The sequence below is a fragment of the Cinclus cinclus genome, chromosome 3, assembly GCF_963662255.1.
Source record: "Cinclus cinclus chromosome 3, bCinCin1.1, whole genome shotgun sequence".
NCBI classification, from domain to species: Eukaryota; Metazoa; Chordata; class Aves; order Passeriformes; family Cinclidae; genus Cinclus; species Cinclus cinclus.
In genome coordinates, this window is record NC_085048.1 from 43,431,639 (window position 1) to 43,575,817 (window position 144,179).

Genomic DNA, 144,179 nt, shown 5'->3' on the forward strand with positions numbered 1-144,179 from the left:
ACACACACACACACATCTTGTCACTCCGACAACAGAAGGACATGCAGTACATGCCCCCCAAGCATTTGTCCCTTCAAAGACATGTGTCTGCTCCAGATTTCCATCCCTTGAAACTCTATATGAGTAGGTAGGTATGTGCAAGAGGTGTCCCAGAGCTGGAGTTGACTCTTCTATGACCAGGAACACAGAAATGGGACTGCTGAGGCAGTGGGAAGAGGCTGTATAAATGCAGTATGTAGCTTGCTGCAGACTGTTCAGGGAGTCCGCATACTGGTTCTGTGGAAAAGATGACAGAAAGAATAACAAGCAGTAGCTTTGTATGGAAAACTTCAGCCCAGAGCAGGTTGTTTGAAATGCTCAAAATATATTAAAGGCTGTAACGACAGCAACTCAAATAATGCACAATTAAAAAACTCTTGTTTAAAACAGTCTACCCTGCTGAAGGATCTGCCCCAAGGAGTGATCCTTACAGATGTATCCACACCTCTTTCACCTCTGGAGTGAGCTGTTTGTGTTTGTGCCACCTAACATTTGACCTGGGTCTGATGCCCCCATGGCTCTAAGATCATAATTATATTTTTGTGGCTTCAGTTCAAAGTGTCTGAAGGTTGCTTTGCTGCCTGCAAGACTGGTGTTTTTATAGCATTATGCCTAAAGTATGCTGCGTGCTGTGGGGTGTGGGACACACAGAGGCTGTCTGAGGACAAGAGGCTGGTTGGGATGACGGAGGCCAGGAGAAGCCACTATTGGTCTAGTCCCATCCTTGTGGTGACATCCTCAGGGCAGTCCATCCACAGAGCTGTGCCTTGGCTTTTTCTGAGAGAGGAGTACTCAGTCTCCTTCAGAAGAGAGTCCAAGCACACGGTGATGCATGTTTAGTATGGATGACAAGGGCACCAGGACCAGGGAGTGAACCTGGGAGGTAAATTATCTGTCAGCATAGGTGCAGCTATCATAGTCACAAGAACTGAGGTGATGGATGAACCAGAGAAACGCCCCTTACTGCTCTTCATATTGTTCTGGTTTTTGCAGTAAATCTTTAGTCAGTCATTTTGCTAATCAAATTCATATTTGCTGCTCCCAGGGAAAAATTCTAGTCTTGATGTGGTGTGGGAGGGGGAAGATTGGGTAGAGGATCTGAGTAAACAAACAAAATATTTTCCCATTGTAATCAAGTTGCTCTTGCTCATGCATGCTCTCTCTTAAAAATGATCTCATACTGTGTTGATTGAAAAGCGGGACTTAGTAGGCAAGAACCATCTATTGGATACAGACTGAAGACTGTTCAGAAAAACAGCAGATGAGAGATGGATCTCAGGGCTGAATATGGTGGATTATGAGGGAAGCCATGTCTGCAAAATTTATAAGGATGCTAGTTTAGTAAGCGCTGTTAGGTTAAAATGAATGGCAACCCATTTTCTTCTTTTTGTTAGTTGTTTACTCTTTGGTCCTGTGTTGTCTTTATATATTTTTGTCTGCAGGCTAGTTCCCTTCAAAATCATTTGTAATTGCCATATTTCAAGTCAATATTTTAAGAAAGTTAATAAGATAACATTGTGTTGCTACTCAGGATTAAGGTAGGTAGGAGTGATGGGGCCAAACTGTGTGGTCTGCAGCATAAAGAGAGCACTGCCAGGTCAGTTCCCATCTGATGGTTTCCTTTTCCAGTCAGTAGTTCTACTGTAAGTCAGGTAAAGAGAAGATGTACGTACCTACAGAACTTCTCCTTCCTCCTTTTCGTGCCTCATGCTGCCTCCAAAAGCTTGATAATTTCCAGGGCCTCCTTCTTGCTCTTCCTTTGCTTCACTGTAAAATTAGTTATTACTGCAACTAATAGCTCTATGAAAATATGTGTGCTGGTTTTGGCTGGCATAGAGTTAATTTTCTACCTGATAACAGGTGTGGGGGTATGGTTTGGATTTGTGCTGGAAACAGAGTAGGTAACACAGGGCTGTTATAGTTACTGCTGAGCAAAATGTCTGGGAGGATTTCATAACACGCTCAGCGTGTTGCAAGCGCCTTCTCCCCCTGGAGCCTCGGGGCTCTGAGCAAGTGGGTATGGTTACACAAACATGCCTGGGTGAGAAAAGCAAGGGTGTGGGTTGACAGTGCCTCAATTTCTGTACAGTGACTGTCCCCCAACCTGCCCTTGCCCCACAGTGAGTTTCTCCGCCACGCATTGGGGTGAGCTGCTCTGCATCTGGGCTGGAAGGAGAGAATTTGGCTGGGCAGTTGGGGCAGAAGAGGTGCAGCCCTGTGCCTTCACACCGTGTCTTGCCCTCAGGAGTTTGTGTGCGTGCCCATGCCTTCAGGCGGGAAGCGTACTGCAGCCTTTCCCTGGAAAAATGCCCGGTGCCATAAAGTAAAACTCGGAGGCTCTGGTGAGCTCAGCTCGTCAGCAGATTGTTGGGAGGATAGACCTCAAACTGTGAGGAAATTCGAAGAGCATCTTTTCTCACCTGTTTGGAAATCTGGAGCTGGCTGTTCTCCAGTGCAACATCTTTGGGTTGAAACCTCCCAGGCTGCTTCTGTCAGCTCCAGTTTTTGGTGTGAAATTGTCTCCTTTAAAAAAAAAGCACCGAAAGAATCAGTGCCGTTTCACTAAATCCTGGAAGCAGCAGCTTTCTGGCTACCACACCTCAGACATGCCAGGGCCCTGAGTCTAATGACCATCAGGAGTGGGCATGTGGGACAAGGTGTGAGGGTGTCCCCAGGGAGGCCCAGCCTTCATTGCTGGAAAAGAGCCAGCAGGTGCCTCCCAGGTGGATGTTGCTGGCTTGTCTGGGGACCAGCACAGCCCCCTTCTGCAGCAGGACAGAGGATACCCTGGTGAAATATCCTGTCTTCCCACCTAGGAAGTGTTTGCTTCCAGAGCTTCCTTTGGCTCCTTTTGGCATTTGGGATTGGTGATGTGTTTTTTTTCTGACACATGTTCACTGTATATCACTTGGGGTGCAGGTGCTTGTCACCAGCCCAGCAGCATCATGGCAAATGGTGACCTCTTGCAAAGTGTCAGTGTCACCTCAACAGTTGACAGCTCTTCCATCCACTTCCCTTGGTGTGCCATTGTTGTCCTCCTTCTTACTCTGACTTCTTATCCAGACTTCAGCCAAACACCTTCCTGGTCTCCTGCCCATATCATGTCACTTGTTCCACTGCTCTGAGTCACAGAGTTGACAGTCCCCAGCCTGCTGTTCCTCCCTTCAGCAGTATTGACCATGGACAGCGTAGGGTGCCACAGGATCTTCCAGAACTACCTGAGCAGCTTTTTAAGGGGACCTTTGAATTCTCTCACATGCAATGTGTGTAGAACCACCCCAAAAGCAAGCTCTATCGGTGGAGGCAGAACATGAAAATCAAGATGGACAGCTCAAAGTCAGCTATGTCCTGGGGAAGGTAACCAACTATTAAGAGTGATGCAGTTTCTTCCTTAGAAATGGGTAAATAAACAAAATAATTGCACATGTTTATTGGGATATGTGTTAAAATGTCAAAACATTTTCACCACAATTATGCAATAAACTGAGCAACTTTATAAATATGCCTGAGGCTTTTCTGCTCACTTACTCACTCTTTGAAAACTGTATATGAAAGTCAGTTATAAAACTGAATTTGCAAATAAAGCTGTACAAACAGAGCTGGACTTGGGACAATATGATGAGTCTGGAAAAGAAGCCTGTGGGAAAAAGGTAGTTTTGTTCCAACCAAAATGGAAAATATGCATATTTTAAGGACAAACCAAAACAAGAACATTTTGAGGCTTTTTTTTTTTTTTTTTGGTAAATGCAAAATATTTGATGAGGGTATTTTTTCTGCCTGGAGATCTCTCAGTGTTTCAAACTGGGGTGAGTTCATTGGACGGCCCCCAGTGTGGTGATTGCCTGTGAGGCTCCACTTGCCCTGTGAAGAGGTGATGGAGAATTGGAGCATGTTCAGCATTGGAGAGGAGGCAGCTTTGGGTGGTGATGGCGACGAATCCAGACTTTTCACAGTGGTGCATGGTGGGAAGACAAGGCAACAGTGAAAAGTTGATAAAGGAGAGATTCAGATTAGATGCAAGTGAAAACATTTTCACTCTTGTCCAGAGAGGTTGTGATGTCTCTGTCCTTTGCATGTTTTCAGTAGTTGGTTGGGTAAAACTGTGAGCAACCTTATGCGTTCCCATAGCTGACCCTGCTTCAGGCAGGACATTGGGCCAGAGACCTCCTGGGATCCTTTCGAACCTGAATTGTCCTATGATCCTATGAAAAATTCAATCCAGTTTTGAAATAAAAATACAAAAATACATACCATTTTTAAAGCTGCATTTTAACCAATTGCTGAATCATCTAAAGGACAAAAATATATAAACTGTTATTTTTATCAACGTTTTAACAAAACTGTATCTTCAGAGAATTCTGGGTTCTTTCTACTTTGATTTTTCAGACAGTGAAATGGAAGAGATTTTATGACTTGGTCAGTATTAACTATTTTGTTTGTCTCTTGAGAGGAGACAAAGCGAACATTTTCACTTTCTTTGGATTCACAATTTGAAATTTGGCACTGTGGAATAAACATAATCAAAATTAGTTTTAGGACTGAGTTGCTTAAAATGAATGTATTGCTTTAAAGATTGTAAACACTTCTATTGTGACAGCCTTTTTCCAATAAGTGGCTTGTTCTGAGAATTCAACTGATTCTTTACTGAGACAGTTTCCAGAAGGAAAGTGAACAGAACTATGTGATGTAATGTGGAGCTGTAAACCCCAAAGGTTGTAATCTGCTGTCTCTGAAGAGGTGGAGTGACAGGAGATAAGACGACTAATTTTTCTGCCTTGTGGCTCTGATGTGGTTATCCTGCTGAGTACTGTATTTGGATTTTGGTTGTTTTATTATCAGGAAAAAGCTGACTGGTTAGTTTCAGAGAGCTAAAGCAGGTAGGATGAATTAATGTCTAAGACGAGGAGCATGTAGTTTAGCTAAAATAAAGCAGTAAACTTTGGAAGTACTAGAGGCCTGGAACCATTGCAACAGGAGAAAACATCTGAGTGTTTTGTCAGAAATACAGCAAATACTGACTCGCACTTTTTTTTAGGATGCCTTAACTGAGCAATGTTTCCTCTCCTTGCAGGTACTATGATGTGTCGGGGAGACGCTACACTGTTCAGGAGAACCAAACACCATCAGTAATCTGCCCCCACTCTTATGCTCTCCCAGCAATATCAATGTCTACTGCCTCATTACCAGCAGCACTTAGAAAGGTAAGACAAAACTAAATATGTGTGTTCATATTATAAAAACGTAAGTATACACAAACACATATATCATGAAGATGTCTATTCTGAAAACAGAATTTAACACAAGGTATAATTGTAATCTTCCTTTAAGAGACCTGAGTTTGAAGCACTGGAAAATTTTCAAGTTAATAATACGTACGGAAATAAGGAAGGTACGTAATGACTATAGCTGGCATGAAGAGACAAAAAAGAAAATGGCTTGAGGAGATCTTCCACATGCTCACACAAACCATATGGCTTTTTCCTTTTGTTCATTAAAAATATGTAAGCCAAAATAATAAAGGAGCACCACCTACATTTCTGCAGTTCCCCACTTAACCCGTACTGTTTTTTTCCATGCGTTTTTTCCCCAGAGAAGGAGGAATGGCTACACGTTTGCTCCTAATACTCATTTACCTCATGTAGTGTTACTCATTTGCTTGGCAGCAGTATTACTGCATGGAAGCAAGCTAGGGAAAATGCTAATTACTTCTGTTCTAATGTGAGAACTTAATTTCAGATTGCAGACTAAGTTGTGCAATTCCATTCTTGTCTTTATTGTAATCTTTCCATGGAGAGAGAAATACTATTTTTCCACATTAACAAAAGTACTCAGCAGGCCAGTAATTGAAAAGGTTGCTTTCTTGGTTGTGGAACTAATATTCATCTGAATATATTTGATGAAGGCTTTATATATTCTGTTTTTAAAACAAACACATTTATTTTTCAGTCTTCTCAAGCCAGCAAATCTCATCTACTAATTTATGCATTTGGAAAAGACTCATTGGTCTGTAGCTCAATACACAAATAACAAAACCCCCAAATATCCCTTTTGAACTCATTCAGGATTTCGGTTCTATTGATACTGTTGAAACATCCTACAGAAAGATCTCAGTTCTGCACAAAACAGCAAAATGGCACATTTACTGTGCTGGGATGACATTCCATTGTAGTGAAGCTAGCTGGGAAATTGGCTCTCGAACAGAAAAAAATGCTGTTCACCCTATTGCTGTCTTGTATATTAGTTTCTTGCAAGGACTTCTAGAAAACCAAGTTTTATATTTTTCAGTGGAAGGAATGGGAAGGTTCAGATATTGTTTAGAAAGTTCTGAGTTGGCATTTAGTTCTTTTGGAATAATTTGTTCATACTTACAGCTAAATTAAAGTGTAGGGATATAATTTCTCTAACCTGGAATCAATCCATTTTTACTAAGAACATTTACAACCTTTTAAATGAAGCTTCTGAAAATGAGTGAGACTTGGCCACATAATTTTATACTTTGATGTTTAACGCAAAAGTCTGATTGTTAGATAAATCATAAAAATCAAGGAAATCGCCTCGGGGGGGTGTGTGTGTGTGTGTGAATTCAGCAGTTTCTTTTGTATTGGGATAATCTCCTAATGTGTGTAATAACACAGTCACCTGCTGATGACGGATGGTTTATGGGGATTGGGATTTAAGGGAGCCTGCCTTCCCTCAGCATTTCTTGTGGGAGAGTGGTAGAAAATAGTGCATTAGAAAACATAAGCTGTTTGCATCAGGCTCCTCTCTGTTGCTGTTCTTTCTATGGAAATCTGTCTGTAAGCCTTTCAAAAGTAAATGTACTGAATAGAGTCTTGCAGAATAATGTGCCCAGACTAATTTGTTTTATCCTCTGTTTTTGCCTAATTCATATTATTCCCTTTACCTTGAGTAATTAAGAACTGACTCCAGGAATGACTAAGACAAGCTCTCCTGCATTCTTTTGTTAATTAAACAGTCTTCCACAAAACCTTGCTTATCAGTCTGTAGACCTCATAAAGTTTTGGTTTTGTTTTCTGGGGGAAAAAAAGTAACTTGATTTTGCTTTTTTCCTTTTTTTTGGTAGTGATTATTAAATGATGGAGTTCACTTTCACCTAGATTGCCTTCCACTCTCAGCCAGTTCATGCCCTACTAGTCAGCAGAAGATCTAAAATGGCCACTCCCTTAATGGTTCTCTTTGCCTACTAAAGAAAAAGCTGTCCCCAGCGTATTCCAAGAACTTGTTGGACTGTCTCCTTCTTTATTTTCCAACAGAAAAAAAAAAATAATTTCAAGAAGTAATTAAAACCATCAAGTTCTGTCCTTTTGGATGCTTCCCTTTTGTGATCAAAAAACACAACTTCTCTCCACCCGAAAAGCTACTCTATAATAAACTTCTATCTTAATATATCCTGGTTTTCCCTTTTCATCTTCTTCCAGGATTGTTCAACAAATCTTCATCTTGCTTCTTCCTGTACTTCACAGCAACTCTTCTTGACGTGCAGTGCAACTTTGTTTCTCTTTCTTTTTGTTTTGATTTCCATAAATAGTGATGGTAAAAGAGCAGGATATTAAGAAGTGTTTAAGATCACTTGCTTGATGGCATTACTCAATGAGTAAATGTGTTGCCCAAATTATAAGGCAAAAATACTTCCTTTCACTACATAATTTTCTTAGGAAAGAAAAGAGGCCTCCTTCTATAACAATATTTCTTTCTCATCAAATACTTCAGATGTTGATTCAGATGTACTTCTGGTTCGGTACAGATTTCCACTTCCTTTTCCTTCGAAAAGCCATCTGGAATCTATAATTTTGTTTATTGTAAGCTTCTGGTTGGAAAAACCAAAAATGTCAATTATATAACAATGGAAGAGAGATTTCAGAGTGTTCTTATCGAAGTACAAATTTCATATGTTTATTAAGTCATGGGAGGTAACTGGTTCTGAGAAATTAAAAATCGTACAAATTTGAGTATGTTTGATTTTTGGGTGTGATCCCCTTACAGGCCATTCACTTAAAAGTTGGACTCAATTATCCTTGTTGCTCCCTTCTAACTCAGAATATTCTGGGATTCTGTGTGATTCTTGACCTTTCTAGTCCTGTGCTATTTGATATGCAAAACATTTGTTTAATGACATTGAAGATTAGCTGTTTCTCTTTTGGTATTTTGGCAAATAGACATTTGACAACACATTATTAAATATTAAAAAGCCCTCAGAAATAATTTCTAGATGTCAGATCCACAAAATACACTATTTCTAGATTCTAAAACTCAGCTTATTCCTTTTCCCAAATAATGCATTACATCTCTGGTCACATTTTCCAGTTTCACTAATTGAAGCTAAATAGGATCATTTGGTATCCTTGAGTTAATTTGCAAGTGAAGGGAAAATAGCTTCCTTAGATTCCTGTTTATGTTTAAAATGTCTGTGTGGATTCACATTGAGGATTGCTTGAGCTGTCATATAGCCTATACTGCATGAAGTAGGTAGCTGTGGCCATGATTTTATTATCTGTTTTTTATGTCTTTTAGACTTATTAATAAAACAATGTGGCCAATGTTCTCACTATGAATGGAGAAACAACTTCCTGAATGTTTGATTAATTTCATTCTCTTTGGATAAATAATAATTCAATTTGAGAACCAAATCACTGATAAAATGTGCATTTTGCAGTTGTGCATCTTCAGCAGTGACAAAACACTGATACCAAAGGTGAAGGAGTCCTACCTGTGGTATGGCAAACTCGAATGACCTTAAATTATGTATTTAAAGACAAACAGGTGTTAAGCTGATAGGTTTCTGTATAGTTAAGCTGAAAGGCATTTATACCCCTAGAGGACAATTTCAAATTTAGATTGGCTTCTGCTGATAGTAAAATGAATAGAAATAGAGTTCTTAATGCTTCATTATTTATATATTTCTTGTGCATTAGGAATAATGATCACAAAAATCTAGACTTTAAAATTCCATGCGAGATAATTAGGTTTTAACATTTTTTTTTATAAGTCACATCTGTGTGCTCTAATGCTCTTTCTGCTCTTATATTCAGGTGTTGATTAGTCATATTTTCAGATTTATAACCAGCTACCTGTCTAAAGGTTTCTCAGGATTCTCCATCTAGATAAGAGTTCTCACACCTACTTGCTACCTGAACACAGCCACTGCCTTTCACACAAAGATTCAGTTCTGTAACATGAATATTCATCGAAGGAAACTGGGTGGAGTACTTCTAACACCCAGGTGTGGCTATGGAAGCCCATTTTGATTCTGTGTCAAATTACTGGATTAAATGAGTTTATTCTATCGCTGCCTTTGCCATATTCCTGAGACAGCAGATATGCAGATCCCTAATTCCTCCTGCTCTTTTAACTCATCTTTCAAGAGGATAGTTCATCAAGGTCTAAGCTATTTCCATGTTTGGATTCCTCATCTGCTTCTTTAATTTCCGTCTGCCTTGCTCAGAGAAATGTTAGCAAGACATTCAGCCTAGCTGGTCATACTGCTTTTTCTTACAGTGGTTTCTTTTCTCAAGAAATAACAAAACCTAAAGTCTGTTTGGGATCCATGGGGTTCCTGAATTACCTCCCAGAGTGATGCTTAAATGGTAGAAACAAAGCATTTTGTACTGTCAGTTGATAAGCTTCCATACCAAGTCAGTGAAAAAGCAGGTGAGTCACTTTACAAAGAGACAGCAAAATGATCAGTTCATGGATAGGTGAGAGGAACCTGTCCAGAGGAGAACAAGTCATTGCCTTAAGGTTCACCCCAATTTTTAATAGATAAGGCCTTTCAGTGGTTAACCAATCTCCTCACAGAATTTGAGACAGAAAGAAGAGAAGGCTTCTGTAGAGGAGATAAATCCTGCAATCAGTTCTGTGACAGGCCCCTGGAACCTCCTTTGAGATAAGAAAAACTACTTGTTTAGAATGACTCATGTTAGAAAAATGCAAGCTCTTCTTCTTATCTTTTTAGAATATTATTGGTTAGGTTTGGTTCTTTATAATTGGTTGTCCAAAACAAAGAAAGATAATGTAGTTGGCCAAAATGTGTTAACCCTGTTTTCCATTGGTTTACTTGTGATCCCCCCAAACCCTATAAACCCTGGAAACTACAGGTTTCTGTGAGAAGCTAAGCGCCTGAAAGGCCAGCGCTCACAAACCTTGTAACTTTCCCCTGCCCGACAACTGGGCAGGGGACACAACAAGAAGTTACAGGCTTCCTTCTCCAGCTTGGAATCAGAAAGCTAAACAAAACCTGGTAGCCAAGGTCCTATGAAATGACTCACGCCGGGGCTGAGAAGTTTTGCTGGTGTTGGTTTTCTCAAAGGAGAAAAAGCCCCCACAATTTCAGGACTACACAAATCTGCCTTGTGCAAAGACTGAAGGGAGAAAAGAAGGGGAAATTATATGACACTGAAGCATCTTTTTCTTTTGAGGTGAAGGGGAGTTATAGGACGGCATGAGGCAGGGGGCTGGGTTTCTCCTTGGTTTTGTTTTGTTTTCTTTTAAAATCTAGATAGGTCCTCCCTCAGCTGTTTGGAACAGGTTATATCTCTCCAGCTAATTAAATGTTGCAACAGGACGAATTTTTATTTTATTGTCTGGGAAAAGACAGGAAAAAAGCCTGCACAGTGCGGTGCTGCATGTCTGGATTCTTGCCAGAGTTTCTATCTGTTTAACTACACTTACCCTCAACTTTATTTTTGCTTTTTTCTCTTCTTTGGTATAACTGTTGTGTTCCTTACCTGGTAAAATTACTGTTATTCCTTCTGTGGTAAATATGGCAAGGGTCACTCAGGGTGGTTGTACACCTCACTTGCAACTGAGACTGCGTGTTCAGGTAATTTGCTACCGAGTGGTGGTTCCAGCCACCATCCTTCTCCAAGTGTAAATTGTTTCCCTGAAATAATGGTCACACTTTCCACCTCCCTCCCAGGCTTAATCAGTTGAATCATCTTCCTTTCCTTTCTTCTTTCTTTTCTTCCTTTTCATTTTTTTTTTCCTGCTAGGATTTCCCCCTTGCTAATAGACACATAGATTCAAAATCCCTCGATAATCCCTACACAAAGCTGGCATTCACTTACTCCCCTTTCAGTTGCTCATGTTTGTGCTCACTCTGTTAGAACTACTTTTTAATCATGTTGTTCCCCTATATCATCCCTGCAGAGGAGAGAGTAGCGTCCCATGTTTTAAATTTGGAGTATAACTTTTAAGTTCTTTATATAGACAGGTCTGCTTGTGAGAATTACCTGCATGTGATGTGCCTCTGGTTCACTAATTTATGGGAGATCTGAATAAATATATTTCTTTCATTTAAATAAATCAAAAATACAGTAATAAATATTTTGTAGGCTAAAATATGTATACTAATTTTACTTACATTTTTATTTATAAACATATACAGATATATATGTATGTATATGTATTTAAATATAGATATGAACAGAAGGATTTTTGGGGGATTTTTTTCATGAGCTGTGGCTTTGGGATTGCTGTCCTGATGTATTTGTATCAGTTGAAGAAAACAGTATATAGAGAGAATGGAAAAAGAACAGATGTGGTGAAGCTTGGATCACATGACAGTTCTTTGACAGCATTCAGAACAGATTCATTGTCTGTGTGGCTTTTAATAGGATGCTGTTGTGCTAACCAGCACAGTAATTCCTTATTATGGTTTAAAATGTATAGGAAAACATGAGAATACCATACTGGCTTATCTAAGTCGGGCTTTTTTCCTTTTACCCTTTCAACACAATTTGTTCCTATTCTTGGGCTGCAACCATGATGTCATTTGGGCAAGAAAGTGATGTTAATAGGAGAAGAACACTGAAGTCTTTACTTTGAAATTCATGGGGGGGAAATAATCAAATTCTCAAACCAAACCAGTTGAATGGGGTGGAGAAATGTGGGAAGGGAAAAAGAATGCTTCATTTTGCTCTGGCCATGCCAGCATTTCTTATGGGGTTGGCAAAGCATTTATACACTTAACAAATATTTAATTTTCTCTGTCCTTTAAACTTTTAGAGTTTTTAAAGATGTTTAGCTCTGAGTCATGCTCTGTTTTGCAATAGTAAGACATAACTAATACAGAAGTATTTTTTCAGATTTATTTAGTTGATAAATATGCAATTCATAATTAAAAACACAAGATCACCATAAACACTAAGAAAAAAGCAGAATTTGGAGAGTACTGAAATCATTATGGAAGCCAGGAAATGCAGAACTGGGACAGAATTTAAATGCTGACAATTTAAGTCCAAGTGATGTTTCCCACAAACATTTGTGTTCCAAGAAGCCACTGTATATTAAATTACTTGTCCACAGTGTTTAGTGAGTAATGTCATAAACCAGTAAACTGAAGTGACATGGCAAATGTTAAAACCCACAAAAGCACAGGGGGAATAATTTGAATATAAAAGTCTATCAAAGCTTTTTCTGCAGAGAGAATATTTAAGCTACAGAGACGTAATGGCAGTGTTGACTATCATAAGTGTATTTAACTGAAAGGTGTACGGAGGATCGTGGAAACAGAGCAAAATTAACCCCAGCATGTCCAGATAGTCTTTGTGCAGTACCACCTGCCAGCAAGAGCCCACATGTAGGCAAGCTCTTCCTAAAGAACAGCATTAAGTAAGAGTGGAAGACTGAACTATGCTTTTGTTAATTCTTTCAGTTTTAATAACATATGTTACTGTCCTTTAACACAGCAGAGCCCTTGTGCAGGCAATTTACTTTTAATAGTGCACGGGTGGTGTTGTACCTGTAGGAATGCTGAACCAGGGCACTTGGGCAGCCAGCTGTAGTTGTAAGTCAGCTTTGGTAAGGCTTATTGTGCTGATAGAACCTAGATACCATGTCTGCTTTTATGGAAGAAAATAAAGAGAAATGTGATATGAATTTGTCTACATCAAGCCCACTTGTTTTTGGGCTGTGATATTTGCACATCCATTGCTTTACCTGTGTCTGTTCTTTGTTAAGGACATGATAGGAAGAGGGAAGAGGGGACAAGAGGAATACCAGAGAGGAGAGATCAAAAAGATGTCACAAAAGCAAGCTAAAACCCCCAAATAAGAGCAATTAATTATTTATAGATTAGATTCACAGCCGATAGGAAATAAAACTAACCCAAAAATTGAAGCAGGAGTGTTCAGAAGACTGAATAAGCAGTTTCTGTCATTTAAAAGGTACAGTTACATGATAAAAGCTTTGTGCTTTTCTAGGATTCTGCTGTAAGTCAGGTTGATTTTATGTCTCTGCTTAAAGAAATACAATTCTGACAATTGCATCCCTGAAAGAGTAAGTGATTCATAGTAGAATTGCCTTTCTAACAGGGTTGACCAGTCTGAGACACACAACAGAATTAAGGATCCCTTAGTTTAGAGTATCCATAATGATACAAACCTTTGGTCAAGCATTATTCTGCTCAGGTTTCCCAGGACACAGCAAGCATTCACATAACACTGCAGCGGAGATGCTCTGGATACAAAGATATGATTATTTAACAGAATATGATGACAGGTGTCTTCAATTCAGCCATATTTGCTAATAGTGAAGACTGAAAAATGAAGTAATTAGTGATACATGCAGTGTCATACTCACTGTGTAGGCAGAGAACTAAAATTCTGGGAAGTCCTGATGTAAAAAGGCTTGGGCATCAGGTCCACTATAAAACTATCTGATTATTGTGATTTGGCTTTGGCTCACAGAAGACATGCTCATCCTTTTGTCTTCCAAAAAGTCTGGAAATCTATGGCTAATTACAGCACAAGAGAGGTTCTCAGCTATCCATGACAAAACCTCTCTGAGTATTGCTCAACAAAATTACTTCCCTGCTTAATAAAATACTGTGCTGCTGACTAGACTGATGGCATCATGGCAATTTCCTTGTTGGTTACCTTTTTTTCCACATTCCCAGCTCATTATTCCGCTTATCCCCATTTGAACCACAAATTCATTTCAGTATTAACTTAAAAAGGTTTTCATTTTGCTGTTTCCAACATGGCTTAGACACCAACTCTCTAATTTCCTGAAAATAACATCTAGGTTAGTTTGTGTCCCATTCTTACGGCTGGTTCAGGGAGACCTTGAAAACACCTTTTCTCTTATATTTCTGCTGCTTTTTGGTGAGATTATAAAGAGAGCATCCAAGCTGTGGTTGACTGTAGGGGTACAGGACCAGTGGAGCTGACAGCAAACATGGGCCTTAGAGAAGGGCAAAACACAGGAGGGAAGATGGCATGGAGTTACGTATCATTTTCATAAAAGGAGCATGTGTCCAGGAGGAATCTCAGTTGTAGTCTGATTCTTTGGTATTCAAGATAGCAGTGGATGTACTGAGTCAAGAAGGCTCCCTTCACCCCTTTAGAATATATTTGAAGGCAGGGATACCAGTAAGTTCTTACTCTGATAGACATCCTTCAAGTACCCACAAAGTTTATTGAAGAGATTGTTGGAGTTTTATATATGCAGTTAAAAACACCCAAACTAACTTGTACTTGTATCAGACAACTTGCATGTATTTGTTCTTGGTGGCAACTTAAGAAAGATGTCACTTGGACATCTCTCCTTCGGAGCAATTCAGTACATTCCCCTTGATGCAGGTGAAGTATAAAAAGGTTATGTTCAACTCTACATTGGATCTGAATCCTGAATAGCATTCAAATTCAGCTGTGTTTGGAATTGAGCTTCATCTGAGTTATTCATGCTCCATGTAACATTGTGTACAAATTCAGTGGAAGTAGTGGATGAACATGTGTTTCTTTTAGAGAGGATTAATGATGGCCTAAAGTCATGTGAGCAGTGGTCCAGGAATGCGACAGTGCTGAGGCCTTCAGGGCTGGGCTGCTGAATAAACTACAGTCTCCCAAGCAGGGACAAAATAAAAGGTCTATCAAACCAGCACACGTCTGCACTTTGCACGAGTGAGATAATGTGGACAGCCACATGCTCAGTGTGGTATTGCCCAGGGAAGGCAATGAACCCTTCCTGCATTGCAAATTATTTAGGAGGTCTGTCATCAATGATCAAGCATTGACAGTACATAATGACTCTGGTAATGGTGACATGGGAGTGTACACCAGGCAGTCTGGTATTATCAGTGACCATCCTTTATCTGCCCCACCTCTGTGTATCATCATGCCAAACACGCAGCTACATAGCATTTCAACATTTCACAGGTGTTACTTATGCTAGCATGTAACTTCCTTAGGATGACACCCGGCACTTTACTGCTTTCTTCCCAAGGGTGTACTCCTCCCTTCTCTTTCCCTTGAAAGTCCTGTGAAGTTGCTCTTTGAATCACCAGGGGTTTGTTTCTGGCCTCCTTGCTGGGCTGCTGTTCAGTGATCTGCAATGTGGAGAGCTGAGGGATTGTTCTGCATCATGCTTTTCTTGTACCATTTCCACACTTGTGCAATGTGTTGGAATGGTTTTCAGGACCTTGGCAGCTGGCTCTGCTCTCTCCTTGGGTGTGGCCTTCTTTCCATTTTGCCATGCTACGTGACCAGGTGGCTCACAGTACAGCTGAGCACCCTCAGATCTGAGGAGGTTGCGACACAAAGCTTTTTCTAATAGTCCATTGCCCCTGACCAGGCTTTTGCCACTTTTTAAGCTATATAGTGCATATGACAATTAGGAATGTGTATATGCATACATATATGTGTTATTTATTGCTCTGTAGTGCCAGCTGCAGTGTAATAATGGGTTTGAAGAGGGTAGTCATGAAAAACTTCATCTTTCTGGTTTTATTGTCTCAAGAGCTGAATTAGAGTGAATAAGCTGGAATGCTTCTTACTTACGTCCTTAAAACAAGCACTCGACCTGCCATGGCTCAAGATCTGCAAAAGCAAGGAATGATCCATGTAAAAAACCAAACTGCCTAAACTACTGTTTGAATAAGATTTAGAGATTGCAAAAGACTACCACTACAAACTAGTATTGTTTATATTATTTTCAAAATCACAGTGGGCAACATTTCACCAGATAAGCCTTCAGTTTGTTGTGGTTACGAATAATATTTAAAGATTTAAAATGAATGTAATGTTTTCTACTACAAACTTTGCTTTTTTATGATGGGACCTTGGCATCATAATTTCCTCTGAATCATATCTTATGACATGCAAATGAAAATATCCTCTCCTAACTTTACAGTTCTTCTCCTTCCCACTTTTTTTTTCTTTTCCTTTCACCAATTTTCTTTCTAGGGTATATTTGCTGGGGAAAAAAAAAAAAAAACTTGTCTCAGAGGAAAATAGGGAAAATAGAGATTTAAAAGTTTAGCTTTTGAAAAGTCTGAGAAATCTGACAAACTACGGCACAAATATTTAGCAACCAGAGTTCAGATTAAAAAAAAAATAAAATCAAGATCTGTTTTCGTTTTTTATGTTTCCTGTGGAGAAGTTTGTGATTTTTAAAGGCTCATCAGAGGTAATTCTGGATATTTCCCCTCCCTCTTCTCTGGGGAATTTTGATGATTTTGCTTCTGGAAACACCAAGGGTATGTTTTTTGTCTGGTGTGTCAGACAGTTTTTATTAGATAAATTTCTGTCTCTTGGACCTGAAAAAAGCTCCCACTTTCCAGACATGGGAGATGTGTAGACAGTTTGTGAGGGTTTTTTTCCAAGTGTCTGCCAAACAAAAGAGAAGCTCCCCCTGCTTGTTGCTGGCTGCTGTTCAGAGCCTTGTGCACAGCTGGGAAACTGAAGAGCTTTGTCAGGTTCACCGTGTGGTGGGCTGGCTGGCAAAGCCTGAGTTGCAGAAGAGAAAAACGATGGAGTCACCTGCAGAGGAAAAGGGTAGGTAGCTAGAGAAAAACCATACAGAGTAGGAGAGATCTGTATTCCCAGCCTTTCCCAACAGGTGCCAAGAAAGCATGGGAGGGAAGTGGTAGGTTAGGAACAGGAGAGAAGGCTCATGCCTGCCTTCTGCATACAGGAAACACTTGTTGTCTACCAGGTTTTAATGGTTGACAACCACCTCCCTCCTGCATTCCAAAGCACCAACAAGTAATGGAGTGAGTTTATGCAAAGGGGACTCCAGGAGTTGCTAATGGAGCGGATTTGCTGTAATTTGTTTCTAAAATAGTTTGAGCCCAACACTAGAACTGTTGTAGCTAAAACTGTGGTTAGTCATGATGATTTTAAGGGTTAGCTTTAAAGGTACTTTTGTCAAATCTGTTGTTCTAAGACACAGGTACCAAAGCCAATTGTAGAGTATGTTGGGGTGGCCTATATGCAAACTAACAACTTGAGAAATTCAAGTGCAGAATGAATAACTCTGTGTATTTCTTGGCATTTCCTGGAAATCTGGGTGTTTCTGAACTGTACAGTTTCATATAATTCCCTCTTGAGTTATTGTTAATCAACAAAATATATTTTTAGAGGTAAGACATGATGTGGGGGTTTTTTAATACCAAGTAGGAATTAGAAATTTCATCCAATTATCCACCAATAATAGTAGTGCAATTTAAATGGTGTTGTAGTTGTATCTCTTCAGTAGCTAACATTTAGCAGTTTGAGTGCACAGTAGCATAATGCAGCATGACTGTAATAATTCACCTGTAATAGCAGGAAAACATGTATCTCCCTTTTTTCTTCAGAAGTAATAAAGTATCTGTTTTCTAGACAGACATATTGCTTATTTTAATGCTTTCTGCATTAGTTAGTTCTGTTTGGAGCCTAAAATAAACACACCTAAGAACAAAAATGCAATTCATGAGAACATTTCCTATTAGAATTTTCTCTTGCTTAATGGACAATATTGCGATATGGAAGTAATTGTGGGATTATAAGCAAAGACTTTGAAGGACTATTCCACTTGATTTACATTTTTGCCCACAACACTGTAGGGAGCCAGTAGGTTTGGAGTCATTCCCATTTTCTTCATACTGGTTTTATAAAATTTATTCTAACCAATATTGAGGCAGTTCTTTGTAATAATTATTGTAAGAAACAATTCTAGTGAATTCTGGAAGCCTTAGGTCAACACTGTTGTTTGGAATAAATGCTAAATTACAGTACTGTAATTCAGATGTAAAATGAGGTATCCAGATTTTTATGAAGTCAGGATAAGGTATTTTAGTAGTAATAGCTCCTTGCACTTAAAACTCTTCATCTGTACATGATGGAAAATCTGTACATCAGAGAAGTTATCAAGGAGTGTAAACACTTTATACATTTCATAAAAGGGCTCTTTGAAGCACACAGCCTATCAAACCCAAATTTTCCAGAACAGCTGCTGTGTTGGGCACCTTGATACTGGGGGGCTGACTTCAGACACATTTCAGTTGAAAGGTACCAAATGATACCCTGGTACAATGTGTAATAGGATTTACAGTGCATGATTTTAATCTATTTAATGAGAGCTTCTGTGGAGAAGAGAGACTACATTAATTTCATATTTAAATACAGTTTGATTAAATACTGTAATTTTTCATCCTGCTAAATGGTTTTCAGAACTATACAGTAATTTTTTTTCTGTCACAGGACCATCACATCAACTTTCCAAAGCCAGCATGTTAAACATGTAGTTCACTTTGTCGTTTATGAAATTTGGCTCTGATCAAATTAGCAGTCCAATTTGCAGTTTGTTTACTGTCTTTATTCTTTCACACCTTAACAGCCTCACCTTAGGAACACAGTGCTCACAAGGATGGCTTTCTGCCTTTTGCCTGTTGACAGCCTATATTGTACTGTGCCTGACCTGGGGAACGTCCCTGTGTTGCTAGAAAAAGGCTTTTAGTTTTCCATTTATAGTTTCAGATGATCTACTCTCCAAGAAAAAGATCTCTGGTTTTATAAATTTCAAATTACATAATGAGTTACTTTTAGGTATCTAGAGCTAGAGCTGCTGAAGGACACTTTGGTGCTTTAGCTAGTTTAAATAACTCCTGGGCATCTGTTCCCTAGACTGAATTAACACTACAGGTGAGACTTAGGTTTCCTAGCTAGTACTGTGAGACAACCTATGACATTCCTTTAGAGCCAGCTAAAAGGAAACACTGGGCACAGGAGCACTGTGAGAAATTCTGCCTTACTCTTGAGCTACATAGAATCAGAATATCCTGGGTTGGAAGGGCAAAGTCCAACTCCTGGCCCTGTACAGGACACCCCAAGAATCACACCATGTGCCTGAGAGCACTGTACAAACAGCTCTTGAGCTGTCAGGCTGGTGCTGTGACCACTTCCCTGGGGAGCTTCTTCCAGTGTCCAGCCACTCTCTGGGTGAAGAGCCTTTCCCTGATATCTGACCTGACACAGCTTCAAGCTAGTCCTTCGGGTCCTGTCACTGGTGACCACAGAGAAGAATTCAGTGTCTGTCCCTCTTCTTCCCCTCAAGAGGAAGTTGCAGACTGCAGTGAGGTCTCCCCTCAATCTCCTCCAGGCTGAACAAGCCAAGTGACCTCAGCCACTCCTCATATGGCTTGTCCTCAAGATCCTTCACCATCTTTGTAACCTTCCTTTGGAAGCTTTCTAACAGCTTAATATCCTTGTTGTGCTGTGGCACCCAAAGGAGATGCCCAGGAAAAGCCAGCTCAGTTAACCAGCACAGAGTAGCCACATCAGTGCCCTGTTTGACAAAGGCTGATAATATAGGTGGCTCCGTAGGATTATTTCCTTTTTTCTTTATAATGATTTAATGTAATGTTGCAAGACTTTTTCAAGTGTTACAGACTTTCCACACTGCTGAGCTCCTACTGATAGCAACAATTTTGTGTGAAAGCATGGGGAAGAGATGAAGATTGATGGTGCTTAGAAAGAGCTGATTTCCAGAGACTGATTGCTCAGTCTGTGTTACAGATACTCTTAGGTTTGCAAAAAAAACCAACTTATTTCTTGTCTCTGGTAACTATATACAAATACTTCATCTAAAAGGAGTAAGTGTTGCAGTAAGCTATAGATCTAAATTAGGCAATTTATGTTAAATCTATGCTAACCAGTACGCACCATTTAGAGTTAGTGACAGGACACTGTACACTCTCACAAAACAGAAGAGAGACCTACAAGTGTAGAAGAAAGAGATCTGCTAAATCAGAACTGCTTACATAATAGATTTTTTATCATTGTGCATTGCCTTCAGAAATGAGAAAAGGAAAGGGATTACATTTGTTAGAAATTGAAGTTGTGGCTTCTGATTAGGGGAGACTTAAAATTAACTCCAAGCCACTCTCTTCCTCTCCAAAATGCTTTTGCCATTTATCCCTTATTGCTTAACAGAAAAAGTACTTTCAAGTGCCTGTCTCTTAGAAGAAAACATACATATGTTTATTTTCCCTCTTTACCTTGAAAAAAGATAGTTTTGATGAAACTTTACACTAAGAAGATTATCTTATGATACAGCTCTGACACAGCAGCAAGATTCAAAATCCTGAGAGCAAAGATGTGAGGCTAACTCATATCAAACTTCCTCACTTTCTCTTGTACTGAAATACAAAGAGTTGCAAGTGCAATAATTTATATTAATACTATTTTTTGCATATAATTTTTTTCTGGATGTCTTTCAGGTTCAGGAGAGTTTAAATATTCTCTCAGTTATTCAATGTTGAATAATCCCTGCTGCTGCTTTTGGTGCTGCAGTTCTCTTCTGCTTTTTCAAGTCTCTTTTTAGTACCATTTTACTCCCAATAGCTCTAAAAAGATTTAATAGAGATTTGATATACCAACCTAGGAAGGTGAAGAGCCAAGGATGCAGATATAAATCAGTCTTTTTCTGCATAAAGGCACAGGTGATTTTTTTTTCTTTAGCCATCCCAAATTTGGATCAGAAAAAGTAACCAGGTCTGTGAGAACCAACGTGTGTGGTATATTTTCTCCTACTGTTGCATATCTATGCTCTGGTATTGCACCTTAATTAATACATGTAAGGCGTTTGCCCAACACTGACTTGGTAGCTCTTTGCAACGTGTTCTCTGCTTCTGTAGAGCTGCTTACTGAAGGACTTGCTGCCACCCTTCTGCAGTTCTTTCTCCTATCCTCTAATTGAGCCCCTTTCATAGTTCTAATTTGTCTGCCAAATGACTTACCAGTTGGAAAGGCTCAAGTCAGATACTACTTCCTTTTTTTTTTTTGCTTGTTTTTACCTGAGTGCTGCCAGAAGGGGTTAAAGCGTGGGAGGATTGCTAAGAAAAAGGGTTTGGTTAGAGACACACAAGACTGCATCTCACACATGATAGTTTGTTTATTCTTCTGTTAACAGCAGAAGGAATTATCATCATCATCATGGTAAGGCAAACAATGCTCTCTTTTATTCCCTTTTTAAACCCCACCAGAAATCTTCATGTTAATACACAGTTTGGTTTTTTTTAACTCATAAAAAGAGCAACTGATCTCCATTAGTTTCATAGAGTGTTTCTTTAAGTGACAGATGCTCCTCCTGACAGAAGGGGAGGGGGGAAAGGTTTTAGTTTATGAAAATAACTAGCTCTGGGGAAGAGGAGATGGGAGCAGACATGTCTTTTCTGACATGCCTGTTCTTATTTATTTCCCTCCTCTCCTAAATACTCATGTAAGGATCTGTTTCATTTTATCAATGCTCCTTTGTCTTCCACAAGCTTTTTTTGAAAGATTTCCATTCATCTGATTTTGCATGATTTGCTCCTTTCAGTTTTGCTGTTCTTTTCTAATACATGCAGTACCTAAATCTCACCTAAGATTTCTTTTTGTCACCTAAGAAATAATATGGGATAAAATAATTTATATTTACATCTATGCTTCTTGAGCTGATTATTTCCTTTCCAAAAAGTCCATTAAACATGCAGGCTCCTTAGTGTCATTAATCTATGTGCTGTTGCAAAATAATAAATTTTCAATGTACATTTCAACTAAAAATTTACTTTTAAGGTGAAAAAATAAATTGGAAGCAGACAGGTCCTGTTCTCTTGAAGATATGAATAGTTTCACTAAAATATCCTGACTTTCTAGAAAATACAGTATGTGTAAAAATATGACTATTAAGAAAACTTATGCTTATTTCACTTCACACTGCTCAAGTAGCACATTTATAGCCCCTTGCTTATTCAGGTAAGTCCCTGAATCTAAATAAATGCATTCCCTGCACAAATTGCTCAGGTAAAGCTGAAATTGTTTAAAATCCAGTTATTGCTGTTTATATCCTCTATCTTCATAGCAGGCAAAGAGCTGGAAAAGGCAGGGAGTGAATTCCATGCTAGAGTGGACTTATTAAATTTAAAGTGTGTTTTTTTCCTCTAACTCTGAAGAGGACACTGTCAACCTGGAACATGGTATACTTAAATGCTAAAAAAAGTTTAAAGAGTGTATGCCAAACACCCCCCTGCCTTTGTGTCTCTGTGAAGGGTCAGCATAAATACTGAACAATGAGAATGGTGAATTTAAGTAATTAAAATCCATTTGATTGACAGCAAGATCAGTTAAACTGGTTAAGTTTAGAAATCATTTAGGTTAACTTAAAAGTAACCACTTTTTTCCCTTCAGTGATTCACAACAAGAATTGACTGAGGTCAAATGTTTTGTTAAGTGTATCTTTCCCCCATGCTTTTAAAAGAAGAACATTAGCACCAAGTCTTTATTTCCATCTGCAACTCACTCCTCTCTCTCTCTGCCATGGCATAGCTATGGCACTCACCTGTAGGAGAGCTGTATGAAAACTTCTCTGTAGTTCTTGAGGAGGACTCGAGTGGGTCTTGTGCTTCTCAGGTTTTTCTCTCTCTCAGCTTTGATTTGTACATCGTTCCTTCCATTTTTTCTACTAATATTTTCACAGCATGATGAGCCAGCAATAGTCCAGAGCAATTTTCAGCCTCACAAAGCCCAGCACTGTTAGTGTGGGATATTTGAGTTTCAGTCTCTGCAGAATGCCAAAGCTTTGAGAGTAATAGTTTATTTATTTAAATGTTTTTGGCTAAAGCACTTTTTAAGATGTCATGTGACTGCTAGAACTTCAAGGCTTTCTGTTTTTCATAGTTGGGTGAATTATGATAGTGTGATTTAAAGATACTTGATGTTACTGGCTTTCCAGCATGAATTCGTAAGGGTCCTACACTATTAGAGTTGCTGAACATAGAAGGGTCTCAGTAGTTTTCATGTTACTTGAAATCCAGTTCTTTATGACCTTCTAATGAATGATAAATCTCAAACTTACTCTTCACTAAATGGTTTGTTGCTTTTTTTCCCCTCTGAAGATGAACATATGATGGAAAATAAATGTTGAAATAAAAGAACTGTCCACACTAGATATTACCATCTATTAGTTACCACAAAGTTGCTAATGACTAGTAAAAATACTGCTTTTTTTCTCTAATGTGTGCTCTAAGAAGTGTTTTCATTTATGTTCAGCTGACTCAGATGAACTCATCTAAGAAAATAACATCCAACTGATCCCTCAAGACACATCCTGAAGTTTTGATTCAACACAACATAGTAGCTTATGGTCTCTTTTCACTGGAGACCAGCAAAGCACATGTTTAAATTGCACTGTTAAATTAGGGGTTTGGCTGTGGCAACTTACATTAGCTAATGAGGAAAAAAACCCCAGCCAAAAAACAGAGGAAATATTTTAATGCTACCACAAACATGTATGAATATAAATACAAACAAGATTTACGTTTCTTGTTTCAGAAAGCAGCAGCATTTTGCTTTCAGATTAGAGCACGGCTTTCAAGGTTCATGCAGAGTGCTTGAAATGGCTTCCTCCACACTGTCCAAGGAATGGACAGGCAGGTTCTCTAGATTTTTCAGTTGCCACTGCTTTTGATCAGGTATTTCTCAAGCAGCTGTTGTGTTAAGAGTAAGCCTGCTTGAACATAAGCACATTGAAGAAGGCTGATGTGCTGAGCGAGGGTACTCCTTGCCTTCTGAAATCGGACATTTCCGTGCAGGGTTCTGGAAGTCAAGCATTCTCGTGCTGTGCCCTGGCAGACCCGGTCCCACTTGGGAGTCCCTTGAGAAGCTTGGTCTCTGTGCCCTCTTGCACTGGCAATACTGGCTCACCTACATTTATCTGACACTTAAAATACAAGCTCTTCAGGGCAAGTACCTGGTCTTTTATGTGTTTTGAAAGAGCTGTATATAATTAAGGTACTTTGTATGAAGAAATTACTTCAAAACAGTTTACACAGGGCAGCTATTTCAAGATCAAGGAAAAATCTTTAGCCTTGTTCCCTGAGGAAACAAGGCTTATGTGACTGGAGTGGCTGGCTGTCCCTCCTCACTTCCATTCAACACCTTTTGAACTTGCTGGTTGTAGTTTAAACTACATTTGAAGGGGGGAGATGTCTCAATGATAATTAAGTTCCCATGGACCTTATGAAAATCAGTGGCTGGGAAGAGAGAAATCCAGATCCCCAGTTCAAATAACTTATTTTTCCAGCTGTAATCTTGCAAACTAAAAACTTGACAGTAAGTGTAATAATGATGGTCAGGTTGATAATGTAGTCCCAACTACTTTAGAGGACTGACAGCTATTTCCATCCAAATATTAATATATAGGTTGACGCCATAATAAAGTTAAATTTCCCCTGTTTTGTTGTTCCAACAGTTTTTAGTCTGAACAAGATAGTCATCCTCCTCACACTTGTAGTTTATAAGTTTTCAGAGAAATCAGTATCATTCCTTATTAGCTTGCAATAAGTGTAAAAATTTTGTAATTTTGCTTATTGTAGCTAGCAATGTTAATTATTGTAATCTTAGGCTTTTCCTGTGATTAGTTAGTACTGGCAATACATATACAGAGTAAGAAATTAGTGATTGGGCTGCATTACTCATGATTCTTGCATCTGATAGGGAAATTTATAGTTGGTTTGGTTTTCACTAAAGCACTTTACCTGTCTGAGCTGTATGAACTTAATACAGCCTTTAATGTTGCTCTTTACTTAATTGATTTGATTCTGTTGCTTGAGAAAGGTCCTCAAAGGGAAAGGAAAACTACAGGCATCAACTTTCTCGTTTATTTCACTGTCTGATAGAACCTAAATCTCAGCAATACAGAAGCTTGAGGTTAAGGTAATGGCCATAGATTTGAAGGCCACTGGTGGAAGGTGACTGTGTGAGGACACAGGTCTTGCTTGGTTGGTGGTACAGCTGCTTGTCAGTTGAATGAGTGACACTGGTTAAGAGAGGTAGGCAAAGACAAGGGTTCTATGGATTTCTGTTAGGTTGCAGTGTAAGTCACCTCTACCTCTTCCCCAGTTTCGGCTCTGTGTTTTTCATGTTTTTTCGGTATTTGCTTGGGCCAGCCTTGCTGCTGCACATTCACTGGCATTAAGTAGGTTCTGTGTGGCTTTCCTGAGCCAAGACCGTGTAGGCTGTTGATTAAGAAAAAATAACTAACTTGACACTTTTCCAGCTGGGGGAGGAAGTGACTCTATTAAAAAAAAAAAAAGAAAAGAAAAAAAAAGCGCCCTTATTTTGTCCAATAGCCAAAGGGGCAGACACACCGCAGGCCGGGCACCGCGGCCAGCTGCAGGCGGGCTGACCTGGTGTCTCCCCCGCCTCCGCGCTGGGTCCTCAGACGCTCCGAAGTAAGACTTGCGTGGTCCTTCCTGCTGAAGCTGTTCCACTTCATGTAAGTCATTAAGCGTTAATTAGAAGAGGACTAGTTGAGCATTCATTAAACATTAAATACTAATTGAGCGCCCGGGGAGAGCGCCGGCACCATTCGGCCGCGGAGTCATTCTCACGCCGGCCCGGCCGGGGGCAGGGGGGAGCCCCGGCCGCCTGCAGCCGTGTCCCCGGCCAGGCAGGACAGGCACAGACGGCAACCAGCCGCGCCCGCCGGGGCGAGGTGGAAGATGCGGGTTCATCTCCCCGCAGGGCTTTGAACCCAGATGTCCCACGGGGGCTCCGGCGGCCGGGCGGTGCCGGCGCCCGCACGCTTCCCGGGGCTGGGGGAATGCCACGCCTGCTCCCGGCACCTCCGAGCGGCCGGCGTCGGGGGTCGGCCGGGTCACGGCCGCTCCGCTGCCCCGCAGCCGTCGTGCCGGGCGGGGACGAGCCGGTGTCCCTGCGCTGCGCCGCCCCCGTCCCAGTCCCCGTCCCGGTTGGGGCGGCGGCTCACGCCGGGCAGCCCGCCCTGCAGCTCGCCGGGGCGGCGGCGGCGCGAACCGCCCGCCTCCAACCCCCGGTGCTTTTCCCTCAACATCAAAGGGCGTCGGTTTTGCCCGGGGCGGCGTTTTGCCCTCAATAACACGGCGGCAGCCGCAGCGCGGGCTGCTGGGGCACGTACGGGGCGCGGCGCCCACTCGCGCCCCGCCGCCCCCTCGACGGCCTCGCCCGTGGCCGGGGGCGTCCGCGCTTCCCGGTGCCCCGCGGCCCTCGCTGGGGGCCGGTCCGGCGCTGCCTCCGCGGCCGGGAGGGGCGGCCCGGCCAGGTAGAGCCGCGGGGAGGCGGCTCGGGGCGGGCTGCGGGGGCGGGCGGAGGCGGAGCTCACAGACGGCCGGAGCCGGGGCACCGCGCGGGTCGCGGCGGGTGCGTGGGGCGGCTTCGCGCAGGGACCGCCGTGCCGAGCCCAGCCGAGCCGGGCGGTGAGTGTCGGGTGCTCGGCGGGGTGGCGAGGCGAGGCGAGGATGCGGCGCGGCCGGCGGCGGGCAAAGCCCGCCACGGCACCTTCCCTCCTGCTTTGTCCCGTTTTGGGACGGGAGGACAGCGGCGGCCTCGGGCGGCTTCACCCTCCTAGTAACGCGCGGGACGGGGGCCGTGACTCCTCCGGTGAGGTTGTGCTGGGCCGGTTCTCCGCAGCCGTCCCTGCGATGAAGGGATCGGGGGGCACGCCGGGCTCTGGCAGGCGAGCTGGGCGTCTGCGACAAGAAACAAGTTGGAAAGTGCCGAAGAAGGGTCCGTGCTGCGGAGGGAACCCGCTCTCCTCCAGAGGTCTGGTCCGCCGGGGTAGAAAATACTCTCGGTGTTTTGAAATAGACTTCTCGAAACAAGTATTCATCGTACCGGCATGTAAAAAGGGCTAATGTATTAAAATGCAAATATGCATGTGTACTCGGCGATGCTGTTGCGTGTTTCCTGTTTACCATGTTAATTAGAAGTTGTAAGGCAGAACTTCACCAAGAGTAATCCAGGGCAGTATTTGACCCAGTAATACTCACTGAGTGATGCAGTGGCTTTTATCGTTCTGGTTTTTTTTAGCCCAAAACACAAATGAGAAATGTATTAATTGTAAGAGATATTACATCTTTGAAACTATTCTCTATCGGCACAAGTGTGGAAACTGACTCAACCACTGTGGAGAAAGTTAAACTCCCTGCTCTCGTTTTTGTAAGGAAAATTTTGACCTTGAAGTTTGACTCTGGTCTTGCAGGCACAGGACACTTTTCTGTAACATTTTGGGTGATGTTAACTAACTGCACAAAAGTTTGAGATTTGGGACGTATAAAGCTGCCATTATAAGGCAAGATGAGCACACTTGTAAACAAATGCATGCAAAAACATACAGAAGCATTGTGGAGTCCTAATTGTTTTTCAGGGGTTTTGTTGTTCATGTTCTTTTTTTTTTTTTTTTTTTTTTTTTGAGAGCTAGTATTGTTCAGTGAACTGTTTTGTTTCTATTCATTCTGTCCTTTTAATTTATAGGTGGTCCTAAAACAAACAGATGTATTATAGAAACAATTTTGACATTAACCAAATGTTTGCTTGTTTGATTTTGTAGTCCACCTCGCACCTTCCAGATTCTTCCAGAGAAGAAAATAAAAAGAAACCCGTTTTGGAAAGACTTGGAAACTTGTTTGGTACAGGGAAGAGGAAAAACGTCAAAAGTTCACTAGAGCACGCTTCACATCATAAGGGTGAGAGGTCAGGTTCTCCTCACAGGGCACAGGCAGTGTACTGTAGGCACTTCAGAGAAGGACACGAAGCTCCTCAAGTACAGAAACAAGTGAGAAACGTAAGTGCCCTTTCTGAGGCACAGGAATATAATTTCAGTGGGGAAGTAAGACCGCTGTATCACGACACGATTTCAGAATGGAGTAGTAGGGGAGTCTCTTCTGACAGTGAGTGGTCAGCAGATTGGAGCGGCAGCAGTGAAACCATTAAAAACTCTTTCTGTGAGAGCAGCCTGAATGTGGAAACTCTGGGGTTGGAGAAAGAATCCGTCACAGATATAAATAATTCCACAACTCCAGATTTCATACAGAGCTTGAGAAATTTGTCTAGTGAAGACTTAGAAAAGAGTATCTTAAGTCACAAACAGCTTGTGAACACGTGGGTGTCTGAGGAGCCTGGGCATGCAAAACCAAAGGATTTGCCATACGAGTTGGAATCTGCAGCGAGTGATCACGCATGTTCTGCTAGAGTATTAACGGTTGATATCTATCTAAGAAAAACAGACGAACTCCTTAATGAACCTGTGAGTCTCATATCAGAAGAAAATTGCAGTGATTTGGACACAATGGATAAAAAATCTGCTAGTAAAAGATCTGGAAAACGGAGAAAGTCTCAGTCATCTAGTGACATTGCAAATGGAGAGAAAAACCAGACTGAGAATACTGCAAGAGAAGAATCTGTTTTTGAGGATGATGCCCATTCTGAGGTGTTTTCAGACAAGATAATAAACCCTGAACGAAAAGTGAGGTCTCTTCAACAGACTCCTGAAAGGAATTCCTCTTCCTCAGGTAATAATCAGGACCTAAAAGTCGGATCTGCTCACAAAGGGGCATCTAAAGCTGAAGCTGACAAGGGCAAGCAGCAGATCTCAAACACAACCTCTGCAAGGAGAAGATCATATAAAAAGAATCAGTCAGATGCTGTACCCATTTCCCCTACTGGTTTGAAGGGTCAGGTGAAAGATTACTCTTCAAAAAGGCAACCTTTAGCATCACCAGACACTAACCCAGTAACAAAAAGAACTTCAGTGGAAAAGGGAGCTATACCTGTGGCTTTTGGGGAAGACGGTTTGGAGTCTCCCAAAACTTCTTTGGCTGCTAAGACAGAAGACAATGCCTTGGTGTTTGCTGAAGGCAGAAATGACACCAAGGCAGCAAAGCATGGTAATGGTCCAGATGGAAGAGCTTTCTTGCATACTGATGGGATTAAAAATGGAGACTTGTGTCTGTCAGCTGAAAGACAGACAAATTCTGATTTAGATACCTTGAAGGTGAAGAGTTTGGATTCTTCCAGAACAGTCACGACAAAGATTAGCCTGTAAGTAACAAAGTAGTTTACCTTGTTCTTGTAGCTGCAGTTTTGCTTGTATCTGTGTTTAGAATTCTATAGAAACACTAGCTGTGTATCATCTATCTAAATTGTTTTCAGTTAAGAAATCCCTTAAAAAAAAGTTACAATAATTAAAGCTACCACTTAACAAGCACTGTAGTCTATATGTATTAGAAAAATTAATTCATTTTTTCACTTTTTAAATGAATAGGGAATGTCTTTGTCAATTCCATTATAGGGAATAATTTAACATATATAAAAACTGCTCAATCATCATCATTGTCGATCAGATTAATTCATCTGGCATTGACCTTAATGTAATTTTTCTCTCTGTTACCAAATCAGAATGTGGTTGAAGATTTTGTATGTGAAAATCTTTGAATAAGAAATGTGTTCAAGTTTTCTATGAAAGAACCTAAGTTTTGCTATTATTTTATGAAGAAATGTAGGACGTGATGTAAAACTTGATTGTTCAAGTGATATGATAGATCACACTCCAGAGATTTGAATACATATAGTTGCTTTCTTAAGTATGTGCAGGATGAATCATTTAAATTTTGATGCATGTGAATAATATCAGGTATTTGCAGGATTATGCATATATTAGTTTTTGGGTTTTGATTTTACACTTGAAGAAACTGTCTCTGTCAAACAGATGATCAGAGGTTTCTATAGGATTATAAAGAAGTGGCTGTATTTATGAAGTTCATTGTTATCACTCGACTGGTGATTGATTACTTGGCTACTATTGCATTCTTATCCACAGGGAATGATTTGTTTGCATTATTAATTTCTGTTGTTTGGCTGTCACGGCTGTGTAGTGTGTGCTATTGCACTCCTCGTTCTGGCATGTTCAGTTATAGGTGTTATATGGGGTGCACTGTAGGCCCACCTGAGGTACACTGAGCATTCATAATTGTGGTGTTGGAGGGATGTGGAGGTTCAAGGTGAGGGTTTCAGAGACACCTCTGTTTCTAGTTAGGCTTCCCACATCTGAGAAGCACACCAGCAATTTCCTTTGCACAATTTGTAATACTCTGTGTCTGAGTTGTTAATTTGTAACTTAAGTTTAAAAAGCTAATACTGAAAGTTAAACTGTGGCATTTTTGTACTTGGTGATGCTTTGCCATCTGGAAGTATAGATGATAAATCTTATACTCTTGAGTTTGTATCTTCACAGCTTCAAAGGAAAGGTAGCTTACATTATTGTTTTTTCTCTGTGTCACTGTCATTAGTGATGATGAAGTTATAAACGCCTGCATAGCTGGATTTCATTTTTTCTGTGTATCTCTAGGGCTTGCTGTACAGTGAATTACCTTTTACTGCTCACATAAAGTAACAGACAATTGTCCTGTCTGAAAGACCGAATTTTAAGGAATAAACAGCCTGTTCTATTTCATCCCGTTCTGTGGGGTGTGTGACGCTGTGTCTTGGCTGATCTGTTGCTCTAGGAACTTTAGACCTGGGTGGGGATTGCCGTGTTGTCTGCAAGGTTGCTGTCATTGCACAGCACCACACCATTTCTTTAGCCAGAGTTACATGCTCAGGAGACCTGGTATAATTTATAGTAATTTGTTAGAACATATGATCTGGAAACCTGGATGTGGATTAAAGTGCTGTAAAATGGGAAGGGAAAAGATGGTGATTACTAGAAGATGGTGTGGTTTTTGTTCTCTAGTTATTGCTTTGAACTGATAATATTTTCATTTTCAAAGGTTAAAAAGTTATTATTAGGTAGTTCACATTAATTCCTTCCTGGTTGCAGAACACCCATTTACTTAGAGATTCCCTGTCCCCTTGTAAGATGGATTTTATATAGTACAAGTAGTTCTCCCTTAAAAATGCATGATGTCTCTTACTAATGGCTTTGTGCCAATTCTGGGAATCAAGTTTCTTTAGAAACAATTTCAAAACAGATCAGTTTCTCCAGTCACCTCCAGAAATGTAGGTTTCCTGTAAATAAATATAGCATTTTCTCTTTTTTCTCTATTTATTTTAGTGTACTAGATAACTTGAAAGTCACAGGACACTTTGCTTCTAGCTTTTGAAAGGGAAATCTATCAGATTTGTGACTAAAATGAGGTTGATGGTAAGTCTTAATTGGCAGATAAAACCTCAGGCAGTGGTTACTTTGATGTGCTTAGTGGAAAACTTGGCTTTAGTTGTCATACTTTATGTTCAGACATGGTTTTGTAGTTGCCTTTATATTTAAGCCTACTTGTTGAATTATTCTTCTCTTTTCACATGCCATTTTTCCTTGCTCACCTCAATCTGATATTTTGGCATCAGTGTGTTTTTGGCACCAGTTGCATGCTTGACGTGTGACTCACCTTCCATTTTTGACTGTTGGGAGAGGTTTAACTGCTTGCTTCCACAGTTTAGCTGCAAGGTGTAGCCAAAGAGAAGGACATCGGTATTTATCTTGTGCCTGCTTGTTCCTGGCATTGCAGATCAGGAATGGGTGGTAAAAATCAGCCATACTGGACTGTTTGTAAGAAAGCATTTGTACTGTTAAGTTTTTTCCCCATAGAAGAGAGAGGCTTAAAGGGTACTCAAGCAATGTCTCCTTTTAAACAGGCTTAGAAACTCAGTTCTTGCAATAAAGTGCATCTTTTGGTTGTATTTGAAATCAGTATTTTGTAGTGTGGAAAAAGGTGTAATGGAAAGATTAGAGGAGGCCAGCTGTAATGAGTGGAGCTGCAGAGCTGAGTTTTCTCATGCTCTTTGACTGCTGCTGCTGTGCAGAAACACTGGGGAATACAAAATACAAAGCGTTGAAGTGGTTGTTTCTGCATAAATTTGCAAAGCTTGAAACTATACCTTTGAGGGGTGAGCTCTTCATTTAAAATAGGTTTTAGGTGTGTCTGATAAGTATCGCTGTTAGCCATTAAACTTGCTTATGTCAGGGCATAGAGAGAGACACAGATTTTATGGGGAAGATAGGTGTTGTTATGTTGAAATAAATGCATGTAGTAGTGTAAGTGACAGGCTGACAAAAGGGTGGTATGGGAATGAATTTAAGATTATTGGGCCATTAGTGTTACCTCTTGAAAATACAGGTAAAAGGAAAGGATAAGGGTTTGCTTTGTTTTGTGATCAGAAAAGGATATAGAAGGTCCTGATGAGCAGGAAATTCAGCACATGTCAGTAGTACATCATTGTACCAGGTGAAGCTAAGCCCGTACTGCGCTCCATAGGCAGGAGCATAGCCAGCAGGTCAAGGACAAGATACTTGGTGCTCATGAGTCTACATCTGGGTCACTCTGTTGAGCTGTAGCCCTTCCTCCCCTTCCAACTCTCTTCTGGTATAAGAGAGATGTTCCCAAATTGGAACGAGTCCAGCAGTGAGCCATTGAAGAAGGTGACAGCTCTGGAGCAAGTCATGTATGAGGAGAAGGTGACAGCTCTGGAGCAAGTCATGTATGAGGAGAAGCTGAAGCAGCTTGGTTTCTTCAGATGAGAGAAAAGAAGGATACAGGTTGACCTCAGTCATCTCTCACTATCTATAGAGGAGGCAGAGCCAGATTTTTCCTTGAGCTGTGGAGTGAAGGGACAACAGCAACAGCTGCAAGTTGTAACAGTGAAGTTTTAATGGGATATAAGGCAAAAATAATTCACAGCAACAGTGGCCACCCCGCTGCAGGGCTTCACTAGGAGGGTTGTGAAATCTTGTCTTGACCCTTGAAGTTATTCAAAACTTGGTCAGGCAAAGCCTTCAGGAACTTCATCTAACTTTGAAGCTGTCCCTGTTTTGAATAAGAAGTTGGGCTAGCTTTAGAGGCTCCTTGCTACTTGTATTCATTTTCCAAAGAGAAAAGTCATAGAACAATTTAACTTTTGAAAGTTTAGGAAAAAACAGTTGTAGTTCTCATGAAAAGTAATGCCTCAATCTATTTCATTTTATGCTGTATGATAGTTCCCTTCATACCTTCTCTCTTTCAGGAGCATTTTCTGTTTTTCCTTACATTTTCCAAGTGTGTTTTATTAGCATTTATCTGAAGTATGGCCAGTGGATTTTAAGTTTGCTGTTTCCTCTCTTATTGATGATGCATTAGAGCATAAGAGCCTTCCAGTTGTGAATAGGCTGGAAGTTACAGGAAGCAGTGTAAGCAGGGAGGTCTCCTCTGAAATGACATGATGATAAAAAGGATGTGGAACTGTTGGAGCAAATCCAGAGGAGGTCACAAAGTTGATAAGAGGCCTGGAGCACCTATGGAGACAGGCTAAGAGAGTCAGGGCTTCTCAGAGAAGAGAAGGTTGCATGTAGACCTCATAAAAACCTTGCAGTGTCTGAACGGGGGATCTACAGGGAAGCTGAAAAGGGCCTCTTTGCCAGGAACTGTAGTGATAGGACAAGGAATACTGGGTACAGACTGAGGGACAGGAAATTTATGTTGGATATTAGGAAGAAACTTTTTACTGTGAGGGTGGTGAGACTACAAAGAGTTGCCTGGGGAGGCTGAGGATGCCCCAACCCTTGGCAGTGTTCAAAGCCAGGCTGGATAAGGCTTTGAGCAACATGATATAGTGGGAGGTGTCCATGCCCATGGCAGGTGAGTTGTGCTAAATGATCTTTCTAAGATCCATTACAGCCTCTTAATAGTCTATGATTTTGTGATTTTTAACAGTTTCTCTCTGTATAGATTTGTAGGTAACCATTTTGAATCCTCCTGTTATTTCAGTTAGTTTGTTCCTCATGGTATTCCCAATAAATAAAGGTTGTACAGTGGAGAGTGTTGCATTAGAAGGGTTTAATTTCTTACTTGGGATGAATCACTTGAGGAAGACGGGAAAGAATCTCACTTTTTGGGTTGTCCCTGTATCTCACACCTCTTTCTTGGGCTAAAGAGCTGCCTGAGAACTTAGTGAACACAGTTTATGTAGGTTAAAAAAAGAAGAAAGCACTTCAATACCAGAATCATCCATTGATTGGTAGAGCATTTGGGGACCCTGAGGATTGCTGCAAGCTATTTTCTTTATATCTCCCACCTTTGTCAGTTTTCATGTAGGGCAGTTTCTACCTGTTCTCCTACTGCTGTGTGTCCCCAGGTTCCTCTTTGGAGAACAGGACTGTGTTTGAGGTGATGGTGGGCTCCTTGACAGTCCTTAGATCTGACTGACACGTTTTGAAGCCATCTGTCTTGCATCTTCACAGCTGTTCATGCTGTACAGTATGCAGTAGCAATTTACACGGACAAATAATTTTTCCTGGTTGTAGCTCCTGAGAAAGGAGCTTGAAACACTCTGCTGTGCATCATCAGCCTTCTGCCATAGCACAGGAGTACCGCGTACATGTACCTGCACATGCTTTTCTCTCCAGTCTGATAGAAAAGTTTTGTGTTTCCAAATTCAGTTCTTGTAAAATTATTAGGCTTAGTTTACACAATTTAAATTGTTAGCTAAGCTTGCCTGAAGGAAGTGGAAGAGTCCTCGCATGTGGTGTTTGCTTAGCTAAGGTGGTGATGCAGTGCTTGATGACAGCTGACATTTTCTGCAAGCACTCATGAGAGTGGAAGAGTTCTTCCACTCAGTTTGAGGTTGCTTCTGCAGTGTAGGTGTAAAGGCTGCAAAGAATCTGGGCAGATGTCTTCAAAACTCATTGGCGAGAATATGCAAATGTTAACCAACTCATTATCACCTTAATGAATTGGGATTTGTTTTCTAAACTCTGTAGGGAACTGCATGTTTATAATTTATTCTGCCTATTCACTACTAAATTTTAATGTCTGTCAGTCATAAGTAGTTGAGTTCTGTGCCTCAGTTGCAGATGCTGTAGGCTCCTGTGTTTGTTTTACTAACCTTAAAGAACTAAGTACATCTTTGAAATACATACTTCTTATTTAGTGTCTAATTTTTTAAATCCATATAGTTACTCCCCTTTTAGTTGTTTTCTTTTGAGATATCAAAATTTAAACTAAATCTGTGGTTTATAATTCTACAGTTTATTGTTTTGAAAATTGTTACAAGCCTGTTCAAGATTAATTAAAGATGTCACTCTGTGTCACTTTGCCTCCTGTAGTCCAGCCAAACCGAAGAACATAGAGCTGAATTTTAAAACACCTATGAACCAAGACAGTTTAGAAAGTGAGCAGGAGACACTTGAAAAACCAGTCAATAAAACTAACAGCAACATAGCCAACAAAATTTCCTTGTTTGAAAACAAGTGTGCTAACCAGAGCCAGAGGCCTACTGACATCCCTGCTTCAAAAAATAGTGCTGTACCAAGCACATTTGTTGGTAGAGCAAAGCTTAAATTTGGAAAACAACCTAAAGAAAATGAGCAGCCTGATAAAACACTAAATAAGCAAAGCAGTCGCCAGAAGCTATTTGAGAATGGCACCCTGGAGAAAGAAAGCACTGCAGAGTTAAAAGGCAAAAATGAAGAAAGCTTTGCATCCTACGAGGATATTGGGAAGACAACAGAACTTAAGGTGAAAGCTGCCATATCCCTTTTTAACCAAAGCAGCAAAAGTGATGTTGGTGGTGTCTCTCTGAAGCAACCAGAACCAGATTTAACCACAGCAAAGAAAGGAAGTTCACCTTTTAAACTGCCTTTGCACTCACCTGTTAAAAGTGAAAATGCTCAAGATCCTTTCTATCAAAGAAATTATATGAGCTCAGAATTCCACAGAAACGAAGAAAAAGTGCTGCCAAACACAGAGATATTATCACCTTGCAGTAATGATAAATATCCTCTACCATCTCATGAGGTTTCCAGATCAGAATTTAAGAATATGGAAAATGGCGATAAAAAGGTGAAGCCAGGAGATTTGGACTTTGCAGCACTGCAGTATGATGACAGCAGTCAAGACAGTATATTGGAATCAGAGCACAACACCAATACACAAAAGAGCCCAGGCAAAACCTGTAATGGATCTACTGAAGATGACAGCATTTTTGATTCCCCATCTGACATGAAGAAGTTTGCTGAAACTATAAAAAACTTAGACAGCTCAGTTTGTTTACCCCAGAAAAAGAAGAGGTCAAAGCTTCCGAAGTCTCCGGCACCCCACTTTGCAATGCCTCCCATTCATGAAGACAACTTAGAAAAAGTATTTGATCCTAGCGTGTTTACTTTTGGTTTAGGACTGAGGAGGGAAAAAACACAGGATCTGTTACCAGCACAACAAATTAAAATGCAAAGCCTGGAAACAATAGCCAGAGTCAGGCCCAAGCGTGCATCAACAGAGCAAAGTATCATATTCAAAGCTCTGCAGTCATGTAGAGAGGAACCTGCTTTTCCTCATGAAATAAATGGGAAAGAGAACATTGATTGTACAGATGGTGAAATTAAGAGATCACGACTTGAAAAAAGCTCTCTCTTCTCAAGCTTGCTGTCTTCTAAAGAAAAGTTTTTTAGCTCTTCTGTCACTTCAGTAAATAACACAACAGCTTTTGCAACTGACTCCTCAGGGATGCCTCCTTTACAACAGGATGTTTCTGGGCCATTCATCATGCCTCAAAAATCTGAGGTAATAAAGATCATTCAGGAAATGAAACAATGTTTGTCTACCTGTTGAATGATGGTTAATTTTGATTTTGGAATTCAGTCTCTTTCAGATATGAAGTTTCCAAGTTTTGTGGAGAAGTACCTGCAAGCAGATAGTGCAAAAAAAGAGCTAAGTTTACAAATGCCCAGCTACGGCAACCCTGAGAAAAGTTTTTCGAGCTGGTTAGGAACAAGCAGATATGAATCAAATGTCCCCCCTGCTTTATTGGATGTGGATGTAAGTATTGTGTTTTTAAAAAGCTACCTGCAAAGTTATCCAGCTTTTATGTTTTTGATAGACAATGGGCATACATTCTTTTATTTCCCCTCTTTGGGATATATATAGATTACAAATACATTGAGGTGAACTTAGGTTTGGTACCAGTTTTATCTGAAAATGAAAATTAAATAACGTCTATCAACTTGATTAAGTGGTCTTTATTTTGAGACTTTTTGCAAATGAATGGAAAGCATTTTTTTAATATGTCTTCATACTTGATTTTGTATTATATTGAAACAAATCTTAAGTTAACTTTAATTTTTTGTTGCAAATTAGTAGAATGCTCTTTGTGAACTTGAGAAAACTTCTGCTGAAGTAGTCTCTCTTCTCTTCCAACAAGACATTCAGCCATTGTACAGTTAAATAAGTAACAGAGTGCATTTTTTATTTTAGCCCTCTGTTGTATTTCTGTGTGTTGGCAGAAAAATATATATTCTTTAAGAGTACTTTAAGAGCTACTACTAATAGTCGTGACTATTGAAAGTGCTGCTCCAGTGGAGGGCTGTCCCTTGGTCTTATTAAAAGCATCTGTTCTTCATGATTGAAGACAGACCTGTGCTTTCCCCTCAAAGCACCTTTAATATGGAATATATTTGCAATTACTGATTTAAAAATTATGAACCAATGTCCTGTAGTATTTGCTATTTCTGTTAATGTAAGATCTTATTGTGACCTGAGAGGAAAACTTTAATCAGAAGCTCTGAGAACCATGGGAAGAAGCATGTTTTCAGAAGTTTAATAGCCACGTGTACATGACCTGAGGAATTGAAGCAGCATGTAAGAAGTTTGAGAAATACTTTCTGAAGCTAATGGGTATCTGATGTAACAGTTCTACTAAAAGGAGTGGGGTAGTAGAATTAGCTCCTTTCTTTGACACCTTGCAGGAGACAACCATCCATGGTACCTTGCAGTTTTGAGAATATAGATCCTTCTCTTATGGGAAGTTTTCTTAATTAAAGTGGAGAGGAAAACTAGGGGGGTTATTTACAGTAGTGTAGATTTGTTACCGGTTAAAGAGGCTTTCTTACTCTGATGGTCCTGCTTGGATTTAAAAACTTGAATTTAAAGCTAAATGTCTAGTACTGTCTTAGTTTATTTTTTGCTACTTAAACTGTTGTTTTTGAGTAGGTTTCAATTTTACAGTAGAGTGTGGGGCCTGATAGAGCAGTGGAGTGTGTACATACCTAGGACTGCACTTGAGAGAATCCCTTTAGGCTTCAAAGGGTTTCTGGATTTCTGTGGCACTGTTGCTGACTGAATTGTTTTTCTCAAGTTAGGAATAAAAAATGTGTACCTGCTGTGCATCTTCCACTGACTAAGAAAATGATGATGCAATGGCTAGTGGGTAATGTGAAGGAAGGAGCAAGGGCAGCCCAAAACAATGACTATGGTATTCCTCAAAACACAGAACAAGTTTCAACTGGAATTGAAGCGCAGGCTAAAAAACCAGTCGTGCTTCAACATGTCTTGATGATGCCTACAAAATAACCTGGTGGTGGTTAAGAGCTGTCTTGCGACCACTGCCTGCTCTGCATGTTGACTACTATGTTCTCTTTAATCCTTTGCACGTGTTGCTGGTTACCTGTTTAGGGCCAGGATCTGGTTTGGTCTTTTTGTTTGTGAATAATTCCTAGAAGACCAGGAACCTGTCCCGGAATGAGTACTCCTGTCCTTGCTTAGAAACCAAACATATAATTTCAATGCTTGCTTCATTTGTTTGAAGATGACACGATGCAACCACAGCTTTCCCATATATTCTATATCAGACAATTTAGTGATGACTTCCACATTGTTTTAGATGTTGTATACCTCAGTGTTTTATTTGTTCTGAATATTTTAAGTTTATCAGTTAGTGCACAGTCTTATGCTCTTTGAGGAAACCTGTTACAAGGTGCTCATCACAAAATTGCTTATGCTAGTTAGCTCATACATGTATGTGCCACCATGTATCCTCAGTATTTTCATATATTCCTTCAAAATACATAATGGCTTGATATTTTTAGACATTTAAACTCATCTTTATAATTGTACAGTATGTACTTAATCAGTGGCAGTTTTTATAGTAGTCTCTTGGTATTGAACTCCTGGAATATATAGGAAGCTGATCAGGATGATATTGAAGCATTTAAAATCTGAGGTTAGTAGACTTCAGTGAGATGATAATTCAGAGTTTTAAAAAAGCATATAAATTTGTACATTTGTGACAAGACGCTGCTCTGCAAGGGGAAGTAGAAATTGAAGGGGTAAGTAGGTATAGTTGTAACGTTATCAGCTTTTACTACTCAGAGTAGTTTTTATTTTGTTCTACTAACCTTTTTTTTTATAGCTGGTATCTTTATTGAAAATGTTTTTGATTTTATGTGGGGTTTTTTGTGATATTTCTCTTCTCACTGTCTATTAGACACTTCCAAGAAGTGGACAAAGTAAAATCAATCCCAGACCTGGCAAGGTAAGATCAATTTTAATAGTTTTACCATTCCTTTCTGTATTTAAAGCTTAGGAAGATGGAACTGTATGTTACTGGTGTGGTTTTTTTGTTTTGTTGTTTTTTTTAACACAGCTGGTGATATACTGTGACTCAGACTGTCAAAAACCTGGCATTGAAGTTTTCCATGATGTTCCAGATTGCAGTTCTTGGGTACTGTCACCAACAATTTTAGTTAAAGTCATCAGAGGATGGTAAGAGATCAGTTTTTACTCTTTATGCAAATATTTTTACTCTATCCAAAAATGTTTTGGAACAGAACTGGCATGTGATTCACTGTAAGTCTGCCTTGTAAAAGGCAATGTGACATGAACAGCTGTGAGCAAGAAATAGGGCATTTACCTCTGCAACAGGAAGTTCTGAGCTGGAAAACCTATTTTGCTGACTAATTGGGTGAGTGTTACCATCTGGCAGGGTGCAAGATTTCACCAGGCATAGGTGTGGGATGAAATGACAGATTCTGTCCACTTATTCTGCCCTTCAAGTCCTCTGGTCATTAGGGATTCTTTCATAGTATTTGGATTGGACTAGAAGGGCTAGCAAATAAGTTTAAGGCCAGGTCCTGTATGATTATTTCATGTCCAAAGGAATAGGATGGTGCTGTTGAGATATTTGTCTGTTTCTCTGGCAAAAGGAGGGATTTTACTCTAAAAGCTGTATTACCCAGGAGTCATTCAAAACAAGTTCATCTCCTACTTTCTTTATAGCATCAACAGAAGGGCCATTAGTAGTGTGGCTAGCACAGCAAGTTATACTGTGGCCAGCCTATAATGCAGTCAAACAGCAGGTTCTCAAAAGTAATTATCTGATAGGAAGGTGCAGACACAAAGGCTAACTGCAGCAGGAGGTACTGGGAAGCAAACTGATTGCTGTTTAGCTTCAGAAAATTGGAACAAAAACCTTTTGATCTCTGTAAACCAGGTTGTCTTTTCCAGCATGGTCTAGAGAAACTGGATTTGGGGTTTTTTCTTCCTTCCACTGAACTGAGTGAAGGGCTTGTATTTGCGGATGGATAAAGTTCTTTCTTAGTTATATATTCAAAACAAGCAACTTGTCTGTTTATACATGATGCAGCAGTCTGCAGTGTCATTGTTTTCTGATGTACAAATTGGTTCTGATTAGTATCTCAGACAAAGTCTGGTATTCAGAGAGTAGTTTTTGCTGCCACAATTTGTCAGTTTAAAAAGGTGGAGGAGAATTCAGCAGCAGACATCTTTGTTTTTATCATTGTTTTTAAAAGTATCACAGAGACTGAAAATGGCTTGCATCAATAAGCAGTGTTGGGTGAATAAGCTGTATTGGGGAAATGGCAAGGATTAGGAAACAGTACTGTGTATGAAAGGTTTTGTTAAGTGGAAACATGTTTTTTGCAAATCACACTTGATAAAGAACCATGAAAAATTAGATTTTTAAAAATTTATTTTAAGCTGGATACTCTATGAGAAACCAAATTTTGAAGGCCCCTCTATTCCATTGGAAGAAGGAGAGTTGGAACTCACAGATATTTGGGGTGCAGGTACTTCTGAAGAGCAAAGTGACTGCAAGTCTCAAAAGCCTGCAGTGATTGGTTCAATCAAACATGTTGTTAAGGCAAGTAATATAAGTAAAAATTTTTATAAATCTTAATGTATAGTGATGTTTTACACTGATACAGAGTGTGATTGGTCTGTTAGGACAAAAGTGTAACATGAGCTACAAGTACATGAAACAATCTTCCATACTGAATTTCATGTTTAATCACAGAATGCATGTGGGGGCTTTGCACAATGGGGGTTGTGGTAACATCAAGAGGAAGGACAGAGTAGGAACAGAACTTGGTGGGCTTTATTAGAATAGCCACCAAAATACTATGTGCAGCATGTGCTTTGTAGTCTGGTCAGTCTCAGGAAAAGAATCCCAGAAAACCATCAATAATTTGGTATTTTCAAAATAAGTTTTTTCCTTTATTTTCCAATACAAAATAAATTTGCACTCAACACAAACATCCATGTCAAATACCTAACTTTGGTTTGCCTGGTATGGACAGACTTACCAGAGAGTTTCACACGTGATGGAACAGTCTTTCTACATGCACTTTTAACCTACCATTAAGTAGTTGCAGGTTGCCAAAACAAGCACAAGCTATAAAGTTATTTGACTAGGAAAGGACAAAGGAGGAATATATATTGCTTGTAACTACAGTTCTTGTTTAAGTTGCAGTTGTCTTCAAGGATGGCTTGTTGGGTGTTATCATAGGATTTAATTTGCTAGAGGAGATGTTAACTGATGAAGGAAGATGCATTTCTGCCTAGATGGCAGAAAGTAAACAATGTAAATACTGATTAGAGATTGACTGACTGTCTTGGTTCAGAGACAGGCAAACTGGCTTAGCTATACTTTTATTATAAGCACCTAATAGCAGTAGTAATTGACGGGGGGGAAACAATTTAAAATAAACAGGTGTTTCAAAACTGATTTAGTTAATGCACAGTAATTATAGAACTCACAGCACAGATCAAGTGATTATGGCAATCTTAATTTTTCAGGATTACAGGGTTTGTCGAATTGATTTGTATACAGAGCCTGAAGGCTTAGGAATCGTGACTTCCTTTTTTGATGACACTGAAGAAACGGGAGTGTTTGGAACCACTCAGAAGACTTGTTCTATTAAAGTACATTGGGGCATGTAAGTATGTAGCTCTGTATGAATGTATAGTGCAATGAAAGGAATTTGGTTTAAACCATTGGTTACACCTGTCAGACTTGTGAACAGGCTGTATTTATTCTAGTCCTATATTTTGGCAGTATTTGTGGACAGAAGTGTTAGTACATCAATGTAATGCTTTACTCCTGGGGAGTCTGACCTAGAATGTTTTGTTAGAGCTAGATTTTCTTCTGCTTGTGTGTAGTAAATACTGAATAACCCTTGCATATTTATAGCCAAGGAATAAGAGTTTGCCTCTCTTGCTTTTTCTCATTCAGGCAAACTTACCATAAGTCAGAGTGGGGAATTATTAACTACTAATAATTAACTATTAATAGTAAGACCACATTTTGCACTTGCTTTCTTCTAAACTTGAAATAATCGTACTGAAAGAAGAAAATTTTGAAGTCCTTCTGTTATAAACAAAGACTTAGTGCTTTAGAGAGTCCATATGTGACATTCTTATATTTCACAGTGCATTTTGATCTGGGCTTTTATGGTGATGTTTAATACAAATATGTTATGTCAATTGAAAATATCTGGTAATATTGTGAACCAAGCAAGCTTTTATGAGAAAGGAGACCTCTAAGGAAGAATCCAGGTAGTGTACCAATATTAGTTTTCATGGCTTAATAAACAAACTTATAAGTTTTTAAAAATATTTTAAATATTAATTAAAATAAATAATTAATAAAATATTAATATTTAATAAAAAATACTTATTTAAAAATTAAAAATGTAAATCGTAATGGAAAACATGCGAAAAGTATGCAGAAAGAGAGGCTTCTTTCAGAAAAAGTGAGACATGGAGCCACTTCCAGTCATCCTGCAGGACTTCTTACAGGGTATATGGGACCTTGGTTGTTAGCTCTTACGTTTGGGCACTGATAGCACTTGACTTGCTGCAAATAGTCTAACTATCATAAACTACCCAGCAGAAGGCAGGTGTTACCTACCACTGCAAAGATGTTTCAAATCTACCACATGATATATGGACATTTTCATTGTTAGGTAAAGGGTATTTTATCTGAGTAAATATTTATACCTTGATTTGTGGGGAAAAAAATGAAGCATTTTGATATATAAGCAAATTTGAAGATGTCAAAGTAGTTGGTTCTCTGACAGGAAATTATTTCTGGTGAACTGCAATCTCAATCCAAATTACATGTCTCACAATAATAATGAAATCAGATATGTTATTTGGAGGTTGATTGTTAATTCACTTCATCTATGTCACCACTTTGTTTCTGTCTTACTTAAAAGCTATCTATGACCAGTAAAATTGCAAACTATTGTTGAAAGGAGGCAGAGCTTGCTCTGAGTTGTCTTTATTTTTCATTAGTGTAACAGCATTGTTCTGCTAAATGCATGTAAACTCTTGGTGTCTTAATATATCTCTCTTGTATTTGTATCCCTGAAGGAAAGCAGACTAATATTTTCACTAGGAAGTGAAATATATTATTTTTCAACTGTCATTCTCAGATATCTGTTTATTAGTCCTGTGTAGAAAGAAGTTGCATCCATGAGAAATTCAGCAAATGGCTGCTGGTCTTTTGCATGTTGCAGGGTTAGGGGTTTTTTGGCCTGTAGTTTACAGCCATGACATAGTTCACTGTATTGGCAAGTGAGGGAGGCTCTGATTCTGAGTCACCTTGTCGTGTGGGTGTGGTTGTATCATCTTAAAGTTTCCCCGGTGTTCATGGTTAATTGCTGTTTGTTAACAGCTGCCAACAGAAATGAGTCAATGCACCTTTATCTTCTGACTGTACTCTCTCCTTGTTCTGCCATGTGTCAATTCTTGCAGTGAAGTTAGTCATAGAATCCTTTAGGTTGGTGAAGGCCTTATAAGACCATCCAGTCCAACCATTAACCCAACACTGCTAAGTCCACCACTAAACCACGTCCCTAAGCACCACTACTGCACATCTTTTAAATGCCTACAGGAATTGTGACTCCACCACTCCCCTGAGCAGCCTGTTCCAGTGATTAACAGCTCTTCAGTGAATTATTTTTTTTCCTAATATCCAGTCTAAACCTCCACAGGTGACTACAACCTCCTTTCAAGGCAGTTGTAAAGAGCAATGAGGTCTCCCCAGAGTCTCATTCTTTCCAGGCTGAAAACCTCCAGCTCCCTCAGGCACTCTTACTAGACTTGTGCTCCAGACCTTTCACCAAGTCCATTGTCCCCTTCTAGACACAATCCAGCCCCTCAATATCATTCATGTAGTGAGGGGCCCAAAACTGATCCTAAAACACAGGATTTGAGGAGTGGCATCAGCAGTGCCAAGTACAGGGGGACAGTCACTGCCCTGGCCCTACTGGCCGCACTGTTGCTGATCCAGGCCAGGATGCCGTTGGCCTTCTTGGCCACCTGGGCACAGCTGGCTTATGAACATAACTGCTGTTGACCAGCACCCCCAGGTCTTTTTCTGCCAAGCAGGTTTTCAGCCACACTTCTCCAGTCCTGAAGCACTGCTTGGGGATGTTGTGACATGGCACTTTCCCATGTTGAACCTCATCCCATTGGCCTCGGCCCATTGAACCAGATCCCTCTGTCAAGCTTTCTTACCCTTCAGCAGACCAACACTCCCACCCAACTTCTTGTCATCTGCCAAACAGCTGAGGGAGCACTCAAATCCCCTCATGCAAATCATTGATATTAATGTCTTAAGCAGAATTTACCCCGGTACCGAGCCCTTGGAAATATCACACTGATCAGCCACAAGCCAAGGGCTTACTGAGTGGTATGAATACAGGGCACACAAACATATCAAACATTCAGCTATAGACAGTAACAAAACTAAATCACCTTGGTTGTTTCTTGGAGCCATGTGTCTGCAGTGAAAGAATACCAATTCATGCCAGTTTATATTTGCTTGGAATCTCCCTTTAATGCATGACAAAGTGATGGATTGTTTTAATCTCTTTGGTATCGCCAGATTTATGCATTATGGTCCTTACACGAATAAAGGGTTGGCTGCAAAAGGTGTTGCTGTGCATGTATTTTATATTGCTTCACGCTGCACTTCTCTGAGGTCAGCATGTTTAACTTGAAGAAATACTCTGACATCCTTATGCAGAGAGTGTGATTCTTTGTTTCCAGCAAGTGATGACTGGCTAAGATTTATTTTCAAAAAAGCTTGGAGAAACTACTTTTTCCTGCCCCTATCAAGAATTCTCAAAGTTGCATCTTTCAAAGTAGATTTATTAGCAGACACAAACTGTGAAGAAGTAGATTTCTAAGGAGTTGTCAGCTTTTTCTAAATATTAGTAAACAACATAAGGTTAGAACTTTTTTATTGAGCAGATTTTGCATCAAATACAAGTAAGATTTAGTAGAGTTTTTAAAAATTCTTGTTAAATAGGTTCTGCAATTTAAAACTATTCTAAAAAATAATAGAATAACCTTAAATCTTGATATTTCAGTCTAAATATTGTTGCCTTCAGATAAGACAGAGTCAAGTTCTTACTGTTCACTGTTCTGGTTTGGGTTTTTTGGGATGGTGAAATAAAACACATGTATTATTAGTGGTTCCTTTGGAGCACAGAAGTTTGTCAGTATGCAAGCTTGTAGCTGGAAGCTTTGGTAGTAAAGAAACAAAGTTTTGTTAAGAATACAATGATCTTGTTGCTAAAGTAAGCAGAATGTCTTGTTCTTTACTGTTCAGAAATGTTGTGGGGTTTTTATGTCTTGCTTTTGTCCCTCCACCTCCTCTACTTTTAGATGGCTTCTTTATGAAGAGCCTGGTTTCCAGGGAGTCCCTTTAATGTTGGAGCCTGGTGAATATCCTAATTTATTATTCTGGGAGAAGAAGGAAGCCTACATTAGGTCCATGAGACCCTTGAAAATGGTAAACTACTGTTATTACTAAATGTTAAAGTTAAATGACCTATGTTTATGTGTTACAAATAATGTATGAAGGTGGCTAGATTTTCAAGACTTACAAAAATCCAACTCTTTTTAAAAACACAAAATTTTTAGTCTATAAAATTCTTGAGCTTACAATATTTAATTGCATCCATCTCTGCCATTAATCTGCCTTTTATTTTCACTTGTGCTCTTTAAGGAATATTTTACTGTAATCCTGCCTTTTTTTAAGAATTGATGACTCTTAGAGACATTTATAAGTTGTCTAAATCATGAACAGCTTAATTTTTTTCTTTTTTTTTCTTTTAACAGGGTGGTCGCAAAGTTGAATTCAGTGGGGAGCCAAAGGTAAAAGTCAGTATGTATTGATTATCCAAAGCTATTTTACAGCATATGAACTACACATGGGTAGATAAGTATGCTTTGATCAGATACCAACTACTGATGGTTTACTAGGTAGTCCTTTTGTATGTGACCACACTATGAAAATGCAACTTTGGTTACATTTCTGCATCCATCACATGCTTATGTGACAGTATGAACAGCAGTCCAGATAATGCAGATGGGTAATGAATACTCAAGCCCTTATGTTGCATCTCTAGTGGAAAGGACTCTTGTAGAGGAGGGAGAGATCCCTCTAGTTGGTTTCATCATTATGCATTCTGCCTCTATGTGCCAATGCAAGTAAACTGTCTATTCAGAATTCATCATCCTCCCTGCAATTTCTCTTTTACTTCATTTCCAATCCAGGTAATTGTTTATGAGAAGCCTTTCTTTGAAGGAAGAGAGGTGGAAATAGAATCAGAGATCTTCATGCTTGATGACAAGGAATCAGAAGATAAGACAAGACTTCCACTTACATCAGTGGGATCCATGAAAGTGCTGGGAGGAGTGTAAGTGTGGAAACTTCAGCTGAAGTAGTAACTCCATAGGCTGGAAGTTGCAGTGGACAAGTCCAGTCCTTGTTTATTTTGTTTTTGTAGGTTTTGGGTTGAGGTATATACCAGAGTTAAATTTGAAAACATTCACAGGAAAAGAATAAATATCACATATCTGTATCTGCTTCATGAAAACATGGAGTGGCCCTTATCCATTTTCACATGCAGATTCTGTTGTTGTTGTTGTTCAGTTGGGTTGCTTACGAGAAGCCTGGGTTTGAAGGCCATCAGTACTTGCTGGAAGAAGGAGCATATCGGGATTGGACAGACTGGGGTGGCTACGATGAGGAGGTGCAGTCCCTGCGACCAGTTGTCGGTGTAAGTTCCAAGAACACATAGCAGGCATCTCCTGAATGCTCTGAGATGTCATGTGGCACTTTCCTTATGGTTTTTCTCTTTGTTTTAACAGGACTTCACAAGCTCCCATATGATTATGTACAGTGAAAAAGACTTTGGATCAAAGGGTTCCAATATCAATGTGTTAGGTATCATTTCCAATTTGAAAGACACTGGATATGGACTGAGGACACAGTCTATAAATGTGCTAAGTGGCGTGTAAGTGATATTTTTATTCATTCTTTCATTTTAGATATGCTAGTCTTTATAGAAATTGTGTTTGTACATGTTTTTCAGGACTCTGATTTCTGTGTGGGGTCTTCAGATAAAATTTTCTGCCCTTGACCACAGAATGTGAAAAGTAAAGTTTTGGTGAATATGTACAGTGAATTGGCTTTCTTCTCAAGATGGTCCCAGGAACCATTTCCATTACACAAAGTGTGGAAGCATAAGATGAGATTTCATCAAGAGAGGAAGAAATAGCTTGTTCTTGTGACTGCATTTTTTTGAAGCATTTCAACAGCAAAATTGTTGTGGAAATAATTTCCAGTTTTTAAATATTTGTTATGGAAATAATTTCCAGGTTTCTTGGTTTTGATCAGAGGTAGATTCCTTGCTCTTTCTCTCACTTGTGTTTTAAATAGAGATAACTTTTACTATGCTCACCAATACCTTCTGATACTAGGGAGAGTAACTGTTCTGAAAATTAACATTACTTTTGCAGTGAGTCCTGTAGGTTAATAGTGGTTTAGTGCTGTGCTATTGGTTTTTGTTGTTTGGGTTTTTTTTAACATATGATTCCCAAAAGTCTGTATTAGCCATGGCCATTAACAAACCAACTCTTAGTGACATGAGTGCTGTCACATGCAGTTGATCAGCTTAAATATTTTGCTGTTTGATTAGTCAAGTCCATCAAGTGCAGAATGAGTTTCACAGCCTTGCAGACTCTATCAAAGTATTTTGGAAATGCAGACAAGTATTAGCAACCATGGCTGCAAACACACAAAATAAACTAAAGTAGCAGAAGCAAAAAAGCGTGACATGTGCAATCTGTCTCCCTGCCTGGTATGCATGCAGGTGACTTGCTGGAAGCTCTGCCTTACCCAGCCACACCCTAAATCTTTCCTGTGTGTTATCTGTGCTATATCTCTGCAAGTTTTGTCTGGATAAAGGTTGCAGAATCAAGCTCAGTGCATTCCAGAGGAATGCATTTAATTTGTATATGAATATGGTGTGACAGCAGGTTTTTTTCTGCCTGGTGACCTTTGAAGCTGGTATTCTATTTTGTCTTCTGTAATATGCAAGAGAAATTCATGGGAAAGAGTCGCCTCTGAAGGTTGGGAAACAAATTGTGGGTTACCTATCATGCCCTTGATGTAGTTGTTCTAGTAAATGTGTCTGTTGCATCTCAGATGGAATCATACATGAGTTTGAGTGTTCTGGTAATTAAGAGTGACTTATATACTCTGATGGCAAAGGTGGCTAGAAGTCTTTATGAGCAAAACTTGTCTCAGACTCTGCGCTACCACTCCTGGAATCTCACTTTGTAGACTCCAAAAGATGTCATTTGTAGCAATCAGCTTTTAAAAAATTCAGATGCATTGTGCATAACAGGTGGTGAGCACTCAACTCTTAAGAGACTTCTACAGCCCCTCTGTTTCCAGAGAGGTTGTGAGTGTTTGAGGGTTTTGTGTTGATCTCACTAAATGTTAATATGTGAGAAAGCTTGAATGATCTCTTGTGAAGTCATGTTTGGCAATACAGTGCTTTATTTCAAGTAGTAACTGTCTGTTCAGGTAGAAGGTTTTTTTCATATCTTTCCTTCTAAGAAATCTATCATAGAGCAATGAATAATCCATTGAGTAATTTCCTGAGCTGTTTAGACTGTAATGCAGATGATGACATAGTGAACTGTGACAGATTCAATAAAAGCTTGTCATAATATTTTGAAGTAACCTTTCTGGTATCATATTGAAAACACTTTATTAAAATAAGTCAAAAATGTAAGAAGCCCTCAGCCCTTCATTGCAATTTTTTAACTGAGGTATCTGGGGTAAGCAGTTAGAGCAGTAAGATAACAGATGATCTGTATTTCCCACACAATTAATTTGATTGCTCTGTAGTTTAAAGGGTATATCAAAGAAAAGAAAGCCTAACACTGCAGTGCACAGATACTACTGAACAAGTTCTGAGCTCAACTGCAGCTTTCAACTGTATTGCTGGAGACAGCCCAGCTCTGCATTTGGGGAGTGACTATTTCATTTTGGGGTAATTCAGCACTTGCTACATTAAGATTTCTAAATTTCTAAATGCTTCTAAAAAGCGATATTTTCATGTCTTTGCTAAATCCATTGTAAAGACATCCTGAAAAATACATCCTAAGGAAATGAGGATTGACTTATTGAAAAATGAAAATGTTTTGCTCTTGAGCATTTTTTTGGTCAGACAAAAAATTCAAAAATTATTTTTCTGCTATTAGAGAAAGCAATCCAGGCTTCCTGAAAATAGGAGGGACCTTTCTTCTTTTAAATAGGGTTTGATGTTTACTTCCAAACTGGCAGAATTTGAAGTGGCAGAAAATGGAACTATTTACTAGCAACAGGTAACACCCTTTACAAGTTCAAGCAAGTACTAAAATCAAGTGTTGTGCTATTTTGATTTCCCCTCTGCTTAAAAACTTCTTCAAAGTTTTATTTAATAATGATCAAAATCACAGGAACTGCATGTTTGAAATGTGTCTTTTCTTTATCCATAAACACACCAAGCTCCTGAAGAAGCTCTTGTCATAAAGTTGATTCCTTTTGAACTTGCTGGAAGAATTTTCCCAGATTTGTTTATTTTATGTTGTCATCTGTTTGTGGTCGTGTTATCAGCCTGGTTTTCCCCTAGTTTTCATGTAACTAATCCTCAATTTAGATTGGGTTGTTCCTAGAGTATGTATGGATAGTGAGGATATTAAGGAAATAATTGGGTAATGAGTGGTTCATATACAGAAACCAGAAGGTAGTAAATTTAACCTAGATGCACTCAGGAAGGTAACATGAGTGAAACTAGAGACACAAGGTACATGAACAAAGCTCCACTGGGAGCTGAAAAGGGTAAGTACCCCTGGTTACTCCACTGGAGAATGCTTCAAACAAAGCTTTAACTTCTCTGTATATTTGAACTGATGTTCAGAAAAAATCTTTTCAAAGAGTCACAAAACTAGAGCTCGCAGATGCCTGGGATACTAAGAATCACAGTCACAAAGGAGCATGCCGTTTTCTCTCTTTCCTGTAAATAGAATTTTATTACCTTATTCTATCTGTTAATTATACTACAAATCTGCAAGTGCTAGTTAACTTTCTGACCTCCCTCCTAAAATAAGACAAGGATCTGGGCTAACTGAGGGCAAATCTGATTTTTTTGTGAGTTACCCATTTCTGGATTATTTTCTTGGCTGTACTTCCAGACCCAATTTGGAGCTGCACTTCCTAGATGCTGTACATAGAGGTTTTTGGAGAAAGATTCTCTGTATGCAATAGTACTAACAATACATAATCAAATCTTTATACTACTTCTGATTTCAGGGGCATGGATGGTGCCCAGGAGTAAAGGTCTCCAGCACCCTGGGATGGAGTTGTTGCTCAGCCTCACTAAGGCAGTTTGTACGTCTGGGGGTTACAAAATCTGTTGTGTTAGGAGAGCTCACTGCCTGTGGGGCAGGATGGTTGCTGCCATGCTGCAAAGCAGTACTTCAGTTCTTCTTGTGCCTGGCAGCTGGAATGTGGCTCTCTTGCTCAGCTGTGGAGGCAATGTCTTGCTCTCCAGGCCTTTCTGTTAAGTTAGAAGTTGCATTAAGGCAGTGCTGCTTCCTAGGGATAATCTTGAGGTTGGACAGGTTTAGCTGGTACTGAATTCAGCTGCCTGTCCTTGATGATGTTATTACTACTTTCAGCAGCTTATAAGGGCTTCTGAATGAAGTGGAGAAGCACAAGTATTTCACCATTAAGTCCTGGCTCTAGGAACTCTCTAAGTTCATGGGCTGACTTGCATAGAAGAGTGGCACTTAATGATTTAAATCCAATTTATTTAAATGTAAACATGTGCGAGTGAGGTTCCTTGATTACTTGTCCATTCATGTTTATTTTTAGATGGGGGAAACAAAATAACTGCTATCAGGGGATTCTTAGGAGGCTGCTGACATGTCTTACAGTTCACTTTTTATTGGAAACGCTTGTTTGCATAGATCTTAATCAAGTAAAACTACCATGCACCATAGCAGTACCCTGGCACTGAAAAATCTAATGAATGCCTGCTGGAGAAATTGTCTGAGGAAACCTCATTTTCACTGCTTTTGGTATATATGGTATACAGGTATAGACACACCTGAGACATTTGAACTCTCTGCTCAATTTATTGTACATACCAGTGTCTCTTTGATGAATTACTGAGGTGATTTTGAAATGGGCCTTGAAATATGCCGTAAGTAATTAGTGTGTAACAAGTTGGAATAATTGATTATATCTGAGGCAAACCAAGAGATGTGAATAATGATATGTGAATCACTGTTTGAGTGTATGCCATGGACAAGTAAAACAAAGTTCATACTCTTGGCACATATGTGTTGGTACACCTTTATTTCAGTTTGAGGTTATCCCACTTCTTGTATATGCCGAGACTCTGATGTTTGTACTTGGAATAAAACTGCAGCTTAGTAGAATCCAACTGATTGACACACATAAAAAAGCAGTGGGGAATTTTGATGTTGAGAGTTATCTTCCCTTGCAGATTTTAAGATCTGTATCATTTTACTGCTTTATGATATGAAATTTTTGTTAGTGTAAAAACTCAGTAAGCTTCTGAGCTCACTGAAAGTGGATTTTGGCATAACCTAGCATATACTCATTGCACACTACAGAGCTAAAATTAAAAGCAGATTGACTCTGAGTAAGAGTTTTTCTTGTAGAATAAAGAACCAGCAAGATGTCCTGAATCCTGTATAAATATAATGAATGAAACACAGCTGCTACTGTGGTCTCTTATGGGCACTCAAAAAACAAACTGGAAAAAAAAGTCAGACTGTAAGTATGGAAAGGTTTGGGAAGTATAGCAGTGAAAAGCAAGACAAGTTCTGCAGGCTATCACAAAATCAAAGGGTATAGATGCAGGAAGTTTTACAGATGCAGGGCTTTCAGTATGGAACCAGGGTTAGAAGAACACTGTAATAGAAGATTTATTGAATTTAGGAGATTACACTTAGAAAGACTAACTGTGATAGTAGGTATTCAAGATTGGATCTAAAGCACTGAAGGAGTAATTGGACATCAGAGATATATACGTAGTGATTTGGTTGCTTTTCTATTACTTCAAGTGTGTTTCATCTCAAAAGTTGAAAGTCTTTCAAAACAGCATATTCTGACTGAGACAGAAGACTTGATGCAAATCTCTGAGTTTCTGGTCTATGTCAAGCATGAGATCCAACAGAATAGTTACAGTAACAGCTTTGCATTTAAAGACATCCATCTGATCAAATTTGTGGTGGTTTTAATGCTTCACTTTCAAGGATATTCTTCTTATTCTCTCTGATTCCTAGCAAGGAACAGTCTCCTCTGCTTGGCATATACACACCTGTTACTGCAGCTCAGCATCCTGTTGGGCGTGTATATTTGCTTAAACACAACTGAGCCGTAGCTACAGGCAACATTAAAAGTCAGTATTGCTACATTTACAGCCCAGATTACTCTGAAAATTAGTTTTATTGAAAAAGCTGTATTCTGATATCTGTCTGATGGGGTTTTTTTTTGTTTGTTTGTTTGTTTTGTTTTAGAGAAGTACTTGACCTTGGTAAAATAATAGAATTGTAAAACATCTTGAAATATTCTTATTGGAAATAACTTTAAGGATATGTGGCAGATGATGTGTCTGAACTTGTGTTTTGCTTTAGCTAATTCACTATGATTTTTATCAACAGTGCAAGAAGGGAGTAAAATTTGCATGAGGTTTGCACTGTCAGACGCACTGGTTTGTTTAGGGTTTTAACACAATTTGGCACTTCAGAAACTTTTTATTTGTTTTTACATTAAGACAGTAATGAATATATACATCTGTATTTTGGAAAAGCAATGGGACTCCTACCAACCACCATCTCCTGCTTTCTCTTTTAGATGGGTGGCTTATGAGAATCCTGAGTTTACAGGGGAGCAGTATATATTGGCTAAAGGGCTGTATCCCAGCATTGAGGCATGGGGGGGAAAAAACTGCAAAATATCTTCAGTTCAACCCATTGTTATGGTAAGGAGCTAATTTTATACTTGTTTTGCAAGTTTCTCTGAAGTATTTGGAACTCTACTTTTTCTGTCAAATTCAGTATATTTACATTATTTAAGTTATAGTTAGTAGTAAAGTTTGTATGTTGTTTTATCACTGTTTAAAATCTTTTTTTCTTTTTTTTCCCCTCAAAACTTTTGCAGGATATTGTTGGAAGTGAAAGGGGTAAAGTCAAGGTAAGATACTTCTCCAAGCACATGAAGCATACTGTGTAGTGTCTGTAACATGTAAATAAAGAAGTGGCTGTTTGTCCAGTGGAACACTCAGATATTTGCATAGATGGCTGACAAGTCAGACAAAGTGAAAACTGCAGGTGGAGGAAGGCTACTTTCTAAACCTCTTGAGTAAGGCACATTAAGACCCAAGGAAGGTGGATTTAATAATGCACAATTGCCATCAGAACTTTCTTAGGGTGCTGGCAATGTCTTGGTTCAGCAAGTGAGGTGTTTTGGGATATCAGTAATTGTTCTTGGGGGCTGGAGCCTGAAGCTCTCTATGCAGAGGTGCAGGACCTGGATTCTGTTCCTGAGGTGAGGGCTCTACAACAAAGATGTTGTTCTTGGTGAGGGCACTTCAGGATAGATGATGTTGTTCTTGGTACAGCTGACTTAATTCCTTTTGAACCCATTTCTTTGGTTAAGAGTTTTGCACTTGAAGGGAGTTGTTCACTCACAAGCACTGCTGAGTTGTGCTTAAAAGTTAATGCCATCTTTGTCAATAACATAAGGGAAGGAAATGGCAGGGAGAACTTGTCTGTTCAGTGAGTTAATACATTTCTACATTGGATTGTCTCCTTTGTGCAAGTATACTAATACGTAGTTTTGACAGTGAGGCTAATGGGCAGCTTTTCCATCCTTCTTAATTGTGATCTAAAAAGGTTCAGAAATCGTTCAGGTCCCTGTACAAAGTTATTTTTATTTTCATTTCAGCCAAAGTGGTGAGTATATCATGGCCCTAAAAACTAAGGAGACAGTTCTTAGCTGTCCTGGTTTGTTACTCCTGATTAGTAGCATGCTTCACTGGAATCTCCTGCATAGGGATTATGCATAAACTATGGGGAATAAAAATCTGAAGGCTGCTTATTTTCAGCCGTGTGCATGAAAAATTATTTGCATCTTTACATTACGTGCCTATTAAGACCCTATCCTAAGGAAGACCTTATCCTAAGTAAACAAAGAAGTAGTGGCTTGCAGCCAACAGACTGCATCCATCGTCAGCGTGTTCCTCTTTGGAGAATGCTGTACCTGCCCACACACCTATCTCTATAAAGAGTGAATAAAGCTGGTAGGCATGTTGTAATGTGAATGACTTCTGTGTGATCACGGTTAATTATCCTCTAGCCAAATTAGCCAGTTTGCTGCTTGGCATTATCTTTTGTTCTTAATAAAGACCAAAGACTCTGGGGGTTGTATCCTCTCTTATCCTTGGAGCAGAGAAAGAACAAACATGAGACTGTGTCCATAGCTGTAACAGGCTCATAAAGCCCATGTACCCTGGGAATATATACCATGCCTCTTGGCATGCTGTCTGAGTCCTTTGCCAGGACTATGTACTATTAGTGTTCTGAGAGGCAGAGAATTTTCATTTACTAGGAAGTGTATGCATTTTGGAAATTAAGCAGATTGATAATATAAAAAAAAACTTTTTATGGCCCTTTAATAAATATGTGCCTATTCTGGCCAGTATGTGGGAATTTAAACATCTTACTAGGCAGACAGACCAAGGAGTTATACTTGTTAGTGTTGTTTTATTTTTTTTTGTATGTCACTAAGTGATTTACAGCCAGAAGTAATTTTTGGGATTGTTACCTTGCTCTCTTGAGCAAGGATTGTAATACTGAAAAGCTGACAAACATTGGTGACCAAGAAAGTCTGGGTGTTTTAAGTATGTTTCTATCTAATTATAAAATTAGTGGTGGAGATGTAACTGAGGGTAGAAGAATGAATTTCCTTAAATATGTTTATAACTTTTTAAAGGTCCAGTTATTTTCAGAGCCTGAATTCAAGGGTAACTGCCAAATATTTGAAAAAACCACAAGATGTATTGATTCATTTGCTGTGAAGTCTTCAAAAATTTTAGATGGCAGGTAAGTTATATTGAATGAATACTGCGAAATCACTAAAATGGTAGAAGTTCTAGAAAAGCAACCAACTTTCTAACACGAGGTGGTTCCATATATGGGGACTTACAGAGAACAGTGCTTTGCAGTTTGCACATCAATCTTTCAGGACAAAACATTGTAAATAATGCATTTTACTGGCACAGATTTCTTAAGAGGAAACTTCTTATCCTTCTTTCTGCAGCTGCATTGTGTATGACCAGGAGGAATTTGCTGGTAACCAGTATGTGTTGGAAGAAGGGATCTATCCTGATTTGACAGCAATGGGTTGTTCACCCCAAACAGTTCTAAAATCTTTACGGATCATAAATATTGTAAGTAAAACCTGTTTGAAATATTGTGAAGATAAGGATAGTGATGATTCCCCGTTTTTTGCAACAGTAAAAATTCTAGGGCACACATACAAGAGAGGAGGGTTTGGGTTGGGGGTGGGGTGTTTGTTTATTTGGGTTGTTTTTTTTTTTTTTTTTTTTCTGTGCAGTAGCAGTTAAATGTCCTAGCTGCAGTTTTTTAGGTTTCCTTGACCTCTGTGCCATTTTTGTAAAGGAGAAGACATTACAGAAGCAACTGCCTGGGATGCCTGTTCTTAATAACAGCTTATAAGAGGACTTCTGTAAAGAGTCTAGTCTACTTCCTGGTGGAGAGACCACTTAGAATGGGTTGAAAAAGTGGTAGAACAGTGTGAAGAAATATCTGTACCATGTTTTTTATGCATATTTAAAAAGTATGGTTAATTAAGCAACTTTGCATGAAATGCATGTAATTATAAGACACTGTTGTTATCATCAGGGCAATGGAATTTGAGTTAATCACATAATAATGAACCCTTCTAGATAAGGTAAAGCAACACCCAATACTACTTGGCAAAATCAGGCGTTGTTATGTGTGGTGGATACAAACTAAACTACATTTACATATTTTGTAACTCATCAGTGGCCAGGAATGAGTTTGCTCAAGCCTATAACCAGTTATTATGATGGATCACTTACCGAATCTATGCAACTATCTTTTAAGATCAAAGTAATTACTAGCAAAATGTGGTCAAGATTCCAGGAACTTAGGGCAACATGAGGAGATGGTATTCATTTAAAAAAAGGAGAAATTCATTATTGAATCTCTTCTTTAAATTTGTCAATTTTATTGCACTCCACTGTAATTCTGGTAACCCTTCAGTGGTTTAGCAGTGGAGATCTAAAATGTCATCTGCTTTTATGGCTCTGGAGAATTTTGATGTATTCTGTAAACAACTGCAGCAAGTACATCTGCCTTCTGAACTCTTTGGCTGTCTAGTAGACGGATCGTATTAAAAACAAAAGAATTGTTTCTAGCCAAGCTTGGTTGTTGATCTCCATGAATTAAAATAACCTTTTCTGCACATGTTGCTGGGTTTTAAATGCTTGTTTCAAGCTGGAAGGATCAGCTTACTGTTAAGATTTACTATTTGTGACAGAGACCTTTGTGTTAAAACAGAAATGCCAGTTCCGTGCTTCTTTAAGTTCTTTACACTTGTGAAACTTGTTCTAGCCTTACATTTTATCACATTTCAGACAGTAGCAGAGAGCTGGATCTGTCTGCAAATGATGTGCTGCTGCTTCCTTCTTCAGAGGCTCCCTAGCTGTGGAGGAGAATGGGTTCCTTTGCTCATTGGTTTATTAGCAAACCAGAATAGAAAGAGTGATCATTTCTAACTACTTATATTGATTGTTTCACATGATTTTCCAAAACCTTGAACCTTACTGTTTTACCTCCTGGTTTCACCTATCAGACTTGTTTTGGGACGGTATTTTGGCAGCACCAATCTTAATTCCTCCCCACCATCTGCCATTTCTATAACAGTCCTCAGGATTTCTCATAACATTTCTATACAGGAAGCACTTTTGCTATTTAATGTCATGTTACTGTATTTATCTACATATCTGTATTTACCTTTGCAGGGGTCATTTTGTAAAAAGGGAAATAAGAAGGGAAATTCAAGGGATATTTGATACACTTGTAAGTGAAAGCTAAACGGGCTTTTTTTTAAATAAGGAACCTTACAAAACTATATTAAGGACTGTTTATAAGCTCAAGGGTTTTGGGGGTTAGATTCCACTGTCTTGGTTGTGCTTGCTTTGCATGCTCCACAATGTTTGTGCTGCAGATAGAAAATAGCATTTTTCCTTCTTGAATTTGACACATGTTCTTCTTCCTGAGCATACTATAAAAAACAGCTGTGGATGTGGTTTATACTTGAACAGTCATCTGAAATTACTTTTAATGAGAAACTCTGTGGAATAACTAAATGTAGATATGCAGGAGGACCAGCTTGGTACAGTGCAGTACATGGGAAGCAATGACAGTAAATCCACAAGCTGACCTTGCACTTCTCACTGTTTTATATGACAGTGTTGCTGCTGAATCAAAAAAATGCCCAGTGTAAGTAAGGTGTGGCAGAAAACTGGAGGATTTCCCTGTTTCTATTTTCTTTGCAAGAAGATTATTTATAAAGCATTGCATGAGGTTGAAAGGCTGTTGCCTGAGAATTTGCATGTCTCAGAGGGCAGTTGCCAGTCTATAAAAGGGCTTAGTGTTCAGAGGCACTGGAACATCATCACAGTATGACTGGTCCTGTTGGGCTCTTTACCCTTGGTGATGCATGACAATTGAACTGGTGTTGCCTTTCATGGTGGGGCTGAGCATGCTCTGATTTTGGAGTAGAGTGAAAAGGCCTCTCCTGGCATTTTCCACAGCCTAGCAGCATGTGTGCCATCAGGAAGATAGCTCAGCTGCTGTGTGATAAGCTGGACTGCTGCACAGGTAATGGTGACGCTCACACAACGCTGTCATCTGAGCCCTTAAACATCTAAAGGAAGATTAAAGAAGAATTTAAGCACTGTCTAGAAGTTGGTAGATGGGAGGTCTTGCTTAATAACTTCACATGGAAGCATGCATATATGAGCTGCCACTCATGCATGGAGCCAGCTCTGCCTTGGAGGGCCTGTTTCCATGCCTGAGGCGGGATGGGAGTCTGTCGGGACTTGGTGTCGTGTCAGGCGTTCCCGATCCAGTTGATGTGTGAGCGCGCTGAACGCATGCCAGAAGGAAGGAGCGCTTCTGGCTGTGCCATTGGTTTTATGCAGTTCTTGCCTGGAAGATTTGTGAGAAAGGGAGTGGCAGTGTCATTTCTGTCTATGAGTGTACACTGTAACACCAGGACACTCAGGCTTAATTGACTTTACCCTGGGGAATTTCAAACCCTAACTCCCAGCTTCCACAGGAAGACCTTCATTATGACAGGTTATTTTCAGTCCACTACAGATACTTTGCCCCACAGAAAAGAATCCAAGGTTCCTTTTCCAGAAGACATTCAAATTAGATTCAGAGTTGCAGAGAGCTTCATGTGGTCCAAATCCCTCTGACACCAGAAGCCTTTTGACAGAAGAGAAGAATCATCTCCCCACAGCAATTTGGAGGATTTTGATGTTACAGTTTTCACTTGTTGTGAGTTTTACCTCAGTAGTACGAATCTTGAATCTTTTGTCTAGTCAGAGATTGAAGGTGCTGTAACCTACTGTAAAAGCTAAAAATTAATGCAATAAATTATAGGCAGTGCTGACAAGGCTGTACTCATTTGAAGCTGTAGAAATCAATATTATCTTACTGTCTGTTCTGCTCTTTGTATGAAAATTCCCACGAGTGGGGGTTAGTGCAATGGAAGAGAGATACGGCATTGATTAAAAATGTATTTTAAACATGCTTAAGGTATTGTGCAAGAATCAGCCACAGCAGTCTTTTGTGCCTGAAGATAAGGAAGTTTTATATTCTGTGCAAGAAGATCCCTGGTGTATTCTGTATAAGGGTTTTTTATGACTTTTCAAGTTTAAGAAGAGAGTTGAAGAGGAGAAACATTCAGGGCTTTTTGATCTTAAACAATCAAGAAGAAACCTCTGAAATAAAAGATGTATGTGGAGTACTGATCTCCACAGCCACCATTGGGAGTTCCAACATCCTGTAAAAGCACTTATCTTCCTTTTGCAGGAACTCTCTGAGCCCTGCATAGCTCTTTTTGAAAAGATGGGCTTCCAAGGAAAGAAAATTGAATGCAGTACAGAAATCTTAAATCTTCAGTTCCTGGGATACAATCCTCGAATAGCTTCAGTTCAAGTCCTTGGCGGCATGTAAGTTTAAAATCATCTTTTGATTCTTTAGAATTAAGTACTTACTCGACTTTACAGGTGTAATGGAACCACAGAAAGTAAAATTAGAATATCATAGTGTGTATAGTGCATTAATGCCATTTTGTCTCTCAGAGCATTTTCATATCCTGTCTCAATAATATGTTATCACTGGCTCATGTCCTGTGCTAGGAGTTGAAATGAATTTGAATAAAGCTATCAAGGAAATTCATGTCTTCTCTCATGTCATGTTACAAAAATCAGCTTGGATATCTTCCTTAAAACCAACCTTTGTGCTCTTGGTTTAGGACACAGTCGTAAAAAAATAATTTGGTTTGTGATCTGTGTCACAAGTTCAAAATGCTTTTCAGTAAGTCTTCATGGTCATCCTTTAATCTCTGCTATGGACACAGAGGTACAATCAGACTATGGTCTCACCTCTTTCAGTATGAGTAGTAGTAGTTCCTTTTACTTCAAGACTTGGATGAGAATCTAGCAGTTAAGATTTGGTAGGTGGTTTTAATCAGTTGTGTTCTCTAAATTTATCCTTTAAGATCTTGTAACAAATAGTCTGGGATGAAGTTTAAAAGCTGTTTGGAAGCATTTTTAAAACTATATTAAATCCTATATTCTAGGATTCCACCACATCTGTTAAATTCTCTTTTTGGCTTTTCCCCCGTTGTTAACCTCTACCTCTGAGATACTTGCCCCCAGTTTTGGGGGTTTTTGTAGTTCAGAGGTTTTTTTGTTTTTCATTATAGATCCACGTTACTGTTGCTTTGCATTTAAATGTGTTCTTTTGAAGAGGTATATTTCAAAGGTGTGTGCTGGAGAGATGTTGTTGGGTAGCTTAAGACTGCCCTCAAGTGGATAGCTAAAAGCAAATCTGTCGAGCAAACGTTTTCCCCAACTGGATGATGGCCAAAGCTGGTCAAAAGCTTACCTTACCACACTGAAATGAACTTTGAAACAAAGGTTATAAGAAAAAGTACATGTTTGACCATAACCATAATAAAGTTGATTCTCACTTTCCATAGCAGGAAGTCAAATATCAAGTTACTTCTTTGCCAATATCATGATTCCAGGTAATGGAATTAAGAATTGTGTGTTTCCTGTCCAATGAATATATATGGGGTGTTTTTTTTGGTGGGTCACTGGAAACATAGAACATAATATGAAAATCCTAATTTCATTATAGCAATGCCAAATTGCTGAAATGTGTCACAATACAGGATTTACAGTTTCCTTGCCCTTCCTGCCTCCCTTACTGAAGAGGGTTTCATCTTCTCTTCCTTTGCTAAGAGGCCTCCATTTATAATTCTCTTAATTTCATACCTAGGAATAGATGTATATTAGGCAGTGAAAAAGCACCAAAGTTGAAGTGAGTGTGCTTCTGGATGGAAAAGTCTGGTGACAGATGAGTCAGAGGAAAGGGGTAACCTGAAAATTAGCATATTGAGTGTTTATGTACACAAACCCCCATGGCTATTGGACAGTTTCAGCACACCACTGTGAGAAAACTCCAGAAATTTCACTGTATGGTAGCCTGTTTTGAAGCTCAGACATAATTCACTGTATGTACCTATAATGGAGAATCAGAAGCTGGGTTCTGACAGATTACACTCAATGTGTGATTTTAAGTGTAGTTGGATGCATGTTAGGGAATGCTAAACACATTTTTTGTATGTACACTCTTGCTCTGTCTCTCCCCACCCCCCATGCAGGTATTTGGAAAGAAGAGAGATGTTATGAAATAAAAGCTCTATCAAAATACCCAAGAGAACTTCACCTTGTTGCAGTTTCCAGTATTTGTTTGTTCCAATCTGCATCCATAGTAGTTCTTTCTCAGGCCTGTCCAAATTCAGATACACAAACCAACTGGTTCTCTACCTGCAGCAATGTGGCATTTACAGCACATAGATCTGTGCTCCTTGAGGAGTCACAGTGCCTCCTGAAAACAAATGGTGTTTCAAAGTTAGGGTCTCCCAAGAAAATGCTTTGCTTCATTCATCTTGTAAGTTTTAAATAACAGAACTTTAAAATTCAAACTCCTGTATGCCGATGTGGTTGATCTAAATCAGGATGTTATTTTTAAGACCTGTTACAAAGAACATCATTGGCTTTCCAAAGCTAAGCACTACTACACCGTGGGACAGATTACTGTTAAACTCATTTATTGATTCCAAAGCAGAATTTGGCAGTTAAAACATTGTCTTATTTTTTTTCTCCTCATAGATGGATAATTTATGAACACAGTAATTACAGGGGACGTCAGATGTTGTTAACACCAAATGAAATTCCAGACTGGTATAAAGCCAGTGGCTTTTGTCAGATAGGTTCTCTGAGACCTTTACTGCAGGTGAGTGGGCTTTGACATGAGCTCATCAAGCACTAATTTATATCTTGTCATGGGGTTAGGGAGATATTATGCAGTTAAAAGCAGCATTACAGCTTTGTCACAGGCATGTGACAAACTTCAGCATTGGCAATTGGGTAAAGAAATTACTCCAGAGTTTTGTGTGTAATAAAAGCTGTTTAAATATGCTACATGGCTTTGCAGTTATGCTGCTTAAACTGTTCATTAAGCATCCTTTAAACCAAAGTACAGAAGACAGCATATAAAGATTAATTAAGGATTAATAAATAATGGCAATAACTGCTATATATAAATAATTTTAAGTCATTTCATAACTTGCAGTTAGACTGGTTGCTGGCGTACTGTCTGTACTATATGCATTATTTATGGAACAACAAGAAAATTGCTTTAAAAAAAGATACTACAGTTAATAGTGATTTTGTGTTGATCTAAGAGGGAAAGTCCCTCCCTGCTTATTACTTTGCAGAATAATTTGCAAATCTAATACAAGATTTTTTCTTGTCATGCCCTCTTTATTTTGTTCTCTAAATAAAGACCATATGATCTTGTCCAATGGTGCAGCAGTCCTGGGAGCTTTAACATCTGAGGTTCTTGCTGAGCCAAGAGAAACAGCTTTTTCTAATTCATAGGTTACTTGTACCTGCAACCATCTGTATTTGCTTGTTGTCATAGCTTTGTCTTTGTATAGCCTTAAGCAGAACTAGGAATAATGCATTTTGACTGCCCTGCTGAGAGCTTGTCTGAACAGAAGTGTTCATGTATAATAGGCCACACAAGTGCACCCTTAATGAAAGCTAAGAGCATCCACAGAAGGAATTAGCAGAGAGAAGTTAGTTCTGCTCTGAATTAAAAGATTTTAGCTCTTCACTGCGTGCCAGTTTCAGTGCATAGGAAAGCCTATGCAGAGTGGCAAGTTCTCACAGCTTGTCTCATCCAGATGTTTATGGGCTTCTGAATTAAATTCTCAAAGAAAAAAGTTAAGCTTTCAGAAAGAAAGAGGGAAGTTTTGGGTTAAGCACTAACAGTAACTGGTCTGAAATTAACTCAGAGCAGGATGTGTTCTCTGCTGAGACTGTGGTTAAAGAGTTCTTTTGTTTTGTGCAGAAACGTGTGTACTTCAGGCTTCGAAACAAAGAAACAGGAAAATTCATGTCAGCTGATGGAAACCTAGATAATCTGAATCTTCTCAGAATACAGGTTGCAGAAGATACAGACTCAGATGATCAAATCTGGGTTTATCAGGATGGATTCATAAAGTGTCGGGTAAGGTTTGAGTTCAGTGTGCGTTTTCTTTTCCTCTCCAGTAGTAGGGCTTTATGAATTTAATTCCTACTGCAGCATCTTCATTTATTCTATAGGTTTACTCTTTTTCGACTATAATGTAATCTTTCTGTAGGGAGTTGATTTTTGTGAGTTTTGTTTTGTTTTAATCAACTCTGGCTTTTTCAGGTGATACAAACCAGTTGTATGATACTTTTTTGATATAATGGGAATTTTGAGAGAAAGTATTGCAAAAAGCAGGGGAGACATTTTTAAAGTACCCTTCCTGGTAATATTTTGAACTATGCATACCTTGCAGTAGGACAGTTAGTGTAATGTAGGTTGGTATTTGTACTGGTTTAGGGCAAATTTGGGAGGAAACAGACAATTAAAAATACAAATATCATAAACTCGCCCTAGGACAATATCCTTTTCTGCATTTAGGCAAGCTTAAAGATAAAATCCCACTCTGTTGAGCCATTTAGGGGTGGGGGTTTTTTGGTTTGGTTGTGTTTTGGGTTTTTTTTGTTTGTTGTCTGGTTATCCCTGTATTTGTCAAATCCATTATTTTTCCTTTCCTCTGTACAAGTTTCCAAATGAAGCCCTGCTTTTCTCACAGTCCATAAAACTAATCGTGCAAATTGTCATTGAGGTGAGCAGAGGTATGCACTGTTCATATAATGTTTAAGCATGAACAGTCTAAGGTAGGGATGCCAGCCAAAAGAAAATTAAGTTACTTTAATACTGTTAAACAGCTTGACTGCAAAGAATCATGTGAACTTTTTCTATAGGATTGTATAACTTCAAAGGAGCCATTTATAACTATGTCATCAATGCTGGAGGGAAGAATCTTACTGTTAATAAGCTAAGGCATTGTTTGGACATGTTTACAGGACACATGCAGTTTTAAAAGGGATTTATGCAGACAGCAAAATGGTGCAAAGTAAGCTAAAAGCTTTAATATGACATACAAAAGACTTCTCTTTTGATGGTGTTTCTCAAACATGTCACTGAAAGTTTTCATATTGAGATGGTGTGGTATTATATGGCTTTGGATAAATGCTTGGATAGAGGAAGATTGCAAGGAAGAGACAAAATAGAGAGGACATTTTAGCCTATAAAGGATACACTTTGAGGGATGATGTGCTTGAAGTCTCTGCAAACACAGCATGGACAACACATCCCTTTGAAATAATCAAGGGATGAGGAGAGCATCAAATAAAACCAGTTACACATAAAATTGTTTTTCATTTATATTTTTTTAAATAGTGGTAGTTATGATTTGGAACTGCTTGCCCCACAGTATGGAAGGGTTACAATACTCAAGGGTGTTCACATTAAAAGGTTACACTGATCTTGGTGGGTAGTGACTAATAAATTCACACATGGGACAGAAAATGAGCATTAAAGATACTGGGATGCATGGTAAAGTCCCTGGGCTGGCAGTTGCTGTACCCTGGAAGAGATAACTGGAACATACTGCATACAAGAGTACAGTCAATGTAATCTTCCATGGTATCAGTGTAATCTAAAGTTATTGGCCACTGCTAGAGACAGGTGCTAATTGTTCTTTTTGATCTGATACAGCATAGCTGTTCTAGTGTTCCTTTGTAGTGAGGAGTGTCAGGAGGAATAGGAACAAAAGAAAGATGAGTCTTGAGTTTGGGGCAAAAATAGATTCCTTGAGGGAAGGTCATTCCTAAACTCTGTTCTCACCTGATATCTCTCCTAATCTATTAAAAAAAAAAAAAAAAAAAAAAAACAAAACTAGAGGACAGTAGAAGTAAGGCCATTTTGAATAATCACTGTTGCCTTTCTCATGACACAGATGGCAGAGGATTGCTGCTTGACAATTGTTGGAAATCTTATAACTCCTGGCTCTAAACTTGGTCTGTCATTTGAGCGGAATGAAGACAAGCAATATTGGCATATTAGTCCTGATGGCAGAATTTATAGCAAGATGAAACCCAACCTGGTTTTAGATATCAAAGGTAAGCAAATGTTATCTCATTACATTGGGTCTTAATTACATGGTATTTGCAGTGGGATACACACTAAATGTGCCTGTAAATTAAGGATGGTGCTTTAGTTGCTTTAATCTAGAAGCAAAAAAGACCCGATCAGCTAGTTTGACCTCCTGAATTATACAGGCCCTAAGACTTCATTTCATTTCTCCTACATACAATTTAGTAACTTGCAGCACTTGCATATCTTGTATTCTTAGTGTCCACTCCATGTAGATAGTCTCAGTTAATTTTTGAGCAGTGTGAGCATGACTATTTAAAATGGTGAAGCAAGAACAACCTATCTTCTCATTAACTTTAATTTCTGTAAGTGCAAATTTTCTTACACAGTACTTGTAGATGCAATAGCCAAAGGATATTAGGAAATCAAAAGCAGACTTGTATACTGATGTGATTAAATGCAAAAAAGTGGAGTTCTTTTGTTTATTAATGGCTGTGCCTATATGGCAAGCATGAGATTCTGCCATAGTAGCTTGGTGTCTGTGAGTGCTTGATGTGTATTTTGGAGTCACTTTTGTCATAGTAATTTGATTTGTGTAGATACTGTTTCTGAACTTTGTTTTCAGAGCTTCACAGAAGGTCTAAAAATGTAGAAAATTGAATGATTAGCAGAATTAGCATAATCAGATGTTATTACATAATTGCTTTCTTTCATGAAGGGAGAAAACATTTTCTTTATCTGTTCTATTAATTGTTCTAGCTGTTTTAAAATTGATTTTTAATTGATGCTGTAACATTAATTACATCAATTGTAACCACCACTACCCCCCAAAAAAAACCAAACAAACCAGAAAAACAAACAGCATAGTCAACAGTCAGCATTTTAGAACCAAACAGGACTGAATGCCTAGAATCATAGGATGTCCTGAGCTGGAAGGGACCTAAAAAGATAATCAAAGCCAAACTCCAGGCCCTGCACAGGACACCCCAACAGTCACACCATGTGCCCAGGAGCATTGTCCAAAAGCCTTTTGAACTCTGTCACGCTTGGTGCTGTGACCACTTCCCTGGGGAGCCTGTGCCAGTGTTCAAACACCCTCTGTGGGAAGAACCTTTTCCTAATATTCAACCTAAAAATCCCTGCTTTGTACCATGCCCTCAGGTTCTGTCGTTGGTCACCAGGGAAGAGATCAGTGTCTGCCCCTCTTCCCCTCGCCAGGAAGTTGTAGACTGTAGTGAAGTCTCCCCTCAGTCTCCTTCAGGCTCAACAGTCCAAGTGACCTCAGCCACTCCTCATACAGCTTCCCTTTAAGTCCCTTCACCATCTCTGTTGCCCTCCTTTGGATGCTCCCTAATAGCTTTATATCTTATATTGTGGTGCCCAAAAATGCACACAAAACTCGAGGTGAGGCTGCTCATTCAAGGGGAGCACAGAGCAGACTGGGACTATCACCCACCTGCACCAGGCAAGACTACCAGCACTGTGCAATCAGGGTCAGCTGATGTCTAACCATAATACAACAGTGGCACAAATAGTCACAAATCCTCTTTACTGCCATAAAAACCTAGTGAAGATTAATTACAAACTTAGCAAAAACACTGCAGTTCAAGAAGAATCTTTAGTCACAATGACTGCATACCTTTTTCTAAAGTCCATTCCAAGTTTTACCGAACAAGCAGAAATACTACTGCATTGCCTTTTCTTCAGTTAATCGTGTTAAAAGCAATTGTGTGTTCTGCATTTATAACTGAAGAACTTTACAATGGATAGGTCTGGTGGTGGAAATACAGATGCACTCTTAGCCTTAAAACAAAGTAAACCTGTACAGTAAATACTAAACAGTAGATACATTTAGCTTTTATTCAAGACTGCCTAATAGGAACATTGCCTGTTTCTGCTAACTCTGCTGATCCATTCTGGACTACAAATTGTGCATTTAAGAATTCCTCAGCAAATGAATCCAGTTGTGTAACCGTGCAGTTGCCAATGCCACCTTGTGGATAAACTGGCATAGCACAAAGCCTTGTCTAAGCACCATGCTATCAAAGTAAATAGTCTCTAACCACTGAAAAAAAGTCCCATCTTTTCCTATTTTAACATGTTTACATTCTATCAGACACCACTTAAAAAGAATTTTTGCATTCACAGTGATAACTGAGCTACAAAAAAATAACATTAGCTATACAGTTCAGTATGTTACACTCATCATAAGCTTTCACCTGCCAGGCTTGTCTTTTCCTCAGTCAGGGAGGGTGAGGAATTGGGGTGCAGAACAAAAAAGGCAGTGTCCATGGGAGTGTCCTGGTGCTTTCTATAAATGGTTGACACAGATGACTGCTTCCAGTGGGAGTAACACCTGCTTTGCAGGTGTGTTGTACTACAGGAAATGCACATGTCCTGCATTTCTGCAGCACATACTAGATCTGAGGGGAAAAAAAAAAATCTGACTTTCAGCTCCAGTCAAACATGTCTTTGCTTCCCAGTTTCCTAAGTCAGAATATTAATGATGCTCTTCCATGAGAATGTGTTTGGCATTGCATCACATAAGTAGATTAAGCTCTGCTAAGCAATGTTTCTGTTTTGCATTCAGATATGTTCAGCTGCCAGTGAAAACAGCTGAACATCGGGTGATACCTTGTACATGATGACTTGTGATTCAGCTGGTCAAAATAAAGGATTATAATGGCAAGGAATAAAGAGTGCCAGACCTTGTCCCTGACATGGTCACTGACATGGTGTGTACTGTCTGTTAGCAGCAGGACTTACTTCATAATCTAAACATCTTCACTCCATTTTTAGAGCCAAGTGACAATTGACAACTGTTGCAGGAAAACTGAATAGTCAAGTGTGACTTTTGGGTGACAGTCTTCAAGGAGCTGCACCTGACTGTACTGCTGTGTTTCTTTCCTTTTCCACCCAGGCTGAAAAAGCTGAGAAACTGAATTGCTAAAGGGGTGGAGAAAATAAGGCAGACTGATCCCAGTTAATTCAAAAACCGTTTCAAAAATAAATTCCAAAAGCAGGCAGTGATGAAAATACATTTGTCTTCTCGGAGCCATAGGTCAAAGAGAAACTGTCTACAACAGCTCTTACTAGAGCTTTTCTTAAACCTGGAGAATTTGTCTCTTGTTTCAAAGATAACCTCCCCTCTTTGACATTTCTCTCTACAGGAGGCACACAGTATGATTGTGACCATGTTGTTGTCAACACAGTCAATGAAGAAAAGTTAACGCAGTGTTGGGAGCCACTGGTTGTATAAACCCAATGAAGCAAAGATGATGTTTGAATTGGCCACTGTTCTGGACACTGAAATTGGCACTGCTATCTCTGAAGGATTCAGGATCAACAATGAGAGTTTTTTCTTTTCTTCACAATTTTAGAAAGAATAAGCAACAGAATTATTTCACCTCCCTATTCAAGATTATTTTCCCTATAAAAGCTTGAGTATCTCAAAACCTTCTTTTTTTTTGTTTTGTTTTTTTGTTTTGTTTTTTGTTTTTAAATCCTTACAATTAATTGTTGGATAGAGAGTGGCAGTGTGCCTCAGGCTAGAAGGGAACAACTGAACGTGGGAGACACCCCATGGAGTTACATCAGTGAGAGTTAACCCAGAATAGTCAGTGTAACTTACTTTATAAAGGACAGGAGTGCAGTGTGTATGTGGGTATAGCAACTTGGACCTATGGGCTGTAGTATAGAACAATATTCACTATGGGAAATTAATATATTCGGTTCACTAGAACAAACTTATGTTTACTGAAAATTTGAAGACTGCTAGTACAGCACATCCAAAGACCTTTTTTAACATGTGGTTTCAAGTATAGTTAGTATGCTAATATAGTAAGTCCTAATTTAAGAAAAAATATCTAGATTTCCTCATGTATAGAGGATGTAAAGTAGCAGATATTTTGTTAGAAAGAGGGCTGGCAAAAGGATGCATTGGAATGTGAAGAATTTGCCCATTTTCTAGTTTGCCTAACTTCTTGAGTTATGGGTATTTTTCTTCTTTGCCAAGACACATTTGTACCTTTTAAATCCGTTTCAGTAAGTAGAGTCTTCCTGAACTCCAAAATTGTATAGGATGCAAGAATTCTTAGAGAAAGTATTACTAAAGGCGACTGCAACAGCCTGTAAGTGCTGTGATTACTGAGTTTTCCAGCCACTGCCTGCTGGGCTTACCATGGAGAATGCCCACCTCTCCAGTATTTCTGGAGATGTTGGAGAGCAATGTTTGTGGTGGGCTCCTGGCTCCCAGTCCAGACTCCTCTAGGAAGGGGCACAGCCAAAGCTGGATACATGCCCAGCCACGAGGGCTGTGCCCATTCCAAGTAAGTGTTACTGGTTCGGTGAGGAGCTTGTTGATAAGTAGGGTGTTCTGATGACTGCAGGACATCCTTCTGTTGCCCTGCTTTGAACCTTAGTTTTCCTTAATAAGGTTGGCAAAAAGGTAAAATACAAACTCTGGTACTGTGCTGCTGTGTTTTGTTCTGGCTTAGACCAGTGTTATTATAAGCTGCTCCAAGGAGCATCCAGGCCTTTGTCTTGCATAGTAAGTCTGTTTAAAATTAACTTTTTCATTACTATTGTATTGCCTCAAAGGATACTGGTACTTTTACTATTAACACCCTAGAGGAAGTGCCTTACTAATTTTCTTCTTTTTGTAAAGATGCACTGAAGTTTTGTTGCTCTGAAATGTGCTGCTTTTAGTCCTTAATAGAAAATATGTTGTTACTGGTTCCAAACAGTGGTACTTTGTCATATTGATGTGCTCTTGCTATATCTAATATAGCACTTTACAAATAAATTTAAGTTAGGTAACTTTTTATTGGAATTATTTTTAAAGGTAGACAGGTGATATTTTGTGGTTAGTTTTGCTTTCATCTTGTGCCCATCTCTGTCCATAATTCTCTGCAACAGCCAGCCCCTGAGGAGTGAATACATGGTGTAGAATAGCTGCAGGCTCTGATGAATGGGTCATTCTTCCATACAAGTACATGTTCAGTGCATTTGTGCACGGAGCCACCATTCAGACAGCTGCCACTTCTGTCCCCTGGTGGAAGCATTGCATGACATGGTTTGTGCACCACCACAGCTGCACTGAAGTAAATGTACAGCTCTCATTTAAGAGACTGCCAGTTTCTTCAATCCACCTGCACCATTGCAGGGAAAGTTACTCCATAGTCCATCCCTGGCAAAATGGCAAGTTGAAAAACAGCCTGCCAGACACAAATACCCCCTCCAGCCCTTCACCAGCACTGATGAGACACAGCAGGAACAGGGACACAAAACTGGGTCTACCCTACCTGCATAAACACTGCAGCTGAATCTGGGCCAGGAGTTGGGCAATTAGAATAATTATCAGTTACAGATTGATTCTGTTCCATGCTTCTGTTTAGATTAGTCGTGTCATGAGAGAGTTGCTGTAACAAGATCAAAGTATCAGTCTTGAGACAGTGATGTGACTATTTAGTTCTGAGAATGAATAGCTTGGGTAATAATCTACATTAGTGAAAATGAGTAGAACTAGGAAAGGCAAGGAAAAACAGCACAGGTTGCATATAGATAAGTAGGTAAGAGTATGCCTCACCATTTCAGGACTTAGATCTGAAAAACAAAAGCACCAAGATACACAAAAGGAAAATGCTGTAGGCTGTTCCTCTTATCCTAAGAGTGAGGGGTGTTCTGCAAAAGTCACAACTAAATTTTTAACGTGGTTCTCAGCTAGAAATGCCTCAGGGACATTAGTATGTCAAGTCTGTTTATTAAGAAGCAGTGTATGAAGGAATCAGGCTTTTCTGAAAAAAGTTTGTAAGTTATGCATCCTGTATGAGCCTTTAAAAAAGAAACACTACATACCAATTCATGTTCAAGGACTGACTGCAGGCACAATAATGATTAGAGATACTTTATTGTCTACTAATTACATTGATTACTGTTTTTCCACGTGCATGTCCTCCTTCCAATTTCAGAAAGGCCTTTGGAACTTCAGAAAATGAGAAGACTTCATCAATAACTGGTTGAATCTACGGAATTTAAAAAAAAAGTCACTATATTAGTAATAAAGTCAAGTATCACTCTCACACTTCAAAACTGAAGTAAGGGGGTAGGTTTCTTGAAGGTATTTAGGGCAGAACTTGCCATGGAGTCACTAGCTTTTTAAGATTTTTCAGGGATACCTCTGCTTCCAGAAGAAGACTTCCTGCTCCTCTTAGCCCAAGTTTTGAAACACCTCTACTAGCACAGTTTAGAGCCCTTAACTTGGGCCTCTACCACTAACATCACCATGTAAGGCTCTAACTTCTACATCCTTTCAAAAACTGACACTGTGGTTTAGCTTTTTGTTGTCTCCACAATGATATACTAACAGAACCTTTTTTTTCCCCCCTCATATTTCTCAACTGATTTTCTTGAAAAATTCTCACAATGTCAGATATTCTAAAGCTATCTATAAATCTCATGCCTGTCTGTATCAGTACATGGCTCAGTACCCTTAAAAGACCACAAATGAAGTACAATAAAAAAGTCCTCCACTGTTTGTTGCTGAATCATTTAACTACACTTGAAAACTCAGTCACTGTGTATTCCAGGAGGCATAAATCATTATTAAGCCCAGCTTGCATCTAATTTTGTAGAGTGGCCTCCTGGATTGTTTTAGACTCATTTCTAACAACAATGAAACTACTTATTCACTCCCCCCTTTATTAACTAAGGAGCCTGAAAACCCCCAAAAGCATTTTCTTTAGATGTCAGAGTACCAGCAGAAGCAATTTCAGCTCTTCTGAAAAATATTTGTCACTGCTGGTCCAAGGGAAGATGTTGCTTTCTACTGTCAAATTCTGAGTCAGCATTTCAAATGCCAAAATAAGATTTATCTACAGAAGTACCTCCCACACCTCCTACCAAAAATCGGCCTATCCTTTACCCTGGAGCCCATAACACCAGCCCAGTGTATGTCCTTGCACTGATGCACTGACCTAATCACCTTATCCGAGGAAAACATGACCAGTAGGCGAGTCTGCAGCTAGCACTTGCAGTGATGAAGATTTGAAGTACCAAAGATCCAAATACACTATTTACAGTGCTAGAAGAAGATTCTTTTCACTTGTGTCAGGGAAAAAATATCTTCTGCATTTTCCTTACAGCTGTGAGCATGCACTCTCTCTTGTTGAATAAGGCAGAACTGGTAATTTCTCTGTGCTGGCAGGACATGCATTGTACTAGACAGAAAAGGAATACAGCAGCAATAAGGACACAAACAATGTGCCAGCTTTGGAATGGTGCCGTCTTTCAAAAAGCTCCTTTGCTTTTACCATGAGACAAAGGGTTTTGCTTTCAGACATGCTGCTTAGAAGGTGAGTGTGTAGCACTACTAAGAAAAGGTTTTCTCACACACACACCTTCCTGGCAGCAGTGCTGACCACCCAGCACCCTCCCCAACAATGTAACAAATACTCTCTGATAGTTGTCCGTGCTCAGGGAGGTCCTTTTCTTAGATCTCCTGATTTCCTCTTCATTTATACACTGTGCCTTACCATAATGTCCACTGGCTTTGCTTGTATGATAACAGTAATCCAAGACATCAGTACTCCAACTTGCACCACAGTATCACCTAGTATCACTAGACTCTCCTTTTTATTTTGTCAAGGCAATCTTAGCCATAGTGTAAAACTTTACCTGGCAGAAAATCAGGAATGAATGAACCTCCTCCAAAGAGTGCATCAGAATTTGCAGACAAATCACTTTGAGAGCAACTGTGCAAATAAATATAGTCACCACCTGCCTCAAAGTTGCCATGCAGCAAGGTACAAGGCTTAGTAATTTACGTCCCTTGTTCTGCCTGGAAAATGTCTGTAAACCAACCCCCTAGCAAAGTGAGTAGCAACACACAGCAGAGGAGCCACAAAAATACCCCAACTGTGGAAGAAATGGTGGGTATAAAAGATCATGTTCAAGAAAAAGTCATGTGTGGTTAGCATTCAGCACAGAATTGAAATGTTGTCTCAGACATCAGCAAAGTCAGGGATGTGGACTCAAGGCAGCAAAAACACTGAATTAGACAATGGTTGGGGGTAAACTCAGCATCTGAGTGCAGCTGCAGCTGCTGTGACCATCAGCAGGTGGAACGTGCTGCTGATCAGTACTGACTGTTTTGAGGAGGACCAACCCTTGCTTTCATAGCAGATGCTTGGGAAAACACAGTTCAGGAACCTTGTTGAACCAAGCCCTTGTACAGTACTTATTGTTAGTGGCAGTTGTGTACAAAGCTGTGCTTCAATTAAGAGGGAAAAAAAGAGATCTAGAATCCCGGCCTGCTGGTGCCTGGACACAGATGACCCTGACAAGGCAACAGGCCCGGAGGAGAGGAAAAATATTCAGGGAAGAAAGCAGAGCAGCAGCACATGGGAGGTGAAGTGCAAGGGATTCTGGGGAAAGGCAGAAGTTAATTTCAGACACATGCAGCAACTGAGAAAATATTAACAAGACAGTTAACTGTTCTGCTAACCTGCAGTCCTGTACTGTAGGTTGCAGCTTATAACCCTGACAGAGTGAGCCTGCTAGGTAGAGTTCAAAGCATTGCATTTGAAAAGTGGTGATACAGTGATTCAGAGGAGCCCTGAATTCAGCCTCACAGTTCAAAACACCATGTGTATTGCAGCCACCACATGCTCAAAGCCCATCTGCTACATTGATGTAACCTCTAGCTTCATTTAAATGCTGGCTTTAGGCAGTGCTATAGAGAGACATGAATACCAAATTGATGATCCTGGCAATCTAGAGCATTAAACATTTTGTCTGGCTGGCTGGACAGTCCCATTGTTTGAATAACCCTGAAAGGGCTGACCGTGTTGCAGCACAGTGATTCACTCAGCCTTTACCATAATCCACTGACTAAGATAAAATTTCTTCCTGTGAACAGACAAACAAGTAGGGGAGCGTCTGCTGTTTGTTCAATGTGTGATAATAAATGGAGATTAACCGGATAATAAAAACACTGCCTATCTACAGCCACGCATCAATTCCTTGCCAGAGGACACCTATTTATTCAGGGAAAAGGGATTAAACTAAAGTCTGGGAGAGAAAGGATTACACATACCCACATTGAAATGTTTATCTGAAAACAGATTGGGCCTGAAAGGTATTTTCGTCCTCTTCATTCTTTCCCATGCAGGACATACTATAGAAATGAATCTCAGGTCTCTTGAAATGAACTCATGTGTTTGGAAAAAATAAGAAAAGTAGTTGCTGATGCTGATTACGGCTATCCTATACACAGCACAGAGGTGGTGTCCCAGGCACTCCAGCTCTGAATGCCGTAGGCAGAGAACAGCAGTGGCAGGAGTTGACTGTCAGCAGGAACACACTCTTGCTCATGGCAAATTCAGGCCCACTTGGAGGTCCCACTTTCTGCAGTAGCAAAGACACGGTTCTAGTTTATCAGCAGGGGACAAGTGAGAAAACATGGAAGGAATGGAGACGGCTTTGACCCTCTTGGTAGCAAGAAGTCGCTCCAATAAATGTGCAGCTTTTTCCTGCCACTGGAGGGAGAGCGAGAGCCTTGAAATTCTCAGGAGAGCGGCGAACTGAGCGCAAGCCTAGCTCAGAACACAGGAGGACAAAAGTGCCCTCACTCAAAGGACAGTGACAGTGCACTGGCTCTTTTCCAGGATGCAAAGGATGGCCGTGTCAGAGCTGCCGGGCAACATTGCTTGGGAAGAGTGCTTCCCTGGGAGAGTGCTTCCCTCCCAGCTGCTGCTCCCACAGCACATCCTCTTCCTATACCATGGTGAGGCTGCTCAGGCTCCCATACACCACTCTCCAGGAAAGAAACTTGCACGTGCACAGAACAAAAGCTGGGATGTGCTCCACCAGATATCAGAAACCTCCTGAGGGCTTGCTGTAATGGAAAAGACCTGCCTGCTGTTTTGACTAGTTGAATTAAGAGATAAAGGCTGTCTTCCTCCACAAATTACCACTGGACCTAAATGCGGTCTGGGAGCAGAAATGCTGAGCTTGAGAGTCTCCTTGGGCCTTTAGAGAGTCTCTCATCGATGTCAACAAGAATCCTGAAGAGAAATCATTAAAAAAGAACAGTCCTTGTCCTGGAACTAAACTACTGCTAATCCATCTGTTACTTTATTGTCGTCCCACGGGGAAAAAAGAGGCTGTTTTGGGACACTCTTACTTTAGCTAAGCATCTTCTCTGCTGTGCTCATGTTCCATTCTCCTTGGATCTTAATCTCACTCCTTTCTTCATTGTTTCTTCCCCTTAAAATGGCATGCAACAATGTATGCTGAGCCTCATGTTGCTTGCCAACAGCAAGTTCTAGGGTCACCTCTGACAGGAAACAAAGACTGAAGGTCTTACCTTCTGCAACAGCTGGCTCTGGTCACATCTTGCACAGATAGCTTTGAGACTGCACAGTATCAGCATAGAATCACAGGATGGTTTGGGTTGGAAAGGACCTTTAAAGGCCATTCAGCCCAATAATTCCCCTGCCATTGGCAGGGACACCTTCTACTAGACCAGATTGCTCAGAGCCCCATCTTTGAATGTTTTGTAAAAAACTCTCATCCATGTGTTTTTTATTAACTTCTATTTCAGACAATGTGCACTTTCATCTATGAGCACATTAAAGGACATCAGGTACATGATATTTCTGTCCCAAATACCTAACAGAAGTAAAACTGACCCAACAATACAACCATAACAAAAATGGTGCTGCAGAGGTTAAGACATGGGAGTGGAAGGCAAGTGTCCCAGGGTCTAATCCCACAGCCATTTTACCAACAACTGTATTATCAGGTCTTATTTGTTTGGTTATTAAGCCAAAGTACATTCTTTCATATCAAATCTCTAGCAGCAACCCACAGGAACTCATGAATATCAATTACAATTATTAAAAATGCTAGCAGACAAATTCCAGTTAAGCAGGCTATCAGGGTGCAGTTCAGAGTGTAGAAAAGGCTACAAAATCTCTTGTTTGTTAATTAGCATTGGCAGAACAGCTTCTACAGAACACAATGAAGAGCAGTAAGAAACTGGGACAAGCCCAGAACTGCAATATGTGCCAGCCTAGTCCAAGCTTAAATCAATAGAAATAAGGAAGATCCTGGGTTTAGTTACGTACTGGACCATGCTGAAAAAGTGTTAACTAAAGGAAAGCACAATTAATCTCCTCTGGAGTCCCTGGTAAGGCACATTCTTGGTAGTTGCCTTGATATTTATGCTGGTAATTACCACAATCTCAGTCAATGTCACCATATACTTAAGACAGAAACAACTTTGGTACAGTAAAATATAATTTCATATTTACATATGATAGCACATCATATGTAGCGATTAGAAAATTAGTCCTGCATAATCCACATCTTCCCAGTCTCAGCAAACTAAACTCACAGCAGACAAGGGCTGCCTTGTCTGCTACTTTACCCCTGCACTAGGCACAATTCCCTCTTACACCAGGAGGCTAGGCTGAGAACACCAGGACTGACTTTCCACACAATTTACTATTACATCAGGTTAAGGGAACACATCTGATTAAATGACTGGTAGATGATGATAAATATTTTTTCCAGACCTCATTGTGGTGTAAGAAAATTTATATATTGAAACCCTATTTCCCCACAGTATGCAAAATTTCCATTAGTGTCCTTTCACAGACACTTAGCACTTTCATAAAGAGCATAAGCAAACTACCATGTCCTGGAGACACAGCAGCAGGTATGTTTTAATAAAAATCACAGTGGCTTTTTTTTTTTTGTGACCATGACAAAATGCAGGTAGAGGTTCTTTTTGGAAGAAAAAGGGTATAACAGAGCTTTTTGTAACCCCTCCTTGGTCAGCATCTCTGTGCTCCAGCCAATCAATCTGGCAAGCAAATGCACTGCAACACGAAGCAAAATTAAAAGATGGTCATCAGAACAAGTGTGAGTGATGGAAGAGAGTGGGAAGAAGGACTGATTTCTAGTTAATTGAGACATTTAACTGTAGAAACCCCTATACTTAGGCGCCCTAGCGCCTTTTTAAGAGACACTAAAACAGGCACCACACAAAGGCGAGTTCTCAGGTGTCTTAGGATACCTTATCACATTCATAAAGTCTGGAATTACTGTAGAGAAGGCCACATCCATAGATGCCATGTTTGGAAAACATTCAAGGACACAGTTGTATTCAGTGTTTGAGATTCATACAGCTGAGAGAAATGCAACAGTAGTGCAATAAGGGCCAGGGAAAAAGTGTCTGCAGAACTGTAACAAGATGAATTGGAAGCAAATCAATAGACGTGGGTTAGGGTACAGGGTATATCAAGAAGCCTTGATGGTCTACATTAGCAGTAGGTGCAAGCCATCTTAAATCATGTCCATCCAAACAACTCTCAGAACCCATGGCATGCCAAAGTAGATGACCATATCCATTTGTGTTATTTACTTCTGGAATAGGAAAGACCAGGAACAGAAAGCAATTCAATTCCTCATTTTAACAAGGTATCTCAGAGCAAAGGGTGAATAAAGGGCATTAGCCTTCACTAGTAGATCAAGAAATTAAGGTAGCAAAAGGTTATGTGATTTGTTCAGCATTGCAAAAGACAGCAGCAGGGCCAAAGAACAACCAGCATCCTGCTCTCCAAACCCTAACAGCAGGTGCTAAGTCCAAAGCATCTAGTGCCTTCAGCAAAATCAACATTACTCACAAATTACATTAATATAGGCATGAAGTGTTCTTCCTATGGGTGCCTGTGCTGGAACATCTATCTAAAAAGCAAGTATTAAAGAGAATGATCCATTCATTTTTTGACTGGAGACTCTATTTGCCCTTTAGCCTTCCTTCTGCTAAAACAACTTTCACCCATCAGCTCATTTGATGCAACAATGCCCTGAAGGAAAGAGTATTAAGTCACCAGAAAGACTGCATGCACACTTGTACTGCATTTAAATAGCACTGAATTAAAATGAAAATGTCACATTTCTGTTGGGCTACATGTTAACCCACACCCTATTACGGTCCTGCAGGAACACACAACACAGTGCTCCTGCTTATGACACTGAGGAGTCTTCTGAGCCTGCTTTCCTCCACCAGGCTTAAAAAAAGGCAAAGTAACTGCTCAGTTATGAGTTAGAAGCTTCTACCAACTTAAGTACTTATATGCACTTGGCCTATTTTCAGCAAGGACATGTCATATGACATGTCATTAGGAGAAAATTGCTGGGCAAGCATCAAAAACCAAAATTGTCAATGTTAAATAAATCCACAACACCAACCACAAACACACCGATTTAATTCCTAACGAGCCTTTCAGTGATGATGCTTCACCAAACAGTATGCCAGCAAAACTATGTCCTGGATCAAAAGCTCTGTTGATTTCAGTTGTCTTTAGATAAGAATTGTAATTCACCAGGAACATTCTACCATGGGAAGAGATACAGCACCTTCTGACATGGGCTTCATCAACTCATTTGGTGGAGCCCACTTTAAGCCAGTCCATACTGGGTCATAATTAACTGCTGAAATTCAAATCACAATAGGGATTCTCCAGCATTTTAGAAAATAGCCAGTCTTTCTAAAATTTGTCAAGGAAATACTGGGTTTTCTCCATGTCCACAGCTGTTGCAGCAGCTTCCCACCCCCTCAGTCTTACAATAGTCTCTGCAAGATGTCCAACTGCAAGGCAAAGAAAACAGCTTGTAAACTGAAAATGTTTTTTTTTTTTTTTCCCCCAGGTAAATTATACAAGGAAAATTATTCTCTTTCCTTGTATTACTAACTCATCAAATCCTCTCCTTCACTTTCCCATTTAAAAAAGGCTGTTAAAAGAACTCCTCCTCAGAGCTGATATTTTACAAATCTCTATTCCTTGCTGCAAATATCATCCAGGTGAAAACCAAGTAATTTTAAACAAAATTGCTCATACTTCATCCACTGAAAGATGGAGAATCCTTTTCCTTTCACAAAGGAAGATGATGAACTCATCAGAACTAAAAATCTCTGGTTTTGCAGTAAGGAGAAATACTGTCAAATCAAAATTATCTGTAAATGTTTCAGAGGTGTGCTCTTCAATGCTTCACTTACTGTAGCATCTCTTTAAAACATCATCTCTCTTTAATTTCCTACATTTAATCCCCCCATATAATTTATTCCTGAAAAAGCCTCTCATTTTCAGAAGCTTTCTAATTGCTCTCTTACTCACTTCATACAATCTCAAAATTAACATGTCTAACAGAAAAGACTAAAATTAAAAAAAAAAAAACCAAACCAAACCTGCATTTCTCAAAAGTATTCACTCAAAGGTAACAAGTTCAACTACAGGAGACAAATTTGCTGGCTTCCCCAAGCTTCTAGATACACTTCATTGCTTTGTACTTTTTTTTATTTCTTCTTTATTCTTTCCTATCCAAACATAAACATTTCTTTTCACTTACTTATAGGAAATCGTGGTACAATTCCTCCAGTGATTCTCTTCTGCCTTTTTTCCCAGAAACCTACTCTTCTGAATGGATGGCCTGTCCTTTTAAGAGAACTCTTGCGTTCAAGAAGGAACACAAGAAAGGTCATAGTCTTATTAATATCTGTCTAAATGGAACACAACTGGATCTTATAAAATCCTGATGACAGCTCAATGTTTACAGCATTGCACAAAACAGAGTAAAATGCTGCTAGAATAATGACTCTGCGGACAAACAGTCTGACGTTAGGACCTGGTTTTGCACCTATTTGTCCTCATGATCATCTTACAACCAGAAGTACATCAGGACACTCATGTACGTATGACGTACATTTTAAGTGGCATTGCAATTCACCTGTCCAGGTTATTAAGCAAAGAACACTGATTAAGCCCTATCTCTATTGCATAAACAGCTGTTTCCCAAGAGGCTTTCACGGGTATATTCTGCATTTGTTTTGCATACAAGATAGGAGCAGAACACAAAACAAATTGCAACTGGCTGAGAACAGGACAAATGGTAAGAACAAAGACAAGGGCATTTCTTTTTCTTAGACACTTACAATTTAGCAGTGTGACCTAATGAAATCACAGGAGGAGGACCTTCTACATCTTTTCTGACCACAGGATTACGCCTACAGCACTGGACATAATGCAACGCAGAGAACTTTTTATTTTTATCAGCAGCACTAACATGACAAAAAAGAAGCAATCAGGTCTTCAGTACAACAGCAATTTATTCATTCTTTTCCAAACTCTGGAACATACTGCATACCAAAAAAGGGGGATCAACACTCAGACTTTGAGCTCTAAATTTTACTAATATGAACAAATTTATTAATTACCAGCAGTACTGACAGAGTCTGCTTACTTTTCTGCTTATCGACCACAGAGAAAGATTAACAGCAGTTGTCCATATTCTCTATTCTTGGATAACTTCATGTTGCCAAAAATCCCAAAGAGGACACTGCTGGGACCTACATCACCACACAATCCAAAACAGGAAATCAACTGTTCACTCCCACAATATATTTTGTACCAAGCTCATAAACCTGAAGAGATCACAAAAGCAGACTGTAATCTATCTTGGCCTTTCTCCCCAAGTCCACGAAGATTCCCTAGACGCTTATAAATGCTCACAACATTCCAAGTCCCTGTGCTGAATTAGCATAAACCTCATACTCTGCAGCACTGAAATAATGAAATACAGGATTCTTGTCACCACTCTGCCAATGGACATGATTTATTACATGCAATAACCAGAATATTCTAGTTCTGCACACACTATGGGCAGGATACCCAACCATCCAGGTCAAGCAATTCTGCATATGCAGACACACAGCCATGTTTATTCTGCCCAAATGAACCAAGTGAGACCTCTTAACAAATAATTTTAATACAGAGTTCACAATAAATGATTCCCACTGGCAAAAATAATCAATCACTGGACATTACTCCTTGTAACTTTGTAATATTTGGGTTTTGAAAAACATATTACTCCTTGTAACTTCGTAAGATTTGGGTTTTTAAAAACATACACTCAGGAGGAAGAAGAAAGAACAATCTAAAGCATTATGAACTCTTAAATTCCTGCAGTGGCAGAAACTGGAACAAGTTGATTTTAACTAGTTTTCCTTACCATGACTCTCATAACATTTTATTTCCCAATACTAAACTACACAATTTTTGAGTCCAAGCAGCATCTCTTTCAGCACAAATACCCAAGTAACCATTACTGACATACCTTTCCAGAATCAACCAGTTCTGCTATTTCATCCAAACTTGGGCCACTTGGCATGAAAAATGCCCACCGATAATGGACTCCTTTAAGGAGATGCTGCAAGAAAGATCACAAATCTATTAAAATATCATGAGAGCAAACTGAAATGGGAACAAAAATTAATGACAGAATCTCTGAAGAAGTAACTTAAAGAAACTATACGGAAATTACTTGCTAGTATCTGAAAAAATTTGCACCTAAGCATGTGGATTAAATGTACAGACCAGGATGTTGTGTTACAACAATAGGATCAGGGTGAATTTTGTGTCCAAATGCACAAGTCAGCTAGTAGAGAAAAACAATTACCTTGTCTCTGCAGCTAGAAACAGCATTATTTTTTACCTAAGGGAGAAACGGTGTTATGTGTTCATGTACACTCACAAAAGGGATGAAATAAACCCAGCAATGCGACATTTAGAACCTTCCACTTCAGCACCAGTGACTTCATTTTTCACCATAATATCTGCCAAAGTCATCACTGTCCAAAGACAGATGGCAGCTCACATTTTGGGAAGATCTCACACACACAAGTCAAGAGCATCTCCACCGACTAAGTCATTACAGGAATAAAAGCCATCATCTGCCAAAGAGAGATTTTTATATATGGCATAGAATCCTCTTCATCATGGAAACATGCACACTGAGAAATAATATTACATTATTTCTTCCCCATCTTTTAATTTTGTCTTTGGGTTTTCTTGCAAAAGTACTGCTGCAGGACTTAAAATCCCATTCAGTCAAGCCTTCACAGGAAAACTATAGCAACTGCTTGAAAAGCATTCATTTGGAGAGCAAATATACAAACATAGGGAAGAAAGAGAAAAGTTCTAAAAAGCCCTACTGGCCATTGGCAGAATGTTTTAAGATCCACTTATGAAAACTAGAAAAATCAGTATCACCATCCAGACACAGGAACATGAAAGAGATGAAAGCCACCCTTGACCATGCTTATTACTCTCTGGTGTTGGAACAGGATAAAGAGAATCAGTCATGGAACAATGTTTTTGAGAGAAAGCCTGACCAGCCCTAAAGCAAGTAACAAAACTGCCCTCACTTCAGTGAGGCAGGGATTTGCTGTGTTTACTATGAAACCCTGGCTGTCAGCAGAACTCACCAGGGAGGCCATATGAAAAAGGCCACAATGGAAAGCACAATAAGAAATCAAACTTCAAAGCTCCCCAAACTACTACATACACCCAGCAGCACCAACCCAACACATTTCTTTTCAGAGAAAGAAAGAAAGAGAAAGAAAGAAAGAAAGAAAGAAAGAAAGAAAGAAAGAAAGAAAGGAAAGAAAGGAAAGAAAGGAAAGAAAGAAAGAAAGAAAGAAAGAAAGAAAGAAAGAAAGAAAGAAAGAAAGAAGGAAAGAAAGGAAAGAAAGGAAAGAAAGGAAAGAAAGGAAAGAAAGGAAAGAAAGGAAAGAAAGGAAAGAAAGGAAAGAAAGGAAAGAAAGGAAAGAAAGGAAAGAAAGGAAAGAAAGGAAAGGAAAGAAAGGAAAGAAAGGAAAGAAAGGAAAGAAAGGAAAGAAAGGAAAGAAAGGAAAGAAAGGAAAGAAAGGAAAGAAAGGAAAGAAAGGAAAGAAAGGAAAGAAAGGAAAGAAAGGAAAGAAAGGAAAGAAAGGAAAGAAAGGAAAGAAAGGAAAGAAAGGAAAGAAAGGAAAGAAAGGAAAGAAAGGAAAGAAAGGAAAGAAAGGAAAGAAAGGAAAGAAAGGAAAGAAAGGAAAGAAAGGAAAGAAAGGAAAGAAAGGAAAGAAAGGAAAGAAAGGAAAGAAAGGAAAGAAAGGAAAGAAAGGAAAGAAAGGAAAGAAAGGAAAGAAAGGAAAGAAAGGAAAGAAAGGAAAGAAAGGAAAGAAAGGAAAGAAAGGAAAGAAAGAAAGAATAGTATACTTAATGACATATGAGGACAATGAAACAGCTGTCTCTCCATGAGCTCTGTGACTGACATCCAAGCCACAGAAGTAGTCACTAAAGCACTACAGAATATGAAAGTGCATAGGATTTTGTCAAATACCTTTAGAGTTTTGGAACCAACAGTGACTCCTGTTTGAAGCATTCCATCAGCCACTCCAAGTTTGTCCATATTGATTAGGAAAGGTGTCACTAAGGTAACATATGTTGCTCCTGACCACTTCTTCAAGAGATCTAGCGCCCATTTCTCAGTGGATCCACCAACATTATCTAGGATAAAATCAAACCTGCAGACATATAAAGAAGAGGTTCAAAATCTCGATATGGGAAAAATAACTTCACTGTAATTAAGCTAATGAATAGCAGAAATCGGCTGTACTTCACTTCTTTTCATGTCACTGCTATGCAATAAAATAATCAGCCTGCAAGACAGCAGCAAGAAAGTCTCAAGACTTCAACAAAGTCCCATCTTAATGTACAATGGGATTTAAATTTACAGGTTATTGCCCATTCACTGTGCAGCAGACACAGGCTGTTTTAAAAGTACACTTAAACTCTGAGAAACAAGCTTAGGTGCACAACTACATTCTGTACTTGCTTAAAGCCTTCTAGAGCTCTATCTCTTCAGCGCTCCCACAAAGACTACTAGAACAGTCTTGAGGTCTAGCACTGAACAATATGGTATGTACATGTAAAAGCTAGTCTGGACTCATGTCCTCAACTAGGAACAGCTCTTGTACGTGCTGTGCTCACATGAAAGTCAGTTCCAGTGGCTAAAATGACATAAATTATTATAATAACACTTATTTCCTCACATCCTTCTGTGACCCAATTCTCAGCTTCACTTCTCCAGGTTTTTGTGTATTTCTTTTTTAACCTTCTTATTTATTTAGGGGCCATTTTACCTCTCCTGACAGCTCTTTTCTTCACATCTACCTATTTAACATTGAACCTAACAATGCAAAGGATCTAAAACCTTCCCCCCATGGAATGGGTATATGCAGCCTCTGGCAAAAAAACACAGTTTCAGTATTCCTTCTCATTATCACAGCACAAGAGCCTGTAAAGGCTGAACAGGGCAACAGGGAGCTATGCACCTGTTCTGTTAAACTCATTCTTGTTTTCATCTGTAAATTTCCAGCAATCTCCAGATTGTAATAGATACGTATATACATGTCTCTAATCTAAATAACCTACAAATAGGAGGGCAAATACTTCATGCAAATTAAATAGAAAAGTCCTTATCTCTCTGGAATGACAGTTTTCCTCCCTGTCTTCCAAGGGTGTGATTTCATCTTTAAAGTTCAGTTAATGTAACAGTTAGCTGCCAGCAAGAGAAGATCATGAAAACTAATGCTCCTGCAAAAAGTAGCTGACTATGGGTTCTGAAGAGTCAGTACAGCTGACTGATCAGCCTAGTTGCATCATTAAACTGCACCTCAGGACTCTGTTGTTGGTATCTCTTAGAAAGGGTTACTTGCTAGAATGGTTGTTTAGCATTTAAAGTGTTGAACTGCACAAAGGCAAATTTAGCACTGACTGCAAAGTCTGTCCTGCCATACAGACAGTGTCACTGCCCTCAGAACTGCCCTCAGGCCTGCTGACAATCACACTACAGTTAAAGGGCACACGGCTTCTTAGCACAGTTGCCAGTAAGATTCTCCCACAGATCCAGCAGCTTCTATTTCCTCTACCAGAAAGTTAGCTCAATCCAGCTAAGAACAGTGTAAGTACCGTATTCAAATACAAGTCACAGTAGACTACGTTTAAATAGATGGAAAAATTACAAAAGCAAAAAATACTTCTGTTCTGGAGAAAAATCCCAGGCTAGTTTAAACATAGCTGCTGTGACAAGATAAATGTGCTTGGTTTTCAGAGGCAGCTGTATCCAATGTAACAGAAAAGAAATTTACTCCCAGTTGAGTTGCACAGTGCAAGTCACTGCTTCTTCATGATATAGTTCTTTCCTCTACAAGATCAATTTTATATTTGCCAGCTTTGCTCAGGATTTCAGAGACCTACTTCAATTTATTCAAACATTGTATATTCTCCAAGATACTTGTATGGAAGCTACAAAACTGCTCATATCACAGTCATTGAAGAGAAGCACATGGAAGTGAGCTTGTTTCCCAATTACCTGGTTTAGTCTTAGAATGAAATCTGTGCTGGACATACTTGCAAACTGCATTCAAAACGGTGAATCTGCTTTGCAAAATAATGCTTTAGAAACGAGGTGGAGGGGGGAAAATTTAGAGAGTTCTGATAGAGTCAAGCAATCAAAAGGCAGAAGGTCTGACCACCAACTCCTTAATCTCAGTATTAAGCAACACAAACACTCACAAGGGTAATGTTTTAAGATTCTCTTCCAGATTTCCAGATTTATAATCAACCACATCATCTGCTCCGAGCTTTTTCACCAGTGTGCTGGCATCATGAGAGCAAACTGCTGTCACGTGAGCATCCCAGGCCTTCATTAGCTAAAAACAAGTATAAAAAAAAAAGAAGTCCAAAGATTAAAATTTAGCAAAATATTAAGAACAACTTAAAAGGCAGTCTTACTATATTTATATAACAAATGAGCAGCTTTGATAGGGAGTGGGAAGACTGTTCCAATACAAGATTTGTTACAAACCCCATAGACAAAATAAAGGCTAGAATTTATCAATACTTAGCGTGGTTGTGGGGAAGGAGGAGTTAGTGTGAAGGAAGGAGTTTGGGGGTTTTTTTAATGCCACTGAAAGATACCAGGTCTTATGACAAATAAGGCTCTCAGTTTGCCATCTGAATCTGCCAGCTAAACATACACCAAGAAGTACTGTCCAAGTTGCCAATCTACCAAACTGTCACCAGACGTATCATTAAATATTATTAAATATGCCCTTAAGTATTCATGTTCCTGCAAATAGGTTAAGTACCAGTAACAAGAAAAAGGAGGAAGTAATTTCTGATTTACCACAGAGACAGTAGCAAAGTAAATTATTTTTGCTAGTTATTTATCTCTTTTTGTATCTAATTTTTCATTCACAGTAATGCTTTTTACCTTTATTCCAGATTAATTAATGTAGTTTATCCAGGACTGATCAGTTACAAATTGTAACTAGTCAGTGGATGGTCAGCCTTTCATATTGAAAGTCACCTGCTTTATCATGGATCAGGCAAATAGTGTACCATGAAAAATTCTGCTGTAAACCTCTTTAAAACCATTGTGCTTATGGCCTATTAACATGGAAAGCAGTGATGCAATCACCCAACTTCTGTAAGTTTTTATAATCTTGAGAGAAAGATCTTTCAGCATGAGATGACAGTAATTAGAATCAAAACTCCCAAATTAACTGAGAACATGGAAGATGTTCTACAACTATTGAAGCAACAAAAGAGCATGTTGATTTTCCAAAGTTTAAAGCTACTGGAACAGACAGGCAAAAGGGCAGCAGGGAAAAGACGGTGAGGAAAAGTAAATCCAAGCCTCTGTACTTTACAGCCACTGGGCACAAGAGCCCGATGGCCTCTCACATCATTTGACCAACCACAGCAGTTGTGATTCGCCATCAGTTTTCCTACTCATACACCAAGTTCTGTTCACATTTAGAATGCAGAGCTGTATGAAAGATCATGAGAACAGGCTACATATTTCAAGTTACCAATCAGAGACTTCCTGCACCCAAATTGTGAAATGTGATTTTACACACAACTCCCTTCTTTGAAAGGGGTTCTTCTTCTCCCTGTTTCCTACTTGAAAATAATAAAGTATAATAAACAGAAAGTAATAAATCTGAAAATACTTTACTTTTGGAAATATCAATCATCTCAATCAGGCAGACTGACCAGTAGCTTGCTATTTCTCTATTCCTTCTCTCAATTCCCTTCTGTTACTCCTTTTTCATACTGAAACACTTAAAGATTCATCCTGGGCATGCTGGATAATATTACCTGTACAGCAAATGTACCAACTCCTCCTGAAGCTCCTAATATTAATATTCTGTAAGAAAAAATTAAAATATATTTAATAGTTCTTCAAATACACTCTGGAGTAACTATGTATTCTAATGTTTCTTATACATCTCTGATGCTTAATTATTTTTACCAAAAGACTGGTTCTGTCATTCAATGTTATTCAAGAGTGCTTAACTGTTCACATAGCCAAAAATGTGACTTAATGTTGCTGATCATGTGTCCTGTACCAAAAGCATTATCTCAGCACAGCCAAAGAGACTTCTTCATATGTGCTTTCCACTAAATGCCGGCAATGGAGCTGTCAGGTAGTAGCATTTATATCACTCAAAAACCCTGTACCTGTCCTCACTTTCCCAAACATAATTGTTTAGTTTGGGAAAAAATCAGTTAAGAGTCTTTTCTGTCTCCCAGATTTCACTGTCATATCTCCTAAAAAAACAACAAAAAAAATCACCAACATTTTACACAAATCGGTCTTATCCAAGAGAAAAAGCAGTATCACATTATTTAAGGACACTGAACTGCAGAACATATGCAACATAATTTACCCATGTTGCATAATGTTTATCTAAAAGAGAAAAATACAGTGAAGTACCCTCACCATTAACAAGTTTAATTTCTATTAAAGTGTCTTTTTCTTCAGAAAAAAAGCAGTACAATTTTTTCTAGTTCCTTCCAGTATATCTCAACAAGACCCTGTAAGTGCCAGCTTGTGGAAACTGGCACACAAGCAAGAAAATGAAAGAGTATATAGCCAAATTATTAGTAATTGAGAGTTCATTTTAACCGATAACCCTAGATTTCAAAAAAATTCATACAAGTTTACTTGTGTGATGACCTTACTACTACTTAATCACTGTTCAAAAATGTCATCCAAATATTTCATTTAATAACTAAATATCAGAAAGTGAATTAGTAAAAAAACATTGCAGCTCACGTTGCAAACAGTGCTTTGACTTTGGATCCATTTGCTAATTCTAGGACAAAAAGAAGATCCAAGATGAAGCCCTGGCATACGATTAGGGAACATCATGTTTCTCAGAGCTTCTGTGTGCCAGGAAAATCTCAGAATCTTCAGAAGCTGGTGAAATTCCTGTTTTAAATCTCACAGTAAAAGATGTTGAAGAAAATTGCTTTTTACAATACAAAACTGTACTATACAATCTGGAGTCTCAGTTTACAGAAGTTCTTTGAAGCAGCTTAAGAGACTTGGCTTTGGTCACACTATCCATTTTAAAATGCTCCTTTTGTAAGTGATCGGTTACTGTTCCCTCCCGTTTCACTGATCCAAGCTGCAAAATTCAGATTAAAAATATGAAACCACAATACCACAAAGCCTGCAGCTTTTAAATCTGCCAAAATGTACTTATCCTCAGAACCAGGCTTCTAATGACAGATGCCTGGAGCAACATTCATATTTCAACTTTAGTAGACTTGAAAAGGCTCTGGGATACTACACTCAAGATACTGGGTTAAACCCATCTTTATCCTTAAAAAGGACTGTCGAAATGAGATCCTTTCAAAAAACCTTTTCAAACCACCTTAACGGTTTCACTCCTTAGTTAAAGGACACCTCTACTATATAACTGGGGGAAAGCTGTTACTTTAAAATGTACAATTTCCTCAAAGGATTTAGGTAACATTTTCAGTTTGGGAAGAAGCTTGGCTAGGACTTTTTTTTAATTTCCCCCTTCAATAAAAGCTCTCAGGATTCCTTCAGGTAGAAATACTTTCCAGATTTGGTTTGTTCCTATGTTACATGGGCTATTTTCTACCACAGCTTCCAATTACTAAAACTCTCTCCATGCACTGTAACTTCAAGAAAGCTCTTCATTTCTGAAATAAACGACATCTGCACAGGAGATCTATGTGCAGCAGCTCAACTGATCAGCATTTTAACAACACTGACAACAGCAAGACACACAAGTAAGAGGGGGAGTATTTGAAGGCACAGGACCTGTTAGGACAGTACTGAATAACAGAAGGTGGCAAGTGCCAAAGCAGGAACAGTTTTGTTTGCACTGCCTCAGGAAAACATAGCCAGGAGAAAACACATCATAGAAACTACCTGTTTTCACTGCAAGGGTGAGCTCAGGAGTAAACTAATATCCAAGTATGTGCACTACACAACAAACTAATGAATCCTCTGACCTGGACAGAGATCCAAGAGAACCAATTCTTTCAAAAGAATGTAAAGAACATTTGTACCCCAAGCTTTCCTCCCTTCTGACAGAGGCACAACATTCACCAAGCTCCCCACAGGGCTCCAGCAGTTCAAACGATCACAGGGAGCAGATCTCTCCAGATAAGAACACCAATGAGATCTGAAAGTTAAGCCCATCTCCTTGAGCCATGCTTGGAACTATGGTGTAGTCAGAAACAAGCATCAGAGAGGCAGGACCTGTTTCAGCTGTTTGTGCCCCCCATCAGAACACGCAGAGGGTGGGGACTGGGGGTACAGATCAAGGACTAGAATTTTCTCCACCTTATGAACAATAAAAAATTTTCAGTGACTGAGTTACATGCAAGATAAAAATTTAATAAATGCATCAATTTTATATGGTTATAAAATTAATGCTTTTATTGACTAAATAAATCAACTTTATTTAGACATAAAATTATATTTCATTTGATTATGCCAACAAAACGTCCCCAAGAAATTTATTCCTGGATCAAGCAGTGTTTACACTATCAAGAAGTTTTACAACCTACACTCAATTTGTACTTCTCAAAAGATAAAACAATGAAATAACACACAGACATTGAAAAAAAAATTTCTTGGGGTATTATAACATTCCAATTTTCACTGTAACCATATAAAACCAGGAGTGTACGTTTGGTAAGTTACATTAACAGAATCCAGCATCTCTGCCCAGCATACATGACAGTCTAAGATATTGCCCCTGTATTTACATAAAAACTTTTACTTGATAGCAATGCAGCACTTTGAATAATTTCTCAAACTGTCAGGTTTGTTTTTGTCATGCATTCTGTGAATACAGAAAGCAAGATATTTAACAGCTAGTGTTGAACAAGCACATGCCCCTTCTACTGAAACAAGTCAGTGGCACATATGAGAGGCTCCAGGTATCCACAGAGACCTCCAACACAACAGAGTAATTTTGAACATTTAGGATAGCAAGAACATTTAAGCTTCGACAAGAATACTGACATTAATTAGAGTGGTATAGAATAAAAACTATGGAAAAACGACTGGAATTGCAGGAGGGTTCAAGCAATAAGAGCACACCTCAGACAACTTGTAAAATCATAACCTGTGAAAGTATGTGCAGATGGCGCAAATAATCTGTCAGATCAATGTACAGCCAGACACTGGACTAAGAGCAAGTAATTCAGCTTAGCCCACCCTAACACCTTAAAAGAGGCAAAGAGAATAAAACCCACCAATAGAAAAATCTCGCTGCTTTTAAGATGTCTTAACATTGCCCTAAAGCACCAGTGAAAAAGCTTTCATCAAAGAATACACCTGCTCTGCCAAAATAAGATATTTTTGTGTGCACATACACCCTTCTACATAGCTGTTTACATACAAGTACAGGAGACAAAAAGACTGACATAAAATCACATATGTAGGTAACTTCTTACCAAATATACGATCTAAAGAAAATAGGAAATGGTATATAAATTCTTGCACTTTGAAATTACTGCCCTAAGAGTTCATGGAATATAATTTTGCACAGCTCCTTCAATGCATTTGAAGCACTTTCCTACAAGTAATATTTCAAGGGAAAAAAAGGTACCATCACACAAGTCATTCACTGCTGGATTTACAGTTAAAATTTATAGAGGGGAAATACGATGTTTTTAAAGTATGTTAAAATTAGTTTTTTGCTGACAGAGTAATTAAAAATTATTTGGAACATGAAAGTAAATATTAAATGTAAAGACACATTACAAATGCAGTTTGAATTTTACTGTTAACAATCTAAACACTCACCTGAAGATTGGAAAGACAATTTAAATAAGGCTAGCCGATCAGTGTATCTTTAGGTTAATTATACTTACATGTGAAAGTTAAGATAATAAATAAGTCTAAATACTGAAAAATAAAAAGGTGATCTTATCTGGAATTTTATTTCTAGTTGGATGTTAATTTAAATTATGTCTCTTTGAAACTCCTTTAAATTTTGCAATTTTGTTTTCTCAAAACACTGTTTATCTTTAGAAAAAACAGTTACTCGGTATTTCCATGATGAAGTTCACTGTGACATGTGAATGACCACTCACTCAATTGCCTTCTAGGGATGTGGGTGAAGAATTTCAATAGATCTAGTGTCCTCTGCAATGTGTTGCATTACAAAGTATCAGTCAAGATAAGAAGAGGTCAGGCATGCAGACTCCTGCTGCCCAATAATTACATTATGAGCTAAACCTGTGATGCAACACAGTAATTTTAACTACTATTTTTTCAACTCCCATAGTTTTACTTTTGCCCTTATTTCCATTCTGAAGATCTTGCTATCTCTTTATTCAAACATCCAAAGGTCAAAATAACTGAAAATTTCAATTATCATGAGAAAAATGGTATTTGCTCCAATCTTTCACTGCATTTTTCCTCATCTGCCATTGTCAGATTAACAGACTGATAAACACAATTGATTTTTCTATTTCATTGGCTGCTTGTCTTGCACATTCTCCTTTTCTTGTCTGCATTCCTGACCTCATCAAAGTTCTGGCCTGCAGGTCAAATCAGAGTCAGTCACCTGCTCATTTTTCTCTAAAAAGCTGGAAAACCAGTCTGTTCCAAATGGTCCATGCATGCAGGAAGTGAGTGAACCACTCCTCTGTCCTTGAGAGGGCTTCTTGTGAGTTGCCAGTATAACTGAGAGGATATTACATTTGGCTAGCTGTCTTAACAGGCAGAAAGGCAAACTCCCTATAAATTCCTGAAGATAACATCTTCAAATTCTCTATATTACATTAGTAATACAGTCCACACATTAGATAATACACTGGATTATGACAGAACCATAGAACGGACTGGGCTGGATGGGGCCTCAAAGTTCATCTAATTCTAAGCAGTTCCATCTCCTGAGGACAGGGACACCCCTCACTGGAGCAGGTTGCCCAAAGCTTCACCCAACCTGTCCTTAAATATTTCCATTTATGGATGTGTGGGCATCCACAACTTCTCTGGGCATTTCTTACCTCTATATAGGACATCATCTGAGCCTTCCTCTAAAGAAGCCTCTCTCAGTAGCTGCGTAGACAGAATCCATCATCCTCAGACAGCTGATCTTTAGGAATATCATGGTATAATAGTCTTTATCACTGCTCAATGTGTCTTAAAAGCAGCTCATCAATATAAAAAATTAAGAACTTTAGTTTTAGTACCAGAACTCTTTACTTACCTTTTCCCACTACAATTACTTTGGTTCAGTCCTCCCACTTGGTTAAGAGCAGACCACGCAGTGAGACCAACATATGGTAAAGCAGCAGCTTCTGTGTGACTGAGACACTTTGGCTTAAAAGATACCTGAAATAAAATCATATCTAAGTCACACAGCAGCTCCTATGTGACACAGATACATTTTAAAAAGCTTTACTGAATTAATTGCAGAACGAATGTTGCACATTTTCAACCATCTTCAAAACTAGCTGGAGTACAAATCAACCCAAGCACTAAGAAATAAAGTTACTTCAGTACTGAAGAAGACAAATGCCAGTCTTTACAACTTTGAGGTTTTGTTAGCCACAGTTTTGAAAGTTTACCTCGTTTCCACTAGCTACCACGAACTCTGACAGAGTGCCTTGTTTCCACGGGGGAATGGCTGCCCATACCTAAAACCAAACAGAAAAAAACTATCAATTTTTGTAGCTTTTCACACATTTGTATGCACACAGAAGTTTCCTTAGTTAAAGAAATCTTTTTCCTAATTCACAGAATTCACTGTTTATCAGAAACCAGTTTATTTTATCTTATTTAATTTATTTATTTATTATAAGCTTATTTTACACTAAACAAAAAAAAAGTCACAGAACTGACTAAATGGAGGACTGCATGGCAATGTAAATAAATTGTACCATTGCTTTGTGTATAAAATATAATTTTTCAACCCCTCCCCAGACTACTCCCACACCAGGAAAGCCCAGATTAGAGGGGTGAGGATGGTGCAGAATCAGAATTTGCTATGCTAAAACTGGTGAAATGTGAAAACACCTGGTGAAGATGAAAGCAAACAGTGTCATATTTGTGTGGGCACCCCAGAAATGCTTCTTGGGTTAAGCCAAAGTTCCTACTCCAAGTAACTCAGGACAAATAAAAACAAATCCATTCTTGTTAGAATTTTACCTTCATTTAAAAACAAAGGGGCACTTTGAGTGCACACTTACAAGCAAACAAATTGCTACTGCTGAAATGGACCAAAAACTAAAATACAGAAGGGAAATTAACTTGCAGAAGCAAGTCTCTGAAAGACCATGTTTTTCAGAGAAAAAATGAAGGGAAAAAAGTATTCTAGGAATTCACTTCCAGATGGGCCTTCTTAAAAGTGCAATTAAAAAAATAATTAAGCATTAAAAAAATAATAAGAGGAGAAAGAATGCGGAACATCTCATAGTATATTTTAACTACACATTTTGGGGGGGGGGGGAAAGTAAAATAAGAGATAGGTGGTATCACCTCATCTCCAGGTTTGAAATAAGACACACCCAGTCCGCATTCCATAACAACACCAGAGACATCTCGACCAAGGGTTATAGGAAATTCAGTCTCGTCGGTTTTCAGTTTCAGAGGATCCCGCTTCATATTTAACGCAGTTGCACCATAACCACCTGCAAAACATGGAATCAGCCACAACGTACCACAATGAGTGCTCATTTGTTAATTGTGCAATTCCAGTTAGAAAGCATTATCTATATATAACGTGCCTCATTTCTGTTATAACCGAAGCATGCAATAAAGCTGCAAAATTTCATACTTTTTCCATACTTTTTCATACTTTTACAGATTTTAGAAATAAAGAGCAAGTGTAAAAAATAATAAGGCGCATCTCCTAAGATGAGTAACCTGGACTTGTATTCAGTAAGCAACGAAAAAATGCTGTGAAGTCTCAGAATTACCCATCTAATAACAGTGCTCACCCTAAAAATAGCCTGCATTTGGGCATGTATGCCCATTCAAGTGTTTGGACAAGTCTGCCTAGGGGTCCTGTTATGCTAGAAACTGCCTTAACAGGAATCTTCAGACAGGAAATGTCCCATCACCAAACCCCGAACTATATTCAAAGATTTTTTTTAAATTCATTTATTAGAGACTCAATACACAGATTATCTGCTTGTTCTACTGAATCTGATTTGATACATAAGCATTTCTACACAGGAAATACAAGGTATTCTACTACCAAAACTTGTCTTTCAAACCCAGAAACTGGGGAAGAAAATCTGATTTAATGTGTCAAATACAAAGAGCCGGGCAGTGAAAGAGACAGATTTCCTGAGCGGGATGACAGCACGTTCCCAGATGCCAATTCAGGATGGGCATGGCAATGAGCAACACGGTTTGCCTTAGGTCGCACATGCCGACTTGGCAGCACCTTGGACCTCTAGTTCCATTCACCTCAAGGAGATGAGGGAATACAGCTCCTTGGCCGGGCGTTTCTTGGTCAAGAGAGTAGCACCACAATCCCGCAATTGACAACTCACCCTCGCAACACGCACGCATACTCTTGCCAGTGGCTTTTTGTATCGTTCTCCCCTAAGAACTTCAGAAAAACCTTTTTGTATGGCTCTTCTCTGAGAACCTGAAAAAAGTTACGTTTCCAAGAGGCGGCGGCTTTCCACAGAGCTCTGGGAAACGCGTGTGTTGAGGCAGCCCTGGCCAGTGCCGAGACCGGTGTCTGCGGGCAGGACGGTGCCCTGACACACTCGGGCCGCCGGGGCCGCATCCCCGGCACAGCCCCTGCAGTCCTGGCAGCCCGGCCGCGGCTGCTCGGGCTCGGCACTTACTTCTCATGCTGAGGTCGATGGGGTTCAGGCTCGCAGCGTGAACCTTAATGATGACCTCGTTCGGGAAGTGTATGATGGGGAACATCATGTCCCTGGTGAAGCGCAGCACCTCGTTGCTGCCGTACCGGTCTATGACCCAGCTGGGCATGGCGGTCCGCGCCCGCGGAGAGGCGCGCAGCCCGCGGGACGGTGCCCGCCCGCTCGCCCAGCGCAGCGCCCGCCCGCCCGCCGCTCCCCACGACAGCATGGCCGGGGAAGCCGGGCCGGGCCGGGCCGCGGGATCCCGATCGGGATAAGGATCCTAATCGGGAAAAGGATCAGGATTGGAATCGGGCCCGGTCGCTCCCGCACGCCTCAGCGCTCAGCCCCGGGGCCCCCGCAGCCAATGGGCGGCCGCCTTCTTGGCCGCCCTGCCAATGGTGCCGCGCGATGTTGCGGCAAGATGGCGGCTTGCACCCGCCACGCGGGGGGAAGGGTCGGGGTCGCTCGGCGGGCGTGAGGAAGCGGTGACGGGCAGGGAGAGCCATGCTGCGCGCCTCTCTCCGACAGGTGAGTGGGGTCTGTCCGCCTGCCGGGCATGCCGAGGAGCGGGGTGGGGGTTCCGAGGAGTGGGGCGGGCTCGCAAGGTGACCGGGATCACCTCGCGTCCCCCCTCCCCGGGGCGGCCCCGGAGAGCGCTTCCCGTGGGCTTCTTCCCTCACCGGGGATGGCGCTTTCTTCCCGGATCGCCCTGGGGAGACCTCTGTCACCCGGCTGCCCTGAAAGACTGGCTTCGCTCTCAGGTGTCGGCGGCGTTGAAGGAAGGACGAGTCACTCCTACGGAGCTCTGCCAGCGATGCCTGGCCCTCATCAAAAGCACCAAATTTCTGAATGCATACATTACCGTAACGGAAGAGACCGCTTTGAAGCAGGCTGAAGAATCAGAGGAAAGATATAAAAGAGGTATGTTGGTTTGTAAGTAATGTCAGTCCTTAAAAAGCTGCTGTGGAGGAGCTGTCTGTGTTAGACGAAGCACCTTTGCTTTTTAAAATAGGCGTCTTGTTTTGTTTGATTGTTGGGGGATGAGGCTCATGCTTGAGGTTTCCGTGGGTGCTCGTGGATGTACACTTGGTACTCGGGAGAGTATTTAGTCCAAAAATCAGAGGGAAAACCTGGACCAAACAAGGCACTGCAGGTTAAATAGGCTCTGCCTCTTGGATAGCACTGCTACTTGGTGTCTGCTGCTTCTTTCCCTCAGCATTCATTTGGAATGTGTAGGCAACAGGTACCATGAATAGGCAAATGCAGTGGTCATTCACAGGCCTCCAGACTGGGGTAGGCAAACAGCTGGCACAACCTGTCGAGTTTTTAATTAAGAAAGCAAATTAAAATAAAGCAGCTTACGGCTTTCAGTCCTGTTATCTGCAGCACTTGAAGATGGTCATTCTCATTTTCCTTTATGTTTCAAGAAAGGTAGGAAGTGCAAATTTTCACCTAATAGAGTACATGTTTTCTTTCCTTCCAAGAGGTGACATTTGCTGTCCTCTGGCAGCATAATAAAATTGTCAGACAGGTTGTATTGCTTCCTGATGTAGGCCTTTCAGTTTTCAGGCTGGCATTTTTTTGTGGTGTTGTTTGTTGGTTCAGGGTGTTTTTTTTTGATGGTGGATAATCAATTGCTTGTGAAAGATTTTATCTGCTTCAGTAATTTTTCATATCTACTGTGTATGTCGAGTAGGCAGTGTTTATTGCTTCCAGCCTAGTGATGGAGTGGATTTAGCAGCACCTATGGCTGAAATAAGCATTGTGTGGTCACATTGGAAGAGGTGTGCACTCCTTTGGGATGGCCTGGATGAAAGCAGCTGCCTGTCTGGAGAGCTTAGACACATTCAGAGTGCTCTGCTCTGTGAGGCCAGGTCTAGTTTGGGCAGAGTGCTCAACACTTGAGTTGGAATGGAAGATGGTTCTTGAAAATGGAGCAGACAACCATCAAATACCAAGTGGAAAGCAATCTGGCTTTCAAAAACCACCCAAAGGGACACGTAAAAAAACCAGTAATTGATGAGAACATTATATAAATCTCTGTTGTTTTACAATCACTCTTAATGCAGGTCAGCCACTGGGCATTCTAGATGGAATTCCTATTGCTGTAAAAGACAACTTTAGTACAGCTGGCGTTGAGACAACATGTGCATCAAATATGCTAAAAGGTACAGTAAAACTTTTAAAGTAAAAGCAGATCTTCTGTTCTTTAGAGGGTTTATGGACTCCAGTCTTCCAGAAACCCAAGTATTTTCAAAAAATGAGCTGGCATCATTTGAGGAAATACATTTATCCAGTTTCACTAGCCAAGTGCGTCTGGTATTATGGATGGATCCTTTTCTTCTTCTGAGCTCATTATCTCTTTATTTATATTTGTATGCATTTAACAGCAGTTATAATAAAATGGTTCCAAAATTCGCATTTTCCTTCACACTGCTTTTAGGTCTAGAGGAGAGCAGTCAGTACTGTTCTTCCTAGTGAAATCCAAAGGCAGTCCTATTTTGTTGTTGTTGTTCTGTTTATAATTGTTGACTTAAATAGTTTTTTCATGTGGCTGTAGGAAAAGTAGATGTGAACAATTCCAACATAAAATCATGTTCTATAATGCTTTTAAAGCATTTTTTAAAATTTCCTAAACTCATTGTTTATATTAACAAGTCATGAACGTTTTCAAGGCATTACAATGTTTTTATAGTAAAAGTGAAAGTAGGATGTATTTCTTATATCTGTTTTATTCTGCACAAAGTAAAACTTTATATTAATCCTTGTGGAAGACAGCAGAAGTAAACTACCAGACCTCTAATTTGATTGTGGTTTTTTTTAATAGCAGTAGAAACAAAATACGACTTCACTGTTGTAAAAATTGTTATATTACCTGAGATGCTTTTCCTTAAAGCATGTTCTCAGACCTGTTGTGATTGATTGCAATGAGTATTAGGAGCGATGTCCTTGTTCCAGATGAAGGTGGGAGTGGAGAAGCCCCTGTCATCATTCACAGAGTGAATTGGTTACTACTTGAGGTCTCATGTCACTGTCATTGTTCTCATCCTAGGTTATGTAAGGTGTGAGTGGTAATGACAACTTCAAAATGTTCAGAGTAGCTACTTGTAAAAATAATTTTTAACTTACCAGTTGCTCTTAATTCTTCTGTTTGTTTTCAGGTTATATTTCTCCTTACAATGCTACAGTAGTTCAGAAACTACTGGATCAGGGAGCTGTGCTTTTAGGTAAAACAAACCTAGATGAATTTGCAATGGGGTGAGTGATATTTGTTATTTTTAATGTGTTGATTTTACGTAAAATAGCATACATACCATCTGTTCCAATCTACCTGTAATCCTGAACTCCTTCTTCTGTGAGGTGACACAACAATGAATACTTACTGGAAGGGTACACAGAGCTGCATGAACTTCTCCCTGAGCATTTATAGTGTTGTGTAAATGATATAGACACTGAGTTTTTTGAACATAGTGTTCAAATGTAGCTGTGCTTGAGAGGCAGGAAGCAGTTCAGCTTTTGCAGAAGGCCAACGACAAGTGGCCTTCTCGTAGATTCAGTAGTGTGTTAATAGAATTGGTTACAACACAGTTAATTGGTGCCTTTTCCTCTCTCCTTACTGGCAGCATTTTTGCCTTTAGGTTATCATGTAATTGTTATCATGCCCCCAGTTGCAGTCACTACCTCTGCCAGACAGCCGCTGGGGTAATTTATATGGGTACTCCCTGACTTGCTGCACACAGGCTAATTGAGAGCAAGGCTTTTAAGTTGCCTAAGCTAACGTTGGTGACTTTTTGTCAGGAGTACATTGAAAAATGCTCCTACAAATTGATTCTTCCACAAATCAGTGAAGGCAGCCAGACTGTAGCAGAGAACAGCATCGGGCTGTTAGGGATGGAAATTAAACTGCTAAATCAAACTGCTAGGTTTGGAAGGGAATCTCTGGGACTTTAGTTACCTGTGAAAAACAGTAAATGCTGTATTTTGGTTTTATTATACCTAAAGTCCAAGGTTTGATTGGAAATTCACATGAATGGGGTGGAAATACTTAGACAATACTGTTTAGAATGAAGTAATTTTTGTGTAAAAAAGCTGTTCCTCAGAGGAAGAGCAGGCAGACATCTTGGGAAAAAAAACTGATAATGCAGTATTACAACTGGTCTAAGTTCATTAAAGCACAGGATTCTCCTAAAAAGCTTATCGCAATGCTGGCTTCTCGTTCTGGTCTATGTGTTTGCATGATCTCTTGACTGGGGAGCAGATCAAGCTCCAAAGTAATGATGTCTCAATAAGGTTGTTTTCAGCTGCTGTCAGCTGCCTGTTCGTTCTGATGATTTAGCTGGTAACACTGGCACCTTGCAGTCAGGGGGAGTGTGGGGGGGTAGAGGGCCTGAGGAAGGTGGAAAGTACGCCCTGCCTCTGCTTCTGGTGGCAGCTCATACTTGGGTGACACAAGCTGACTGAAAAGAATTTGTGAGAAGCCAGTCTGGCATTCTGTACCAGTGAACTGTGGCCTCTGCAGAGGGCTGGAGGATGAATAATACTGTGGCATTTCAGAGAAATGCAGGTTCCTGGTATTGTGGAGCTTTTTCTCCACCTCTTGCAGCATGTTTTTCCTCTCAACTGTGATCTTGCATCAAATGCAGGGCTGGAAAAGCAGAATACCTTGGTTTTGAAAGAGATGCGCTCCTGTACTTTTACATAGCTTAAATCAGTTTTTGTCTTTGTGAGTCTGTTTATTTCAGTGGCATTAGCAGAAGTTAGAAAGAGGTACCAATTCAGGTTGTGTCAGAAACTGATGAACAGCTATAAATTTTACAGTTCTATGTAACATTGTAGAAGTTGACTGCATAAGGATTTACATACACCAGTCTTCTTGCATTGAAAGTGAATTTGCAAGGATGATGAGGAATTTGATTAAAATAATTAAATTGGTGAGTACAGTGTGTCATTTGTCACTTCTGTCTGTATTTGTCCTGTCTGACTGTTTTAGATCTGGGAGTACAGATGGAGTATTTGGACCAGTCAGAAATCCCTGGAGTTACTCAAAACAGTATAAGGAAAAGTCTGTCCCAAAATCCCATTCTGAAGACAAAGAGTCTAACTGGGTAATAACAGGAGGGAGCTCAGGAGGCAGTGCAGCTGCTGTGTCGTCTTTCACATGTTTTGCGTAAGAGACTTTTAAAATTGTCGTGTCCTAAATGTCTCAAAATATGTTGGAATGTTTTAATTTTAAAATATTCTCGTAAGGTAGTGTGAAATAAGAGGGTTATTGGCACTGGCATGCAAAAATTTATTTCAGCATCCCTAAGTTATTTGTGGCATATCATGAAGCCATAAATTAATCCATGCATGCAAATTCAGATTTACTCATTTCAGGCATTATTCAGTGGTATGACCACTTTGCACTGCCTGAAATAAAATTATGATGGTAGTAAAGGAGTGACAATTTTATTCTTATTCCCACATAATCCCTTTAAAAAGCCTTACAGGGTTTGTGACACATCCTCTTCCTCACTAATTGCATTACACAAATACACACTGAAAATGTAATTCAGCAAATTAAGAGATCCCATAGTTTGTGACAGTACAATAATCTTTCCTCCACTCCTTTGTTTTTATAGCATAGTTATGTAATAGTACATGAGATTTGGGACCTAAAAGCTTTCAAATCCCATACTCATAACAAAAAAGTGCAGAGTACTTACTACGTAGTTACTTACATACTTACTGAAAAACTTCCCTGTTTTTAAGTTAGAAGACAGTTTTATTGTTTGGGATTTTTTTTTTTTTTTATTTTAGACAAGTGTGTGTTTATGGTTGGGGTTTTTTTTCCTAAAGGAACTTAAGCAAGCTGGATTTTTTTTTAATTAGTAATAATTAATAATTACTAACTAGTAAATAATTACTTTTAATTAGTAATTATTAACTGTATGGAATAGCAACACACTGTTAAGCAAATCAGTTGTCTATACTATCTTCCTCATCTGACTGTGAAAACTGAGCACAAACCTTTACACCTTGCATTTTATGCAATTTTTAGAGCTACATGTTGGAGCATGTTTGATGGAAGATTATTTCAATTGTGCTCTTAACTGGAAAGTGTTTAAAAATGCTCTTTAATTACTTTATCCTCGTTTACCCATAGACTACATTACAAGCATCTATTTTGTTGTTAAAATATTCTTGCTGATGCTGATTACAACTTTTTAAATTACTTCTTAATATTATGTATCTATTCATCTCCTTACCCTTTACTGGGATGTAACCTACTGAACATTTTAATATTGTTGAAATTGAACTCTATGCAGCTATTCCCAAGGACTGCCTGTCCTCATCCTGAGCCAGAATGGGCTGATCCTGAGAGGGTCTGGCACCTTTTCCTCAGTTGCTGGGCTCTCATTTTGCACTGCTCAGCACACTGTCAGATCAGGGAGAATTTTGTCCTGCTATTTTATTGCATATAACATATTGTATATCCATCCTATTAGTGTCTTTCAAGCACCAGGAATGCTGCCAGTCTTTACATTTTCAATTTGAGATTTGGGTCTCCAGAAATGCTGTAAAACTGAGGATGTTTTACATCAACACAGAGGCTTTGAAAAAAATTCCACTTCAGGAAAGCCAGTTGAATTGGTCCAGCCATCTCAGAAACAAATGGCTATGGGAAGTCATATAGTCACTTCAATAAAAACTATACCTGCTCGTGAATTTTAAATTTGCTTTGGCAAAGGTTTGAATGAAAACCGCTTTTTCTTTTTAATGCTGTTTGAGTTAAATTTATTAAAATCAAGAGAACAACATGTTTCATTTCAATACAGTTTTTCTAAATTGAAATTTTTATTTCAAAGAACAAGGTTTCACCTGTGAATTAAAAAAAAAAAAAGGAATTCAGTATAATAATAATATTAATAATGTACTGTGTTTTAATTGTACCTAAGCTACTGTAAACTGGGAGTTCTGATAAATCTTTGTGGAACTGGAAACAGGGAATATCTTTCCAAAGTATGCCCGCTTACTGGGGGCAAGAAGTGTTGCTCTTCATTTTGATCCTGGAAAATGCTGATTTATGGTGCACTGGCTGCACAGTAAATAAGATGTCAGTGTTGAAAATTGTTCCCCAAATCACATGAGATATATCAGTTGGAATCCAGAGTACTGGAACAGAGAAGGCAGAAGAAGGTATTTGGGGCCATTTTCAGATAGTCTGAATTCTGCCTATCTGCCTCTGCTTTGTGAAGGGAACTGGACTCTCCTAATGCCAGATTCAGAGACCCTAATAAAAATCAGAGAACAAATGAAAAATAGACATAGAGAACGGACTGGAATTTAGGCTATGTGATTACAGCTTCTGGTCTGGAAGAATTCAGTTTTAAATCCGTGCATCTTAAGGCCACACGTTCTTATGATTTGGAAATGTTCTGAATTATCTTACTAATGATGATCCTTTTGAAACCATAGAGCCTTAGGGTCAGACACAGGAGGATCTACCCGAAACCCTGCTGCTCACTGTGGTGTTGTAGGTTTAAAGCCAACATATGGACTGATCTCTCGCCATGGTCTCATTCCTCTAGTGAACTCCATGGATGTGCCAGGAATCCTTACCAGATGTGTGGATGACGCAGCAGTTTTGTTAGGTATTACTATGTCATGCATCTTTGTTTACAACCAACAAAACTGAATTCTGAATTAAATCGTAACTAATGTATGTTTTCCTGGTCTTCACATGTTGTGTCATATTTCAGGTTCACTTGCTGGACATGATCCTAAGGACTCTACCACAATTCAGGATGACTTTAAGCCATTTGAACTACCTAATTTGACTGATATCAGCAAGCTTTCAGTAGGAATTCCAAAGGTAATGTTTAAATCCTGTTAACAGTTATGGACAGGAGGAACAAATAAAAAACACGTAACAAAAAAATATTTGTGTCTTGCCCACCACCTCCCAGTCTCCCCTGGGAGAAGCACTGTCAGGAACTTTAGGGGAAATGGAGAACATCAGTTCTTGGTTCTCTCTGTTGCTCTGTCATTAGTCCACTCTGTAACCTCAAACAGGTTGCTCTTGATGCCTTCCCAACAAGTGAGCTTAGTACTGGTTTGTGCAGAGCTTTGAGATATTTGCCTAAATGGCACTGTGTTAATATAGAGCAGAATTTTAAAGGCAATTGAATGGCACAAGACATTTGTAATTTGGCATCTGATGTATGCAATTCAATCATGTTTGTAACTATAAGAGTACTTGAAATTTAGAACAAAATTTGGGACTTCAGCCTATTTTTAATTTAATAAAGGCTCTGCCTTCAAAGAGACAATATGAATAACATTTATTCATTGGATTCTCAGTATTGGAACTTAAGCTAGAACAAGCATACCAAAAGTTTTAATTTGGTAAGCAGAGATGTTTACTGACCAATTATTCACCATCTCTGAAATGAAAAAATTACTAGCCTAGAAAATTGATCAGCTGCTTACTGTTTAAATCTTGATAAATCTAAAATTGTGATATTGGTTAATTTTTCCTAACCTTTTGACAGTTTTTTCTACTGCTACAGGTTATTCTAAACAGATACATAGATACATTAAACATGGGTCATAGCTACTCAGAAATCAGACAATATTACAACCCTGATATTATGGTTTAGAACTAAAGCAAGTATCTTCAAAAATAAGGAATTTTAATAGAATGTCTATAATTTGGCTGTGAAATAGGAATGTAGCTAATCTAAGTCTTCTCCCAACTCCTTGATTGTAGCTATTCTTTGGTGGGTGATTTTATTTGTTTCACCAGGGTGTGCCAGTTGCCTCTGATAATGCTATGGCCATTTTTTTTATTTTTCCTGCTCACAGCAGCCCTAGTTTTAGGATTTAGGCCAGAAGAATTTCTACCCATGACTGCAGAGCCGTGCAGTACAGTCTTGATAGATATATACAGGGATAACTGGGCAATTACTCCTTCAAAAGAAGCTGCTGAAATTCCATGATCTGTGATACATACGTTGATCCTACTGAGATGAATGTAATAGTCTTAAGACTGAATCCTGTTAATCTAATACTTCTTGGTTGTATAGGATTTAGTAGATGCAAAAAGCTTTAATAAGTACTTTAAATCATGTAGTGGTGACATAATGGTTTCAGTGTATTTTTAGCAAGGAGTATTTGTGTCTTGGTTGCTATTAGAAGTAAATCAGCATGTAAAATAACTCCTCTTCTTGTTTTTCCTCTAAGGAATATCATGCTCCAGGGCTGTCTAGTGAAATTCTGGCTCTATGGTCAAAGGCTGCTGACCTGTTTAAGAATGCTGGGGCTAAAGTGGTTGAAGTGAGCCTACCACACACTCGTTACTCCATTGTCTGCTATCACGTGCTGTGCACAGCAGAAGTGGCTTCAAATATGGCCAGGTTTGATGGACTGGAATATGGTAAGGGCTCTGAAAAAGCTTTTTTCTCAGACAGAAGAAACATTGCTGGATGCCACGTAAAAGTGTTAGTTTTCATAGGTTTTTGTTTCATGGTTGGATGCTTGATGTTATTTCTCCAAGGTGGAATACAGTAAAAAACCTTGTGCAGACAAAAATGTGTAAATAAATACATAATATATTTCACTACTAGGCATATCAATGTCTGGGCTCAAAATCTACTTTAGTATTTCCATAATGAAACAGGAATATGTTTTGTTGTTTTTTCCAGAACAGTAGCATGTCAGACTGCAGCAAACAGTGACCTATTGTACTATTATGACATTACTAAATCTTAAGGATTACAAGAGGCATTGATACCCAAAATGCCTTTTCTTTTCAGGACATCGTTCTGACGTGAAGGATTCCACTGAAAGCATGTATGCTGCAACACGGCGAGAAGGCTTCAATGATGTTGTAAGAGGAAGGATTCTATCAGGAAACTACTTCTTGTTGAAAGAGTAAGCAGAACATCTTGAAATTCAGCTTTTCCACGTTAATGAATTCTTGAGCAAATGGTGATTAATTGTTCATCATGACATGAAAAAGAAATTGCCCTTAGACTAGTAGCTGTATTTTTATTATTGCTTTAGGTCTGTAATACCTAGTGAACTGTTAATAATGAATGAAAATGTTTTCCCTGAGTCTTACCAGTGAGCCTCCTAAATTAAATAAGTAAAACAACTTAGTGATATTTTTTCCCTTACCAGAGCATTATTGGCATCCATTAGTTAAATTAGGCAGAAATCTTCCCTATGGTATGACATTGAAATCATACCGAAGTCATTACTGTTCTAGTGTTAGAAGTTCTGTAGTTGTTAATCTCATTAAAACTACATAGAAAACTGCTGGTACATTGTAGTGAAGTATTCTAGAGAAAGTCAGAGACATAGCAATTAAATTAACTGCAGCTCTCTGCCTTGATGTACAGGGAAAGGGCTTGGCATTGGCAAAAGTACTGAACTGAAGTCCTTACAGAAGTCAGGGTTTTATCCAGGTCACGTAGAGAAGCTGGTGCATGGATCAATTTTCCGTTTTTAGTTTTCAGTCCTTACCAGCAGTCCTAATTTATGTTAGTAAAGGTGCTGTTTTTCTCTGTCTGAATTTGTTCAGATACTAACAAAAATATTAGGCATGTAATCATTCTCTGTGGTGCACTTGCTTTGAAAGAGCTCTGTCAGCAAGAGTATTCATCAGATGTGACTTCTAATTGCTGTCAGAGACAGGAATGTTGTCAGTCAGTCTGTAACAACCAGCTTTTATGGAATGCCGAAATTCCTGCCAAGTGTGCTCCCTCTGCTTACAACTGTCCAGATCAGCTTTCCTAACGCTGCTTTAAAATTCACATAGTTAACTCTTCTGTGAAGGAGTACACAATTAGCTTCCACTGAGATGGAACATGAAGAGTTGTGTTCCTGTTCCATAGTAAATTACTCTTGAAGAACAGAGTGCAGGGTTCAGAAAACATTCTTAGAGTAAGTAGTAGAGAAAACCTAACTGTGTCTCCTGCAAATGTTGCCTTTTACAGCTGATTTTTATCTTGCTTTTCAGAGTTCTAAAATGACTACATGATTGCTCAGGAAGTTCTGTTTAACATCTTTAGAGATGACATGGACAAGGGGATAGAGTCTTCCCTCAGCAAAATTGCAGACAACTCCAATTTGAGTGTTGATCTGCAGGAGGGCAGGAAGGCTCTGTGGAAGGATCTGGACAGGCAGGGCTGAGGCAAATTGTATGAGGTTCTACAGGGCCAGGTCCTGCCCTTGGGTCACAGCAACTCTAGGCAGCACCACAGGTTGGGGCAGAGTGGCTGGAAAGCTGCCAGGGGAAAAGGATCTGGGGATGCTGGTCAGCAGCGGCTGAACATGAGCCTGCTGTGCCCAGGTGGCCAAGAAGGCCAGTGGCATCCTGGCCTGCATCAGCAACAGTGTGGCCAGCAGCACCAGGGCAGGAATTGTCTCCCAGTATTCAGCATTGGTGAGGCCTCATCTTGAATCCTGTGTTCAGTTTTGGAGCCCTCACAACAAGAAGGACATTGAGGTGCCAGAGTGTGTCCAGAGAAAGGCAACAGAGCTGGTGAAGGGTCTGGAGCACAAGTCTGATGAGGAGTGGCTGAGAGAGATGGGAATGTTTAGCCTGAAGAAGAGGGGAGACCTTAACACTCTCACTACAACTACCTGAAAAGAGGTTGTGGTGAGGTGGGAGTCCATGTCTTCTCCCAGGCAACAAGTGATAGGAAAAGAGGAAACAGCATTATGTTGCACCCTGTGAGGTTTCAATTGGATATTAGGAAAAATGTCTTCACTGTAAGGGTTGTCAAGTGTTGGAGCAGGCTGTCAAGGGAAGTGGTGAGCTCCCCATCCCTGGAGATATTTAAAAGACATGAAGATGTGACACTTAGGGACTTTCTAAAGTTAACAACTCGATTGATTTCTGAAGTGATCGTAGGAAAATGTCTAATTCCCATTATATAACTTACTAACTTGAATCTGCTGTTTATTGATTATAGCCATTTTCATTGCTGTTTTTCGGAATCTTAAATCTTTAGATTACTCTAACAAAGTGGGTTTAGGCAGTTGCAGTTGTTTTATCTGTAAACACCCTGCCATGTAGTAGTCGGTAATACACCCCTCCATTTTTCTTTCACTTTGCTTTTTTTTTTTCTTTCCCAGATAGCTGAGGGTTTAGATGACAGTTACTTTTGAAACTGAATTTCTCTGAATTTAAGATCCCATCTTTATCACTTCTGCATATGAATAGACATAAAGTTGACTAATGTGTTTCTGCTTTAGAGTTGTGTAAAGACTGAAATCCATAGATCACATGTTTACATGAGGAGAAAAGCAAGGGGAAAATAAGGTCTTTATAGTATTCTACAGAGCAGTATAAAACCACATACATAGTTTTAAATCCATTTGGAGTTCTGCACACATGATGGGGCTTTTTCCTATGCTTCAAGTATCTTGCTGGATTGAATCATAAATGGTTAATTCCTGTTTTTCAGATCTGTGTAGTTCTGTATTTTCTAGATTTTGCTGTGCTGCCCTACAGTGAAATTAGGTTAGATACCAGCTTTTCACCCAGAGGGTGGTTGAGCAATGGAACAGATTCCCCAGGGAAGTGGTCACAGCACCAAGCCAGTCTGAGCTGTGCTCTCAGGCACGTTGTGTGGTTCTTGGGGTGTCCTGCACAGGGCCAGGAGTTGGACTCCATTATCTTCATGGGTCCCTTCCAACTCAGCATTTTCCATGGTTCTGTGAAATCCAATACTCAGTACATTTCCAAATGGTCATAAATGTGTCATTTTGATTTTTAGTTAATTATTATAATGTAGGGTTTTGTTTTCCCTTCACCTTTCTTCAGCTGTATCCCCTCATTTCTTCCTTCTCTGACAGCTCCTCTGCTATGAGAGCATAAACACATGTGTGGTAACTAAGTTTCCAGTGCGAACACAAATTTTATTCAAAAAGATTACTGGGCTTGTCTTTTCCACAGTAACTAAGAAATAAAGTTCTGTATTTTGGGAATTAAACTGTCAGGCCTCTGTGTTCCTATTGCCTTCTAGGAACTATGAGAAATACTTTGTCAAGGCACAGAAAGTGAGACGTCTCATTGCCAATGACTTTGTGAAGGTTTTCAGGAGCGGTGTTGATATTTTACTCACTCCCACCACTCTGAGTGATGCAGCACCATACACGGAATTCATCCAAGAAGACAACAGGACCCGCAGTGCTCAAGATGACATCCTGACACAGGCTGCAAACATGGCTGGTGAGCAGGGACCTGAACTCAACTTGTTTTCCTGTGCCTAGTCATTTTAAAGGTCCTGTCCCTTTAGGTATTTAACCTTCTCTTTAGAATCAAAATATTTCACCCTTGTGTAAGTCTTACAGTGGTAACTGGGTCTAAGGACAGTTTATTAAATGCTTGATAATGTAAGACTAGATTTTAAAGCAGGGAGCCTTGGAGCTGAGTGTGGGCTGCAGGTAAGATGTTCTAGAGACAGAAATCTCTTCCTAAGGAGAGCTGACTGTCTTTTGCAGAGGATGCTGACCTCTTAAATCTCTCTAATTAATTTCTTGCGATCATCTAGCATTCGGTTCATTGGATCAAATTATTTTAGCTAGTTTTTTCTCTACATGATTTTTTTTTGCTCGTTCTCTTAAAATTGATATCAAAATTCCTCCAGGGTTTAATAGTAAGTCTTTGCATGTGTATTTTTTTTTATTTCAGGACTGCCAGCCATAAATGTTCCTACAGCCCTTTCAGAGAGAGGCTTGCCAGTTGGGCTTCAGTTCATTGGACGTTCATTCCAGGAGAAGCAGCTTCTCACTGTAGCCAAATGGTTTGAAAAACAAGTACAATTCCCTGTGATTCAGCTAGAAGAAGTAAAGAGGCATGACAATGATGTCTTTCAGCATCACAAGTCTGCTTCCTTTTCATAGCCTGGGACTGCTAGTCAGCTGGAGCAAGAAAGCTGTGGGGATGGTTAAGAAATGAATTTCTGCAGTTGTCTTTTGCAGAAGTAATAATCTTTTTTAAGAAGGCATTATGCAGTAATGCACGATGGAATCACAACAGCCTGTTACGGTGTAATTAAGGCAAAGTGAATCATTAAGTAAACAATACCGTATTAAGAGCCCTTTCTTATTGATATTAAAAACATCAAGTTGAAATTGTGTATGTTATGCCTGTGAAGTTGATTTTTTAATCTCCAGAGGGTGTGTAAAGTATCTGACCAATTAAAGAACTAACCTGAACTTTTGTGTGAAAAACGTCATGATTGCCACAGGGCTTGGTTTCCTTCTGGAGTGTAGACTTTTGTAATGACAATAACCAGACAAGCTCTGTTGGAACAAAGGTATTAAGGATCTGTTCACCAAGAGTAAAATACAAAAGGAAATAAGGGATAACATAGAACTATAGAATCCTTTAGATAAGAAAAGACTTTTAAGATCATCAAGTCCAACCCACCACCACAAAGTTCACCACTCAGTCCTATCCCTAATGCCACATCTACACATCTGTTATGTGATGCTTATTAAAGTAATTATGAGAAAGCTAAATCACACCTGCATTTTGATCTCTGTTTTATCAAAATTCATGATGTGTGACTGTTGATTCATTTTAAAAACCAAAAATATTCCCTATTTCTAGCTAACTAGAAAATAACATTTGAATTTACAAAACATGCAGATTGTTCTGGTCCTATCGGTGTAAGAATGATGAATTCCAAATATCTTCTAGGTAAAGGTGTAGTAGTAGTACCTGAGTAGTTATTTTCTTCTTCCTTTGTCACTGTTCTTGATAATCATATACTCACTCAGAAAGAGACCTTAGTATGACTTCTTGTAGGAATAATGCTATCTATTCCTTCATGGACAGTCATTCAACACAGTAATTTGAACTGAATTTTCAAACCATCATCTTGTAGACTGGAAGACTTACTAAACAACTATTGACTGGTTTCATATGTTGCAGTTTCCATTTCTTGATAGTTAAAAACATGAAGGATGAAGTTTGTAGATGTTTGGCATCAGATTCACTTTCAATCAGTCTACAGCATGCAGAGATGTAAGAGATGTACAGAGATATAAAAGGTATAGAGGGAGGAAAATGACTGAGGTGGAATCTCCAATGGAAACAAAGAATCTTCCTGAATTACATTTTGTCGTATACCGTAGTCACCCATATAGAAAAGAAAAACCTTATTTCTAAAAATTGCAGATGAATTGGTGAATTTTCCATAGGCCAAAATGAGCTTTTTCAATACCTTTCCCGCACAATTAAAATGTTATGCAACTAAACCCCCCACATTTAAAAAGATAAATAATATTTTTAAATACTAAAAATCAAGGTACAGCCTATTTGCAGCCTCACTCTATCTTTTTCCATAGAACAGTCTTCAGGGAACTTGCTTTTTTCTATTAGTGGGTGATGATGAATTGAGAGTCCTAATAAAATACTTACACTAATGTGAATTACTTGTTCAGTAATTCAGGTGTGCTGTAATCATGCAGGTGTGTCTTACAGCAGCCTGCTAACCAGAGCTCTCGGTGAGGTTATCCAAGTTGCTGTACCTGGATATATACTTAAAATAGGTGCTCTTTGAGGTGCACATCCCAAACCCAGACCTACCACTTGCTGTTTCTGAAAGTAAAGATCAGTGTCTGGCCCAGAGTATAACACACAAGATAAAATCCTGGCTGTGGAGAGCATTCCTGGAGAAACATGAAGCACCTTAAGAGTGTTGCAGAAGAGAACAAGCTGAGGACTGTGCCTTCCCTTGGAAATTTAAGTCTGGACTGACTTCTGACTTACCGGAGGATCACTGCTTATGCTTTGCAATCTTTCTCTTAAAACTTTCTCTGATGTAAAGAGATACCTGGTGGGAAAACTGGATCAAGTTATAGATCCCTACAGCAGTTAGAGGAGGGGTTGGTGGAGGGGCCCTGTATCTGCGCTACTTTTTTTTGTAGTAAGGCTCCAATTCCAGTCTGCAGAACCCTCTAAAGGAGCATTCAGAAGATCACAGTGATGACCTGTTCTGACACAGGTCCTTCAGAGTTTCTGCTGCCGGCAGATTTCTGAGCATAGAACGACTGTATTGGGAAATACACAGAGGGGAAGGTACCAACCAACCAACCAAGACACCCACTCTGCCTGGCATTTATAACTGTGTGTTAGCAGTTGAATTAACAATTGTAGGGACTTAAACTCCTGGACAGATACCTAAACTTCTGGCCTAACAGATTCACAGCAGCACCAACAAGGTTTCTGTCCTCCTCCCATTAGCTGGTTTGCATTCTTGGGGACCATGTGCCTATATGCTCTTCCTGCCCTCCCCTTTCTAAAGCTGGAATTCCATCAAACCAGAGGTAAGAACCCAGGATCCAGTTTGGTCAAGCTGCTGGAGGATGTAAGCAAGAGTTCCTTATACTGCAGGAGAATAGTTAAGAGATTTCTGCTGTCTTCATATTAGAAAAACTGGTAGTTGACTCTGGAGCCTCCAGCAGTTCCCAAAGGAGCTTAACACCCCCACCTACCTATAGGTATTGTGGTTGTGAACAGAGCTTTGTGCAGGTGCTCCCAGTGCCAAGTAACGGCTGCAGAGTTAAGAACAGAAAAATTGCTATGCCAGGTAATTAGACTCTCAAAATCCCTTGTTACAGAAGCACAGGAATTCCAAGGAGCAGGAAGGTCTGGAGGTAAAAAAAAAAATAAAGGAAAAAAAAAAGGGAAAAGCCCAAAACCCTGCCTATGCAAACATTTTGTACAGCTATCTTGAAAAACAATTCACTGAAATAATAGAGTTGGAAGTTTCATGGCATTGCAGCACGGTCACAGTGGGAGGTAGGTGTAACTTTAGCACACATTGAGCCCAGATAATTCCAGTGGTTTCCTGAAAGAAACAAAAGCTAGAGCTTTAGCAAACAAGCAATCTGGGTTTTGGTGCAAATTGTTTTTTCTACAGGTAATGAGAACCTGTAAGGACATTGTATAGTGGAAAAGCTTTTTTTGAGATTAAAATCATTAAGAGCTTTTGCTTAAGATGTTTTTAAATACAATTGCCATCTGATATTGCACTTAATACAGTTTCCACATACAAGTTTTTGCCTCACCTTCTTTAAGAGCACTCATAAAAAGAAGAAAGCCAAAGCAAAATTTAACCTGAGTGCTGCTCCTTCTCTGTTCCTGCATTTCTAGTTTTCAGGTATCATGCACTTAATAGTAGCTACAAATTCATTATAACTTCCCAAGTGTTAGTCATTTCTCCATGAATTTTATGATTCACCCAGGAACTAATCTGTGGAAAGATGCAATAGGGAATGGGCTTTGTACCCTACCTGGGGAATCCCACAGGCCTTCCCCTCAGCTCTGCCCCCCCAGAATACTGAGAGCAGTACCTACCACTGGACTCACACACAGATGGGCAGCTGAAAAAGGAGAAAGAGGTGTGCACAGCATGCCTAAAACTCTCAGCTGGAGTTTCATGGTAGTCATGCTTCATGTTAAATTGATGCCCACGATGCCACCAGGGCACAGAAATAAGCAAAAAAGCCAGATGAGCAAGAAAGGTATATCTAAGTGTTATTTTTCCATCTGTCTCTCAAATTAAAAAGAAGGTATCCAGTTACAGGAATGTTAGAGAGAGGCAACAAATGAAAAACACAATCTTCTTAATTAGCTCACCACACCTTCGATTGACTAATGTCCAGATGAAATTAAGTGATTCCAAGCTAACCTTTCTTTGTAAGCAGAAGGAAGGTGTTTTTCCCACCCAGCACAGGCATGTTCATGTACCTGCTGTTGAACAGCAGTAAAAGGTGTCTTTAGCTCAGGGGTGCAGGGCACTCAGGGAAAGCAGCAGGAACACAGCCAGGGCACTTTGCCATGTCCTGTGCCATTTCACAGCCCGGGCTACGGTCCGATACCCACACTGTAAGGGTGAAAGTGCTGTAGAGAGTCACAAGCCAAGTCTGCAGCACAATATGTGATGAAATGGACTTCAAAGAGCTGGAAATGTAATCTTTTTCAGCTGAAGAGACTGTTCTTGTATGTCACTGTGTGTGACAGCCAGTGGTGAAAGGATTTGTGTGTCCTGACTTGCTGCACTGATAGTGACACATGGCTAGCACCATTCCTAAATGAATTATCCTGCACTGCAGCGTATGGAGGAAAAGCAGTAGACACTTCGTTGTGCCACCCAGGAGGGGACATTTCAGATTGGGAAGTGACGCTGAGAAACAAAGAAACGACCAGGCAAGCTGAGAAACATCAGCAGGTACAAAGCCCATAAAAGAGGGAAAGGATTGTCATAAAAGCTGATAACTCATTCAAGTAGCCAGACTTGGGAGAGGAAGATGGAAGAGATAAAGGACAAGGGGATGAGGAAGCACACATAATCTCAGAAGATTTTGAGTTGGAAAGGACCCACAAAGCTCGTCAGAAGTATTCTGGTGATGGAGGGGCTCTGACCTCACGTTCCTAAGTTGAAATCTTCGAAGGTGGATACCTTTTATAAATTGTATACCACTCTGAAAAGAGAGGAAGCTTGATTTAATCCAAAACCAGAATGTTTTAAGACTTGCACTCACCAGCTTTCAGTGCCAAGGTAAGTGCTACTCAGGCACATAGAATGCCTGACACAGACACACAAAATACAAAGATCAAAATATGTTAATAACATATAAATATACATATATATGTATATACATATACAAATATAAATATACTTCAGGAAGCCTAGGAACACACTGAAAAAGGGATCACATAGGCTTGATTTCTCTACACAGATAACAGTTTCATACAGTCATCTCTATTATTAAAATCTAACATGTATTTTTGGTTTCTTTCTCCTATTAATATTCAAGAACCTTTTGTTTAGAAACTTAAATCACAGCCAAGCCACACACAACTCTTTACTCAAGGCAATATTGGTTGTTTTTGTTTAAATATGCCTTCTCACTTGATGTGTTTAATTCATTCTTGTATTTATAGAGAACAGTTACATTCTTCCTTAGCCTTTATTCTGCTAGAACAGTTTACTCCTGCATATTAGAGTGCCCTGTGCTAATCCCTGTAGCCATTCACTGCACCTGCTCCAGCTGAATCCGTGTCTTCCAACATAGGTGACAAGTATTCTAAGGGCAATTCCAGGTGCAGGTTTATGAGCACAACAACATTAATATTTCCCTGCTACTCCTTGAAACATTCTTCTCCAGAACACTCTGGAATCACACTTGTCCTTTACTCAGTCACATTACACCATACCGTAGCTCAGAGCCAATTTATGATCAACCAATGCACTCAGGGCTTGCTTTGCCTCTGTTGCTTTCAGTGGATAAGCATTTCCCGTATGAGCTGGGAGCTCATTATTAAGCCTCTAGGTTCATGACCTTGCACTTTTTCTCATCACTGCTATTCTGATTATCGCAGTTTTCCAGTTTTTCCTGTAAGAGTCCGAACTCTCCACAGTTTTGACAGTAATTCCCAGCTTCAAGTCATCAGAAACAAAGAATCTGTCCTTCAAATAACTTTCCTTATCACCATAACTTCATCCTCATTGCAATAATTTTCCAAGCCACTGCTGCCAATGGACTTAGAGGACAATAAAATCCAGCTTCTCCTGTGTGGCCTCTGTGAGTCTCACCTGTGCCCTGATTAATCATGTAGATGCAATCACCTATTGACAAAGCTACGTACAGGCTGAGGAGCTGCAGCCTTTCTTAACAAAAACCTGGGGTTACGGCCCTCACTCTATTCCATGACTGGCTTGCTTTGAAGGCTAAAATCACATAGAGTCCCATTGCAATAAACACTGTGCATGGGTATCAAGAAAAGAACTTGCCCCTGAAAAGAGCTTGCATCTATTATGCATCTATCCAAAACCCTCATAAAACCCCCAACAAAAAAGCCTCCCCAGGATAATGAGCTATTGTATCCACGGCACTGGAAACATAAGAGCCTGAATGATCTACTCTCAATTGTGGACAATGGAGACACACTGAATCACTAAAACCGGACCTGCAATAGGCAAAATGCAGCCTTGTCACTAAGACAAACTGCTAACAGCAACAATAAGGCTTGGAACAGCTTGTATGGAACCAAAGTGGCTCTTATACTTCAGCTGAAGTTCATCCAAAGTTGAATGGGAGGTCTCCAGATGGTCACTGCAACTGGGTTTGGAAGGAGGAAAAGTGTAGAATTTTGTTTAGTGGTGAAAATTAATACTTACTCCCAGAAGAGTGGACAGATTAAGCCACAAAGGAAAATAGCATCACTTACACAGGGAAGATGATACTACTTTAAAAGAATATTGTAGTCATATAACTTTGGCAGAAAAGCCAGGGGGAAAGCACAGTTGTGTCACAAAGTTTGTGCTGTGCTTTTTTCACACAGCATGTAAAACTATTTAATTTCTTTTATAGAAGTAAGCATCTAACTTCACAGTATTTAAGCAGACAAGCTACAAAATCCTCAATTGCAGCCCCAGTCAGAAATGTCACAGACAGAGGGATGTCCATATTGTTGAACTGAGCTGTAAGCTACACTTCATCCCAGACATTTAGGGTTGTATTTATGTCTGTCCCCTGTGCTTCACAACCATGCTGATGATGTGGACTTTGCCAACACAGCCTGGATCAGAGAGAGCACAAAAGTACCTCAAAAAAGGTCCTTCAGAAAGAAGAATCACCTCTGAGCCAACCTGCCAGCTTGCCTGCTTGTGGACAAGTGGAGGTGGGAAGGTGCTGGACTCTACCTGCTTGGCCACACAAGTCAAAGAACATATTTAGGAGGAAAAGCTGTCTCTGAGAGGACTGCCCAGTACACCAGGGCAAAGGCTATCTTGGGGGCAGACCTGATGCATGTCCAGAAATGTTGGCTTCCAAGGGCTCAGGGAGAAATCTGTGTTTCTTCATTTCCCATCCCACTCTTGAATCTTAAATCAATGACAAGGTTCTCAGAGCACCATAGCAGCACACACATGGAGAGTGTGAGGAACTAATAAAAGTCCCAAGGGCTGTGTGAAACACTGCAATCAGAGAGATAACATATCCCAAGGCCTGCCATGGAGAATATGCCTAAACATTATCAGGGTGGAACAAAACCCAGCTCTGTTCATGCCTCTTTGATTTGGGATTTAAAGCATCCATCTGACAGAATCACTTACAATGCCAAAAAAACCCATTCATTCTGTGCTGTAGCCAACAGTGCTGCACATCTTTGCCACAAAACCATCTCACCTGAGGGCAGCCCAGCAGGACCACAGCACATCCTGGCAAGAGAGACTCCCTCACAGAACAAGCAAAGAGTCTGTCCTGATCTCCAGCCAAAGGGAGAGGAGATTACACCTCCTAGTATCTCTCCTGGGGGAGGAACTTGGTGAAACACACTACTCTTAAATGAAAGTACTCTTTGTTTTGTCCCCAGAATACATATTGAGATACTGCAGGTGCCAAGTGTATTTCTCCCACACAGCATGTTTTTCTCTAAAATCAAATTCGCCTTTTCAAGTGCATGCCATGGGATGGTGAGAAATTTGTAGCATGCTTTAAAAGATGAGGGGAGACAAACGGAATACCAAAGTAGGAAATAGTTTTTGCAAGTAAGTCAGCAAAATATTCTAATGCATTGCTCTTCAAGCGCAGTTACATTTACATAAACAGCCTGATGTAGGGGAGGTGTGCTGCTCCAGTTCCATTGCCTCAGCAAGAACAAATTGGAGCACTGAAGGATTAGGACTAGATCTAACATACTTTGAACCTGGTGAAAAACAGACTTCAGAAGATCCTACACTGAACTAGCAACATAACTGAAAATAAAGAAGATAATTATTTCCCTCTCTTCTTTAAAAGTGAGACTCTAAAACAATCTATGGCATAGAGGAACTATAGGTTACTATTGTTTTTCTCTGTGCAACCTTAGCACTTTACATGTAGAGCATTTCTGACTCCTGCTTTTCATTGCTACTTCATTTGTTCCATTCAAACCCCAGATTTCCCAATTAATTTGGCCAAATAATGTGGGATTCATTGATAAGCCTGAGATGGTGGAGAAAACCTTTCAGAACTCATTCTGCTTGGTGTAAATGGATCATGCTGCTATCGAGAAGAGACATCACTGAATGTAGTAATGGGTACCCTTCCGTATAGACTTGTCCTAAATTTCTTTCTCCTGATATTCTTTACTCTGAAACCACTGGCTCCCATGAGCAAACTCACTAAATAAAGATCACATTTCCATACAGTCTAGTATAACCAGAGTGAGTGTGCTATTGAATTAACACCTTAAAGCCATTTTAGAGCATTCTTCAATCTTATTAAATACATGAAAATTTAGCTCATCTCAACCTCCAGTTCTTACAGCCAGAAATTGTTGTCATTGCCTTAAGTATCAGCACAATGTATGGGTGGGGGACAAGATGACTAAATACCATTTAATTATTCTATTTTTCTATTCCATTATTAAGTATTTTTTTCTAGGACCTGCTGTAAGCACCAACTTTTTTTTCTATAATTAACAACTAAAGAACATTGGCAAGAAACAGTTCTGAAAAATTATGAACTCTCCAAAGATAAAACTTGAAAATGAGTTTCACTATTCGTGAATAGCCCTTGAAGATATCTAACTGTTTCTATAAGGCTAACATTATTAAGTCCCTACCCATATGCCATTTTTAAAACATCTGATGTATTTTTCTATTTTTGATATATTAGTCTTTACTGATAGCTGGAAAGGTCTGTTTTTCTCTGCTAGACTGAGGAAGACCAGCTGCACAGGGACACTGAAGACATAATTTTCAAACTGATCCTTTTCAGAAGTGACTTAGTCCTCTACTCATGTCACTACTTCAGGCCTCAGAGTGGAGGGTGCCTTTCAGGAGTCTGATGAAACCTTACAAGGAAAAGGCCAGTACTCAGAGACTGCACTTGAAGTAAATAATTTGTATTACTATCCTGTTTTACTTATGTTAGTTTGCTATACTGATTTTGTATTACTCCCAATTTCTACACAAGTATCAAATACCATCCAAGAAAAAAAAAATCACTTTACAGCTCTTAATATACAGTGGCAACATTATAATATATATCAGCCAACTCTTATAACAACATCACAAACCTCTCAAGTCTGATAGGAAAACGCTTTCCCTTAATCTGTTCACAGCCATTATATTGGTTTCAAATTGTTATCAGTTCAGTCCCCCCATCGTGGTTTCTGCTATTTTTCCTGTGACTAAGATCCAACAGACTTATGGTTGGGAGTGCCCACTGAAATCCTAAGGGCTCTGAGCTGTAGCTTCCTCCCCTCCTTCCTCAGGGCTTTCCTGGTGGCCACAACAACACTCTCCCCAACAGCCCCTCAGCTCGCTACAGCTCCTGGAGGGAAGTTATGCATTTCCAAATGTTTAGCTGCAGTTTTTTTATTGCCAGAGGAGAAGATATACAGTCATATGAAATAGTTATGAAGTCTCTGTTTTGTATCTATAAATATCTCTGAGTCCTTTCTCTGCTGTTAGTGACAAAGATTTAGTTTTGCCAACAGCACCAGTAGTTGACCAGGAGCACAGCTGGGCTGGGAGGGAAAAGTGGATTTTTATTCCTAGGAAAGCCTAGGGCTGAAGTGTTTAATATCTTACCTTATTCCACATAATTAATATCTTATCCTATGGAAAGAGGTGTATCAGCTTTTCCAGCCAGAAATTTATGTCCTGTATTTGTTACTCTCAATTTTCCTATTCTTGTTTTATATTCACAGGGGAGAGGAGGATTATTGTTTTAGCAGTTCCCTTTCAGCCAGAATGTTGTTATTTTCTTGAAATGAATGTACATTTATTTTTTCCCAGTTATGGCTTATTAGGCAGCCTGGAAAATATTCTTAGGTATTTTACAGTTACAATTTACATTTTTTCCTCCAAATGACTTAGTTCAGAATTGTTTTCCATTTTGTGAAATTTTATCAGCTAAAACTACTAATTTACTTTTTTTTTTCCTTGAAAAAACATAATTGAGTTATGAACATTTTAGTTTATTGTACCACTAATTTTTACTACTGTGCTTCCCCTCCTCTTCTGAGGCAAAATCTGGAGTTTTCTTGATATCTGGAGCAATTTTTTTTAAAAAACAAAATTAAGAATGTTATTTAGTGATTCTGAAGATGTTACAGTGCTGGCAGCATGAGACTGCCAGCATATGGCATTTGGATTAATGTCTCCCACAAAACCCACAATTTTCCTTTTCCTCCTATAAATTATAGATAGTAACTGAAAGAGCCAGTCACCTATTCCTCATAAAAAGTAGAGGCTTTTTCTCTCACAGAGAGAAATTCCTACTCCCTTCTGCACTTTTCACAATGGGAAATCAGTCCATGAGATAATTTCTTTGTTGTCTCTAGTAAAATATTCATGTCCTTTTGTTATTTTTGGTCATAGTGTGCCATTTCTTTTCCTCTTCTGTCCACTAAACCTTTCTTAAGAGATTTTTGCCTGTGATTTAAAGATTTCAATCACCAGAAAATTCCCATCAAGTTCCAGCAATGCCATCTCTATTGAATTTACTTTCATAAATGAGCAATTCCAGTTTCTCTGTTTATTATCTAGGACCCTCACATTGGCTCAAGCAGCTAAATTATTTCCCCTCTTGTCCTTGTAAGTTGGTTTTATTCACTATGGTATGGCTTGGAGTTAAATGGGTGCTCATTTGCTTCCGGGCAGTCCCTTTCTCACCGAGGTAGAAGCTGCAGAGTTTTCCCAGCCCGCTCAGAGGCTGCTTGCTCACCAGAAACCCTCACCAGAAACCCTCCCTTCTGCCCTGCAGCCAAAGGCAGGAGACATTAAACAAATTTATGCCTGCCACCTTTCTTCAGCGTGGGTAAGTGGTTTCTGACATTACTCTGGTTAATACTTGACCATGTGCTGCTTTGCCTACCTCCTCTGCCTTTAAAAAAAACCCAAAACCTTGCTCCATGAGTAGTTTTTGCACTTGAGAGGAAGGTAGAAAGAAGTTAACCTTTAAAGCAAAAACAATTTTTTGTGTGCATCCATATCCTTACTTTCTTTTATAGGAAATGTTACATTAAAATATTAAAGGGCAGTTAGAGGTTGAAGTTGTTTTATTCCACATAAACTCAGGCATTAATAATGCAGTCATGTCTTTGATTTCTAGTATGATCCCAAATTTCAGGAGGATGTTATTCTGCATAAATAATCAAAACCACAGAAGCTCATTCCTGAAATTGGTACTGTGTCATACCAGAGATGTATTGCGCACCAAGCAAGAATGGATTTAGCACTCTCCTGTCATTGCCTTGTAACATGGTCCTTTTATATTTAAAACAGGACCAATTATTCTTACAGATTGCAATACAAATTGCAGTGTAATTAGTCCTTAACAGCAATAATGGAATAAAGTGAGAAAAATAGTGAAATAAAAAGAGACAAAACCCAATTTATCTTAAGTAATTGCATTTCCACCTATTTATTTAAAAACTGCTACTTTCAAATCTTGTCATCTTGCCAATGCAGTAGCACAATGTTCTGCTGCTAGCTCTTTATGTATCTTTGTAGAATAAAAATCTCAGCTTCAGTATTCCCTTACTCTCAGAACAGAAATGATTCCTTCCTAATCCAAATCTCTTAATGGTTCAGCATTTTGTACTGAGAGATCTTCCATGTTCTTGAAAGATAAAATAGGGAACTTTTCAGTTGAGTGTCCTAAAATAACTATTGTCTGTACAGCCACTTTAAAAGCCAAGACGTTTTTCCTCACACATCTGAAGCATTCTCTTGCTTAGGAGATGTTTTTTGCGTTCTATGTAACCACTTCTTATTCAGTTTGCTTAGCCCAATACAAACCCTGCAGTTAATGACCCCCTTGTTATTTCAAGTGCATAGAGAAACTAGATTCAATTCAAAGTCAATACCACTGCAAGGCTATTGAAGTTCTGAAATATTTCCTTGCCAGTCTTTCAGAATAAAGTAAAAGAAATAAATTTTTTAAAAGTCTAGAAAATAGCCTCTGAGAACAAAGGTACAGTGTGCCCTAACAAGCATGGCTGAATGGCATCCAGCATGTCAGTCTTTCATCATTGCTCTGTGGAGTTCAGTCTTCCCCCAGTCCTCCCAAATACAAGGGCTTGTTTTGGATTTTGGATCTACGTCTCCAGATTGACAGCTATGAAAACATGAAACAAGCACAAATCACTACATCATTAATTCCCAAATTTGGCAGGCAGACCAACTCAATGGTGTTTGCAAAGCACAAACCACCTCGTGCAATTCAATGGGCTCCTTGATCAACACGATATGGACAATCAGTTGGATAATCAGGGTTTTTAGCTGTTTCACAAATAATTGTGTTACTTAAACATACTCCTCTCTGAATGCTAGTAACATTCTAGCCAGTGGCCAAGACCTTCCAGGTTCATCCTTTTTAATTCCTATGGCATATTGATGAACTGGCAATATGGACATTCTAGGTAGCATGAAATCCAGGCACTGCACAAAACACTGAATATACAAGAAGCATCAGAAGAACAAATGTATGAACATATTAGTCACAATTGTATGAAACTCATCAATTTTCAGAGTGACTGCTTGGACTTTCCAGCCTGCCCTGACCTCATGTCATTGCAGCCAGGAGCATTGATGGAACCTTTAGATCCCAGTTATCACCAAGCTTCCAAGTGTACATGCCTTGTATAACTTGATTGGTAAGCAGAAGGAATTAGCTTTACAGTGCAATGGCAAAGCTTATGCTTTTTTCTGCTCTGCAGAATTGGATGTGGGAAACTTGGACTTACTTGCAAAGTTGTGTTTTGGTAATATATGGCAAGATAAACTTTGCTCTAAATCCTGGTTTAAAGCCAAACTGAGCTGGGAAGAGTTCAGTTGGTTTAGTTAAAGTGGTTTCCTTTGGGTTTTTTGCTTGCGGGATTTTTTTTCTGTTTTTTTTTTTTTTGTTGTTGTTGTTGTTGGTTTTTTTTGTTTGGTTTGGTTTTTTGTTTGTTTGGGTTTTTTTGTTTGTTTTTTTTTTGTTTTTTTTTTTTTTTTAAAGACAACCACCTGCTGCAGGGCTTGTTACCTGTGTATTTCCTTTTCCACCCAGGAACAGCTGTATTACTACAGCATGTCTACAGTGTTGTAGTGATCATTTTGTACCTGTGGTTGTGTAAGGAGCATACAATCTGGGAAAAGGCCCAAGTACCTGAAATCTCTATTTATTTTCCAGAACACTGGTTGCTGTAACAAGGGCTACTAGTTTCCTTTACAAACCTTGCTTTCTTTATACTGTACCCACTTTAATGTGCTTGTACCACTTCATCTGCCTGACAGGTCATAGCAGAAAAAGCTGTGCTCTGTAGGCACGTCCTAAGGAGCATGAAAGGTGAACTAGAACGGGTTCCTGCATTTTGGAGCTGCATTTTAAGCAACAGTTACTTCCTGCCTCTTTCACAACCAGCTCAAAGACAGGACAGTTTCTTTCCTGAAACTTTCAATGATTCCCAAAGAGCTGCTCTGACCAGCCTGCTTGGCCACATCCTTTACCACATTTACCATGAACTGGTCATGTGAGGAAACCTGCTGGCACAAGCAATCAGTTCCCAGCAGCCTCCCTGGATGCTGTTCCTGAACTGCAATCACCGTTACTGGGAATTAATTAAAGAGATCATGACTTAGCAAGCACCATGCACACTGTAAGGAAGTATTTTCTCTGAATCTGAGCCTGAATCCCCTGGGCCCACTCTGCTCCAAGTCCAAAGATCAGACCTGCCTGACAGCTGTAGCCCTGCACTCTTCTTCCAGCACCACTGGTAGCCCAGGAGCAGCACTGTGCCACAGCTTCTCTCTGCAGCATCACTGAGCCCCATGTCCTTTACCAGGGGAGCAGACACACCAGCCTGGACTTCCTCATCTCACCCTCCCACATGTGACCAGTTGTGCAAGCATTTTGCCCTTCCAGATCAAATAACCTGACCCAAGGTGTCTCACATGATGGGAAAATGAGAAGTCTGAATTGCTGTGGTTTCACCTTTCTGAAGTGAAGCATCTGAACCAACAACATTTTTATGTTTTTGGAGCCTGGGGACTGCATTTCTTAATCACCCCTCTGTAAAAAAACACAGTAGAACACCTCTCAGAAACAAATGGACAACCAAAGAGACTGATATTAAACCTGAAATACTAGTATTGACAGTATACATGTATGTTTTGGCTGAAGGAGCAGAAGGAGAAGGTGTAACAGAAAATACCATGCAGATACCTCCTCTTATTAGCTCCAGACTACAGTACCAAAGCCACACTGATGTGCAAAAGATTCCATCTCACCAGCAAATGAAAAAGCATCCCTAAACGCCCATGGCATGCTGCAAGCTAAGCAAAACTGAGCTGCTGACTTTGTGAACGTGTGCTCAACGTGATGCAATTATCATATCATTTTGCAGTGCGCCATCAAGAATTTGAGCAGGAAGAGCTTTGTTTTCTCTTCTGTGTGACTTAAAAGCCAGCAAAGTACATTGTTCACCTTCTCCAAGCAGCACTGCCACTGTGAGTGTTAAAGTGACAGTGACCAAAGGAATCAATGCTTATTTATTTTTAAATCAATGCTTCACATTTACTTGGATTCATGGAAGAAATAAAAACTGTAATTTTCCAGAAATTCACCCAACTGGAAAATATAAATATACTTGAAACATTTTTGAGAATATAAAACTGAAATATGCTTCCTTGCCTCTTCTGATTCTTTTCTCTGCTATAAACAAGAGAATCAGAATATCATTAGTGTGATCATGGCTCTTCTATCCAGGGTGGGAGATAAAGTCCCTTACTTTCATCGACCTGCTGTACTGCTGACATTCTTGATACCTGAGCAGTTGTGATGAGGTGACAATTCTAGAACAGTAGCTGGCTGTTTAGATCTCTCGAACATACAATTTCTGAGAGAAAATTACGTCTCTTCTGAAAGTCTAGAAGGGTAAATTAAGTCAAGCCTTGTTCTGAATGAATTTCGAAGAAGATATTCTGCAGTTCCCAGTATTGCCTTGCCATCTCAGTCTCAAGGATAAAAGATGTAATGAGAAGTGGCTGCTATTTGGGAGTGCCAGCAGCTACTTTACTTATCGGCCTCCAACAGCCAGAGCAGGCACAAGCTCCTGCAGAGAGGCCATCTCCCCCAGGAGCTGCAGCGCTGCCAATGTCACCTTACCCCTTGTTTTTTTTTTTTCCAGATCATTAACTGTTAAACAGGGAGAGAAAGCAGAAGTGAGTCCTGCCGCCCTGAGAACATCACAACGTCAGAAGGGAAGGCTACATTTCATCAATCCTCTGCTAAAGCAAGTGCAGCAAGAAGAAGGGTGGAAGTGAAAATAAACATCCCTAAAGCTCTTTGACTTTCTTCTGGCAGAATGTGCCTGTGTACAACAGGCTTTGGCAGCAAGTCCCCAGTGCCTGACTGGGCCCTGCTGTGCCCAGCTGCTGTGTGCCCAGCAGGGCAGCAGGCACAGGCACTGGGACTGGGGTGATGGACGGGATAGGGCTGCTGCCAGAGAAAGCCTGGAGGCAGATGTGGGAGCACTGTGTGGGTGGCTTGGTCAATGGCTGGCTCCAGCTCCAGATCTCTGATGGACTGCACCAAAGCCTCCAGGTACCTTTGCCATTTCACCTTCACCACAGAATCTGATTTTCCACCTTCCTGACACCCTCTCAGGAACATGGGGGTTTCCCTGCTGTAGTGGATGGCTGTCTCTCTCCACACCTCCACTATTTTCGGTGCAAAACAGTTTCTAATTTTATGTCCTGAGTGGGAATTTCCAGCTGCTCTAACCTGGCTGCACTCTTAGTGCAGCAAGCAAACAGGCTGACTCGCAGCCACATGATTTGCTCTTGACATTGAACTGTTTGTTCTTTTCACACCCTGGCCACTTCTGCTGTTCCTAAGCATCAGCCATAAAACGTAAGAGCTAGAAAATGTTACCTACAAAAAGCTGCAGAGCTGCTTGGCTAGGACTCCTCAACAACAAGAGCCTTTTCCACACTGCTTGTCTTTGTTTCTGGGGATCTGTGTATCCCAAACACACGGTGCTGTTGTATTCTGGTCACACAGCTCACTGAGATGTGTAAGCTGCACTGTACCGCACCCACTTCCCTTCCTTCAGGTACCAGCAGCCTCTGATGCAGTGGTATTGAATCAAAAAAAGATTAAACTGGGGACATTCCCAGCTATATGACCTGAAAGAAGTCTGATTAGGATTTTAGGAAGTTCTAGGCAGACTTTTCATCAGTTCCCTTTGATTTTAAGAATATCAAAAGGTTCAGGAAGAGGTGCAGAGGAGCAGAGCAGAGCAGGAGAAGCTGGACTTCACCATCTGCTTTAGCCAAGCCTTATTCCCTCCCTTGAAGACCAGCCACACCTGGGTTAATGCTGAGGGTGACAGGGCCACCTCAGCATTAACCCTTTCCCTGAACCACCAGGGCGTTGTGCCCTCCTGGAGGCACCAGGAGCAAGCAGCTTCTGCACTCTCCTTGGCAAACACTGCAATCACGAGGAGCTTTCTGGACACGGCAAATAAATTTTTGGGAAGTTTTATTTCCTTTTGACAGGGCAAGTGTCAGAAATTGCTTCCTGAAATGACTGAGATACGACTCTTCTGGCACTATTCCAGGCTTAAATAAAGATGAGTTATAACACCAAGCTTTGCAAAAAGCATCCAGAAAAATGCTGATCAGGAAGTTTTGTGTAACTTCTTGGCAGAACTTGAGAAGGGAAGGATACTTTAATCTTCATGGATTTATGATTTCCTATAAGAATGGGAAAGGCTTGATGTGGCTGTGGTTCAAATAACTAATTTTTAGTGAATTCTTTCTGCAACCTGTATTTTATCTGATTGATCCCTATATGTCCATCTTCAGTCCTTCAGACAGTTTGTCCTCTCAGACAGTTCCAGGTTCCAGTATGCATGTCCAGAAGGGAAAGAAAATACAATATAAATCCAAATTGAATTGAATTCCTGCTTCCTTGTAGCTTCCCATTAAGACTATACCAGTAGCATTTGTGGAAGTCCTCGAGTTATCTGCTCTAGAGCCTGCTGCCAGTCAGAAGGCAAGAACAACCTCTTCCTTCTCCTCTTTAAGCACTCCCCAGCCAGCATTAAAAGTCCTACACATGTAATGTTGTGCAACACGCTTATGTTGTTATTACTTTTGAGTCACTGGTTAAAAGAACCAGACTGGTTGATCAACAAATTCCTAAACATCTATAATATATTTTTTAACTTTTCTATTAACATGCATATATTCTCATTAGCAAATTAGTACCTACATTCAATTAGAGACTAAATAAGTAATTATACATCAAATTTTATTTCTCCATTTGTAAATCAAGGAGTGAACTTCTTTTCGTTCTCACCCTGATTTTTTTCAAAGAGATTGTTCTTTTTCTGACTTTGTAAGCTAGCTATTATTTTAAGTAGTGTTACTGAGAATTAACTTGCATTGTAAAGGAACAAAGACGATCTCGCAGGCACCACTGATTAAATGCAACATAAATTGCATCAAGCACTGAAACAAAGTCTAAGCAATATTAAGATACCATTGTTTAAAATAGTACAAAGCAATCTCAAGACCTTTAGCAAACACACACAGAGCAGGTGTGTTACCTGACTGCCAAAGAAGGCTACCAGATATGATATGAGAGGATTATAGGCCACCCTGCCTCATTTCAAGATCTGAAGGGCCCAGCAAATGACAATGTAACTATAATCTGACAGAACACTCTCAGTAAAGCCAGATACCACCTGGTGAAATGTGGGTGAAGCAGCTCGTACTAATGAATAACATACAAATGCTTTGGAATGTATTTTAAAATGTTTACGCTTGCCCTGGTACCCCCTCTTTTTGCCATGCTCTTTTCCAAGAGAGAAACAAATGGATCAAAACCTCACCCCAAGGCAGAAAGCCACGACTTTAAGAATGACATCTTTCCAAAGACAAGATTACGTCTGTCAGCCATGAGCACTTCTCTCTTTGAAATGAAAACCACATGAGGACAAGTTCCTTTCAGAAGGGTATGCCACACCCCAGGTAACTCAGCAGCACACACATTTCTGGGAGTAATTAAGTACCAGCTGAATTCATGTTCAGCTGGTTAGTGCATCCCATCTCAAATCCAGATGGCCTTTAAAGGTTGGTTTCTGAATCATTCCCTGGGAATAAGCCAGTAGTTACTGCCTGGTTTGACTCAAGGGATTTGCTCTTGAATGGCTTTGACTCCACAAATGGGCTGGGGAGGAAAGCCCACATATTGGGGCAGGAAAGTCCCCATTTGGGGGTTTCCATTCTCAGTCTGACAGTGAGAGGAAAGCATATCCACTAACAAAGCCCCAGACAAGAACCAACTCCATGAGTTGCTTTAGCACCTGCTCTAATAGTTGACTCATTGCTTGTGACACAAAAACCTCAGGGCTATAACCAATGTGGCACAGATTTTCCAGGGATGTCTAGAAAAGCTCACTCTTTTTTTGAAAAGGACTAATGACCAGTTCCATGGTGGGGGATAAGGGGGGCAGAGTGGGTGGTGAGGTGATGGGAAAGAATGAAAAACAGAGAGCAAATCTAATGGGATCCCAGGAAATAATTTATGAGCTCTCTTCCAGAGTTCAACTCAGTACATGTATTTAATTATTGATACTTGTTGAATCTGCTGGAAGTCTAGAAACTTTGATGGAAAGCTTTTGTTGTTGCCTAAAGTTACTCTGAGGTGAGATGTCCTTTTTGACATATCCACCCCAGACACAGTAAACTATTCATTCCCCTACAAAAATCTATTTCACTGACAAAGTTTAATTTAAGAGAGTATTTAGGAAAATGTTTCTCAACAGGTCAGGTACTTTTCTGGGAAATGCAAGTTTTGTACAGTCAAATACAATTATCTATTACTTGAAGTAACATTTACCCATTTTAGATTTTTTAAAAATCCATTTCTTAGATATGAAGTATAAATTATTTTAAAGTTAGTTATTGTACTGATTCTAAGTTTTCCACAAATTGTCCGAGTCAGTTTACTCAAGGGGAGTAGTCTTTCAGCTATTATAGCAGCAGATACGAATGTAGTACTTGTAGACTTTGAACAATCAAGAAAACGAGGTTTTACATGTCAGAAAAATATATCATTTCTGAAACCAGCATGTAAACATATTCTCCTTGGTCTCTCAGTACCAAGCACTGCTCAGACAAACACAGTGTCCAACCTCCATCAGGTCTGTAAGCTCTAGAAAACAGTAGAATTTCCTGAAGTCTGCACCCTCTTCTCAGGGAAAGTGGTTAAATTAACCTAACCTGTTTCTTTTCTGAAATCAGAAGGAAGTCAGGTATTCCAGAGGTAGTACAGACATGGGCAATAATGTGTTTGTGCATAGGTAGATTTACAACCAAAATATTAATCATCAGATTTTTTATGGTCTAACATATTTATAGAAGTTCTCCCAATGTATCACAGTCAGGATTTGACTATTTTAAGACTATCAGAACACATACTATATGTTGTTGAAGAGAAGCATTATGCAATCACTGAAAGAATCTCTTCTTCACCCTTTAACAAACAAAGTTTGTTTAATTACTGAACCCTTAACTAATGGACAGAAATAACTTACAGGAGCTGTAAAATACTTCCTGACCCTCCTCACTCTAAGCTATACATCTTTCTTACTATAGTGTACCCAAAAATTTCCATGTTGTTTTTTTTTGTTTGTTTGTTTATTTGGGTTTTTTTGGGTGGATTTTTTTGTTTGTTTGTTTTTTGGTGGTTTTTTGTGGTTTTTTTGTCTTTTTTTTTTTTGCTAAATCGACTTTAGTCATATGTTTATCCCCCGATTTAAAATACTTGTGATCTAGAAGTGCAGCTAAAAACAAGTCTTGCTTCTCATTGTCTACAAATTCACAGGAAAATGGTGTTTTCTAAACACTAGCATTAGCTGTAGCAACTGCAAGGAGAAGTAGGTCAGGTTAAGCCCCAGTCACCTGTTTGTAGTGCATTTGTTACCTTTTTGTATATTTATAATACTGTTTAAATGAGGTCTTCAAAATATTCTTGTAGAGAATATATTACTCTTTCTACTTACCCAACAATAAATGTTGGAAATATTCAGTTATTTCCAAGGCTTTGAGCCCTCAGTACCCACTATCTTTAAATGTGTTCTAAATTGAAATAGGATCATGTTATTCACAGAAAATAGTGCTCAATCTAAAATCTTAAGGTGCATCAGAAATGAGTAGAAAATTACACCTGAATTTGCCATCATAGTAAAGAGATTTATGTGAATTGCTGCAGAGAGTATGATTCTTGTCTGCCACTTTTACAACATTAATTTTCATTGTTCTCTGCAAAAACCTGTTGAGTTTTTATTGTACAAGTTATATTGCAATTATTTTTTCTTATCTATTCTGCTTTGCCTGCTCTTTTACATCTGACATTACCCCATCAGTCAAAGAAATATTTTCTGCATGTGCTGATAAGCCTTATGTCCACGCACCTAAACTGATCTGTGCAAAGTCATTCCTCCTCTCAGGAAGGTGAGAAAGAGCATTTCTTCCAAAACAGGCAAGAGCAAATATATACTGGGGGAAATGCTACCTTTGTACTCATGGTCCTGATCCATGGACACCAGTCAAACCTATAACACATTGCTAGTATTTCAAACTGGTCACGGATGTTCCCTATTTAGTTAATATTTAAGTGACAAAAAATATAATTAAAGTCATTCCCTAATCCCAGACACTGGAGCAGTTAAGCACAATCACAGGTTCTAGTGTTTTATACAGGCTACAGGTATTTTAGAAATGAAAGTGAATGTGAAGTGTATTTCAATGTGGAACTAATGTCATTGAGATCCTTTCCAATGTAAACTGTTGCTTGATCAAATTCAAAACCCGGTGTCTCAACAAGTAGTGGGCACCCAACCTTCTGGCACCATCTGTGACAGGAACTCAGAGGACCTTTCTGGAGGAGTAAAATCCTTCTCTGTTGTCTGCCTTCAAGTAAAAGCCTTCAGATGACACCCATGGAGCCTCCACTCCTGCTCTTCTGAAGGCATTCTGTTCCTCATGTCTTCTGAGTTCTCACTCAGTTCTCCTCAGTTCTGAAAGCTATGTTTTTCTCCTTCCAGTTCCACAACCAAGTAATGAAATCCTCATTTTATGACTTCCCTGCCTGCCCAGAAAGTGCCAGCAACCTAGTAACCCTTTACAGGGCTGGTGGTCTCACCTATTTATAGGCTGCGAAATGAACATTTCCAGAGGGCCTTGTTACGACTGCTGCACAGAAATTTCCATGCCATGCCCGAGTGAAATGGCATTCCATCACTCACAATCACAACACACTTTGTCAGATTCTGAACTGACTTTCCCAATAAAGCGTATTATATTTACATAGTCACTAAGTTTTCAGAAGTTCCTCACGGAAGATTTCTTTACCTGCGGTAGAGGTACAGCACTTAGTGCAATACAGTGATTTCACGGGTAGCCTGTCATCCTTAGCTGTGGCTTAACTAGGAGACAGATTTTCTTTATCCAAAATCTGGGACTCCTTACACTAAAGACAAGTGCCTACGGGAAAAGAGATCCTACTGAACCCAGATCCTTAAACCGTAGCTGTGACGCACACCCCACAACGCAAGTGGAGCAAGGGATGCTCCTGAAAATAAGCAGCAGCTGACCACACCCCCTCAGCACACAGAAGTAGAGACCCCAGCCCTTCCAGCCACGTTCTCCTGATCTGCTCTGTGCACCCACAACAGCAACTGCTGTCCACATCCTGAGCTGGAGACACACAAGTAGCACTGCACCCATCTTTGGCCAGCAGCGCTGTTTCTGTGAGCAAAGAAGAGATGGTGACACACGACGAAAGAAAAAGACAGAGCAAGAGAAAGTAGTTTGTTTTTCAGAAGTCATGAGTGAGACTCCAGATTTTCAAAATTTTTACATTTTTAATTATTTCTGAAAAACACAGCTGAGCTCTTGTAAAAGAGCCATGCAGATTCTAAAGAACGTATTTGATTACCTTAATTCAATGAAGTGTTAATCTAAGAGTTAATTTATCAGGGTATTAGGGACACTTGAAAGTAGAAAAATCTGGATTTTAAGACCTGTTATTTGGAACATTAAACCAATGTACATCAGACCTTATGAGTCAATGTCAGTAACATTTACCACAAGTAATTATTCACAATATTTTTTAATAGATTTTAAGTCCCAGAGAAACCTTTATATGAATTCCAGCCTTTTCTAAACAGCAGAAATTTTACTAATTTAAAGACTTTTTATAACTGAAAAACCACACACGCTTGTGTAAGCATTTCTAATGACCTTATGCATTTTATTTCTGGTATAATTCTTCTAGTTTCAGTACTAATTTTTCTTATGACCACCTTCTAAGATGGAGAACTGTAATGTAACAACTCATGTCTAAACAAGGTAATGGAAGTTTCTGGACAGCACACTTGTTTAAACCAGCATGCCAGGTGCAATGCCACCAATAGTGTAGCCAGTAATAATGAATTACTGGGCTTTGACCAACTTTAAGAACATTATATTCTAGTTTCATTCCATTTTTTTTTCACTGCCCCCATTCTCCAAGAATGGTGGTTCTCTTGTTGCACTGTGGAATCTGTGACTATTCCTGTCTTTTGAGAAAGAAAGTACTGAATATATGTATATATATATAGAGAGAGAGCTCCACAGGTGAGAAGAATGGTCTAATAATTGCAGAGCAATTTTGTGCATAAGGCAAATAACTGGGTTAAAAGTATCACACCAATGTATCCTGCAGGCGTGAAAAGATCCAGCTTTGTAAGAAAGCCTTCAGTAACTGAGGATATATATATATATATATATATATATATATATATATATATAAAGTTAATACAGGTTTGGTATTACCTAGTCATTTCCTTTTCTAGCTTAAAATAACGTTCATAACACTGAACAAACATTTTCCTGACATCTTGGAACATAAGACAAACTATTCTAAGAGAAAAAATACATTATGAACAAAGTGAAAAAACACAGATATAATCAATCACACTCAGTTATAATTTAATTCTCTAGCACTCAGTCTTCTTTCCTTCTCCCCCAATGCTGGGATGATTATAAAACATCTCCAGCACATTTCAAATCAACAGGAGATATTTTGGATTGTATCTGACAAATTTGGGGTCAGGGAACAAACCCTATGCACAGAATATTGTTGCTGAAATTCTGACTATAAATTCTAACTACCCCTGCTTTCTCAGGCAATGTTGGATCTTTAATAGAAAATCCAGCAGATGGATTTCTTGCCCATCAAAATCCCCTGACTTTTCCTGTGATTCCTTACTCTCTCCTTGCCAACTAATTTGAAATCAACAAATGTTGTTTCAGAGAGTATACAAACCTCTAATTAATAGGGAACATGAATCAAGAATTTGGAAAAGGAATTAACAAAAGCAAAAATTTAAGTAACACCACATTTTACTCAAAACATACAATTATGAGACCAATGAATTTTCTTTCTCCATCGTTTAATTGTTTTAAACTCAGATTGAAAAGCACAGTTCTTTCTGCAATTCTTTGCAAGATTCCAGTAACTTTACCCCAAAACTCATAAGCTTTCCAGATTTTGAAATCTGAATATCTAATACTTTTAATTACTGGCATCAATGAGAGACTTGAGGATAAAATCACCTTCTGCTGGCCTTATTTGTGATATACTACTTCCTTCATATAGAAGCCATACGCTCCCATATAACCACAGTGTGGGAGAGCCACTGCCCTACTGGCACAACACAGGAAGTCTCTGTATTTTAAAGACTCTTCAGTAATAAAGAAATTGAGAGCTGTTTCATGGCAAATTGTTTCCATTCAATTCTTTGCCCCAAAATGCATTCTTCACAAGGGTTTTGAGAAGATCACTGTATGCTGAACCTTTCTCTTCCTACTTCAGAGAGATAACACGGGAAGAAGAAGGGTGACAGAGGGTACCAGAAAAGTCCATAAGATTTTCCAAAGCTTGCTGAAATTATTTTTCCCCAAAGAGAGTTTCCAAACTCCTTTCACCACCCTTCCAATTTCCTACAACACAGCTAAGTAGAATTACCTATTTTGCACAGGAACTACCTTTATATCTCAATTTCCAGCTTAAGCTTGCCTTTTTGTGCACTTTCAGTCAAAATATCATTTTAGTTTCAAAACAGTCAGACATATTGGGAGATCAGACTCCTCTGCGCAAAAGACTTCAGCCTTTTGAAACAGTTTTGTCTCCAGCACAATTCAAGACCCTATCAGCATAAAAATTATTTAGCATCTCCACCAAAGAACTTCTGCTTGGCCAAGTGCTCCAGAGATGTGGGGTTTGGAAACTCCTAAGGTGTAACACTGGGTATCTGACAGAGGAACCAGTGAAACAAATTGTCTGGAGTCAAAATAAAGACAAAAGCAAACCTGGTTCATGGATGCCCAAACGGCGCAGGCACTCAGGCTTCTGGGTGTTCTCTCCAAGTCCAGCCATACAGGGGGAAGAGGAAACTGTTTCCCAGGATTTCCCCACCTGAGCACTCCCTCATTCATTAAACAGTGAAGCTCATTATATCCAACCCTCTGATTTGCCAGGTTTCATTTAGCAGGATGGGCCTTAGGGAGCCCTTGACCAGGAGCTCAGCTGGAGTAGCAGCCTCTGGCAGAGGAGCTGCATCAACCCCTTTCATCAAGTACAGTAGCCCCAGGAGAAAATGCCTATTTGTGCCTTCCACTCAGTCAGAACCATTTCTGCATAACATTTTAGTTTTGCCTAAAAATCAATAAATTCTGCTGAGTAGGTGTTGTATTGATTATTTTTTTTCCCTAACCAGCTGTACAATTGCTAAGAAACTGATGCACTATCAGACATTTTGGTGACTAAGTAATGAATAATTGGCATTTAATTCAAGCAACTGTCACACTAGACAGTCTCTGAAAGCCTGTTCACAGTAAATACTGGGTTTGAGTGGGAAGTTGCAGGTACAAATATTCCCAGTGTGAGTTTCTTGATTCTTTCTTCTTCAACTACTGCCTCCAAAACGCTCACCTCTGCTTTACCTATATTGCAGAATTTTAGTACTGTGACATTTAAATCCTGTGAGATTTTCAGCCTAAAATCATAAATCCCACCTGCAGAGGTCTTTATAACAATACTTAAATGTTTGATTCTGCCTAGAGAAACATCTAGTAACAAGCTTATCATGTGATATATGCCTACCTGCCAACTCTCCTCAGAAAGAGTTCCATATACTATAGCCATTGACTTTTTCCACAGCTGGTACCCACAACCAAATTTGTGATATTATTGGAAGCTTCCAAAGAAGAACAAAGAGACACAGAATAAGAGTTTTGACTCTCTGAAGCCTTCAAATTCACTTTCCCAGGGATATATTGATTTAAATATTTCTCTCCCTGGGTGCACCAGAAAAAATGTTTAATGACAAAAAAAATGTAATATTGTATTGGAATATGAGTCCAAATAATTATGTGAATTATCTCTCCAGTTATGCCTTGTGTGAAAGAAGATATGCAATGGTAAAGGAAAAAAAAAATCCACCCAAACCAACCAACCTATTTATCTCTTGGATGAAATTATTAATAGTTCATATTCATATAAAATATTTAGAATGAAATAATCCCTGTACGCAACAGAGCAAGCTTGGAAGACTCTCCACGTTTCTTAACCCGAGACAGATGTCTGCCACATATATCCAATGTATCTGAGAACATAACATTTGCCTCTCTCCAGTTTCTCTAAGAATTAACAAACCTCTCTACTTACAGCAAGACACTGGTTTCACTCCAGGCACACCTCCTCATCCCCATCATTTTTACTGCCAATATTTGCAGCAGTTCACTGTAGAAAAAGCTATTAAGGAATAACTGCTCATTTCCTTTTAGCTTGCAAGGTAATTAGACTGGCAAAGCAGTTACAGTGTTAATTTATCCCTGGCAGATAAATTAACTGCTTCTTTGCAGACACTGGAGGAATGACTCACATCATGAACACAAGTTTATTAACCAGAGTCTTTCCCTCTTTCCTGCCTCCCACCTTCTCCTTTGGGCATAAAATAGAGACTGGAAGGTCAGTTTCACTGTGCTTCACAGAATTTTCACTGTTTGTCTCTGTTCTCTGTCCCTATTTCCAGAGTTCAGCCTCACCGACATTTGGGAGTGACGTCTGCTCCCAGTGCAATAGGATCAGCTCCACTGAGAACCTTAATCTGTTCATAATTTTCCACAGTCATAGCCATCAGCCAAATATCAGCAATACCTTCCACTCCACAACAACAAGTCTGCCAGGAATGTTATTAGGATCTGATTTTTAGGTGTTTTTACACAAAACACAACTAGGAAAGTTCCCTACAGACTGAAATTAGAGGGCTGAGTCCTTCAAGCAGTCATTCGCACAAGCAGCCCTTACCTGCAAGCTTCATCAATGGCACTATTCACGTGAGACTTTATGGTTCAGAGGATTAGACACTGTATGTAATGTCTCTGGCTGAGACACAGCCCCATACCCACATAAGGCTGAAAACAGGCCACACAGCACAGTTCTTCTACCCTCTCTCCATCAGCAGCTGAGAGATCCAGAAACACAAATATATTTTTTGAAAATTGCCCATTAAATCCCCAATTTCATCACCGCTCAGAAAAATCCAACTGTTTGGGATACTTATGCAGACTCCCTTTAAGCCCACCATGATGAATTCAGCCTTCAAACAGGCCTGTGTTGTAAATTGTGGTAAATGAATTGCTGCTAGCGCTATATAACCAGTGAATTCATTTTCTAGGCTTGCCAATGTGACCTGTTTCAACAAGACTTACATTCGGTTTTTACAGGTATCATGTTAATATGTTTATATAATTTTTTTCTTATACGATTCCCAGCGTATTTAAGGACCTCCATCATTGCAAGTTGCCTCTTTATCTTTGTCATGGGATCCTGCTTTATCTGCAGGCCCTTTGGCTCAGCAAAATTAACCTCTTGCCACATCAAGAAAATTTCAGTTTCTGTTGTTTTTTAGGTTAAACCAGACGCTATGGCAACTCCAAGTAGAACCTGTTGTGCTGGCTCAGGTCTGCTGGCAAGGTATGCACGTTTCAGGTGCTCACTTAAATTAACAGGGATGATGAAGGAGGCACTTGTACCTTAACTTTCTCTAATCCTTTTGGGAATAAAACTCTGAGAGCCTGCATTTTGCTGGCGACACTACTGTGGAATACATATTAATTCTCAGTAAGTTTGAATCTTGATTACCATGCCTGTTGAATGACATCTGCACCTCATCTGCTCTTGGGCAAGCTTCTGTAATAAAGACACTGCAGTGGGATTTTCTCAGTCCATACACTGCCCACTGACACCAGTGCTGTGCCAGGTGTAGCAGATGTCTGACCAAACTGCCCCACCCTAAATTAGGTTAAGGGAAGGAAACACAAAATCCCCTTCATTATTCACAGAAGAGCACTGGGTGCTGGTGTGAGCAGTATCCTTCCTGGGATAAAGAAAAGAGCCCTTTCCAGACCACCTGTGTGCCCTCTCTGGGGTGCAGCTGCAAACCAAACTCTTCAACACCTAGCAGCCTAACTGCAAATCCAAACTTCCTAGTACTCTCATCACTGCCCAGAGACAATGCTACAACCTGTGTTAAAGACAAAACTTTCTGCCCTACTCTGACACCTAATTCCACCCCCAAATTCTAGTTCTGTTGACCTTGAATGCTAAAACAACCCCAAACCTTAGTCCCTGCTGTTAGCCTAACCTGACTGCTAACTCAGCTTTTCATTTGCTCATTAGCATCAACAAAAGAATTGACAACAAATGAGAAATGACACTGAGTAAGTATAATGAACTGTAGTTCAATTATTAAAAAACCCAAACCATTAACAAACAGGCTCCAAAAAGTCACAGTCTTTTGGAATACAAGATCATGCTGGGGTAACAGGATTATTGCTTGCACTGGGATTAGGGATAGGTTAATATTTTTTTATTTAGGAAAACAGAGAGTGAAGACTTTGATTTGTACTAAAGAGAAGGTCATAAAATAGACATGGGATGGAAGATGTTACTTTAGCTTTTAGGTTGAGAAGGACTTAAGTTTACTGCCAGTAAGTTCCAAACTTTGCAGGTGGCTCTGAAAATTGCAAGGACTAGCGTAAAACCTGTGTGAGAGGACTAAAGCTCAGCTCAGGTGTAAGCCGGTCTCATTTTGCTATGTGGAGACAGGAGGTAAGACAGGCAGCAGGGACACAGGAGGAGAAGCAAGGGAAAACTGTTATTGTTCACAGGAGGGATGAGAGAGCTCCACACTGGCAAACTAATTAGAAAATGTTCAAAACCCAGTGTAGAAAATAGGTCTTAAATCTGTTTCGCTAATGCCCCAAGGTCTGCAGGACAGTCTGTTCTTGGAGGTTTCTAAGCAGGTTTTAGCAGCAGCTGGTTGCCAGTTGCAGTGGGAGGCATTGTTATTCACATAGTCTTGTGGGTCCCAAAACAACCTGGCTAGATAAACTGCTATGCAAGGACCTGAGAAAAAGCTGACCTTGTAGGAGAAAAGGTCTTACTTGTGTTTAATCTAAGATCAGTAAGAACATAAACTGGATAGAGGAAGTTCAGAGACTGTAGCAAGTTAAAAGAAAAATAAATCAGAATAAGATATCCATAGTAGATGCGATAAAACCTCTGACTAGGTGTAAAAAACAATTTTGGTTAGTACAAAGGAACTTGTAAAGAGAAATTGATGAGAAAAGATGAGTGGTGAAGAAAACTAAAGAGAGATTATCAGCATCCAACTTCATGGAACATTGCCAGAGCCCAAGAAACTGCAGGAGAACCTGAGATACTCTGTGATGATGCAAAAAATCTGATCAGCCCACATTATCTGCAGTTTGTCTGGTTTCTAATAGACACAGGGTTAATCTAACAAGTCCCCCAGTAGTTGTTGGTAATAAAGTTACCCCCTGGGTGACAGGTGGCTGTGTGACACTATATTTGCACTTTGAAGTGTGAGGGTACTGCACCAGCTCTTCCTCCCTCCAGGGATTCTCTTGCCCCCTCTCCAAAGAGTTGGCAGCTCTTGGCTCATCTGCCTGGCCCAGCTGGTGAGCCACAGAGGCTGCAGCACACACGGACTCTGATGTAGCTTTGCTTGTCCCCAGGTTGGACTGGGTGCCATGAAAAGCACCATTGTTTTCCAAGAAATCAAGGAAAGCGAATACCTTCTTACTCATTTTCAGCTCTCCTTACTCAGAACTAGAGTTTGAACAATAGCTCCAGATATCTTTAACCCAAAGACTACCAGGAACTCATTATCTTCTTTCTGAAACAAAAGATGTCTAGCAGGTCTGTAAGCAGTTTCTGTTGGGTGTTTTTCTGCTACAGCTGCTGTGTTTGAAGGATTGAGCCCACCATTCTCTCACACATCTTTGGCCAAAGAAGACCTCAGAGGTAGGGAAACAGCCATGGTGTCACTTGTAGGGCAGGAAAGGAATGAGGTGGAACAGAGATAAGGCATGAACATATGCAGCAATGGAGGCAAGACTCATTTCTGCATGGTCCACTGATATGGAAAACAAATGTGGTCAAGCAAGGAGCAGAATAACTTACTTTTTTTTTTTTTTTGGTCAGGTAGATATTTCTGCATAATTGATAGGTTTACAGCTAGAACTGTTGCTGCAGAGAGGGTTGCAAAGTGCAGATGACAAAAGGTTAGAGTAAACTAGAAGGCACTCTGAGTTGGAATAAGGGTGAATACTGAAATTAGATTGTTGTTGCTGTAGCAGGAATCTCTCTGGCCCAAAACAAGTCTACGCTCAGGACTAGATGTAGAGTTCTGAACTGGAAGGATCAAATGGCTAGGACATTTGCTGGGTCCTGCTTGGTCTTTCCTATATTTTGCAATCTCTAGAACATTTGTGAAAAAAATGTTAGGCTACTTCATATGGTTGCAGTTACTGAGAGCAGGAGCAGCTTTGTTACGTCACATGCAGAAGAAAGGGATAGAGTTCATGTTGGGAAGAAACCAGCTTCAGGTTAGTCAGAAGTTCATTTCTGTAGCTAAAGTTGTCTTTATATTCTTGAAAAAATATTTACACCTAAGATTAAGACTGGAGAGGGGGTGGGAGTTATGGAAAATGGGCTGAAGATCTCAAGTTAGTGATGCAAGGGCCACTGCTGAGGATGAGATGTGGGGCCATGTGTGGTTTCTTTGTTACTCCAAGTTCAAGGGAGAGCTGCAGAGAAAAGACATCTCTGGGCTGTGTAATTAAGACAAGATTCAACTGTAGAGCTAGTTGGATTCACAGATACTGAAATGCCTGTAGACTGGACTGCTACCAATAGGAAAATATGACCTTTCTTTTTGTTTGATAAGTTATTATTATTAAGCCTGTGGCTAGGGTTTGTGATTAAGGTTTATTTACAGAGCCCTCATTTACTGGAGACTAGGATCTTGTCAGGCCTAGAAGATGAGGATGAGAACTGATACCAAAAGAGAGTAAACTCCTTATACTCCTTATCCATCTGCTACTGGGATATGTCTCTTGGTACAACTACCGTCAGGAGTGTGGTTACTGCACAACAATGGTGGGGAAATTATTCCTCTCTGCTATTCACTGTAAAAGACTCAAAGACTACTTTGACATAACAAAACTTTTGACTTTATTCCCAACCCATGTAGTTACGCTTTAGTCTTAACACAGAGAAACCTAGCTGGAAACAAACAAACCCAAAGTAAGACATTCTTCCCTTCTAGCAATGGTTCTTGCTGTAAGAGATTAAGTCTTGAAGACCTTAGCCATAAAACCTGAAATCTTCAGGACCTGCTGTTAATAACTGTACCAGTCGTAGCACGAGGTAGATTATTAACCCTTTACACAAATACAGAAGATCAATTAAGAAAGTATATACACACATGCATCACTTAAGTATGTGTACATAGCCTTCTGAAGAGGTCAAAGTAATATGAAGACCATTCAAAACCACAAAGATTTTGCAAACCCCTTTGTCCTAGACAGAGTCTTCATGTTCTCAGATTAAGCCAGACTTGTAAGGGCCTGGTAGCTAAAAACCCAAAATCCAGTTGGAATAGTTATAGACTGGATTATGAGACTACAAAGCTGATATCTGCTTGATTCCTAGACCCAGCACCTCTAAGGAGTCAAATAGACAAACTAGTATTTCAGGATCTGCCGTTTCCAGCTGTAAAATTGATCATATCATTGAAACCCTTCTACAGACTGTAGAGAAGCATGAAATATTCTTGCCTCCTGGCACAAGCCCTTATCTTAGTCCACAGTGCCTTCTGTATTACACCTTTAAACACTGGTCTTCTGGCCCTGCTGTCTGTTTCCTTAACATGACACCTGGCCATAGTTAGAGTTAGGTTCTTATCACAGTTTGAACAGAGAATGAGCTCTTACCCTCTGGATACAGGTCCCAACCCTAAACTGCCACAAAAATATTTACTTTCCATCAGGCCCTGCTAGACATAACCTCTGCCTTAGCTGAAGGCCACAAAAAGGCACAAAATAGGCTTCCCTTTTGCAACCAGCCCATAACCAAGGCCAGAGCGACATTCCTTCTGCAGATTAAAGCCTGGTTGTCCAACCCAGCTGTCCATCACCTTAAAGGTAGGCTAAACTTAACTAAAACCCCTGAAACTGCTATTGCAGCCCCACCCCAGTCTCCCTACAAAAGTAATTTTTGACACACAGAAATACCTAGCATTTGTATCTCTGACGGGTCTGAATAGTGAACAAAGCCAAAGCAAAGCCTCAACTACAACCCAAGTGAGCACTACCCCACAGATACTTGACATCATTAATCTGTCTGTTTCAGGCACCATTGCTTAGTTCCAAACATGAGCACTTGGCCAGACTTAGTGATAAAGTAACATCTTTAGCACTCACCTTCCAGTCCCAGACCCTGGTTTCAGTTCCAACACTGGCATCAAACAAAGCTCAGTGACTGCCATCAAACGAAGCTCAGTGACTGCCAACATCTTCACAAGGGTTTTTTACACCTGCTGCCTCCTAGAACCAGCCTTATATACATCACTGTAAGCCTTGTAAAGTCTATCAGTGGAAACAAAATACTCTGCCTTGTGCATCCAGAGCCATAGACTGGCAATACTTTTAGATCATGAAGATGCTATAAACAATATAATGAAAGCCAGGAGATTCTAACTTGCACCAAAAAACAGGGGTAAACCTGTGATTCTCTCAGCATCACCTTCAGAAATAATTCAGTGAGTTTTACAGGGTAAGCAATAAAGCTGAGCATTTGGTACTTCATAGTTAAAAACCTCAAACACAATATTTACATTAATATAAGTAAAACAGATATGATCCATATGAGGCCTCCTGGAATAAAAGGTTTCTTGTGGGGGATGATGAGGAAACAGATGTCCAAGCAAAGAAAACTCAACACAGCTCCCTGCTAGAGGGACGCTTTGCACTTACCTGTGGTTGACATTGACTTGGCATATGAGGGAGAAGGGATGTTGCAGGGTTTCATAAACTGGCTTTGCTTCTCTTGAGTTTGCAGTGCAAATATAGGCAGTATCACGGGGCATCTCAGCACTATCACAGTTTAGGTTGTTTTGGTATTTGAACCCAGAGTGACTCCCAAACATTTTTGTTATTTTGGTTGTAGGCAAAAATTTGGTTTCCCGGCTGAAGAGGCGCAATTCACTTAAGTCAGATCTAGGTAATTATACTGCAGATGTCTAAATACTCTGGAACTCCTTTGTATCTGATGGAGGGCAATAGGTAGTCAGAAGGAGAAATTTCTCTAGAGCTAAATTTAAAAATCTACTCTGAGATGGCATGAATCATATTAATCATAAACCTGTAACATTTTCAACAGCTCTGTGAAGACAGCTGAAGGTAATTCATACGTAGACATCTACATTCAGTCAGATAAATCTTTTAAACTTTCTTACTAACCTGGAAGATTAGGATCTTGAATAATCAGCAAATTTCCATACATGCTGCCTTTATGGCATTATGATTTATTGCTTCATGAAAAGGACTTTAGAAGGCATAACATGACATGGGATTCCTTGTATCTGCTCTAAGGATTTTTTTTATTATTATTATCTTCACTTCAGGGTTAAATCTACCTGTGAACTGAAGGAGAATTCTGTCTACTTAAATGTTTGCAACAGTTAAAAAAATTGTTTAGGTCTGCTAGTCAGGTGGCAAAGACTGGCCTAGCAAGGCTAAACCCCAGCAGAACAGTGAAAATTTATAGTGTATGAGCATCTGGCCTGGCTCTGTTTCCTCTCACCTCTCAAGAACCAGAGGTAGGAAAGTAGGAGATCACCACTACCAGGAGTGGTTATGTTTCTTAAAGTCACCTTTGGGGAATGCTCCAACATCTGGGAATTGTAAAATTGTTCCTCTACCCTTCACTAGTGTTTAGTCAACTGCTGTGTGCAACACACACTTCTTACACATTACACTTAATTACTTAGCTGAAAAGAGCCATCTGCAACACCAAGATCAGGGCTTCTCAGCTGATTACAGAAAGCAATTTATTTATGCTCATCCTTTCCCAGACATGGTTGATTAAATGATGAGATTCAATGTAATGTATGGGGGGAGCACTGAGTGCTCCTCCTCACAGAGTGTCTGATTACAGGACACGCAGCTGTAAGAGTGAGCAGTTTCTGAATATAAATCTGGTGCCTATTCATTTGCTGGGGACCATTCAAGAGGCAGATTCACAGAAATAAGTACAAATAATATAGCAATATTTCAATTCCATTGTTCTACCAATGGCATGTAATTTCACTGCCAGTGACAATTAAGTTAGCCAACTGTATTTTTGTTTTGTCTTTAGTACCCCAGCATAGTTTTTTTGCTTACTTTGCCACCAATTTAAAATCTACATCCTCCCCAAAGATTATATTAATATCATTGTACACAATACTCCAAGCCATACCATCTTACTAAATATTCAAGGGGGGAGGGTGTTTGTGTGAGTGGTTGCCTGTCACTGAAGCCAAGAGTCACACTCCATTTAAAATCCAGGAAGCAGAATTAGCTCCCAATGAATATTCAAAACACTACCCATAAAAAAATGCTATGACTATGTGTGTTGCTCAAGTGCAGCTTGAGTAGATGTGCCTAAGCTGGCTGGATCAGGCAGGTGCCACATGTAAAACCCCTGAAGTAATACTGAGGCCAGCACAGGCTGCAAAACCTTCTTTGGCCAGGGATAAATGACATTACTTCAATTCCATGCTACCTTGGTCAAATTATCAGCTATGCCCAATTAGCTACCCTGAAGCTGAACTGATCTTATTTCTGCCTTCCCATCCCAACCTTCTCTTTTTAAATTTTTTTTCTAGTTTAAATGGATTAAGTGAAGAAAATGTGAACTAGAATAGTTGAACCATTGCACTGTTAAATCAGGGCCAATGGCCATAGATATCCTCTATTCTAAACACCCATGTTTTTCCTCTCAGAGGAGGAATTCAATCTATTAAGGAGAAATTTAAAGTACCCTTGGAGATAAGGTGAGCTTCTCCATGCTTGCTAAATACAAGAGAACTTTTCTGGATGACAATGATAAGCAGGAAAGATTTCCACTTCCCAAACCCTTATTAACTAATTTCAAACTACTCTCCAAAAATAGGTAAAGACAGAGCCACTTTGAGATAACCAAGATGGAGCGTG

The 144,179-nt window shown here is 39.6% G+C and overlaps 3 protein-coding genes across 3 annotated transcripts; 2 read left to right on the forward strand and 1 right to left on the reverse strand.

Moving 5' to 3' along the window:
- The first annotated feature begins 27,669 nt into the window (after positions 1-27,669).
- CRYBG1 (crystallin beta-gamma domain containing 1) lies at positions 27,670-68,690 on the forward strand. The gene is made up of 21 exons (XM_062488706.1): positions 27,670-29,156; positions 35,188-36,640; positions 36,719-36,895; positions 39,339-39,386; positions 39,498-39,616; positions 40,850-41,012; positions 41,948-42,087; positions 45,830-45,956; positions 46,286-46,321; positions 46,724-46,866; positions 47,103-47,229; positions 47,321-47,466; positions 53,394-53,520; positions 53,700-53,732; positions 55,533-55,642; positions 55,860-55,989; positions 59,693-59,832; positions 62,065-62,188; positions 63,311-63,469; positions 65,295-65,457; positions 68,602-68,690. The coding sequence occupies exons 1-21, from the start codon at positions 28,405-28,407 to the stop codon at positions 68,688-68,690; spliced, it is 4,506 nt and encodes a 1,501-aa protein (XP_062344690.1). The 5' UTR covers positions 27,670-28,404.
- Positions 68,691-71,337: 2,647 nt separating this feature from the next.
- RTN4IP1 (reticulon 4 interacting protein 1) lies at positions 71,338-95,725 on the reverse strand. Its single transcript, XM_062488707.1, has 9 exons — positions 95,479-95,725; positions 94,154-94,305; positions 93,244-93,312; positions 92,883-93,007; positions 87,487-87,535; positions 85,897-86,033; positions 83,660-83,843; positions 81,614-81,706; positions 71,338-71,454 (listed from the first exon to the last, which is right to left on the reverse strand). Exons 1-9 carry the CDS (start codon positions 95,723-95,725, stop codon positions 71,338-71,340), a joined length of 1,173 nt encoding a protein of 390 aa, XP_062344691.1.
- Positions 95,726-95,975: 250 nt separating this feature from the next.
- On the forward strand, positions 95,976-109,632 carry QRSL1 (glutaminyl-tRNA amidotransferase subunit QRSL1). Its single transcript, XM_062488708.1, has 11 exons — positions 95,976-96,027; positions 96,261-96,420; positions 97,569-97,667; positions 98,661-98,757; positions 100,490-100,666; positions 102,958-103,133; positions 103,242-103,354; positions 104,725-104,917; positions 105,297-105,414; positions 108,519-108,724; positions 109,187-109,632. The coding sequence occupies exons 1-11, from the start codon at positions 96,004-96,006 to the stop codon at positions 109,396-109,398; spliced, it is 1,575 nt and encodes a 524-aa protein (XP_062344692.1). The 5' UTR covers positions 95,976-96,003; the 3' UTR covers positions 109,399-109,632.
- The last annotated feature ends 34,547 nt before the right edge of the window (positions 109,633-144,179 follow it).

Bases quoted from the DNA above. Each gene is read 5' to 3' on its own strand.
- CRYBG1 (XM_062488706.1), top strand. From the start codon at position 28,405: ATGGATAAAAAATCTGCTAGTAAAAGATCTGGAAAACGGAGAAAGTCT. The intron at 41,013-41,947 runs GCAAGTAATATA...TTAATTTTTCAG, and splicing joins CAATCAAACATGTTGTTAAG to GATTACAGGGTTTGTCGAAT. The intron at 65,458-68,601 runs GTAAGCAAATGT...TTCTCTCTACAG, and splicing joins CCTGGTTTTAGATATCAAAG to GAGGCACACAGTATGATTGT.
- RTN4IP1 (XM_062488707.1), bottom strand. From the start codon at position 95,725: ATGCTGTCGTGGGGAGCGGCGGGCGGGCGGGCGCTGCGCTGGGCGAGC. The intron at 94,306-95,478 runs GTAAGTGCCGAG...CATGTTTTGCAG, and splicing joins CATCGACCTCAGCATGAGAA to GTGGTTATGGTGCAACTGCG. The intron at 87,536-92,882 runs GTAAGTAAAGAG...TTTTTCTTACAG, and splicing joins AGTAATTGTAGTGGGAAAAG to AATATTAATATTAGGAGCTT.
- QRSL1 (XM_062488708.1), top strand. From the start codon at position 96,004: ATGCTGCGCGCCTCTCTCCGACAG. The intron at 100,667-102,957 runs GTAAGAGACTTT...TTGAAACCATAG, and splicing joins TCGTCTTTCACATGTTTTGC to AGCCTTAGGGTCAGACACAG. The intron at 104,918-105,296 runs GTAAGGGCTCTG...TTTTCTTTTCAG, and splicing joins GTTTGATGGACTGGAATATG to GACATCGTTCTGACGTGAAG.